The sequence below is a fragment of the Eucyclogobius newberryi genome, unplaced genomic scaffold, assembly GCF_026437365.1.
Source record: "Eucyclogobius newberryi isolate DKJ021-1_F unplaced genomic scaffold, fEucNew1.0.hap1 SCAF_19, whole genome shotgun sequence".
Lineage (NCBI taxonomy): Eukaryota > Metazoa > Chordata > Actinopteri > Gobiiformes > Gobiidae > Eucyclogobius > Eucyclogobius newberryi.
The window spans coordinates 17,004,389-17,148,567 of NW_027315823.1; the positions used below are offsets into that span (position 1 = coordinate 17,004,389).

The window sequence follows — 144,179 nt, forward strand, 5'->3', positions numbered from 1 at the left end:
TGGAAAACACATTGAGATGCTGCATTTAGAAAATACGATCTAATTGCTGTCATTACGTCTCTGGAAAGCACAAGTGGGAGGTGAAAAAGAACAAGCACTTATCTGGGTATGGACACACCATGAATTCCACTTTAGTCTTCCAATGTTCAAGATCTGTAACTGAAAACCCTCATTAACATCTGATAAGTGGAATTATTTAGCAGTAATGCACTTTTAGACATGATAGCATTCTGTATCTTCCATTTGTTTCTCCATGTTGCTGCCGTCATATTGTTCTGATACTAATTACACCAATTGTTTTGAGCAGATTGGTACCTGGGTCTTGCCGCTGGCCTCTGTTTTGTAAAGCATAATAAAATGTATATAAATGTTAATAATTAGGCCCGAGCGCCACAAGCTGGCGAGAGGCCTATTAATCTCGTAAGGCCGTGCGAAGCACGGCTGCGAAAGTGCGCACTACGTGCGCACGAAATCGAGCGCGAAGCGCTCGCCCACTTCCAAACACTCACTAACGCACTCCTTCACTCATGCACGCCCCGTGCATACTAATTAGTAGTAGGAAAATGGAACATTACCGTTGTAAACGGGCGAAGCCCGTGCAAAAGTGCGCACTAAACGAGCACTTTACATTGAGATGACGACGAAGCGGTCGTCATCCCCATATAAAGCACTCATTTGCGCTAAGTAGCTCACGAATACGTTCCCCATCTCTTGCATGTTCCGTGCATATAAGCATGTAATGCAAAAATTGAACATTATTACTGTATAGAGGGCCAAAAACACAAAGTGGGCGGAGCCCACTCAAAATTAACGAAAGTACCCGTCAGTGACCAGGGACCCACACCATGAGGTAGGAAAGCGCGAGCGCTTTCCGAAAATGTATAGTTTATGATATTTGAAAAATGGGAAACATTGTTTTCGCATCGGAATATTATTAGGCCCGAGCCCCAGCAGGGCGGAGGGCCTATTGCTCCCGCAACGCTGCCGAAGGCAGCGTTGCCCCTGGCAAGTACAGTGAACTAGCCCATGCCGAAGGCATGGATCATGCATACTTACTCCTGCTATGACAGCCCATTCACTAATTGTTGACAACAGCAGCGCGAAGCGCTGCATTCCTCCAAAAACCCTCCTGGCATCGTCCCGTATGCGAGAATCCATGCCGCAGGCATGGGCCATGCTTGTATCTGCTCAAATCAATGGAAGTCTATGGGGAGTGGGCGGGGCATCCCGACGGAATAGGGAGTGACGAGCGCGTAAGCGCTCGTAATGATAATTCCACCCCATGGCGGCATCGGGAAGGCTTAGAGCTTTCAAACGATGTATCATTTGTTGTTATAGTAAAAACGGCTATATTGTTTTTGCTAAAAATATTATTATTATTTTTCTTGTTCTTCTTCAGCGCTTTGATCTCTAATTTGACCCCCTGAACATGCTCAAAAACTCACCAAACTTTGCCCAAAATTCAGAATCGGTGAAAAATTTTATTTTTTCTGGGCCATTTTTTTTTTCGTTAAAAAATGGCGCGACAGCGCCACCGACAAAAGTCAAAATACATTGCGCCTATGGGAGACGCCCCGAGGTCAACTTTGGCATAAAGCTACGAAATTCGGGACACGCATTCCTCTCGTGAGGATAAACAAAAAAAAACATTGTGGCCACGCCCCCAAACTTACCCTATGGCCGCCATCTTCCTTTGAAAATGAAAACAAGCTGAGTTAGCCATTTTGTTTACGTCAAACTTTGACGAACTCCTCCTAGGGCGTTTTGCCCACCGACTTCAAAATCGGCGTACGTCCTCTGGACAAGTGGGGCATCTAAAGTTATTCAATTTTTTGAGATACCTTTTACGGTCTGTGTGCGGCGCAGCCGCAAAGTTGGACAACTTATTTTGGAATATTGCAGGTCTAAAAATTGCTCCCATTTGATCAAAACCAGTCCGATTAGGACCAAATTTGAATCAGTTGTTAAACTTTCTAGTTTGGACCAGTTTAGGCTGACAAAATTGAAATGGCAGTGATAGCGCCCCCTACAGAGTGACCTTTATATTAACATTGAAGGTCAAAAATTAGTTTTACCAAAATTGTCTAAACTTTACCCAAAATTCTATTTTGCCGTCCCGATCACAAAAGCCAATCACAAAAATGCCTAAATTTTTACGCCGTAGTCGTAGCGATGACAGAAACCTCCCATGTTATCCCTATGGGAAAACCACAAAATCTCTCAAATTACCACATTTTTATGTTTTACACTTTAACGAAGTCCTCCTAGTGCGTTTTGCCCACCAACCTCAAAATCGGTGTACGTCCTCTAGACAAGTGGTGTATCTAAAGTTATCCAAATTTTAAGGATAACTTTTACGGTCTTTGTGCGACGGAGCCGCAAACGTTTCCCAGAATTCTGACTATTTGGCCTTCAGAGTGGCCTATAAACAATAGAGTTTTTCCAAATGACATGATATTTTGAACAAAATTCTAATTTGCCATCCTGATCATAAAAGTATGAGAGCCAAAGTCATATTTTGTACGGCGTAACCGTAGCGTTGACAGAAACATCCCATGTTATCCTTATGGGAAAATCGTAGAATCGCTCAAATCACCACATTTTTACGCTTCACACTTTAATGAACTCCTCCTAGGGCGATTGTCCGATCAAGTTCATATTTGGAGAATATCATCTACACAAGCGGGGCATCAAAACTTACCCATATTTTGATTCTAAGTGCTACGGTCTCTGTGTGGCGGACCCGCAAATATATGTCAGAAATGGGAAAACAGCGAAATCTCTAAAATCACCACATTTTTACGCTTCACACTTTAACGAACTCCTCCTAGGGCGATTGCCCGATCAAGCTCATATTTGGGGAAAATCATCTACACAAACGGGGCATCAAAAGTTATCCATATTTTGATTTTAAGTGGTACGGTCTCTGTGCCGTGGAGCTGCAAATATACTGTCACAAATGGGAAAAACGCCAAATCCTTGAAATGTTCACATTTACGCTTCACACTTTAACAAACTCCTCCGTGGGCAATAGCTCGATCAAGCTTTACTTTGGGAAAAATCATCTACACAAGCGGGGCATCAAAAGGTATCCATATTTTTATTCCAAGTGCTACGGTCTCTGTGCGGCGGCGCAGCAAATTTGACTGACACTTGTGTTCATTTGCACTGGATTGGCCATGTCCAATGTGTCGCCGTCTGTCAAGTTCTTTTTTTATTCAAGACACAATAAGGGCGCCATCTTTATCAAGTCAAAAGCGCAGAGTCGGAAGGCCGGCGGCCCGCGAGGGCCGTTGGATGCCGCTTGCGGCTTTAATTATTATTATTTTTCTTGTTCTTCATCGCTTTGAACTCTAATTTGACCCCCTGAACATGCTCAAAAACTCACCAAACTTTGCCCAAAATTCAGAATCGGCGAAAAATTTAGTTTTTTCTGGGCCATTTTTTTTTCCTAAAAAAATGGCGCGACAGCGCCACCAACAAAAGTCAAAATACATTGCGCCTATGGGAGACGCCCCGAGGTCAACTTTGTCGTAAAGCTATGAAATTCGGAACACGCATTCCTCTTGTGAGGACAAAAAACAAATATTATTGTGGCCACGCCCCCAGACTTACCCTATGGCCGCCATCTTCCTTTGAAAATGAAAACACGCTGTGTTAGCCATTTTGTTCACGTCAAACTTTGACGAACTCCTCCTAGGGCGTTTTGCCCACCAACTTCAAAATCGGCGTACGTCCTCTGGACAAGTGGGGCATCTAAAGTTATCCAATTTTTTGAGATACCTTTTACGGTCTGTGTGCGGCGCAGCCGCAAAGTTGGACAACTTATTTTGGGATATTGCAGATCTAAAAATTGTTCCCATTTGATCAAAACAAGTCCGATTAGGACCAAATTTGAATCAGTTGTTCAACTTTCTAGTTTGGACCAGTTTATGATGACAAAATTGAAATGGGCGCGATAGCGCCCCCTACAGAGTGACCTTTAAATTAACATTGAAGGTCAAAAATTAGTTTTACTAAAATTTTCTAAACTTTACCCAAAATTCTATTTTGGCGTCCCGATCAAAAAAGCCAATCAGACAAATGCCTTAATTTTTACGGCGTAGTCGTAGCGATGACATAAACCTCCCATGTTATCCCTATGGGAAAACCGCTAAATCTCTCGAATATCCACATTTTTCTGTTTCACACTTTAACGAACTCCTCCTAGTGCGTTTTGCCCACCGACCTCAAAATCGGTGTACGTCCTCTAGACAAGTGGGGCATCTAAAGTTATCCAAATTTTAAGGATAGATTTTACGGTCTCTGTGCGACGGAGCCGCAAACGTTTCCCAGAATTCTGACTATTTGGCCTTCAGAGTGGCCTATAAACAATAGAGTTTTTCCAAATGACATGATATTTTGAACAAAATTCTAATTTGCCATCCAAATCATAAAAGTATGAGAGCCAAAGTCATATTTTGTACGGCGTAACCGTAGCGATGACAGAAACATCCCATGTTATCCTTATGGGAAAATCGTAGAATCGCTCAAATCACCACATTTTTACGCTTCACACTTTAACGAACTCCTCCTAGGGCGATTGTCCGATCAAGTTCATATTTGGAGAAAATCATCTACACAAACGGGGCATCAAAAGTCAGTCATATTTTGATTTCAAGTGGTACGGTCTCTGTGCCGTGGAGCTGCAAATATACTGTCACAAATGGGAAAACGCCAAATCTTTGAAATGTTCAAATTCATGCTTCACACTTTAACAAACTCCTCCGTGGGCAATAGCTCGATCAAGCTTTACTTTGGGAAATATCATCTACACAAGCGGGGCATCAAAAGTTATCCATATTTATATTCTAAGGGCTACGGTCTCTGTGCGGCGGCGCAGCAAATTTGACTGACACTTGTGTTCATTTGCACTGGATTGGCCATGTCCAATGTGTCCCCGTCTGTCAAGTTCTTTTTTAATTCAACACACAATAAGGGCGCCATCTTTATCAAGTCGAAAGCGCAGAGTCGGAAGGCCGGCGGCCCGCGAGGGCCGTTGGATGCCGCTTGCGGCTTTAATTCTTTCTTCTTTCTTCTTCTCGGGACCAACCCCCCTATTTTTCACCCAGTGAACATTGACGAAAAGTCACAAAAATGTTCACACCTCTAAAAATCGTGCCTCTCTACATTCTGGCTATTTCCCTTTTCTAAAACAAAAAAAATTGGCGCGTCAGCGCCCCCAAATGTACCAAAAATGCATTGAGAGATGGGAAATGACCCAAAAAAAATCTGATCGTAGAATCATGAAATTTGGCGCCGAGGTAGATGGTGACAAGAGAAGTAAAAAATATTATTACGGCAACGCCGTCCGCCCAACCAAATGTCGGCCATATTGCTTCAAAAATGGCTAAACATGACTTCGGAGTTTTTCCAAACGTCGTACTTTTACGAACTCCTCCCAGGGCGTTGGCCCTAAAAAGCTGAAATTTGGTGAAAATGCTACTGAGGAGTGGGACATCAAAAGTTATCCAAATTACATTGATACCTCTCACGGTCTCTGTGCGGCGAAGCCGCAAACTGTAGCTAGAATTTCAGAAATCTCCCATATTTAAAATTTCTGCCGTTTGCGCAGATAAAGTCCGAATTGCGTCAAATTAGAATCAGTTGTTAAACTCTTTGCCCTAAACCTACTTGAAGTGAAATAAATTCATTTGGCGCCACAGCGCCCCCTACAGATTTTATATGGAGGTTAAATGTTTAGTTTTGCGAAATTATATGAAATTTGACACACAACTCAATTTTGGCATCCCCATCAAAAAAGTCAATGAGACCCATGTCATAATTGTTATGGCGTTGCCGTAACGATGACCGAAACCTTTCATGTTATTCCAATGGGGAAATCGCCAGAACATGTTTACACTTTAGACTTTCACAAACTCCTCCCAGGGCGTTAGACATATTAACCTGAAATTTGGTGAGACTCATCTTCAGGACCATCAAAAGTTATCCACATTTTCATTCAAAGAGTCACGGTGTCTGTGCGGCATAGCCGCACATTTTGCTAAGAATTCAAAATAAAATAGCTTTTTGATGGTAAAACAAAGGGGAGAAGATGTGACAGCGTCACAGATTCAGCAGTAGGCGTAATAAAAGGACAATTGGGGCGCGTTAGCGCCCCCTCCTCTTGCGGCGTGGCGGCGGTGTGGCGGCGGCGTGGCGAGGGCCGATCATTGCCGCTTGCGGCTATATTTATATGTTATTTTTCCTAAATGGTTTGACTATAACACAAAAGACTCAAGACAACACTACACTATAAATAGGCTATTTAGTCTGTATAATTGTGTTAGTCCACAGCCTTGATCTAAGGTGAACTTCCATGTTTCTGACAGTTTTATCCCGTCACACAATAACACCCATTTAGTCCTTCTTAAGCGATGTGTGAGCCTCTGTTTGTGACACGCTTTTAATCAATGGCTATAAATATGCTTCACTAAAGTGGGGATGGGCCTTGGGAGGCTGCAGTAAAACCTATAAGATTAGCTCAATTATAATTTCACTTAAGATAGCTGTTTATAATAGCTGTATTATACAAATTGGCAGAAATTTGCTAAATTAAATTGAAAATAATAAAAGCTATACCTTTGTGAATAAAATAGTTCAACAGTATGATTGTGCAGACCCGGAGGCTGGTGTTCCTTCTTCTTTGGCTTGTGGTTAATGATTCTTATGCGATTTTTCCTTAGCGCCCTCTGTCTAATTGAATTTTGTAGAAATAATTCAATACAAGGTGAATTTTATTAACGTATACAGTTATTTTACATTAGATAAATTACACATTACAACCTATTTCTTAACATCAATAATGAAATATCAATCATTAAGAATTACTGTATTTGTGGTAGTGACTGAAACATATGAATTATGACAATACTGCTGTCTTTACGTTCCTAATAAAAAACTAGCACAATGGAGATTTTGGGGGAAGAATAATTCATTTAAATCTTCCTTTTTTCCTCATGAGCCATTGAATAATCATATTTATACATAATTTGTGTATCACCATAAAAATGTAGTTAAGTTTCAGGTTGGAAAGTAAACATTGTAGTTGGTTGCAAAGTTGCAATGACATTATTGATAATGGTTACAAATAATGTAACCAACAAAGTGTCCCGCTATACAGGAACAAATATAAATATAAATAAAGTTTTTTTTGGGAAACACCTTAAGGTTAGATACAACTGTGGATGAATTTCTTTAAGTTTGTAAAAAAAACACTGACAAAATCTATGAAATTTCCCCATGTGTGGACAACAAAGGAATATCTTATCTTATCTTAATAAACAAACACTATTACCACAAAAAAGCAGCAGAAAGAAGGACATCTGAGCGCGGTCATCTCAGTGTGGTCCTTGAGAGCGCAGCCTCCGAGTCTACTGCTACTGCTACATTTCTCGTCATGTTTACACTGCATTTCCCACAAAGCCTTGCGGTATTACGCAGGCCATATAAATAGTAACGAAAGGGGCGTTCCTCAGTGACATGTGGAGGAGGTAAGAAGCGGGTTTTGCCGAAGGCACATTCAGCTGTCAGAGATAAAGCTCGGATCGCCTGCACCTGGAGTTCCAGTGCCATGGACTTAACCTGCGGATAGAGCTGTAAATGATCCCCCGCTGACCCACTTGGACGCCTTTGCTTCCTCTTCTCTTTGCCGCCCTCTTTGCTTCGTGCCAGGTAAAATGAGCCTAGTTTTCCAGTTCATGCAATGTTCTTTTTTGTTTCAGCATCCCTTTTAAGGAAGTGGCCCACGCTCATGTTTCTGCTGTTTTTACAGTAAACCGTACAGTGAATGTAGAGCCACCTCCTGCACCAGATCTGTGTGTGTGTCTGTGTGGATCTGTTTGTGTGTGTGTGTGTGTCTGTGTGTCTGTTTTGATCTGTGTGTGTGTCTGTGTGGATCTGTTTGTGTGTCCATCTGTGTGTCTGTTTGGATCTGTTTGTGTGTCTGTCTGTGTGGATCCGTTTTTGTGTCTGTCTGTTTGGATCTTTTTGTGTGTATGTTTGGATCTTTTTGTGTGTATGTTTGGATCTGTTTGTGTGTATGTTTTGGATCTGTTTGTGTGTCTGTCTGTTTTGATCTGTTTTTGTGTGTTTGGATCTGTTTGTGTGTCTGTCTGTGTAAATCTGTTTGTGTGTCTGTCTGTCTGTTTGGATCTGTTTGGATCCGTTTGTGTGTATGTCTGTCTGTCTGTTTGGATCTGTTTGGATCCGTTTGTGTGTATGTCTGTCTGTCTGTCTGTTTGGATCTGTTTGGATCTGTTTGTGTGTATGTCTGTCTGTCTGTCTGTCTGTCTGTTTGGATCTGTTTGGATCCGTTTGTGTGTATGTTTGGATCTGTTTGTGTGTATGTTTGGATCTGTTTGTGTGTATGTTTGGATCTGTTTGTGTGTATGTTTGGATCTGTTTGTGTGTATGTTTGGATCCGTTTGTGTGTATGTTTTGTATCTGTTTGGATGTCTGTTTGGATCCTTTTTCTATATTTGTTTGGATCTCTTTGTGTGTCTGTTTGGATCTCTTTGTGTGTCTGTTTGGATCTCTTTGTGTGTCTGTTTGGATCTCTTTGTGTGTCTGTTTGGATCTCTTTGTGTGTTTGTTTGGATCTCTTTGTGTGTCTGTTTGTATGTCTGTTAGGATCTATTTGTGTGTTTGTTTGGATGTGTTTGTTTGGATGTGTTTGTTTGGATGTGTTTGTGTGTCTGTTTGTATGTCTGTTTGTATGTCTGTTTGGGTCTTTTTGTGTGTTTGTTTGGTTCTGTCTGTTTGGATCTGTTTGTGTGTATGTTTGGATCCGTTTGTGTGTATGTTTGTATCTGTTTGGATGTCTGTTTGGATCCTTTTTCTATATTTGTTTGGATCTCTTTGTGTGTCTGTTTGGATCTCTTTGTGTGTCTGTTTGGATCTCTTTGTGTGTTTGTTTGGATCTCTTTGTGTGTTTGTTTGGATCTCTTTGTGTGTCTGTTTGGATCTCTTTGTGTGTCTGTTTGGATCTCTTTGTGTGTCTGTTTGGATCTCTTTGTGTGTCTGTTTGGATCTCTTTGTGTGTTTGTTTGGATCTCTTTGTGTGTCTGTTTGGATCTCTTTGTGTGTCTGTTTGGATCTCTTTGTGTGTTTGTTTGGATCTCTGTGTGTCTGTTTGGATCTCTTTGTGTGTCTGTTTGTATGTCTGTTTGGATCTATTTGTGTGTTTGTTTGGATGTGTTTGTTTGGATGTGTTTGTATGTCTGTTTGGGTCTTTTTGTGTGTTTGTTTGGTTCTGTCTGTGTGTCTGTTTGGATCCTTTTTCTATATTTGTTTGGATCTTTTTGTGGATATGTTTGGATCTCTTTGTGTGTCTGTTTGGATCTGTCTGGATCTCTGTTTGGACCCGTTTATGTGTCTGTTTGAATGTGTCTGTTTGGATCTGTTTGGATCTCTGTTTGGACCCGTTTATGTGTCTGTTTGAATGTGTCTGTTTGGATCTGTTTGGATCTCTGTTTGGACCCGTTTATGTGTCTGTTTGAATGTGTCTGTTTGGATCTGTTTGGATCTCTGTTTGGACCCGTTTATGTGTCTGTTTGAATGTGTCTGTTTGTATCTGTTTGGATCTCTGTTTGGACCTGTTTGTGTGTCTGTCTGTGTGTCAGAATATTTGGTACATCTATAAATAATCAGATGGTGAATTCAACTAGTGTGGGAATTAATGTTTCCACTATTTATTATAAGTGTCTACTACAAATGCAACACAATGAACAGCTTTATAACATGTGAAACTTTTATGTAGGTCACAATGTTTAATTTCTGTTAAATTTCTTGATGGATTTATTTTATCGTTTTATCTGATTTAATTTATTCTAATCATCGTTTAGCCAATTTGTTCTTCATTTGCGCCACACAAAACACCAAATGGAGCACAAAAGTAACCATTTATTTTTACCTTTTTTCATCTCACATTACAAATATAATATGATTTCTTACAGAAAACGAGACTGCCGTTGATGTTCTAATCACTGTAGGGTTCAACTATTAATAGACACACCAGTATTCTAATATGACGTTTATTCTTTTTCCGTCCAAAAGGCACCATGTCGGACAAGATGTCAAGTTTCCTCCACATTGGGGACGTGTGCTCCCTTTATGCAGAAGGCTCCACCGCTGGATTCATCAGCACTTTAGGGTACGTTGTATTTTGTTGTAACTTTTCTTTTGAGCAGTACAAAATATTCAAATATTTACAAGAAATGGTTATATTGATTTGATCTGTGGCCTGTATATTATCCTCTTTTTGAGTCTTGGGTGCTCAGAAAATGTTTTTCCGGGCCCCAATCTTTGCACACTCTGGGCACATGTTGGGCCATTTTTGAGAAATCGAAATATTTACATTAAAATCTGCTGCTTGCTACAATGAATTTACAGTATGAAGAGGCTTTATTATTAGACCAATTTGTGGTTTCCAATAAAAAAAAATATTTAAAACAATTATATAGTTATGTTATAGTTTATTACTAAATACACGTGAAAATATTAGTCTTAACATGTTTTTTAAATGTATTATTTAAATTCCCTACAGGGAATATATATATATATATATATATATATATATATATATATATATATATATATATATATATATATATATATATATATATATATATATATATATATATATATATATATTTTTTTTTTTTTTTTTTTTTTAATTAGTTACCAATTGAAGGTTCTGCATTTTAATTTGCTTTACATTTGTTTCTGACCTGCCTTAGATTACCCCTCCTCATCCTGTTGCACTGAGAACCGTTTAGCACCACCACTTGACATCTTTCCTCCTCTCTAATTACAGCCTGAGCACCGAAGTACCTCATTGTGTTTAAACTGGGCACATCAGAGGCAGTGCCCAGTCTGCCATGTTTATTGGAAATGTACTTTGTTTCTTTTTTTCACCTCGGCTGTTTTTTACTACGAGGGACACGCGTCTCCTTTTCCTCCTTTATGAGCCGGATTCTCCTTCCTCTTGCTATGTCACTGCTCTGTTTACCACTTGCGAGTCCCTTTTTTCGCCGAGTCCTTGCTCTTTCACAGTTGGGTGTTGTGCGCCGCCACCTTCCATGGCAACTAAATGTATGCACATCTTTCAAGACTGTGACGGCGCTTCTTTGTCAAATCTCTCATCTCGTGTGGTAATGGCTGCTGATAAGTCCACCCTTCACTTCTGCCGCTGCGTCCTCCACATTACCCAGGAGAGGACACGGTTATAAATAGCTTTATTCAATATAGACATCATCATCTGTCCAGCAAAGCAAGGAGAAAGACCTTTTTAATTTGTCATTTGAGAGCACTCGACCTCAAACACATCCCTCAAAATTGCGCTCGTTTTTGAGGTTGTGCGCAAACGTATACCTCTGCCAAAGAAAAAAAAGAAAAAAAGTATGGACGCATTAAATGTTTAAGATGCCGGAAGTGTAGTGTATAAATACCACAAAATGGGAGATGTTTTTGATAATGTGATGATGATATAACTGCAGTTTTTACACTGGTTCTGCATTTATTCCCATTTAATAGTTCTAGTTTATTGTTATTATTTACTTTCTGAGGGCCTACAGGAAACAAAACCTCTGAAAGCATCATGACGCAATCCATTCTGCAGTTTGAGCTTCCTAGAGCCTCTTAGAGATAATGATAATGGGACCGCAATATTTTGCACAGAGTGTTCAATTGTAAAAGGACGATATTTTTATATATATTTTATTTTTTTCAGAGGCTAAATCAGTTATTTTGTCCGCTATAATACTTTATAATACACATTCAGAGATATGAAAAATGTATTGTATATGTACAATGTTTATCATTCATCTTAGTATATCAAACCAGTCAAAACTCATTTTGACATATAAATAAAAAGGTCAGCTCTATGTTTAGCTTTGAGTTAGTATTGGCCTTAAAAGAGCTGCTCTGTTACCATAATCTGTTGATAGGTTATCATTTATTATTTTTGCATTTTCTATCAACACATGTGCCCCTATTTTAGAAAAAAATAAAAAATAAAAATGATGTCCTGAAGTTACCTTAAGAGCTCTGAAAAGTGCTCTGGATTTGAACTATTATTAGTTTTATGTCAGTAATAATTATTCCCCCATATTGTTTGGTGTTACTCTATGCTCCAACTGTATTCCCAAAGGTTTTTTCAACAAGTTATTAGTCTAATGTGTTCCCAACTTTGGATTTGATTATTAGACTTTTCATTATCACAGCATGTTCGCATTCAGAAGCTTTATGTCCTGTTTCTGACAAATGCATCCAAAAAAACCCACTCGCAAGTTAAATGTTTTAAGCTCTCATTTGGAGCTTTGGTTTAATACTATTGTCTGGGTTGAATGACAAACCATTAATAAATGTTTCCAGGCTTGTGGATGACCGCTGCGTGGTACAACCCGACACTGGTGACCTTAACAACCCCCCCAAGAAATTCCGAGGTAAAGTTCTGCTTGTTTTGTTAAAGTATTACCGTCTTTGTCAATGTGCTCAACGATTGTCAATGATGACCCCCAGAAGGCAGAAATAATTTGTTTTCCACACTCAAATATGATAATTAGGTGTGATCTCGCTTCAGGCAGTGCTTTTAGATCAATAGAATCAACCAACACAACAGTCTCTATTCATTTTTACCGTTCTGTGTCAAATGATTGTTAAACACTCCTAATCTACCAAACTCCTTGTTTGTTTATATGTCGCTGAGGCCTTGTGCATTATCACTTCAGTTTTCTTCTATAGATGGTGGAGAATGATTCTCTTCTCTCTGATACATGGGTGAGGAAACAAAACAAAAAAAATAACTTTGGTCAATTTGAAATTGATCCTTTTCTGAGATTCTCAGTTCTCCAGAGAGAACTCTTGTCTGGCCCGTCCCATGAGTTAAACGTCCCAACACTGTGTTGTAAACTGGATTGAATATTAGCACACTAAAGTAGTCATATAAATACTTTGCTTTGTGCTGTAGTTTAGAAATGATCCACACACACGATTGCGATGATCACTTTGGCCCTTTTTAACCGACATGATCCATTAGCTTGTCCTGTGGCAGGAAAGCATGTGGTTTTGGACAGTACACATTGTAGAAAAAAAATTGATTGATGATGTATTTTTGCTTGGGGTGCGGTGCACGGTGTCAAAGGCGGTTAGCGCTCCTGCCTCCCAAGAAGGAGATCATGGGTTCGATTCTCGGACCAGACTAAACATCACATGATCTCTCTGGGTGGAGTCTGCATGTCCTCCCAGTGTTACCGTGGGTTCCTCCCACCATCCAAAGACATGCATGTGTGTGGCAAAATTGGTGACCCTAGTGAATGAATGTGAAACTGAATGATTGTCTGCAATGTCTATGTCTCAGTGTTGACCCTGCGACGAGTTGGCCACTCTCCAGGGTGTACCTCGCCAAAGGCCCAAAGTCACTGGTATAGGCTACAGTCACCCGTGACCCCGAAAGGGAACAAGCGGTAGAAAATGGATGGATGGATGTATTTTTGTGTGAAATAGCACAGTTTTGCCTTATTACTCTGCCTTATGTTAGTAAGAGGCTGTCTCTCTCTTTAAAATCAGTCTCCGAGTTCTCCATTTAGACACATTAACCTGCAGCAGGAAGGTGGTTAAAATGAATGGTTTGTTAAAGACCCTCACACATTTTGTCCTGTGTCTAATCTCTTAGCCTAATTAGCAGCAGGGCAGGTGTTGCGCCCGTCATTAATTATTGTGCTATTTATAATGACATTGCTGTTGGTTTTGACAGTGCTAAAAAAAATCTAAAAGATTTCAAACTATACCCAACGATCACATGTCTATGTTTTATGGACGGCCTTTAAGCCCTTACGCTTTTGGCTAAAGCGTAATTGGCTCGAATCTTAAAGACCCTCTGTAGTTTTGTATTCTGATGTCTGATTTACTCTGATTAAAAGTAGAAATGGGCTCTGCACAGGATCAGCTTCTAATTTCTTAGTTAAATATGAGTAAAGCTGGTGTTGGAGAGATGGTCTGAGCCACTAGTTTGAGCTTATGTTGGGTTTTAACAATTAATTACTTTTTTTTAAAAGCTGAAGATAAATTTACAAAATATGTTTTAGGGACTTGTAATAAAGCAAACATGTCCAGGCCTAATCCATATAAAAGTCCTATTATTTATTTTACATTATTGAGGGTAATTTGTTACTTGTGGGTTTGGCGTACAAACTGACCCTGATGCTTCCCAGAATGATTGATTTGACTGGAAATAAGTGGGCTACAGGGTTATTTTTAAGTACGACATATCAAGCAGCTTGAGAGTTCCCTTTTATCAGATGGTGGAAAAAATGTAATAAAAATAGTTAAAGTCCAACATCTTATACGTGGAAAGCCTTAAGTGTTTCAATAAGAAAACTTTGTTTTGTATCATTGAATATGAAATTTGAAAGAGGCAGGCCCACCAGTGGGAATCTTTTATTTATTCCTTTTAGTCCACTTTCTGATAAAGGGAAACTATCAAGCTGCTGGGCATGTAAAACATAAAAATAATGCATTCATGGATGAATCAGGAGCAGACACTCAAATAAAAAAAGAACCCTAAAATTCACAGAAATCACAAAAGGCCTTTTATATGGATCCTAACTGGACTTTATTAGAACTCCCTAAATCTAATTTTCTGTGAAATTAGCTTCAGTTTTTAAAGATTATTGTCAATGTACAACAAATGCCCAAATAGTTTGGATCAGACATCCCTCCAGACAGATGCTTTAATCCTCCTTAATCTAGGCTTGATTCACAAAAGAGTCCGGTCATTTATTTGTCCTCCAAATGGTTCAGAAACAGCTTCAGTTTGAATTGGGGTTCATTTTAGTCCGGTGTTATAGGAAAAATCGGCCCTCACTATTAAGGCGTTTTTAAGGCATTTGTCAAGGTCTTTTTGAAGAGCATAAAAATAAATAAACTTCATTCCAGCTTTGAACTCAAAGTTATAGTAAAAAAGTAACACACCTGTTTATTTATTATTAGACCTTTTGTTTAGTGTAGTTTAGTTTACATGTATTAGTTTACATGTATTATTTAAAGTAATCGCACTTCACAGTCAACAATTTAAATTACTGTAGCTCTAGATCAGAAGTCTTTTCAGTACTTATTATCTCGATACTTTTTATCTCAATACTTATTATCTCGATACTTATTATCTAAAAACTTTTTGCAAGAGTCCTGATAACTATTTTCAGGCAATATCCTGTGCGCTGTGTCTATTATGTGATAAAACATGTCTTTAATGTATTAGTTTGAGCTTTGTACTGTGTATTCAGTTTTAGTTTTTTTATCACCTCTTTTTACATAATTTTCTTTTTTATTATTATAAAGAATATACAGTGCTCTATATTCAATTATATTCAAAACATCAATGATATGGATATTTTGATCTGCCCGCCACTAAACTGAGCCATTCTAAACCAGAGAAATGATACACTTTGCTTCCTAGTTCCTCTTGAATTCAGCTCCATTAACGTTTAATGACTTCTTGTCCTCCGCTTAATCGACTGTGTGGCTCATATAGTCGTCCTGTCTTGTTCCATCATTCTTTCATCTACTCGTTTATTACGGTACATGTCCATCGATGTTGTGTTCATCCATCACTAACAACTCAAGGTGAACCTCGTGTCTGCTGTTCTTTACTCTGTCTTGTGACTTTTACTCACCATCTCTTCATCTGAAAGAGTTTGAATGAAATGTTAAACCCGTTGAAGGTGTGTTATTGGAACATTTGTATTGTAGTACAATACAATACAAATGTTCCAAAGCCTCCAACAGGCTTGTTAGAGGCTTGTATTATATGCTTGATGCATCTCAAATGTACATGGGTAGACTTTTCTACAATGGTGAGTTTTATAGATGATGTCCCCCCTTTAAGGTCCTCTGTAGCTGTTTGACCTTTATTGCAAAAGCCGCCTGTGTTAAATCCTTGCGTCCCAGTAGACGTGCAGAGTAATTATAGCTCACTTAAGCTATTTAAAAAGCTGCCTTCAGGATCGAACCCTCTGCAAAGTATTGGTATAAATTGTTATTCTCTCACTCTCTCTGTGGTCATATTGTAAATGTTTCATAAAGGCTGCTGGTGGTCACATTGATGCGAAATTCTGATTGCATGGCTCAGACAGACACAGTGCGTGGTGATCTAAATCTCTTCTGAGCAGGTTAGGACATGGCCTCCATAACCACTTTACCGGGGCAGATTTTGGACAAACTTGAAACTGTAATTTCAAGACACTAAACTGGTGTTGGATTATTTTTGGGTGTCGAACACATATTCTCAGGCTACATGTGAAGCGAGGAAAGAACTTTCTACAAAAACATGACCTTGTCAGTACTATTTATTTTTGGTCCTGTTAATGTTGCCATATGAATTGAATTCCAACTCCCCTGAACAACATATTCTGAATATCAGTGGAACTTGGTTAAAAAAAAGTAAAACAATATCATATTATCAGTGCAACTTGTTTTTATAGTTTGAATAATTTATTACGATGTCTAGATAAGACTCTAGCAGGATCACCCCAATTATCAGAAAGGACATCAGAGCTACTTACTTTTACTTAACTTACTGAAATCATTCGGTCAGGTTGTTAGTCCACTAAAGCATGCTATATTATTATTTGTATACGTCTTATTAATTGCTCCATTGTACATCCACGTATCTTCCTGTTCCTCCTCCACAGTCTTATCTGCTCTAGTTCTTCTCCTTTTGGCCCCATTTTCCCTCCCTATCTTTTCCCTCCTCTCTGTGCCTCCTTTTGCTCACAGAAGCACACACGTTGCCCGCATTTCCTTTTATACCTTACACAGGGTTATTTTTACTTTCATCGCACCAAATAACGGGATCGGCCACTGAAAAGGGATAAGCATAAGAGTTATTGGGCTATGCTACTGATCAAAACACAAAGTAGTTTAATAGAAGTTGTTTATCCCGTTTTTGAATGCCTCTGTATTCTGGGAAAGGCGCCCCCAAAAGAAGTGCTAAAATATAGGAAAGAATCTTAAATACACCAACTTAATTTATTGTTTCGAGTAAATTGCCTCCTTTTATGGGTGCAATTGACTTCCACTGCATTGACTCGAGCCAAGTTCCTCAATGTGACCTGACTGACCGAGTTTTGAAATGGCCTACAAGTGAAAATGAAATCCATGTCCTCATTTAAAACACTTGGCGTGTCAGGGTGAAGAAAAGCTTTCGGTTCAAAGGATACTCATTTCTAACATACATTTTGAGTTTAAAGGCAGACTTGTAAGATGAGTACATGATTTATGCTTCAACTCAAATAGTTTTAGTCGTACAGTTGTGATGTATGTCCTCCTTATGCTTTCTTTTTTGTCCACTTTCCCCAGATTGCCTTTTCAAGCTGTGTCCCATGAACAGATACTCTGCACAGAAACAGTTCTGGAAAGCTGCAAAACCTGGAGGCAACAGCACCACAGATACAGTCCTCCTCAACAAACTCCATGTAATAACACATTTAGGTTTCTCTGACAATCATTATCAAATCTATGCTGACCGAAGCGTACAGTGCACAAGGTGGAATCAAGTCCCCATCATATAACAATAATATGGTGTTATTTTTATCTATCTATTCTGCCTGACAAGCCTTTAAAAGTACTTCCCTTTAGTTTGCTGGGTGAACCTTCCAACTATGCCACTGTTGGCTCCATTTTTAGTGAACCACAAGTTCTAAACATTAAGTTTAACTTCTCAAGGTTTCAATGGATGTATAATGGATATATTACAAATAAAGTTATTTGGCTTGTAGCTGCATTGTTTGTTTTATTTTACAGCATGCAGCTGACCTGGAGAAGAAACAGAATGAGTCTGAAAACCGAAAGCTGCTGGGAACAGTCATCCAGTATGGAAATGTCATTCAGGTAAATTGGGTTTAATCATCTGGCTCGGCATAAACTGAAATAAAGTTATCCTTGAGCCTTTTGAATATTAGCTTCAGAGATGGACTCTGTCTCTTTTAATGGACTTCATAGCACTAAAATGTGCTTTGTTTATTTCAAACCAATGGTTGTTTTTTCAGGTTTTATACATATTTATTTTTTATTATATTGTTTTAGCACTTTGGTAATTATAGTGTATACAAAAAAGGTTAAATATTTGGCCTCAGGTCTGTTGTCAAATCTGGGTAACAGTATTATTTTTCTGTCAACAGTTACTCCATTTGAAAAGCAATAAATACCTGACAGTTAACAAACGCCTGCCTGCACTTTTGGAGAAGAACGCCATGAGAGTGACTCTGGATTCTGCAGGAAACGAGGGGTCCTGGTTCTACATCCAGCCCTTCTACAAGCTGCGGTCCCTGGGAGACAGCGTGGGTAGATCTTGGTGTTCCTTTCACCTTAATCATTCTCTGTTGGCAATGTCGTCAACAAGATGTAATTCCTTCAAACTGGAGAGTAGAGGGTAATTGTACCCATAAGAATGCAATTTTACCCCATATGCAATGATTTAAAAGATTAGATTACAAATTTACAGTACAATAAACAGTACAAACATATAATATAAAGTGTTCAAAACTATAATATTATAAATCCAATTACGTCCAACATACTCAACTAAAGGAAAGAGCAAATCACTAAAACATTAACTAAAATGATGGATCTTCCATAATGAGGTTTATTATAAAACCTGCCTCACTTTCTGAAATTTTCCCTGATTAATGAATTCACTGATGAGCACAAGTTTCAACAGAAGTGTTCAAAGTCCTGAGGAACACTAACATCAGAAGTCTGCTGCATCTGAACAATTTGAACATGTTCTGATGGACAGCCAACGGTGCCCTCTAGTGACTCTATTGTGACACTACAAACCACATTATAATCCAGGCCATAAAAACATTATTGCCTTATATTTAAATACTACAACAACTTTAAAAGAACAAGTCACTTTGTTATGAAATAACTGAACCAGTTGGTCTGTTTAGGTGGTTATTGGAGATAAGGTGGTGCTTAATCCTGTCAATGCAGGACAGCCTCTTCATGCCAGCAGCCATCAGCTGGTGGACAACCCTGGTTGCAATGAGGTATGACGCCACTATCTACTTGGTTCTGACAAAAGACTAATGTACATTTTATTATTTGTGGCTGTGTGTCTTTTCTTGTTATAGGTTAATTCCGTTAATTGTAACACTAGTTGGAAAGTTGTTCTTTTTATGAAGTGGAGTGACAATAAGGAAACCATACTGAAAGGGGTAGGTTGCATCACAGCTTTGTCTCTTTGCTAAAATGTCTTCTGTCTTTTAAAGTGGATGTTTGTGATGGCAGGGCGACGTAGTCCGGTTGTTTCACGCAGAGCAGGAGAAGTTCCTAACCTGTGACGACTACAAAAAGAAGCAGCATGTATTTCTAAGGACAACTGGCCGACAGTCTGCGACATCTGCCACCAGCAGCAAAGCACTGTGGGAAATCGAAGTGAGTGACAAACTAAACAAAGGTTTTGTTTTCTTTCTTGATATTTTCATATTAATTCTTAAGTATCCTTTTTCAGGTGGTCCATCATGATCCTTGCAGAGGAGGTGCTGGTTATTGGAACAGCCTGTTTAGGTTCAAGCACTTGGCAACGGGCTGCTACTTGGCTGCAGAAGTTGGTGAGGTATGGTCTAACTCTTGATCATTGTTCATTAATCTATGTTACATGGATACACAAACTTATTGTAAGTAAGGTTCACTTCTGTATTTCCTTCAGGTTAATCAGGACTTTGAGGAGGAGAGTGCTGAGCAGCGATCTGCTGTGAGTTAACATCCTCTTTCTAAATCCACCATAGAGATTTGATTTTCATTTCTTCCAAAGAGTTTGTTAAATCACATTGGGTTCATCGCACTTCATATTTGACATGTCTGTAGGTACAGAGATATCTCGGGATCCTTGTATCATCTTTTTTCTTTTTTAACTAGCTCTAATTGCTGCCTTTTTAAATAAATATATATATATATATATATATATATTTTGCATTGAAGTCCTAACTATATTCTAATTTTGAAACAATTGGTGGATAATGTTTTTTTCCGCAATATTTCTTCCACCTTCACTATATATTATTAATTAGGTATTAGGGTTACAAAGAAAATTAGTTTCAGGGGAAACTTTTGGATGTATTGTTTTTCAAAAACAGTGTCCAGATGACTACAACTGAATTGCCTACGATATATAATTAATCTAAATCTAAATATTGGTGTAATTATTTTCTTTACAAAGTTCATCATTTGTGGTTAGAACAATTTGAACATTTATCAATTAATGTAAATGTCATTCAGAACAGATCGGCATAAGTCATAAAGTACACACTTTGTATTAATCCAGTTATCATTTTGTATTGATCCAGTGGCTTTCTTTTTAGGTGGCAGACTTTACACCCTTTAACTTTCAGGTAAATTTATCCAATCCTAATTTTACATTTACAATAAATAAGTGTATTGTGTTTTGTTTTAGTTAATTATTGTACTTACTTTATTTGGGAAGTTTTACACTATACATTGAACACACTAGATCACTGCACAGTAATGTACAGAGCCCAATCATAGTTTGACCTAACGGCTACAGTGACATTTGTTTTTTAAACATAATGTTCTGTTAAGAATTATTTGAGGGCAGTGTTGTGCAACAGTTAACATCCAAGACTATGATTACAAAAAATATACAGTAAAAACATTAAATTCTACACTAACAGAAAAATATTTTGTAAATGAGACCCCCCTGAAGCTTAAACTAAGTGTGGCCCATGGTATTAGTCTTAACATTAGTAAAACAATTTTTGTACTTTACTGTTACTTATCTGCCTAATGATGATCTACAAACAAAACAAAATATATATAAATATATACATACAAACAGTAGCTGCACACATATCTTTGACATTACACTATCTTGTTCCTATGAAAGACTAATAAAATCATGATGTTGCATCTCTTAAAAGGAAGTAATTGTAAGATAAGATAAGATGAGATATGCCTTTATTTGTCCACACATGGGGAAATTTCGAAGCTGCAACACAAGTAGATACAGAAGAAAGGAACAGAAAACACTCTTAATAGAAAAAAAATCTTATAAACAAAACTCTTATGTACAGAATCTCTCATATTCTGAATAGGGAATAGAGGGAAGAAAATAAAAAAAAATAAAAATTGAAAAATCTAAATAAAAAGATAAAACACAGGACAAAATAATACTAATCATAGTGGTAAAGTAAACACTCTTATTTACAGCAGTTCTATGCACATGAATATGACATTATTGCGTCTGAGTATTGCACATGAGTGTGATATTATTGCGCAAAGTTTTGCAGTAATTGCACATGAATGTTACAGTATTGCACATGAATGTTACAGTATTGCACATGAATGTTACAGTATTGCACATGAATGTTACAGTATTGCACATGAATGTTACAGTATTGCACCTGAATGTTACAGTATTGCACATGGTTAAAGTCAGTACACGTCAATATATAGAGTATATACACAAGGGCTTGTCACACAATGGTAAGGTTGCATCATTTAGAATCCATCAGCTTTACTGGGTTTTGAGGTTCACTATATTTGTTTCCTTTTTAAATGTATGCTCGTTCCACTTAAGTGTGTTGTTACACTAGTGTACTTGATTGGAAAACTCTCACTCTAAATCATAATTACTACTCCGTTTATTCTATGTTTTACTGTATATGTGTGTGGGCTGTACATTTACCGGTCACTTGCTTTGATCTTTGTAGTTAGATGGAGACAATGAAGCTCTGAGGGGCCGTCTTCGAGCTCCACAGGAGAAAATCATGTACACTCTGGTGCCAGTTCCAGATGGCATGGATATTGCATCTATCTTTGAGCTTGACCCCACGACGTTGAGAGGGGGCGACTCTATGGTGCCAAGGTATTATGCACATCGTCATGAACTGGTTTCACTTTCAGCTGACATATCATGACTAGGCTTTCTGGGGAGATTTGGATCATTGACCATGGTTAAGGTTAAGGTTAGGGAATCTTGTCGTTATGGGTTATGTGTTTTGTTTTCAGTGGTGAAGAAGGAAAGTCCCTGTATAGTTTGGAGGGTTTCCATTATGAAAAGACTGAAAGAAGGCACTGTGAGTAGGCATACAGGGGAATAACTGTATTTCAAAATGCTATATGCTGTCATTTAGATTAGGCCATAAACCACAGAGATGTCATTCATTTACCAAATTAAAACGTATGATGTACTGGATTTTTGGCCTTTGAGCTGTCACACAATAACACAATTTTTTTTAAAGCTTTTTAACGGCTTTGCCCAGTGTATTGTTCCTCATCATTGCTCATGAGATAAGAGGAGTACTTTTATGTTCAGCCAGTTGCTTGTCTGGAAGGTTTGATACTTGTAAAAAAAAAAAATAATAATAATAATCCTGACCAATTGTTGGCTGGACGAAGAGCTGTGCAAATGTGAATTATTAGGTTTTAGTTATGTAAGACCTTAAAAGAATCTGACCTTTGTGAAGAGCCTGTCTTGTAAGTCAGAAAACACTCGTGTTGATCAGTTTGAAGATTTTGGCTTGAAGTTTTGTTGTACACTTTACAATGCATTTATTTATATATATATATATATATATATATATATATATATATATATATATATATATATATATATATATATATATATATATATATATATATATATATATATATATATATATATATATATATATATATATATATATATATATATATATATATATATATATATATATATATATATATATATATATATATATATATATATATATATATATATATACACAAAATTTTACATGGCTGAAGATGTATCACTATAATGGATAGTTGGTGGACAAGATAATATTTAAATTATTTTATTTGGTTCTATGACGATGTAAAGAGTAGAATAAGAATAATGTTGAATATTTGCTGAAACATGGCACATCACAGAGCACATACCGGTAATATTTCAAGGATGTGTATTCCTTATTTTTTAGGAGTTCCTACGTGAGGCTAAGGCATCTCTGCACCAACACATGGGTTCACAGTACAAACAATCCTATCGATAAAGAGGAAGAGAAACCTGTTATGTTGCGGGTGAGTAACTGATGCAGGTTCATAGTTTCAAACAACTAAAAGATAAAACAAGACATTTGTTTTTATAGATAGGAACATCTGGAGTTAAAGAAGACAAGGAAGCCTTTGCCATTGTGCCAGTGCCCCCTGCAGAAGTACGAGATCTAGATTTTGCCAACGATGCAAGTAAAGTTCTGGCATCAATTGCTGGAAAACTTGAAAAGGGTACCATCACACAAAACGAAAGAAGGTGTGTATGAAAAAGAAAAGTTTCTGTTCCTGGTGTGATGTAAGTTACAGTGTATATTTTATAGATTTGTGACCAAACTCTTGGAGGATTTAGTTTTCTTCGTTGTGGACATTCCCAATAGTGGGCAGGATGTTTTGGAGATTATGGTTAACAGGCCCGACAGGGAGCGGCAAAAACTTATGAGAGAGCAAAATATTTTGAAGCAGGTTTGTGTCTGATTAAGTATCCATATTATGCAGTATGTATGTTTAAAAATAATATAAACTATTGTTGGTTTTGGCAGATTTTCAAATTACTGCAGGCCCCTTTCACAGACAGTGGTGATGGACCAATGCTACGACTAGAGGAGCTCGGAGACCAGCGGCATGCACCATTCAGACATATCTGCAGACTGTGTTACAGAGTCTTACGACATTCTCAGCAGGATTATCGAAAAAATCAGGTGGGGCAGGAACACAAACTCCTTGGCTTTTAATAACAATGACCGTTTTGCAATCTCAAATAATCTCCTTTTTTTTTTTGCAGGAGTATATAGCTAAACAATTCCGCTTCATGCAAAAACAAATTGGATATGACGTGCTCGCAGAAGACACAATAACTGCTTTATTGCATAACAACCGAAAACTACTTGAGAAACATATCACTGCTGCTGAGATAGACACATTTGTGACTCTTGTGAGAAAGAATCAAGAACCAAGGTGAAATTTTGGGGGAGAATAGACTGTAAACAAGACACCATCAAAGAATGTTTGGACGTTCTGTCTTAATTGCCGCTAAAAACGTTTTAATATGTTTTCATTTGTATCCAGGTTTCTTGACTACTTGTCAGATCTCTGCGTTTCTATGAGCAAATCCATTCCTGTTACACAAGAGCTCATCTGCAACGCAGTACTGGACCAAAGCAATGCTGACATCCTCATTGAAACCAAGTTTGTTAGAGTTTATGAAATCTTTTGACATCATAACTTTATTAGATTAAAACTAATCTTTGTGATTGTTTCTTAGGCTGGTGCTGTCAAGATTTGAGATTGAGATCTCAACAAATGGGGAGAATCCAGTGGAGGCAGAGGATGAGGAGGAAGTGTGGCTCTTCTGGAAAGATAACTGTAAAGAGATCAGGAGTAAGAGCGTCCGTGAGCTGGCTCAGGATGCAAGGGAGGGCCAGAAGGAGGACCTGGAAGTGGTCAGCTACTATAGGTGAATACGACACTTTAGAGAAATATCTGGACCCATATAGCAATGATTTACAAACCTTTTCTTTTCCAGGTGCCAACTGAATCTGTTTGCCAGGATGTGTCTGGACCGCCAGTACCTTGCCATCAATAAGATATCAGGTCAGCTGGATGTGGACTTGATCCTTCGCTGCATGTCTGACGAGGACCTGCCGTTCGACCTGCGTGCCTCTTTCTGCCGCCTGATGCTTCACATGCATGTGGACAGAGACCCGCAGGAGCAAGTCACCCCTGTTAAATATGCTCGACTTTGGTCTGAGATTCCTTCTCAAATTTCAATTGATGAGTAGGTTGATTGTCAGAATTGTTTTACATTTTATTTTACAGTGCTTCTTAGTTAATACATTGACCAAATTATTTATTTAAATATCCAGTTATGACAACGATGGGACCTCTAGAGATGAGATCAAGGAACGCTTCTGCCTCACCATGGATTTTGTGGAGAATTACCTTCGAGAGGTGGTGTCACAAAACATCCCTTTCTCTGACAAGGAGAAAAACAAGCTTACCTTTGAGGTACAGACACTTTGGATTAAGTTATCTAGTTCTAAAGCATAAATTGGCTTCTTCCTCCTGCAGGTAGTGAACCTGGCAAGAAATCTCATCTACTTTGGTTTCTACAACTTCAGTGACTTGCTACGATTGACCAAAATATTACTGAATATTTTGGACTGTGTACATGTCAACACGGTATATCCCATCAATAAGATAGAGAAGGGGGAAGAAAGCAAAGGTACACACATTTTAAAATATCTTTACATTATCTATTCGTGTATTAGCCTCAGGGCAAGTTGAAGGAAAAAGTGCACTTTGTGTTTTCAGGTAGTAATGTGATGAAGTCCATTCATGGAGTGGGCGAGCTGATGACACAGGTGGTGCTGCGTGGAGGTGGTTTACTGCCCACGACCCCCACACACCAACCTGAAGGAGACGTGCCTAAAACACAAATTGAGCCTGAAAGAGAGGACATCATGGTCATGGACACAAAGCTTAAGGTTATTGAAATCCTACAGGTAATCCTCATGTTTTCTTCTTTTTTTTTTCAAAATGGATCTTTTAGTTTATCCCAAGTTGTTCTTTACTCCCTTAGTTCATTCTCAATGTTCGGTTGGACTATCGGATTTCCTGCTTGCTTTGCATCTTCAAGAGGGAGTTTGATGAGAACAACAAACAAGATGAAAACACTGTCAGCCAAAATGGTGCCAATAACGTCCCGCCACAAATTCCTGGTTAGGCACAAAATATATTATATATTTGAATTATATGGTCTTTGCAATAGCATTGCCCATCTAAAGCAAAAAAATAATTTCTACTGTAGGAAATTTGGACTTCGAGAATATTGAAGAGCAAGCTGAAGGAATCTTTGGAGGAAGGTAATTTAAAAAAGAAAACCCCTAGATGCAATTTGCAATGTATAGCCTATACTGTATTTTCCGGAGTATAATGCAAAAAATGCATAATAGAGAAGAAAAAAACATATAAGTTGCACTGGAGTATGAAATGCAGTTGCAAGTGTGAAAATAACAAATAATATCACATATAAAGTATAAATATAAGTATAAGTGGCACCCGGGCCAAAACTATGAATAAATCAATTAATACAGATTTTTATTTCAATTAATCAATTTTTTGAGCTTTTTACAAAATTTTTAAGAGATTTCATATTTGTTTCTTGTGTCATTTGAATGTAATTCCTGCTCTGTGTAAGGCATGAAACCTCTTGTTTATAGTTAGTGTGTTGTTCAGATAACGATTATTCGTCAATACGTTTGTTGCCAAGGATTTCAATAATTCAATAATATAATATTATTGAATTATTATAATTATAATAATAATTCAAGTTATGAATAATCAATGAACTTAGCTAACCCTAACCCAGCCCAGTTGCAATGTTCAATTGTTTTCTGTGTTTTATAGTGAGGAGAATACCCCCTTGGACCTTGATGACCACGGGGGCCGTACTTTCCTCCGAGTCCTGCTACATCTGACCATGCACGACTACCCTCCCCTTGTGTCTGGAGCACTTCACCTGCTCTTTAGACATTTCAGTCAGAGACAAGAAGTCCTCATGGCCTTCAAACAAGTATAAGCTCCTGATTGTTCCAGCTTTATACCCACTTTATACCCCCCAAGGAAAGCTCATGCATATGTACTTCTTTTAGGTGCAGCTGCTTGTGACCAGTCAAGATGTGGACAACTATAAACAGATCAAGTCAGATCTGGATCAGCTTCGATCTATTGTTGAGAAATCTGAATTATGGGTTTACAAAAGGCAAGGAGAGGATGGAATGGACGGAGATGGGCCTGAATCTGATGGCAAAAAGAAGGTCAATTCAGCCTCAGTGTGACCTGTTATAACACCATCTGTTTTGCTTGATTTTCTTTCCTTTTGTTATTAGGGTGATTCAAGTTCAGATGGAAAGAATTCTGAAAGTACCAGCAATTATAACTATAGAGTTGTAAAAGAGGTTAGAAAATCTTTGATTTGGTTTGTGCTTTCCTCGTGACTTCATTCTGAATGTGTATAATTCCTAGATCCTGTTGAGGCTCAGTAAGCTGTGTATTCAAGAGGGAATCTCAGGGAAGAAGAGCAGGAAGCAACAGCAAAGACTGCTAAGGAACATGGGAGCTCACAGTGTGGTTCTGGAGCTGCTGCAAATCCCCTATGAAAAGGTGACAAATTACCCTACATTTTAGATTGCATGCTAGCATAGTCTGTGGGCAATTAGTTATCTTCCCCCAGACGTTTTGAATATAAAACAGTAGTAATTTCCATAATTTTGGTGAGTTTTGGCTGCACAATGCCATAATCATAATCATAATAATAATAATAATACAGACTACTGTAGCCAGCACTGTATTTTGGGGCAGGCACAAAAGTTACATAATGCACCTTTAATCATACATTATTGCAGTCTACTTTTCCAAGATTCAAATGGGGCCATTGTTTATTATAAGAACACTTGTGTCGCAGTGTGTTTAACTTGTTCTCTTTGAGCGGCACTGGAAACTGGACTGTGTGGTTTTATGTTTTTATATAATTTTTCAACAGGAATGCGGATAGAAATGAGTTGTGGTTGTCCGCTATCACTTAGTTCATCAGCTGTTTGTGCGTGAAATTCAGTGAATAAGAGGCAGATTAACCTGGATAAATGCTTATGGGATGTAGTACTTATTTTATAGATTCCAAACTGTCCAAAGCATCAGAGCGCTTCAGCCCGTGTGCAGTGCGGCTGTTTGTCTCTGCAGAGGAGAGACAGAGGAACCGAAAGCATCTAAACGGTCACATTTATAAGTGTGTGAAAGACTAAATGTTCCCAAATCACGAGTCAGAGTCAAGTCCGAGTCCCGAGGGTCACGGTTCTGAGTCAAGTCGAAAGTCTCTAAGTAAGTTTCTAAGACTCCCCTAAAGGCAACTCAAGTCCAACTCAAGTCCAACTCAACTCTAGTCCGAGACCTAGTCCTTATCGCTGGCAGACCGCTGCTAAAGGGATCATCACGTGCATTCTTAAAATCTTCTTTGAACACCTAATATTTGAATTGTTTTTGAGAAACAAATAACAAAGTAAATGCATTTCAATAATTCGAACATTCAAATCGCCCACTGATTGTGTATTTTACGTAATGAAATGGATATTACCCAAGTAGTCTGATGAAGTTCTTCTCTACCAGGGTGAAGATATCCGAATGCAAGAGATTATGAAACAGGCTCACGAGTTCCTTCAAAACTTCTGTTCAGGGAACCAACCAAACCAGACACTTCTCCACAAACATATTAACTTATTTCTTAACCCGGGGGTGAGTATCATCAGACATTTCTCCATTACATATTACTTGTCAATACGTATCTCAAGTTAAAATGTTCACATTAATAAGAAGCACATTTTAACATATACCTTTTTGAGTGATATTGTTGTTTCCGTTTCAGATTCTAGAGGCCGTCACCATGCAGCACATCTTCATGAATAATTTTCAGTTGTGCAGTGAAATCAACGAACGTGTTGTTCAGCACTTTGTCCACTGCATTGAGTCTCACGGTCGACACGTTCAGTACCTCAAGTTCCTGCAGACGATTGTGAAAGCTGAAAACAAATTCATCAAGAAATGTCAGGACATTGTTATGGCTGAGGTTAGAAAATAAATCACTATATACACTATATAGTTATGTCTCTGTAAGCTGTTGTCAAAATATGTGATTGTTGCTGTTTCTCCTTTTTTAGCTCGTAAACTCAGGTGAAGATGTTCTGGTGTTCTACAATGACCGAGCCTCCTTTCAGACTCTAGTGCAAATGATGCGATCAGAACGGGATCGTATGGATGAAAACAGTCAACTTATGTACCATATTCACCTGGTGGAGCTGCTGGCTGTCTGCACCGAGGGCAAAAATGTTTACACAGAGATCAAATGCAACTCACTGCTGCCTTTGGATGATATTGTGCGAGTTGTTACACATGAAGACTGTATCCCTGAGGTGTGTCCAGCATGGCTTGTTTTCAGGACCGCAATTATTAATCGGATCAATCATAATTAAGCGGCTTTTCAAATAATCATATTTTGATCCCCGTTATTGTTATCTGAACTGTACAGACTCCAAAAGACATGCCAAAAGAGCTTTTACAGTGGCATTTTTAAATAAAATTGTCTAGGAAGGAAGAAAGGAAGAAAAAAATGTCCTTTTTTTTTTTAAATTTTATATAATCTATGTAGAAGCTTTCTGTCACCATGTTTCCACTTTTATGTGGTTAAACATGTATTATAGCTTACTATAGCTGTTATATGTTTTACTATTTCTTCATGTTTTTCCTCTATAGGTGAAGATTGCGTATATAAACTTTCTGAATCACTGTTACGTGGATACAGAGGTTGAAATGAAAGAAATCTACACATCCAACCACATGTGGAAGCTGTTTGAGAACTTTCTAGTGGACATTTGTAGGGTAAGACCTGTGATAAAGTAGAATACTGTTTTGTGCTTCATGTCACGTTATTATGCCATGCTTCGCCTATAATTCTGTCACCTCTACATTCAGTGGATCTGGAGTGTGTTACCTGTTGCTCACATGCAGGAAGTGTGATCTGTTGGCGATGTGTCATGTTCATCTCTTTATTGGCTTCTTTTCTTTTCCTAGGTGTGCAACAACACCAGCGACAGGAAACATGCGGACACTATTCTGGAGCGTTACGTAACTGAAACAGTCATGAGCATCGTCACATGTTTCTTCAGCTCTCCTTTCTCTGACCAAAGCACAAGTCTTCAGGTAAACATAAGATATACAATACTCAATTACTGCCTGTAACTCTAATCCTGTTCATGGCATTGATTTATAAACCTGAAATCCACAGAGTTTGTCTGACCAGACTCGGAGGGTCAGGTCATCAAGAATATTATTAGTGCAAATTTAATTAATAAAAACCCACAAGCCATTAGAAAAGGGGCATAGGAACAAAAAAACACTTAAACCAATTATTGTGTGTAATAAACATACACATTTTAATAATGTAGTGAATTTGTGTAGAACGCCGTTTTGGACAAATCTTGTGTGCCAAAAGGGGCGCAAAAAGAAGACGAAAAAAAAAAAGATTGAGATCGAATGGTTTACAAGATATACAATATGGACAAATACTCTTCATAAAACCTGCTCTTTGAACTCTTTTCTGTTGCTCAGTTGGCTTGCTATATGTATGTAAGTATAACTTTGTCAAACCCAAGAATCTTATGTAGTTTTCCTGAGTGTCTAGCTCTAAAGCCTTAAAGGTCCCCAGTTTTGGTAGCTTTGTCAACACATAAAGGTTCTTGTTCCCAGAACTCTTGTTGCACAAGGTTTTACATGGATATGGTGCACATGATGCACTGACGCAACCATACTTTTTGGTTTTGCTTTTCCTTCCAGTAACTCGCAGTGATTCTAATGATTAAAACAAGTAAATAAATAGATACAATCCCATACTCTTCTTTATACTTAGTTAACCAACTATACTTACTTAACTATACTAGTTAATTAGAAATGGTCATGTTTGGTTTGGTCTGTTTGATTTCTGTGCCCCCCATTCTTAGAACGTTGTATAATTCTGGTTCATGAGCTCGTTACAACCCTCTTTTTCTTGTAACAGACGGCCTTTCTTGGAAAGATATCTGAGGTATTTATTGTGCTATTGGCTGTGAACAGCTGATACCTTTTTGTGGTTGTAGTAATCACTTTACCTAAACGTTCTGACTCTGAGCACTGATTCTATTGTGTTGTGGTGGGACTTAACCTTTTGGGAACCCTTTGCACCCCAAGCACAATAGTAAATGCATCTTTTATCATAATGTTTAGCATAAACAAAGATTACCCTCATTTTGAGCACAGTAAACTGTAGGTGTTTGGTAGTCTTTTTTTATTTCTGTTCGTTAATTATGATGTTCTTTTATTATTTGGTTGTAATTTCCTTATTTTTCAGACTCGCCAGCCAGTGTTCGTTCAACTTCTTCAGGGAGTTTTCAGGGTTTATCACTGCATCTGGTTGAACCCTCTTCAAAAAGCCTCAGTTGAGGCCTGTATTAAAGTGCTCTCAGATGTGGGTAAGATACCATTTTACTATTTTACCAAATACCATTCTATTTAATATTCTAATCATGTTTAAATTACGAGACACCAAGTAAAATAATGTCTGCGGTCTTTGCCCAGCTAAGAGTAGAGCCATTGCCATCCCAGTGGACCTAGACAGCCAGGTCAACAATCTTTTTGTCAAGTCCAATAATGTTGTGCAGAAGAGCATCCTAAACTGGAGACTATCAGCTAAAAACACTTCACGGCGAGACTCTGGCCCGACTACCTCCAAGGATTATAGAAATATCATTGAAAGACTGCAGGTTTGTTCGGACTTTGTATGCTCTTGTGTGTAATGTGCTTGTTTTCCTCTCCAGAACATGTTATCATATTCCCAAATGTATTTATTTGCATACCAACTAGAAACGATGAACTTGGATTGCTGCCCGACAGTTACTGTTTCCTTCTTGTCACACATGAGTCAACTTTCAGTAGAAGTCTTTTATGACTTTGTTCATTTCCTCTAACACACATTTAGTGAAAGTGTTACTTCACTGCACGTCATGAGGAACGTCTTGGAAATGTTTTTTTTTTTTTTTAACTTTTAAATTTCTTAATCCCTAATGTTACATCTGCAAGCCACAAAGTAAAACGCCCAAATTTAGTTTCATCAGACTCAAGTGCAAAGGAAACATTTTATTGTAACTTTTGTCTTTATTTATATATATATATATATATATATATATATATATATATATATATATTATATTTCAGTGGTGTTACAGTAATAATCCTACATACAATTGCACTGTTTTTTAGGATATTGTCTCGGCATTAGAGGATCGTCTGAGACCACTGGTCCAAGCTGAACTCTCAGTACTTGTTGATGTCCTGCATCGTCCGGAGCTGCTCTTTCCTGAAAACACAGACGCTCGCAGAAAATGTGAAAGTGGGGGCTTTATTTCAAAGTAGGTTCATATTTCAGACCATTAAGCTATTATTATATTTTAATAATTATGCCAAAGCTTTTACTGATTGGACCTACACAAAAGTACTAACCAAATGATTACATAGCTTTCATATATTCCCAGTTATTATTGCTAATGCATTTCATTAAAAACCCTGGCTGTATTAACTACTGCCGCTTTATAATAAATTACAAATATGGTCTCAAATTTAATATGTGGTGGTTGTCGTTTTCTTTTACCCAGACTTATCAAACATACAAAACAGCTTTTGGAGGAAAATGAAGAGAGGCTATGTATTAAAGTCTTGCAGACATTAAGAGAAATGATGTCCAAAGACCGTGGCTATGGGGAGAAGGTATGTAACCCATCCATCTTGATAAAACAACAGTAATTGAGTAGGACTAGGTCATTTTAAACTATATCTTAATGATAGCAAAAAATACTTCAGTATCTTTCTTTCAATACAAAATGGTGATTCCTGAAACGGTGCTTTAGAACAGAAAGGATACCATACCAAGAGTTAACCATACTTTATTCTTTATACACTTTACACTTTTTTATTGAATATCAAAAAGGGTAGCTGTCAACATTTGGCCCTAGACAGAAAAAAAACTTTAAAAAAATCTCGTAAAGGAAGTGCAACTTTTATGGTTACTATTTAACCAGATATTACACAACTGGTTTCCCTCGGCTTTCTAGGAAAATAATTGTCACAACTTATGTAATTTTTATCCTATTGCATGTTCCAACATTTTCATTTACCATCCATCCCCTTCTACTAAAGAACTAGCTTTTTTGCTTTTGACTCAAAAGCAATGAAAATGTGAACACTAACTCAATAACACATTGAAACGTTTTGTCATATGTCACAAATAACCCAAATAACTAGCTTTACTAACACGTTGCCTCTTTTGCAGCTGATTGGTTTTGATGATGAAATGGATGTGGCGGAGGTTGTCTTTTATACATTTACTAACTGTTTACATGTGCTTGTGTTAGCCTTTAGCATTATATTGTCATTAGTCACATGTGTCTGCCACATAGTCCCATCAGTGCATTATGTGTGTCTGTTGAAACATCTGTTGAAACATCATTGATATCGGAAAAAACGATAATATTTCCCCTTTGATGTAGATCTTATTCACCTCACCTAAATAAATAGTTATGAATATTGGTTCAGGCTTTGTAACTACTTAATTGAGTGGTTAGGGTTTGGAGTTAGGGTTATGGTGTTAATTAAGTACCCTAGTTACTGAACTATTTGTTCATACTTTATTTATTAAAATACAAGTGTAGTTATTATATTATTACATTTATGTATATTATTAAGTTAAAACTAATAGATTGGTCATGAAACTGTAAAACGACTTATATGGGAATGTGCAGCCATACAATGTCCACCTCCGACGGGAGTATTTTATTGAGTAAATCAATGTGTGAATATCAAGGGTTCAAGTGAGGGCATTTCTTTCTTTATAGTAGCTTCTTATCCTCAAAGGGAGTCCAAGGGTAAGATTAGAGAGTAGACCTCATGTCATAATTACTTGGAAACATGTAACATTTGCTCACAGACATCACATTTTCAGGCAGAAATGTGGCAACAGAAGAATGTGGGACTGTTTAATCAGAAGCATGATAACAATAATCCAAAGCATTTTCTTTGGAATGGGTGTTTCCCAAATTGATAGGAAGCAACCAATTCCCAGTTTCCATGTTATTGGTTGTGTTGGTTGATACTTCCCCACATGTCTTCATGCTACTTGGCAGCAGTGGAAATCCCCAGCTTGCACAAAAACAGGGCTGTTCTTCCTGGATACAAGTGCTTTGTCCTCGTGGCTCCTCCCATATAGTGGATCTGAAAAAGAAAGTGCACACGCTCCCCACTGGAAGCTCATGGCACATGCCGTTTGACCCTATCATTCACCCATGCCAGGCAAAACTGGCCGTAGATAGTTTTGAATAGAGTAGATGTTGTAAGCTATCACACGTGTTCTGTAACTTGTTTAAACTCAATGGCCCTACTGAAGATTCTCCGGATGAGTTCAGCTGTCCTGTTTTTTTGAACACACTTTCTGAAACCATCTGTGTGGGTATCCAGGGAGAGCGCTTACAGAAGCAGTGAAGCAGTTTCTCTTACTCCTAGAAATAAAAGGATGATCCAATAGACGCCAGACAAAGTCATGACCAGCCTGTCCCTTTTGTTGTTGCTCTTATCCCCAGTTACTGCCCGAGTGTGGCAGAGGGCTCTCTTTGTTTAGGAGGCAGCGCGCGTGATTATGGGGGCATTGTGGGATCGTATCTTATTCTAGTGATGTAATGGGTGTGTTGAGGATACGTCTGAGTTCAGCTTATATAAAGAACTATTTTTTAAATTTAGCCTGATGGTCTGTGCAGACACATTTGTAAGCCCAGAATCCCATGCATGCATGGATTATATCTGTTGTGTACTTTTGGACACATTTGCAACAATAATTGTATATTTTATTTTAAAATGTACACTAAATAATACAGATTTACTTGAGCAAGTTCACCTGGAATAATAATAATTTGATTATTGGCCCCTGAATGTTGACTTCAAAACATATTGAGGTGGTAGGCAATGTCACATATTAAAATTATGAGAAGATCCTTTTTTTATTTTTTATTTCAAGCACAATTTAAAGTTAATTCATAGCAACTGACTTGGACTGATGGGAAACAACATCTGTTGACCTCAAGGTTGACAAGTAGAAAGATGGACGGAAAGACAAAAGTTTTATCTATAAAAAACAATCAAGTTTTCTGCTAAAGTGAGCAATTCGCATCAAAATAAATGACATAGGTGCTTATTTGTCCCAGTTTTTCCCAGCAAAGAAATAATGGATTTGAAAAACTGATTTCTCCTCTGGTATCTTTTATTTTAAACTTGCAACAAATGCCGGTAACAAAAGAAGGTTTCGAGTTCACCAACACCTTCTGATCATTGCCTCTTGTCTTGTTTAATCTCCTACAGACCTGCTGCTGTTTTCTTTTTGATCAATGGGGGTCGCTATAGACATTTCTGAACTGTACAAAAGTCTACCCGACATGCATATCTGCTAAAGGCTGGACAATTCTTGACCCCTGGCAGCAGTTACATAGTAGCAGTAGTCAACAAGTAGCAACAATTATATTATATTATTTCCTGAAATGGGCTACCTTCAATGATACTTTGCAAAAAAAAAAAATGCAGAAAAACAGCTGCACAATTAAAAAAGGAAATCGTGCAATGACGCATTTTGTAATAGAATGGTTGTGAGAGCTGCATACAAAGTAAATCATTATCCTTAAACACATAATTTATGAATTATGAAGCAGTTTGTCTCTCAGTTGTAATTGATTTAGCATAAAGGAAATTAATTGGGAACTCTGCATGTGCATTATTTATATGAATAATAAGGTTAAGGTACACTTTATTGTCCCCGTAGTGAAATTTGTCCAATGTACAATTTATTTACACACAACTTCCTTATACTGTCGGCACAGTAATTGTCCCTGTTTGTAAGCTCTGAAGATTGTGTCTGAAATCCCTTGAAGATATAATATTGACTGTAGTTCCCTGGACACTCCTCTGTAAAAACTGGGTCACACGTACAACTCCCATCATTAAACTGGAACATAACATCAAAGCACCTGCATCTAAAGTGTTGCTTTGTAGAAACCTTGTCTTTCTTAAGAAAACGTTGGGCTGATGTAAAAGGATGTTTATCATAGGGAAATTCCAGTAAGTTACACTATTAATCAGCAAAACAACAATCCTTGTCCATATAAGGAAGTGACAGTTATTGATTGGTCTCTTGATTTCAAGGAAATATTTTGAGCCATTTCAGTTTTTTACATTTTGAGATAATCATAAATTGTTTAGATATTTGAAAATTCTAATAATTTAGAAAAAAAAAATGATAATCGCAAATACTTGGTTGTATACATTTTTTATATTTGAATATTTTTTTAGAGTTTATAACAAAACATATTTAAACACAAATAACACTTAAGATGTAAGTTGTAATGGGTTGCTTTTTTATATATTTCAATCAGGTTTTAATGTTGTTTTCTCCCTTCATCTAAAAAACATTATGATATTTGTAATCCTGAATACAGATAAAAAAGTCCGTGCGTCTCAAAGCACTTAGTTTCAGTTACAAATGAAAAAATAAATAAATAATGATATATAATTATTTTTTTAATACTTGAATTAAGTGCTTTGAGCCACACAGACTGTTGTTTTGTTTGTTCTGGAAGCCCTGAGAACATATTGGGCTGCAGTGTACAGACCAATCGAATAGTGGTGGAAGCACATCCTGATTCTTTGGTCTTGTAACATAGACATGTTGTGCTTTTTGCTGCAGTAGTTGACTGTTGCTTATCACTCATGCTTTCATTTTCCACTCTGCACAGCAGCATGTTTGTATCTTTGTGAGTGCAGTAGCTCCTTGTTAAGTCCCTTACTGCATCTCTAAATGCGGCTACCATTTGTATTAGTCTTTGGTTTCCCTTCAGCAATCTCTCGCTCGCACCTTAACTAACTTCATCCTTCTGTTTTAACCAGCTGGCTCCTCCTCCAGAGCCCGAAACCCCGGCTGAGGTGTGGTAAACTTCATTATAGCTGGCTGTGTACTAACATATTTCTAAATAATGTGCCCATTATAACACTGTGTATATGTGTTCAGTGTGCGAGTCCTCATTTTAGCCAAACATTTCCCATGATTCTCTACCGCTACAAACTGTTGTATTTTTCCTAATCGTATCTAACCCTCAATTGAGCCTTCCACACAATTCTACGTCTTCCTTTTTTCATGTCAAGTTCGTGTGGTTGGGGAAGGAAGGTATTGGTGCTGTGATTTTGACAGCTTATATGACAGCTTATTTTAGCTGGTGGCCTAGATTGGTTCTCTCCATATTTTCTAATACAAAAGATCAGTCTGGTCACCACCTCCTCTGCCGCATACCAGACCAAACTCAGAAGAGCCATACAAACAAGCTTTTATTACAGTGACACATTCTTCTGTAGTATTTTTTTTATTTTATTTTTTTAGATATTTTCTTTGTAAGCGGCATTATCATTTTTGGTGGTGATACGGACAGAATCACAATCTTTATTCATGGCCACACATGCTTTCTCTGATTGGCTAATCCACCTGTCAATCATGTCTATCTGAAATGGGACCAGGGCCCAGAGTATATTTAGTTTGAGAGTGTGTAGAGTATAGGCCAAGCTCATGGTAGATTCAGACAAATAAGGGCTGTACAACGTGGAGGAAATTAAAGACAATATTATTAAAAAAGAGCTAAATGTTGTCTATTGTTACTATATTATTTAGACATATTAGAAGCATCTGCAAGAAGGTCCATAAGTTGTACTAAATAATGGAGGCGTTGCTTCATATAGAGTGTGTGGCTGTGCGTACAAACTAACTGGCACACTAAAGCTGCTGGCTGAAATTGAGCTCTGCTGTGTTATTTTACATTGCAGAGTCTAAACATCAGCTTCAGCTGATGTTTAGACTCTGCAATGTCTATGCAATGAGTTTTCCTGCCATTCAAAATACGTTGTCAATGATGCAGTAAAACTGTCATCACATTTGTGAAACTGAAAATTAGAAATAACCTAAAGCCAAATAAGCCAAAGCCTAAATGTAGTTTTCAAAGGAATTGCCATAATGTATTATGTACATTATGGCCTAATGTTACGTCTTCTTCCCTTACTGTTCTTAATGAATTATAAACCTTCTTGCATGAAGCCTTGAATGACATACCCACCTTTTTCCCCCGATAGTTCCCTTTCTCCTCTAATCATATGTTATGTTATATATGTATGTTCTTCATGCATGCTTAATAACTAATGTGCACTGTATTAACTGGCTGTTTTAATTTAATCTCTCCAAACTACCTTTTGGATCTTTCAATTTCTTTTTCACTGCTTGCTGCTTACTCACCTCACCTTTTAAGGAGCTTGATCCAAACCTGCCACAGAAGCAACTGGAGGATCAAAAGAGGGTAGGTGCGGGGTTTAGACTGTCCAAGCTCTGGTTCAGACTCATAGTTTGGTCATCAAGGATATTGACATGGTTAGTCAGATGCTACACGCATTGGGTTAATAATCAGACAAGATATAGCATTAATAATCAATGTAGTGAATTAAAAAAAAAAAAGCTGCACTCAAAAGTAATGATTCAAATGTTATAGTGTATGTGTATTGACAGGAAAAAGCCAATAGAATTAGTTTGTGTCATAACTTCAGATGGAGAATGGGCCCTATACAATGATGGGTAATTCATTGGTTTTGATCCACACATGTGATCTGCTCCACAACATTGGCAATATTAATGATATGGCCTTCCACAGACTACAATGTGGGTTGAAAGGGGGCTGAAGATATTTTACGTCAAAAATGTCACCTTGTTTAACTGTGTTGATCGAGAAGACGGTGAAGTTTGTGCCAGTTTTTGTTTCATTTGGATCAGACCATTAATTACAGAGATATGAATTATAAACCAGGTCAACAGCTCTGCATTCTAACAGTTGGAGTACAAATACCAGAATTCTGACTTCTTCTTCCTCCAGCTCGGTATTAAACTATTAGTGTTGCAATGTCACTTGAACCCAACCTATTTATTGTATTGTAAGATCTCAGCTGTACAAAAATGATAGGTCTGCACAATGGGCAAATGTGATTCCAAAGCCAGGATATATGTTTGAAATGCTTTATTATAATCCTAAAATCAATAGGTACTGAGTAAAGATGGGGATTATTGAACTCAAGATCAAATACAGCATTGGTCTAGTTACATACTTCATTCAAAGCATTACATTACTTTCTGATCCATCTCAAGGGTGTGTCAACTGAGAAGTAATTAAAGAAGGAGAATGTATTTACAGTAAATCGAACATTTCATACATAAAAGTAATCCAATGGACTAAATAACAAAATAAACCTGCAAGATTTGAACTGTACTCATACATGAAATGAATTGCGGGGCATTTTTTGGTGGGCCACAGGAAGAACAAAAAGGAGCATAGAGGAAGAATCCTGCTTCACACACGGTCCAGGCTCTGAGAGTCACAGACATCATTTTCATGTTTTAATCTACTTCTGTGTTTTACTTTCCAATCCAATGCCTACAGTCAAATGGTACACAAGAGCACCAGTTCAGTTTACCTATCATCTGGTACTTTTTTCATGTAGAACACCATATCGTAGGCTTTGCAACACCGGCGCCAACTAGAGTCATGTTTAAACCACTGCCACTAAAATTCACATCCTGTGCTTACGTCCATTTTACCTTTTAACAGGGAGAAGCTCTGCGCCAAATCTTAGTTAATCGTTACTACGGCAATGTCAAACCTGGACAACGGCGAGAGAGTGTCACTTTTACCAATGGACCCCTGACTTCTGGTACCCCGGGAAAATCACCTGCAGGTTTGTATGGTTGAATGGTTGTATACATCAAACCACATGCTCTGAATGTGCAATGGAGCAATATAACAGTGTTAGCATGAAATTGACAGTGGACACTTATTCAGACTTGGGTCCAACACAACACAGTCTTGTTAAAATATTAAAATATTACCTGCTTATACAACATAGTTTTATAGTAAAGGAAAACTACCAAGATAACCGTGAATGTTTTTACCAACGTTGCAACCACTTTTCTTTCAAATAAACTAAATAGTAAGCATAATTGCATATTTGTCAAATACTTTTATGTGACTCAATTTTCTTTATTGTAGGGCTGTTAAATTAATTAACTGGCTGATTGTGTCTTAGTCGACTAATTGTTATATTGGGATTATAATATATATTATTATGTATTATATTTATATATTATTATATATAAATATTATATATAAATATTATTTATATTTTATTATATTATAATATATATTATTATATATTATATTTATATATTATTATATATAAATATTATTTATATATTATTATATATTATATTTATATATTATTATATATTATATTTATTATAATATATAATAATTATTATATTTATATATTATATTTATTATAATATAAAATAATTATATTATATTTATTATAATATATAATAATATATATTATTATAACAATTATTAATTGTTATATTGGGATTATAATATTTATTGAACTATTGGCTATTGGCATGAGGCCATATTATCTGCCCCGGGAGTTCTCACATGTGATTTTGATCGCAGTCTATGTGGCCCCGTCTGCCAATGCTGAAAATGCTTGTGAAGCACTGCTCTCCTGCACTTGTAGGCTGCAAACACAGCATCCACAGGCTCTCTTCCTCATCTCTGGTGACTTTAACCACGCTTCTCCCTCTTCTGTTCTACCAACATACACCCAGTATGTTACCTGCCCCACCAGAGAGAATAGAACATTGGACTTCTTTTTTGCCAACACCAAGGAGGCTTATTCTTCTTCCCCCCTCCCTCCCCTGGGCAGCTCGGACCACAACCTTGTACATCTGAGGCCTGTGTATGAACCCATCGTGCGCAGGCAGCCTGTGGTGTCCCGTGAGGTGAGGATGTGGTCTGCTGAGAGCGAGGAGGCTCTGAGGGACTGCTTCAGCACCACTGTCTGGACTGAGCTTTATGACCCACATGGGGAGGACATCAACACCATCACAGAGTGCATCACGGACTACATCAACTTCTGTTTTGAGAACATTGTTCCCTCCCGGACGGTGCGGTGTTTTCCAAACAACAAGCCATGGATTAACCGTGAACTGAAGGCTCTGCTGAAGGAGAAGAAGAGAGCCTTCAGGTCAGGGAACAAGGAGGAGCTGAGGACTGTGCAGAAGGAGCTGAGGAGGAAGATCAGGCAGGCTGAGGCCGGCTACAAGAGGAGGATGGAGGAGCAGCTGCTGCAGAAGAACATGCAGGGAGTGTGGAGGAGCCTGAAAACCATCTCGGGCTTCAAAATCCCCCCTGCCCAGACAGAGGGGGATCTACAGTGGGTGAATGATTTAAATGTTCACTTCTTGAGGTTTGATCGGTCACCCGCCCCTCCCCCTGCACAGCTGCATGCTCCCTCTTCCACAGCTGGACAATGCCCTGCATCTGTTCCTCTTCGCTTATCTGCCCCGGATCACCAGCTCCCCACTTCGCCTGGACTCACCCATCCCCCCAGCACACGGTCCCTCTGCCAACCACTGACTGTCACAGCAGCACAGGTGAGGAGTGAGCTGAAGAGGATTAAAGTGAGGAAGGCAGCAGGACCTGATGGCATCAGCCCCAGGCTCCTTAAGTCCTGCGCAGATGAACTGTGTGGAGTTATGGAGCATGTCTTCAACATGAGCCTGAAGCTGAGGGTGGTACCACAGGTCTGGAAGACCTCCTGTCTGGTACCTGTGCCTAAGACACCGCGCCCCAAAGACCTCAACAGCTTCAGGCCAGTGGCTCTCACGTCCCACCTGATGAAGACACTGGAGCGGCTAGTCCTGGACCACCTCCACTCCACCGTGAGCTCAGCCATGGACCCGCTGCAGTTTGCATATCGGCCTGGCATCGGAGTGGAGGACGCCGTCATCTCCCTGCTGCACCGCTCTCTCTCTCACCTGGAAAAGCCTGGCAGCTCTGTGAGGATTCTGTTCTTCGATCTTTCCAGCGCCTTCAACACCATCCAGCCGCTGCTCCTGAGGGACAAGCTGGAGACGGCTGGTGTGGAGTATGACCTGGCAGACTGGATCCTGGACTACCTCACAGACCGACCCCAGTTTGTGAGAGCCCGGAACTGTGTGTCTGACACTCGGACCTGCAGTGTGGGGGCGCCCCAGGGCACTGTCCTCGCGCCCTTTCTCTTCACCCTTTACACTGCAGACTTCAGACATGACACGGACAGCTGTGTCCTGCAGAAGTTCTCTGACGACTCTGCCATCATCGGACTCATCACGGACGACGATGATGCGGAGTACAGAGGACTGGCGCAGGACTTTGTGGACTGGTGTCAGCGGAACCACCTCCTCATCAACGCGGGGAAGACCAAGGAGATGGTGGTGGATTTCCGCAGACGCCACCCCACTGCCCCCTCACCAGTGAACATCCAGGGACGGGACATTGAGAGAGTGGACTCATACAAGTACCTGGGTGTTCATCTGAACCACAAACTGGACTGGACTCATAACACAGACGCACTGTACAGGAAGAGCCAGAGTCGGCTCTACCTCCTGAGGAGACTCAGGTCTTTTGGAGTGACAGGGCCACTCCTGAAGACCTTCTATGACTCTGTGGTGGCATCAGCCCTCCTGTACGGTGTGGCCTGCTGGAGCAGCAGCATCACAGAGAGGGAGAGGAGGAAGCTGGACAGAGTCATCAAGTCCAGCTCCGTCTTGGGCTGTGCTCTGGACTCGGTGCAGGAGGTGGGGGACAGGAGGGTCCTGGCTAGATTCACATCTATGCTGGACCATGAGTGTCACCCCCTGCAGGACACTCTCTCCGCTCTGGAGAGCAGCTTCAGTGAGAGACTGATCCACCCTCGATGTGTGAAGGAAAGGTTCCGTAGGTCTTTCCTTCCTGCTGCTGTCAGACTTTATAACAAAAACTGTTGGTACTGAACACTCGCAATACTGACCTAACCATGTGCAATTCTGTCATATGTGCAATTGCTGTTGGAATTCATGTGCAATTCATGTGCAATTACTATGAAATTCATGTGCAATCTATGTGCTGTCGTGACACATATTCATGTGCAATTACTGTCGTGATCACATGCAATGGTATTTATGTATTTATTTATTTATTTGTCTATGGGAGTTTTTATTTATTTATAGGAGATCTTCTACTGAAAGTGTTTTTCAGACTTCCTATAAGTGATCTGTTCTGTTCTTCTGTATCTACCTCTGTATCTACCTGCGTTGCACCAATGAAATTTCCCCATGTGGGACAATAAAGGAATGTCTTATCTTATCTTATCTTATATATTTAGAGACAACAGCAGAAAGGAGAAGACACAAAGTGATTTAGCTTTTAGCTTGTTAGTTTGTGGAGTGACCGATCCATTTATTCAGCTGTTTTGTACCGTTTTTGGAGACTTTATCATGTGCAAAGTTGTTGTGGACAGCAAGATCAAAGAACTTTTGTGTATTTTGTGTCAGATATATGATCAGATAATAGAAGCTCTTCTAGCACTACACCACACTCTTTGTCGACCAAGGTTGACTACAGCCCTACTATTGGACATAATACATTATTAGTATGGGTTGTAACAACATACTTAATGTCTCCATCCTACTGCAGTTTTTAATCTTTGCATTTCTTCATTGCCGTCTCGGCTTGTCTCTCACAGTTGTGACTTATTGTTCGTGGCTCATGCTTTAGACAGTGAAAGGAGAATCTGATCATATTCACAGTCATGTCCGCGTGCTGAGCTAAGCCCTTGGCCCTTGCCTGTTCTAGTGAGCACAGAGACCGTCTCCTCGGCACAACCAAGGACGTGTTGTTGCCTGGCGACAGTGTCTGGAATGGGATGTGTTGTTGATTCAGTGGCTCATTCAGTCAGAGACATCTCTGATGGGTGCTTTTAATCTGACCACTCATTCATGGTGTGGTGAGCCAGTTGCACAACAAAATGCTCAGATAGATTGTAAGAGATAAGTATGTTATTTATACAAAAAAGATAAATGGTATTAAATATACATTTAAAAAAGTAGAAGGAATGATTAAGGGTATCATACACCAACTTTCTGTCATCATCCAAAGATACTGCACAAATAAAACTGGGGGCTGTCCTATGCCTCTGGTCTGCAAATGTGATGTGTGTTTCAGTTGCTGTGGTTCGATATATGTTTTGTTTTTCTCAGTTGTATGTTCTGGAATCGGTGGCCGAGGAGAGTTGAGTTTGGCTGAGGTCCAGTGTCACCTGGACAGAGAGGGAGCCTCTGACCTGGTCATAGACCTCATCATGAATGCCACCAGTGATCGGATCTTCCAGGAGAGTATTCTGCTGGCCATAGCGCTGCTGGAGGGCGGGAACACGGTCATCCAGGTGAGTTGGGTTACTGAGTTCAACACTTCAAAACTCAACACGTTCTGTCTGACCTCTGGCACAAACTACCCTGTGATTAAATGTAACCTGAGCATTCTCTTCCACTGCGCCTCAGCTCTACCTCAAAAAAGATGTTATCTAACAGTTGTGAACTGGTGTCAAGAGTTGAAATGGTTGCCCTTAAGCTGAAAGTCTATCTGCACAAATGAGAAGAGTAGAGGCTGACAAAGGGAAAAATACTGCTTCATCATGTGCCTCGCTCCCATGTACGCCGTTGACAGTTTGGACAGCGTTTCTTAGTTTAACCATATTTAGGCCTCATACATACTTGCACATGGCATTGAATTTTATAGTACATTTATTTGTAATGGATGACTAAGCTGTTGCGAATGGTCTTTTTACTCAAACAGCTCGTTTGAGTTAGGCCGCCACATGTTGATATAATATCTTTTAGTGTGAGGGGGGTTTGAACTGCCATTTGCCTCTGCAGTGTGCATTTGCATTTCTTCAGTAAGCAGAGCAAACATGCTTCTGTTTACTCTGGTGTTTGTGGTTTGTGTTGTTGCAGATCAGTTGTGTAATTGCACAGAACAATTGCCCGACAAAAGCTGACTCTTAGAGCGCACACACTTATGACGTATTTTAATGCCCACGTGAATGATGCTTAAGGCCAAACATTCCATCATGCACAGTTTCAGAAAGGAGAGCAATAAAAAGCAAGCTCCTATGGTGTGAATTATGTTCATTGACAATGGCAATAAACCTTTTCTGATTCTGATTCAGATTTTTTTTATTTGGCCGGATCTATGCTTCAACTTTTTATCTTCATTTTGGCATCTGTTTTGCCACAATGTGAACACAAGTCCACTTTGTTCAGGGATCCTGTAGGGTTCAGAGTGAATTTACAACATATCACCAGATGCATCACATTTCCCTATCTTACATAACCCAGCCTCCTTTGTGCACAGAAGACTTCTTGTCTCAATCAAAAACAGGACAAAAACAAACTCAGAGATTTCTTCAAGTGGCGTGTTTGTTTGCTTTTGGAGGTAATACAGGGTTGTAGCCCAGCAGAAAATATTCTGAGAAACGGTCTGCAGGAGGCGGAAGAATTCGACTATATTTCATTGTCGTTTCTGGAACTGTTTGACAAGCCCTAGGGATGGGTTACGTGTCATGGCCCACACTGCCATTATCACTGTACTTAGTAAAAATAGGCCCTGTTTTCTGTTTGCATATCTGTGTTGTATACTTCAACTCCATAGTCTAAGATAAACACAGTGAATATCTCAGTTAATGTAACACACATTTGATCTATGGTCTAGAAAGTAGTATAGTGATCCGAATTGATCCAAATAGGAAAAAAAAGAGTATATGATCTAAGCCAAATTACGCTTTCCTTTTTGATCTTTCACTATGTTTACAATGCAGGATTAGAACACTAATTTAAAAAGTATGTTTTAGTTGCATATACTATGCTAATGTCAATCTTAAGTCTTAGTCAACGACCTAAATAGCTCAGTGACTTAAATAACTTAAAATGCATATGTTCAGTAAAATTATGGTATATAATCTGATTATAGTAGAAAAAGCTTCAGTTGTAGTCATCTGGACTCAGTTTGAAAAAATAGACGTTTCGACTCTCATCCAAGAGTCATTGTCAATAACAGAATTTAGGTCGAGAACTCCGATATTAATACTGTTCTGTGGTAAGACCCGCCCATTGGGAGGAGCCTTCCTGAAGTAGAAAGAGTTGTTTGTTTCAACAGAAACTCCCCCCTTGTATCTACCGAGCTAGCCTATTCAGAATCTTAATGGGCTATTAGAATCCTCTTTGTCTTTGTGAGACCCTGGCTCAACCACCCTGAGTACCTGATTAGCATCTGAATGTCCTCTACCTTTCCAGGGGTTCAGTAACCCATTATAAATAACAGGAAGATTAAACCTTAGCCCTCCATTTCTGTTTAAAGAAGATCTTTCTTTTTTAACAAAAATAGCTTCCTTGACTCCTCTTTCAAACCATCTTTTCTCCCTGCTTAAAACCTTCACCTCACCGTCTTCAAACGAGTGATTAGAGGCTTCAAGATGGAGATGCATGGCACTCTGAGGTCCTGAACTAGTATTTCTTCTGTGCTGATAAAGCCTCTTGTGTAGAGGCTGTTTCGTCTCACCTATGTAACGTTCTTTACAACTTTCTTCACTGCATTGGATCGAATAAACTACATTGCTCTGTTTTTGAGTCGGCAACTTGTCCTTTGGGTGAACCAGTTTTTGTCTTAAAGTGTTTCCTGGTTTAAAATAAACAGGGACTTCGTGTTGTCTAAAAATTCTCTGCAGTTTTTCCGAGAGGCCAGACACATAAGGGATAGAAACACCCTTCCTTCTCTGTTCAGTTTCCCTTTTGTCCTGCTTCTTGGTTCTCTTCACTCTGTTGAGAGCCCAAGCGGGGTAACCACAGGCTGAGAGGGCATTACGGACATGTTTTTCCTCTTTCTTCTTGCCCTCTGAGCTGGTGGGCACACCTTGAGCTCTGTGTTGTAAGGTTCTGATCACACCCAGCTTGTGCTGTAGTGGGTGGTTGGAACCAAAGAGCAGATACTGGTCCGTGTGTGTAGGTTTCCTATATACTTCTATTTGGAGTTTCCCGTCCTCTCCTCTGATCGTGGAACAATCAAGAAAGGCCAAGCGATTCTCCTTAGCGTCTTCTCTTGTAAACCTAATATGTGGGTCCACAGCATTGATGTGATCAGAGAAGGTTTCCAGCTCTTGTTTCTTGATTGTTACAAAAGTATCATCGACATAGCGGAGCCACAGTTTTGGGGCTATGCCTGAGAATGAGGACAGTGCCTTCTTCTCAAAGTGCTCCATGTACAGGTTGGCCACTATGGGAGAGACGGGCGAGCCCATGGCACAGCCATGAATCTGTCTGTAAAATTGTCCCCGGAATTGAAAGTAAGTGGTGTTCAGACAGATGTCCAACAGTTTACATATGTGTTCAGGTGTACATATGTGACACCTGAACACATATGTATGTATGTATGCTAAGGAGAATCGCTTGGCCTTTCTTGATTGTTCCACGATCAGAGGAGAGGACGGGAAACTCCAAATAGAAGTATATAGGAAACCTACACACACGGACCAGTATCTGCTCTTTGGTTCCAACCACCCACTACAGCACAAGCTGGGTGTGATCAGAACCTTACAACACAGAGCTCAAGGTGTGCCCACCAGCTCAGAGGGCAAGAAGAAAGAGGAAAAACATGTCCGTAATGCCCTCTCAGCCTGTGGTTACCCCGCTTGGGCTCTCAACAGAGTGAAGAGAACCAAGAAGCAGGACAAAAGGGAAACTGAACAGAGAAGGAAGGGTGTTTCTATCCCTTATGTGTCTGGCCTCTCGGAAAAACTGCAGAGAATTTTTAGACAACACGAAGTCCCTGTTTATTTTAAACCAGGAAACACTTTAAGACAAAAACTGGTTCACCCAAAGGACAAGTTGCCGACTCAAAAACAGAGCAATGTAGTTTATTCGATCCAATGCAGTGAAGAAAGCTGTAAAGAACGTTACATAGGTGAGACGAAACAGCCTCTACACAAGAGGCTTTATCAGCACAGAAGAAATACTAGTTCAGGACCACAGAGCGCCGTGCATCTCCATCTTGAAGCCTCTAATCACTCGTTTGAAGACGGTGATGTGAAGGTTTTAAGCAGGGAGAAAAGATGGTTTGAAAGAGGAGTCAAGGAAGCTATTTTTGTTAAAAAAAGAAAGACCTTCTTTAAACAGAAATGGAGGGCTAAGGTTTAATCTTCCTGTTATTTATAATGGGTGACTGAACCCCTGGAAAGGTAGAGGACCAGGACATTTAGATGCTAATCAGGTACTCAGGGTGGTTGAGCCAGGGTCTCACAAAGACAAAGAGGATTCTAATAGCCCATTAAGATTCTGAATAGGCTAGCTCGGTAGATACAAGGGGGAGTTTCTGTTGAAACAAACAACTCTTTCTACTTCAGGAAGGCTCCTCCCAATGGGCGGGTCTTACCACAGAACAGTATTAATATCGGAGTTCTCGACCTAAATTCTGTTATTGACAATGACTCTTGGATGAGAGTCGAAACGTCTATTTTTTCAAACTGAGTCCAGATGACTACAACTGAAGCTTTTTCTACTATGGAACACGCCTGGACGAATGAGGGATTACACCGACATAATCTGATTATATTTAAGAAAATGTTTGCCTTTTTTTTGCTCCTGTTTGCAATTCTGTTACTTTCTGGTTGGACATGAGCAGCAGCTATGCCCTAGGTAGAGGCAATTCCACAACTGTTCCCTAGCAACCATAATGTAAACAAGGCTAAAAATCGAATTACACAATAGTTATGATTTGACACATAATAATACCTGATAACACACTTATTTTGTTCAATAGATGTTTAAACTATCAGAAATTGCGTTTTAAATTGTCTCGCATTCTGATGGTATATAGAGCTTTTTGTTGACATAGGTAGACGTAACCTTTTTTTTACTTTTATTGTCAATTTGTCTTCACAAACTGCATCTTGACTGATGTAAAACTATAATAATTACCAAGTCTTAACAAAGTCAGGATTAGAGAAACATGAGACAGTGTCATATAGGCACACAGACCGGTACATGGTTCATCGGGACAAGATAGCATGTTTTGACATTACTTCCCTGAACTTTGTTATTCAGAGCTTTTACACAATAAACTGTCTCCTGACTCATGCGACTCATGCAAGCAGACACGTAGCTCACATTTAGTAGTAAATAAGTCTCTCTTGGCTTGTAACCTCAGCCCTTCATCCTCATCTGAGCACAGGCTCACAGGTTATACTTGGTGACAAGAGAGCCCTTTTCCAAAAGTGCTTTATAGAGAGACTATTTAAGCGACTTATATAAGAGAAGACGTGCCAAAGAGCTGCTCACCGAGCCCCCCCATCTTTCTACTCAACACCACCCATATGACCTCAGATCACGGAGCTGTCACAAGAGCAAACAGGTGCCTCTGCTGTTACTCAATAGGCGGGTTGTGGCACGCTGCTCCCGCCGAGCGTGAGTAACACTCCCCCACTTTGGCTCCCCTGACAAATTCACAGTACACTTCTCCTGGAAAGCTTTTATAAGACTGCACATAGGGCTATACAGTATCTATGTTGAGTCTCTTTTACCTTTTAACCCTTTTGAAATAGGGTGCAGCAGTTGGAAAATTGTCTATTGTCTATGTCTAGTTGTCTATGTTAAAATAAAAAATAAAATATATATATATATATATCTCTCATTCAATACGAAAAGCAACAGAACAAAAACAAACAAAATTGAAAAATGAGGGATGTAAAGCATTTCATAATGCAGCTATGGTACCACCATGGAGATACTCATCATTGTGGTGTCTTGAGTACCCTCCCTAGACCTCCATTAATTTATTGTTTATAGCCATTGTTCACTGACAATGACAATAAACCTTTTCTGATTCTGATTAAGGAACAATGTGGCTTTTTTTTGTACAACAGGGCATGAAAGGCAAGAAAGGAAATGGTTCGAGTGCTAGTGGTATAAACAAAACGTTTATAATTCCACTGGGTTTATTCCAAATACTGTGTTGGCTAATGTCTAATATGCAGCAAATCTGTGGCCTAATATGTCAAATCTACTGCAGAGTAAAGAATAAGGAGCCCCCTCAGTGCATTCCCAGGGGGCTTAAAGGACCGGTAGTCTTTTTTTCTACAATGATTCAGCAGATAACAAGTCTGCAATTTGATATACATATTTCAAGGTTGCTCTGATCAGATAAAGAGGGTTAAAAGTGGTATGGACGATTTTTTTCAGCAATTTTTTTTATCATATTTCCTCGTGGCGTGGATAAATCATTTGTCCTGCCACGTATCAATCAGAAAACGCACCTACCGCTCACCTGCAGCAGCGTCAGGCTCGTCCCCACGTTTCCGCGTGCGTAAGCGCATGGATCTATCATAATATAGTTCCCTCAGTGTACAGGGCAAAATGAAGACGGAAAAAGACAGTTCAAGCTGACGCAGAAGTGGACAGAAATCTACGGGAGACGAGCGATGCGATGCGATCTGTTGCGCTAATAAACAAACGCACGTGTGTGTTGTATCAGTCCGCACGGGGGAGTGCGCATGCGCACTTCCGCCTGCGTTCTCAAATCACCGAAAAATCGTCCATACCGCCTTTAAGTCACTTTCTTTAAAAAAGTGTACATGCTATATGTTAAGTAAACGTTATGCACATGCAGTACATGCTGCTTCATTATAAATATTCATTGCTTCTCAGTTTTCTCTTGATTGCCTTAAGTACATTTTCAATCATTTTTGCAGAAATTGAGTTTAATCTGGGTGAGTCATAAGATATGTTTTAAACGCTTCTGTCCCACAGTTGTTGTTTTTGTCTCTGGAGGTTGGCGTCTTTGCATAAGCCTTCTGCAGACTCTTATCAGATCTGTATAACTGAATGACCCTCTCTTGTCCAACAACATAAGAAAAACAACTATTGCATAATGTTTGGAGGGAGGAAAAACAGCCTAAACCTAATTTTGAAAGTATCATCCCACCCAAGAAATGCAGTCAAGTCAAGACCTCACTCTCTCCTAATTCTCACAGTTGCACTGAACCTGGAAAGAGTATTGTGTAAGAGACTTTCAAAGTGCACAGAAACTCTGTATGTGATAACTCCTGCAACCCCTGTTCCCATTTTTGGACTCCACCTCTCACGCCACACACTTGGTCCATGCCGTTCTGGCAGTAAAAAGTAGGGCAGGGTTTTCCTTTCTCCCTCTTGCTGGCCCTGTGTGCTCTGATGTAACAGCGTTAGCACTCAAGCACACTGTGCCCTCACTGTAACCACTCAGCTGATTAGAGCCAGTGCTTATGTAAGGAGGGATTGTCTACAGGAAAATGGGACAGAACATGGTAGAACTGCTGGGAAACAACAGCTTCTCAACTAGACTTTTATTTGTTGCAAGATCTGTTCTGCCTTTACACATACATTAATGCAAAAGTTGGAATTTGATTTACAATGCTTTTAGCATTTGCTCACATGTTAGCGTTGCAGTTTAGAGGAAAAAAAAGCTCAGTAAAACTTCAAATTTATTGCATCCTTTATTCCTTCATTTATACTCGTATAAAATGTGGGTAACACAATCACCTTTTTATCCAGACCATGTTTGCACTTGTTGCATTATGCACAGTCGTTTGATGCCCATGGTAGTTGTCAAGCGGCCAAAAGTGTGTTGTGAGGGCACGGAGCAGATCAGGGTTCAGGTGAAGCCAGAGCTCTTGGCACTGCTTGATGGAGCTTTTGCATCATCTTTGAATAGATCCCTGGCAAAGTGCCCCGCTTATAATAACACGCCATAAAACAATGTATCCTGTTATATGATGCCTTGCAAGTGAAAGTTAATACAAACAGCATTTTTGCACTGTATAATTATGTGTTTACTTTTAATCAATCAATATTATTATCAATATTATTTCCATGCCATATTAAAAAGTGCACGTAATTAAATGATCCTATTCCAATTTCTCCAGAGGTCACTCTTCCAACGTCTAACGGGCGATAATAAATCTGAGAAGTTCTTCAAAGTTTTCTATGAACGCATGAAGCTCGCTCAGCAAGAGATTAAAGCCACTGTGACAGTCAACACCAGTGACTTGGGCAACAAGAAGAAAGATGAGGAGCCACCGGACAAGGACACGCCAGCCCGGAAGAAAGGCATGTTTCTATTGTTATGTCTGATAATTATGTAGTTATGATTTTTATACAGTGTCATTCGCAGTGACCGTTGAAGAGCTATGAAGTTATACATATGGTAATTGATATATTTCTTTGTGACCAGTGAAAGATGTGCCAGTGGTGGCTGTAGTGACTGAGGAGATGAAGGAGCAGCTCGTGGAGGCTTCAGTCGTCACCAAAAAGGCTTTTAACACGTACCGACGCGAGGTGGAGGCTGAGGAGCATCAGGCAGGAGCAGAAGGCACCCCTCTGGCTACAGCTGACAAAGGCCAAGACGAGAACGAGATGAGCGTCATTATCACCATCATGCAGCCGATCTTGCGCTTAATGCAGCTGCTCTGCGAGAACCACAACAGAGACCTGCAGGTAAGTCTTCACTTGACATCACTCTGGTCCCTTTTGCGCTTGTCTGTCAATGTTACAATTGGTTTTGCTGTATTTATGTTATCACCATTTTAGCGCATTTCTGATTACCTGAATATTGTCATCAGGATAATGCAACTACATTTGACATACATTTTTGTCAATATTGTCCTCCCCTAAATGCCCCTAGCTCTATAACATGCTACTTTAAAGTGAATTAGTCTGGTTTCACTATGAGGACCAAGTGTAATATAGATCAGTCAACCAAGACGAGAGACTTCCTTTTTGCACTGATTGTGTTGTCTGACTTGTTGCACCGGGGTTATGCCCTTGCTTCCTGTATGAGCTACTGCATCTACTATGTAGTATTTTAACAGAAGGAGAGGTATTTATCTTTTGAAAAGTAAAGGTAACATTGGACTAAAGAACTAATATGCCAGAATACATAACTAGGACTATTTATGTGTTTACTGTTTTCACTTGTTTCCGCTCGGTCTTGTTTCGGTTCTGTTTTTTCCCAAAACTAAAAGAAAATAAGAATCATTGAGTAAGATAATCTCTTACCAGTAAAAAGTGGTATAATATTAAACGACACAGAGCATCGAGCATGTTCAATGTTTCAGACAACATGATCTTATGTATTTGCCCAGTTTGTTTTATTCAAAATTGTAGAAGTAATACAGTTTAAATATTTTTTTGTATTTTGTATGATTGCGAGAAAGGAGTTTTAGTGCAGTTACACTTACTTTTATTCTAATGGTATGTTTTTCTTTAATTTTACAGAATTTTTTGCGCAACCAAAATAACAAAAACAACTACAACTTAGTTTGTGAGACTCTGCAGTTCCTGGACTGTATTTGTGGCAGCACTACTGGAGGTCTGGGCCTTCTGGGGCTCTACATCAATGAGAAGAACGTAGGACTCATCAACCAGACCGTCGAGAGCCTGACTGAATACTGCCAGGGCCCTTGCCATGAAAACCAGGTAATGCAACACAGAAAGATACGTGTGGGAAGTGTTTTTTTTTTTTATGATCTTATTCTGTTGCCATTCTTCCATCAGTCAGTCCCCAGGGCATCAAATGCAGTCATTTTGAATCATAGTACCAGCTGCTAACGTGATGACAAGATCGAACATAAACATGTCACCAGTCGCCACAACTTTTACCAGTGTTATGTTTTCAATCTTGGATACGCTCGTTTCTTTGTCCTGCGTGGGTGATTTCCTCATCTGTGTCCTGTTGGTTGCCGTCCTTTGCTTAACCTTCTTTGTCTCCACTGGGCAGTAGGTTTGTGTTGGTGCTTTGGAATAACATTATCTTTGCTCACGTGACTGCTCTCCAGCGGCTCATGTTTTGGTCATTTACTGAACTGGGTGAAATCGGCGTGACTTAAGAGCAAACTAGTTAAACATAGGACCCATTTGAACTGATTTCATTTCCTCCTAATCCAAATAGGCTGGAGGTGACAGACGAAAGGTCTTTATTACAACACAATGGTTATTTTGTATTCTTCCTTTTTCCTGTTTATCTGCCTCGTGACAGGTTTTATTTAGAATGTGTTGGTTAATTCTTTAAACACCACCACCATTTGTTGTAAAGATATACGTGTCAGTTATTAATGTATTGGTCAATATGTGCGGGTCCAAATAAAAGTCAGAACCTAATTTTTCTTTCAGAACTGTATTGCTACCCATGAGTGCAATGGCATTGACATTATCATTGCGCTCATTCTCAACGATATTAATCCTCTTGGCAAGAAGAGAATTGACCTGGTGCTTGAACTAAAGGTGAGTAAAAGTTGAATTTGTTGGTGTAAACAGTTGTTTGGTTGGTGTGGGTTGTTAGCACTAACCTTGCCACTGTTTTGTAGAACAATGCTTCAAAGCTTCTTCTTGCCATAATGGAAAGCCGCCATGATAGTGAGAACGCTGAAAGAATACTTTACAACATGAGGCCCAAAGAGCTGGTGTGTATGAAACAACTCAAGGCTTTATTATTTACGAACAAAAACAAAATGTCAGATTTTTGGAAAATTGTTTAGTGACAGTGATGTCTGAAAAAACTATTTTAAGATATAAAATAACAACAGTAGATTATTGAAAGGTGCAGAAAATTCAGTTTTAGGGGTTTTGTGTATTGTAAAAGCAACACCATGGTATGCTGTCTGCATCTAATTGTACGGTTTATCAACACAATATTTGCAAGAAATGACACTTAAAACTGTTCTAAATCTTTGAATGTGCCCAAGAATCCATGCATGTGAATACTTATCTGATACTTGCTGTGTGTAAAAGTGTTTGTTAGAGCTTGTAAATGTCTACTTCCTCCTTTCGTGGCTTGATACTCCAGCTTTAAGCTATAAAGATATTCACTGATAACAGCTGACAATTTAGTTTACAATAACAATTTCATAATGCCCAGCCCTCTAAATTATGACTCTACCCCGAGGTGAAAAAGATGCAACTTTTTATTGTTGTATTTTTCAGGTGGAGGTGATAAAAAAGGCGTACATGCAGGGCGAGATCGAGGTGGAGGAGCCGCCTGAAGGTGAGGACGCTGAAGAGGAGCACAATGCATCTCCACGCAATGTTGGCCATAACATCTATATATTGGCACATCAAGTAAGTATGAGATATGAACGTATTGACACACTCATATCTGCTATTCTGCCACATGCACAGCACACCGCCACACAATGGTCCACACCTTAAGAACACCTGACGGATCATTTTAAGTTTAATTACAATGTGCTCAATTGTAACAGTGATTACTTTTACCGTAGACCACTAACAAACAGCATGTGATCAGATAATGACTAGGTTATGTGTCATTGTCAAACTGTTTTTGCTGGCGTGATTCCAGTTGGCTCGTCACAACAAAGAGCTACAGGCCATGTTGAAGCCAGGAGGGACCTATGGAGAGGGAGACGAGGCTCTGGAGTTCTACGCTAAACATACTGCTCAAATTGAGGTCTGTGGTTTGGTTCAAACACTCACACATCTTATACATAAGCTCATTTCACCCTTGAGAGACAGAAAGGAGCGTTTAGCAAGCTGTATTACATGGGTTATTTGGCGCTCAAACCCGGGCAGATGGCTTCCCTGGGGCCTGGAGACTGGTGTTGGTAGGATATGATGAAGAGGGTAGAGGGGACGATGAGGACGATGTAAGAGACGCAGAGGAGGAGATGGGGAGGTGGTGGGTTGCATCACGGATTGATAGCGGCCGAGCCAACTGCATGAGGGTTTAAAATGGGCCGGACTGGGTTCTGATTGGGTGCAGCGGAGGTGCGCCGTGCAGCGGGGAGGAGTAACTCTGGTGCGTCGATTGAGCCCTGGTGTAGCAGTGGACGTAGATGGGGTGGAGTTAGGTCTTCCATGCTGAATTACGCTAGCTTCATATCTGTGTGTGAACCTGTTTGTCTGTTCTATGTATCTCTGGCCTAGAGTAAAGTCCTTGTTTACTGTAGTATAAGGACAGCCACCTCTACTGTCAATGAATAATTTCTGTGGATAGAGATCATGCTCATTCACTCTAACCTCTAGCCAAGGGGTGGGCAATTTTTCTCCGAGGGCCATATTCGAATCCAGTCAAGTAACGGAGGGCCGGCCCGTGAAAAAAAAAAAAAAAGTACATTTCATAAGCATTACAATAAGACGGCACAGTAAAGGGCTAGTTAAATGTGCTCACAGACTGGTTATTCTTTTTTTCTACATTCACGTTGCGGTCAGATTGCTAGTGTAGGAGATTCTCTTATTTCTAGAGAGAAGCTATCTCATGTGTCTTTGTCTTTGAAGGTTGTACTCTCTTGTAAAACATGTATGTTAATAGTTTGTTTTGACTGTGATTGGACCAGATTGTCCGTCTTGACCGTACCATGGAGCAGATCGTCTTCCCTGTGCCCAATATCTGCGAGTTCCTCACACATGAGTCCAAACTGCGCATCTATTACACCACAGAGCGCGACGAGCAGGGCAGTAAGATCAATGATTTTTTCCTCCGTTCTGAGGACCTCTTCAATGAAATGATCTGGCAGAAGAAGCTGCGAGGTACTCAAGAGGCAACTGGTAGCACAAACAACGTTCCCTGTGCGTGTTTCTCTTTCCTACTTTTATGTCTTAGTTCCTTTTACTCGCCTTTTTCGTGCATCCCTTGAAAACCTCCCAAAAATTCAGAGATCCTGTTGTAAATATTACTGTAGAAACAACACACTATACATTTACCCACTTCAGCACCTATAAATGACACAAAGTATCTAGTTATTAAAGTTATAGATGTGGCGAGTAAATCAAAATAATAAAACCAGGAGTGGAAATTGTGAGGCTCTGGAGGGATGCGGAAAAAAGCATGTAAACAGGAGATGGCATGCAGTTCACATGTGTATACATTGTTGCATACAGACGTTCTAACAACATGTAAAACAGGGAATCTGGAGTTTGTGGTTGCTGTGTTTCAAGAAGGGGCTCATCATATGTATATAGTATTTATTCTACTTGGTGTTTTATTTAGTTATAGTCCTTATTGACTCTTTAAAACAGGTTTTATGATAAAGCCAAGAATAAGACCAGAAGATGTATTAATTTATTATTAGGCCCGAGCGCCACAAGCTGGCGAGAGGCCTATTAATCTCGTAAGGCCGTGCGAAGCACGGCTGCGAAAGTGCGCACGTAGTGTGCACGAAATCGAGCGCGAAGCGCTCGCCCACTTCCAAACACTCACTAACGCACTCCTTCACTCACGCACGCCCCGTGCATACTAATTAGTAGTAGGAAAATGGAACATTACCGTTGTAAACGGGCGAAGCCCGTGCAAAAGTGCGCACTAAACGAGCACTTTACATTGAGATGACGACCGCGAAGCCTAAAAAGCTGAAATTTGGTGAAAATGCTACTGAGGAGTGGGACATCAAAAGTTATCCAAATTACATTGATACCTGTCACGGTCTCTGTGCGGCGAAGCCGCAAACTGTAGCTAGAATTTCAGAAATCTCCCATATTTAAAATTTCTGCCGTTTGCGCAGATAAAGTCCGAATTGCGTCAAATTAGAATCAGTTGTTAAACTCTTTGCCCTAAACCTACTTGAAGTGAAATAAATTCATTTGGCGCCACAGCGCCCCCTACAGATTTTCTATGGAGGTTAAATGTTTAGTTTTGCGAAATTATATGAAATTTAACACACAACTCAATTTTAGCATCCCCATCAAAAAAGTCAATGAGACCCATGTCATAATTGTTATGGCGTTGCCGTAACGATGACCGAAACCTCCCATGTTATTCCAATGGGGAAATCGCCAGAACATGTTTACACTTTAGACTTTCACAAACTCCTCCCAGGGCGTCAGCCCTATTAACCTGAAATTTGGTGAGACTCATCTTCAGGACCATCAAAAGTTATCCACATTTTCATTCAAAGAGTCACGGTGTCTGTGCGGCAAAGCCGCACATTTTGCCAAGAATTCAAAATAAAATTGCTTTTTGATGGTAAAACAAAGGGGAGAAGATGTGACAGCGTCACAGATTCAGCAGTAGGCGTAATAAAAGGACAATTGGGGCGCGTTAGCGCCCCCTCCTCTTGCGGCGGTGTGGCGGCGGCGTGGCGAGGGCCGATCATTGCCGCTTGCGGCTATATTTATTATTATTATTATTATTATTTTTTTTTTTATTCAAAATCTAAATACATCTCCATCCGCCATTTGACCTATTTTAGCTTTAACTGGCTAGATTATTATTATTTTAATCCAAGCCACTTAAAAAAAAATATTTGTTTAGTTTTGACCACTAAAGTAATCGATAGTTGCAGGGTCAAGGTTCCCTTATCTCATCTGGATGTTTTGTCTCTTTCTAGATTATATTAAGGAAACATATAATTTAGAACAAACCTCCAGTATTGACAGTTTGTGCTTTACTTAATTAGCCAACATTAACAATGTAACAATTAATACCATTATTTTCATAATCATCAACCTAAATTACATTAATTGGACTTATACTAGTCTGTTCTGATATTAATGCTGTTATTCAGAGAAAATTTCTAATTACATTATCATTCACTTTGAATTAAAACAAGACTTTGCTTCTGTATCCAGCTCAGCCCATCTTGTACTGGTGCTCCCGGAACATGTCCTTCTGGAGCAGCATCTCCTTCAACCTGGCTGTTCTCATGAACGTCCTCGTGGCGTTTTTCTATCCTCTGGAAGGTGTCCGTGGAGGTCAGTCCATTACCAATTCAGGCCAGTAGTATCCATGGAAACGGTGGCTCATTAACATTATGTAGTATTGGTACAAGGAAGATGAAAAAGTTCTAATTGAGTACGTAGCTTTAATAATCATTATTGTATATTCTCCACGTCTGATTTCTATTTCATTCATAAGATGAGTAAATGCACAGACAGTTTGACTGTGCAACAATTGCAGCTGTAGATTCACTGCTTAGACGGGCTCATTGGCCTCAGTTTGGATGTTTTGTCTATAAATATGAAATACTTATTATTATACATTATTATTATTATTATTATTATTATTATTATTATTATTATTATTATAATATGTTATTATTAGTATACATTATTATTATTATTATTATTATCATATGTTATTATTAGTATACATTATTATTATTATTATTATTATTATTTTTATTATACTTTATTATTATTAATATTAAGAGTAAAAGACATGACTGAGGCTTTCTGTCCATGGTAAAAACACATTCAAATAAAAAAAAAATTGCTATATTTTAGTGGGTTCTAAAGTTTCAGAAACTGATTTTACATCAATTGTACTTTTGGTTATTAGTTTCTTTCTGATATCATTGTGAAGACAATTACCTCTTAATTAAACACTGCCTTTATAGTCGATCATGGGCCATTGAGTTCACTGTGCTGTGGTTTGGGTGTAGCCTGACAGCGCCTGTGTCTCAAGTGGAGGTGTGAAGAGGCTGAAATACAAGCTGTAGATCTGGATCTCACACTGCGATACTGTCACAAAAGATTCTTCTGTTTATAAACTGGCCCTGACCCTGTTTACTGATATATGACCTGCTTTGTTGATTTGAAACTACAACCTCTTTCTCACAGTTATTTTTCTCCTCACGTTAGCTAACCAGGGAACATGACACTATGGAGCTAACTAGCAGAGATACAAAGGTATTGAAGTCCTCTGGATTACACGTGACAGTGTCTCCTCTCACTACACTACACAAGATGGAAGAGGTGTAGTGTAGTGTTTACGATATTTATGATGCAGAAGGAAACATATCCAAACTATTCATAATAATTCTTCTTTGGACACACGAGGTAACTAAGAACTATTTTATCAGAAGTATGCCGCAAAGATGACATTTAGACTCCCTAACTCCCTAAACATGATAAAATGGCATTAATATATAATACTGTCTGTCATCTCTTTAAAGCTGTTGCAGTCAAGGTTCAATAATTGTAGTGCCTGCTAGAAGACATGCATTGTGATCCTCCAGACTTTCTGCTGTCTCATTTGGGGACAAAAAACAGACTCCTAATCTATTATTTTGATCATATCTAGTGCTGAAAGTTCACGAATCAAGTCTTATAAAACATATTATATTGCATATTACTCAATGTGAGCCAAAGGAAGTCATGTTTGGTTCAACTTGTCTTCTTTTTTACTCCATAATCCTACTCGCCCTGCTCCGGATTAAAATGTGCTTAAATGTTTGTTAATATTATGCAAGCTTAAGCCTAAACCGTTAATGAACCTCTATTGACCTTTTTTAGAAATGGCTGGTTAAGCGCAGAAAGAGATGTCTGCAAAATAATAGAACAGGTTGTTGTTTACGAAGTACTATCATTAATGACCAATATCCCTTAATTTTGATGCGCAAGTTGTGGCAAAAAGACATGATTTTGCAATGTAGCTGTCTGGAGTCAGGTCCCATTCAAATGCATTCAGTCATTAATTGTATGTTGAGCACTCTGGTTTGAGTGGTTTACAGTGAGGAATAATAGATTGATCTGATTAGAGCTGCAACGTAAGCAAGGTGAGGGAGATGAATGGGCTTAGGTGTGGTGTGCGCGGTCTACGGCCAATGAATTGAGCTGCAGCAAAGTATTTTTAGACAACTAGAGTTATGCAACGTCTAACTGTCATGTGATGTTTACGATACACACGTCTCAGAGGCAGATGCATCAGAACAGATTAAGATCTAGAATTATTGCATAATTTCCTCGCCCCGAATGACTTGAAATGCAATAATTCTATATTATCAAATATTCTGCCAATAGAAGATATAATATAAAAAACTGTAATAATTATGTTTTTGATGCAGTGTAGCAGTTTATGCCATTAAAAGTATGAGTAATATATTTTAGTTAACAAAATTAAAACTAAACAAAACGTTATCAGAAAGTACCGTGCATCTTTTTGTCAAATAAAATTACTGATATTGTCAAAAATGTATTTAATGGGACGAGTGGAGACTAAATCCAAACTGCACTCTTTGATCCCAGAACCCCAAAACAAAACCATATAAACTCCACATCCAAGTACAAAGTCTGTGTACATCTCATGAAGCAATGTAATCAAATCTGGTTGACTAAAACTGTTATGGATTTAGTCAACTAAATGAGCACATTTTAGTCAACTAAAACTAAAACTATTTGTGACTAAAACTAAAAACTATTTTAGACAAAAGACTCTTACACTTCAGTGTTTATTTTGAGATAAGTTTCTATAGTACTGTCTGTTACTGACTTTAAAATAGTACTTTCACTTCTGGGTCCTGGTGCACAAAAGTGAAAGTCTCTCACATCTTTAAAAAACAACAAGTAAAACAAGCAATGCACTAATAGATACAATAATCTGTAAAAGGCTGTGAATACTTTGTTGAACCACAGATGTTACGAATACAATAATCTAATGTTGTAAAGACTCATTTCTTATATTTCTTGTTCGATAGGGACCCTGGAACCCCATCTCTCTGCTCTGTTGTGGGTGGCCATGTTCGTCTCCCTGGGCATCGTTATTGTCCTGCCTCAGCCTCATGGTATCCGGGCGCTTATAGCATCCACTATCCTGCGCCTCATATTCTCTGTGGGTTTGGAGCCAACACTGCTGCTGCTTGGGGGTTTTAACGTAAGTGAATAACGTGACTGGCCCAGTTTGCCTAATTACCAAACAATATATTATTAAAGTTTGCACAAGAAACTGGAATGACAGTAAAACATGTATTCACCGCTCTATTCAAAAGACCAAAACAATGATTTGCGTAAATTAATGTTATCTGATATTAAACTAAAGTCTTAATCCACTGATTTAACTTTGCAATACTTTAAAATGATCTTTGAGGTAACTCGTAAACTTATGGTAGTTGTCTCCTTGGCTAAATTACTAATCCCATTGACCCAACTGTTATGTTACGCTTTGTTAAATGCTGTAGGTGGTGTGGTATATTTCTGAACATTTGTTGTGTTTTAGCTATGTAATAAAGTGATCTTCCTGATGAGCTTTGTGGGGAATCGCGGCACGTTCACCAGGGGCTACAAAGCTATGATCTTGGACGTGGAGTTTCTCTACCACCTGCTTTACCTGATCATCTGCTCTTTTGGGGTCTTTGTCCACGTCTTCTTCTACAGCCTGCTGGTACGCCTGTGACTCTGCATTACGCTCCACAATTTGTGCTAAATAACACGTTTGGTATTATTGTCTATGTTGATTTTTATGCCACCTCGAACATGCACTGTCTTCCCTTGCACAGCTCTTTGATTTGGTTTACCGGGAAGAGACTTTGCTGAATGTGATCAAGAGTGTGACCCGCAACGGCCGCTCCATTGTCCTGACCGCAGTGCTGGCCCTCATCCTTGTGTACCTCTTCTCCATTGTGGGATACATTTTCTTTAAAGACGATTTTATTCTGGCTGTGGATCGGATACCCAACAAAACACTAGGTATGGACAATCGCTCGCTTGAACAGAATATGTAGCATTAGGGCTGCAAGATTCATCGAAACGTGAATGGATGCAATCACAAAGGCTTCGATTATTTAAGTGCTGTAATTTCCTCCACAAACAACAAAGTACCCTGTCCTATTCAACATGAAAACTGCTAACTCTGTAGTTCAGATCTGTATTAAAAATGTACTGTTTGTCCGTCCATTACACTGTCTTTTTGTCTATTCTCCTGGACACGTTTAAAATGTGAAACTTGAACAAAATCATTATCAAAACATAAATTGTACTTTACTTACTTGACAGAAAAGTTGCAATCAGATATTTTAGGAAATCATGCGGCCCTTTTTGCCATTATAAGCAAGAAAACAGTATGTGAACATCTTCAAGATTCTCAATAGCTTTTTCACTCCTGTATACAGAGTTTGGGGCGAGCATGGTTGGCGAGTTCTTCTCAGGAAGTGCGTGTCGAAAAGAAAGTGGTGAAAACTGCTCATCTGAGGCTACAGCAGATGGTAAGCCAATAGTGTTTCTTTCAACATGCAAAACGGGCCATCCTTTTTAAACGTTGTAGTTTACTATAGTTCCCATTGTGCATTAGCAAGTTATTCGTAGTATGTGACTGTGCAGTTCTAGTATGTTGTAAATTGGTGCAGTGCCTTGAGTTGAAACTGGGTCAAAGAGATCCAATCTGCGTGTGTTCATCTATTAAGGTTCCTAAGTGTTTTTGCGTGACCGGCTGTGAATGTGTGCTGCGTGATGTTATGTGTGACCACGCTAAGTTTCCTATATCCTCTGACTCAGTTCATTTGCCAGAGCTTTAAATCTAGCAGACTGGTGGTCATAGGATTAGGTCAGATTTGGCTAATGTTATTTTTTTTTGTAGTGAAACTCTAAAACCTGATGTGAAGGCTTGTGGGGTCGACAGGTCGGCTCTAAGAGGCTCAGGGGTCTGCTCATTGACGGTGCATTTTGCTGCAGTAACTTCAGAAAACTTGCTGACCCAAAGCGGTGCTAATAAGTCAACCGTTTCAAATCCTCCACAGTATGCGACTGAATGTACCATCACGCTGGGTAATTGGGGCAGTATGCTGACTTCAAAAATCTATTTCTATGATATTTAATCACTAGCAAATTGAATCATGCTGTGTGCGTTGGATATTGGTGTGTTTTTTTTTTTGTTTTTTTTTATTATTCCTTTCTTCTATTTTTATGTCGCTATCTTTAGTGTATTTTCATGATTGCTGTTATCAAAAGCATGTCATGTGGATAATGCCCATGAAGACAAAGCACTGTGTTCAGCTCCAGGCAGGAAGTGGCATATAATTCTGTTGAATTGTCTTAATAGCTGTTGTTGCCGTCCAGCCGTCAGCCGTGGTCATCGAAGACAAGGAGAGATCTTGTGACTCTCTTCTCATGTGCATCGTCACGGTCCTGAGTCACGGCCTGAGGAGCGGAGGAGGTGTGGGAGATGTGCTGCGAAAGCCCTCAAAAGAGGTATAAATACACACAAAAACATCCAAATGAGCAAACCTGTTTTTTTTTACATATCCATGCATGCATTAACAACTATTATCAGTAGTACTGCGCACTACAGAAACTGCATCATGTAAGAAACTCTTTACTTGACTATTCCTAGCAGTATTGTGGCCTCTGGCATTCAAGGTCTCTTTATTATTACATTTTAATATTTACTTTTTATTCTCTTAAAACAAAGGCATCGATGAATACCGACGTCATTTGCTCCATCTGACTCCCTTATTCTTATAAGAGAACCCATGCTAACTGTAACCACAGAGAAGTTTGGTCATGTTTCGATTTTGAACCAGTTCAAGATCTTTGATACTTGCAATATATATTTTACAAGAATAAAGTGTCATGTTCTCTGTCTTTGCCTCGACAGGAACCCCTGTTTGCTGCCAGAGTCATCTACGATCTGCTCTTCTTCTTTATGGTCATCATCATTGTCCTCAACCTCATCTTTGGTGTCATCATTGATACGTTTGCTGACTTAAGAAGTGAGAAGCAGAAAAAGGAGGAAATCCTCAAGACCACATGTTTTATTTGTGGTGAGTGAATTAAAATATCACATTTCATATATACACTCAATTTGAAAGATGACCTTTGACACAATTTTCATTAGTGTTGTATTTGACACAGACTTTACTCTAAGAAGAAATTGTGAGTGTTTCTTAAATTGATACCACACCTTAAGTCTACTATAAACAGCCGGTGTAGTTTAAATGCATATGTTCTGGACGAGTCTACAGAGATTTGATTTCACAGGTCTGGTTACAAAATGGGGGGGTGCTTTTCTGAGTAGCATAAACACCGCAACTCCTCCTCTTCCCAGAATGGTTAGTCATGGCAGGTGCTGCTGTGGAGGAGCGGTTTCCTCTGTTACAAATGGGTTTTGACCAGTACTAGACACTCACTCCGGTCGCTGTCTCTGTCTGTAAGATTGTAACTAAGTAAGATTTGTAATGATAATTGGCTCAACCTCTTGAGTGTGAATTATCAAAATGTCCAAAAGAAACAATACACACACTGCATGTTTGCAATGAAAAAAAATAAAAAATAGAACACGATCATTTTGAAAATAGTTTAGGAATGTTTGTATGACTTAATGTTTATGTTTCATCCTCAGGTTTGGAAAGGGACAAGTTTGACAATAAGACGGTGACGTTTGAAGAGCACATTAAAGTTGAGCACAACATGTGGCACTACCTGTTCTTCATTGTGTTGGTGAAAGTAAAAGACTCTACTGAATACACTGGACCTGAGAGCTATGTGGCAGAAATGATCCGGGTAAGAGCTTTATACTGCATCTCTATCTTATTCAGTCAAATGTAGATCTTACTGCAAATGTAGGATTCAATACAAAAGTAAAGTCCCGGGCCAGATTAAGTGACATTTAGCTATCACATTAGTCTGCTCTGTGAATGCAGACAGAGCCAGGGCTTAAAATATGTTAATCCCCAAAGCAGTCAGCCTCTAATCATCACACTCGGGTCTTAACCTGCATCATACACAGCTCATTGGCATTTCTTTGACTGAATTAGAAGTAGAATTTAAACAAAACTGTACCAGAATCTTAAAAAAAAAAAAATCTTTTTTTTTTTAACTTCAAATTATTATGTCTCTAACAGATAAAATGGCTTTCAATATGAATTGCTTTATCTTAAACAATTCAGACTTTTAATCGTTGCTATGTAACACAATCATATGCTTTTACGGACACAGGATTAGCTGTGGACCTCTTGATTAAAAACAACCCCAGCATCGTGAATGATTAGGAACCACTGAATCTTGATTAAAATTCAATTTATTGCACAGCCCTTTGAGGGAAGTACATTTTCAAATTCCTGTCCCTCTTTGTGTTAGTCTTAAATAATAGTCAAAGTCACTCTCATTTCTCCCATCACTCCTCGCTCACTCTGGTGAGAATATGTTAGTATAGTAGAATAGTATTTTTATTAAAAAGTCTAAATTGTGATATTATTAGGTGGACATTATTCATTAATAAGTTCGCATTATTTTTAACTAACTGGATCAGAAACAAAGAGCCTGTGTTTGTCTCTGAAAGTTGACACATTTTCTTATTTGATGCCACAGGGGGCTCATAGGGGGCTTTTATTACCGTCTTTAATCTGAATCTTGTGAAGAATCACCTGATTTGGGATCAAAGCCCATTCTTTTACCCATTCCTCAAAGTGAGTTCAGTAGTATGTTTGAAGGGGGAGGAACACAAGGTGCTAAAGACCTCAGTGACCCGTCAGCTGACCCAGTCAACCCCAACATTAGCCCAGCCTTTCACAGGAGCTTGACACTGCCCTCAATGCACTCTATGTCCTGTCTACAAAGGCGTCTGTGTCTCTAGTTTCATTTCTGTTTATGTGCAAAGTTTAATCAGTTTTAACAAATCCAAATTAAATTATATAGCGGACGAGTTGGGTATAAAAAAGTTATATACGCTCACTCATCATTACACAATCCAGCATGAAATATGATTTTCTAAAAACGACAACAATACCTGTCACCCCAATGTTAAAACAAAATACTATATACTTCAAATAAATGATCATATTCAGAGCTAACAGTGCTTGCTCCTGTGGTGTGTAAAGTCCCTCTTCTACAATGTTGTTTATCTGATGCTGCAATAATGTGGAGGGAGAATAAAATAAAAGGAGTAGAGAGAGTCATACTCTGACAATGACTGGGATTGACGTCAAAGCTGGCTTTGGGTAAAATGTCACTTCAAAGGTGCAATTGTCTTCGCAGTTTTTTCTTTTTAAAAAAGCGATCTTAAGCAGAAGCAACAGATAAAATAATGTAATAGTCCCCTTTCTATAATGATGCTTCCATGACCAGTTAACACCTCCCTAATGAAATGTGTGAATATTCTGGGCATTATTTGCATATCGGCAGTGAGTGGGCCGTCAGGTGGTTTGTGGCATGACTGTGACGTTTTCTGTTGCTGTTTTAGCCACAGCATCCTGTTTCTCTGTCATCGCCCGTGCGGTTATAATAATGAAAACTGAACTTCCGTCATTTCCATTGAATGTTGTGTTGCTGAGTCTTAAGGTTCTGGCAGCATTTCTCTGTTTACTGGAAACACTCGCATTTGTCAACATTGGAGATGGAAAAAAGGCAGCGCGGCCGGTGAGCGTGCCGTCGAGCGCACTTAAATGAGCTTTTTGGCTCCAGGGACGATTCTGTTACAAACAGCCAGGCAGTCACACATTAGGCTTTTCATGAAACTTTTGATGACCTAAGATAAATGGTTCATATTCACTTTAACTATTTTTTTACTTACTTAACTCCAATGCCAGCAATGACATCGTTGTTTTATCATTGTTAATTATTTCATGTTGCACCGAATGACATAAGCAAGTTCCTATGTTTGTGAATTCTGTTCATTAGCAATGGCAATAAACTTTTTTCTGATTCTGATTCTGACAATTATATACATTATTAGGATGATTTTTGTCCTGGTCAAGAGTATTCTATAAATACTAGTCAAAAAGCGTCGACACAGACCTAACCGGGAAGTCCAGAATTCTCTTCCAGAACACTTCCAGAAGTGGAACTGAAAAGATTAAAATTGTATTAATTTTATAATAGTACTTTAAACAGTGTTTTATATCACTGTCTCTAATCATATTTGCGAGCAGAGAATACATACAGGAAACAAATCTGGATCAGGGTCAAAAGAGAGCTATGGGTTTAATATTTTGAATAAATCATTTACTTTTACCTTCCTGTTTTTCTGCTGTATTTGGCATATTTATGGAAGAAGGTAAATAGACAGCATTCAGGAAGTGGAACATGTTCACAACATCTTTTGGTCCTCTCAGAATGACTCCTATGTGCGCATCATCTTAGTGCTGTGTGATTCCCCTGGACGTCTGTCTGACCCAGGTGTGGTTTGTGGTTTGGACACCACCTCAACCATCTCCAAAGCAACCGCTGCAAGCTGAGGGACTTTTTATACAGATTGTTAGTATCTGATCTCAGTGGCTACACAACAGCTTCTGCTTCATTCATGCTACATGAAGGCTAGTACTTCTGCAATCTAAAAACCATGGCACTTGTATGGAATATCTGTGCGAGTGTGAGTGTGTGCTGTGTAGTATAAATACAAGGGAACGCCATCACATGACTTCAAACAGCGCACACAATGGCATGTAGTGGCCGAGTGCCAGACAAGATAGCAGTGTGAAGGAATGGCGTCCTTGTGTCGTTCTTTTTCACTACACAAATAAGCCACAAACCTGATCAACTACACAATGTGGTACGACCAAACAAGTTCAAATGTTTCCATCTTTCAGAATATATACTGACAAACATCAACCTGATTTATAATCACAAATATTTGAATTAAATTGACCATGAACTCTGCTTTGTGGAAATAAATATATTACACGCTGCTTAGAATGAGAATCAGAAAAGGTTTATTGTCAATGAACAAAATTCACAAACATAGGAACTTGTCTTGGTGATTCTGTGCAAAATAAAACAATGAACAATGATAAAAACAAGATTTATAGAATCAAAAGGGCATGTGTTGAAGAAAAACAATTTAAATGTACTAGAAGATCAAAATGAAAATAGGCTTACTATGTACACAACATTTACAGATGTAGATGCATCAGAGGTGAAAATGTGTGAACACATCTTAGAGAAAGCAACTCTAAACTAAAAATATAGTTTAAATATAGTGCATTTGTTCTTGTCTTATAAGGATATGGTTTTATTTAATACTGTTCATACCTCAATAGCTTGTGTGTGTATGTAATAAGATTATGAATAGATTTATCTTACTTCTGCATATAGTTTTAGTGAAAGTGCATATAATTATAGTTAAATTGTTGCTGTGTGTTGGGGACATTTTTAAACATTATACTCGTGATTTATAATATGGAAAGTCCCTGATGATTTGATTTTATTAGCCTATAGGAAAATATTAGATTTGCAGGACCGCTACATACAGCTTTGTGTTTTCATGTGAGATTAACTACATTACAAATTAAGGAATTATCTGTACACAGAATGAAAAAAGGTACTTTTAGCTGTATCACACTTTTTTTTGTTTTTGACAGGATCACAACCTTGACTGGTTTCCTCGAATGCGGGCCATGTCTCTGGTGAGCAGTGATGCAGATGGAGAGCAGAATGAGATCCGAAGCCTGCAGGAGAAGCTGGAGTCCACCATGAAGCTCGTGTCCAACCTGTCGGGTCAGCTGACCGAGCTCAAAGAACAGGTCAGAACTCAGAGGAGCCCAGTCCGTTTGACGACCTTTAGATCCATACCTTACAATACAACCTGTTTTGTCTTCAATTCTTTAACCAGTCTTTTACCCATGATACTTTTAATCATTATTATTATTATTTTGGAGGATACGGATATAAAACTAAATTAATAAATAATTTGCTTTACCTACTTTAAATTAAGCAGTTGGAAACATTGATTTTAGGGTGCACGGTGTCAAAGGCGGTTAGCGCTCTTGCCTCCCAAGAAGGAGATCATGGGTTCAATTCCCGGACCAGATCAACATCACATGATCTCTCTGGGTGGAGTCTGCATGTTCTCCTCGTGTTACCGTGGGTTCTCTCCGGGTTCTCCGGCTCCTCCCACCGCCCAAAGACATGCATGTGTTAGGTAAAATTGGTGACTCTAAATTGGCCCTAGTGAATGAATGTGAGCGTGAACTGTCTGTAATGTCTATGTCTCTGTGTTGGCCCTGCGACGAGTTGGCCACTGTCCAGGGTGTACCCCGCCTAAGGCCCGAAGTCACTGGGATAGGCTCCAGTCACCCGTGACCCCAAAAGGGAACAAGCGGTAGAAAATGGATGGATGGATGAAACATTGATTTTAATTGTAACTTTTTTTCTTTTATCTATTTATTTTTTCTTAAACATACAGCAACAAAAACTTGCATAAAGCAAACTAAGAAAGATATTCATACAGATCCACATACAGACTTACACATACACACGTACGTACACACACATATGCACACACTCATTCTCTCTTATGCATACATAATAATAATAATAATAATAATAATAACAAAATTCACTCCAAACTAATTTGAACTTTCTGTCTTATTTCTTAAACAGAATGTGAAAATCTGTGTAATCTCTGAAAAAAATGAAAGCATCACCTTTAGCTTTGACTTCCCATTACATAACTTTTTAGCCAGAGAAATGCTCCTTTTTTTTATAAGTCTTATTATTTTTGCAAGTTTTGTTTTTAAAAATGTAATACTAGCCCTGAAAAACGTTCCCTGAACAGGCTGATATGTGCACAAATATCCCACTGTATGGCATAAGATTTATCTATTTCCATGGAGAATGTTCCAAGTATGGTTTCAACTTTCTATTTCTGTGAAATCGTGCAGGTTGCGTGCCACCTCCTGAAAGTTATGTAATCTTTCTTTAAATACAATTCGCTGATTCCTAACCAAAATCCCTACCTTGAATCCAAATTTACACAATCACTTATTTTTAGGGTTCCTGGTAAACCATTGTATAAATGTCTTTACGCTTGACATGAGAACTCTTTGTGAGGAAGTGAATGTCACCAAGACATTTTGACCCAGACAGATTGTTGCTTAAAGTTGCACATGAGCACAAACTCTGAAACCATAAACACTTGTATAAAGTATACATTTAACAGCCTTTAACAATTTTATTTTGTGCCCACGCTCAACAACTGAGTTTCACCTGTATTACTTTGCTCAATATTTCTCTTCAAATACTCATTACAAGACCTAATTTTCTTTTCACTTTAAATCATTTTTGTTTCAGTCTTGTGGCACGAACTGGAACATACAATTTTAACAAACTTAAATTTCTAAACTTAAAACAAAAACAAGTGTGTAATGACTCATTGCTTGATCTCTTAAATCAAGTTTCAGTCTTAGTGCGACTTTACCATTGCTTTCGTCAGCAGAGAGTGATGATGGTAAATGATTGTGCAGCTCTCCAAATAATACATTTGCAGTAGAAGACGGGTCGGACGGATGAAGATTTGTTTTTTTTAAATGTTCCAGGCTCTACTAAAATGTGTCTGGCTTGTTTTGTAGATGACGGAGCAGAGGAAGCAGAAGCAGCGGATCGGTCTCCTCGGACATCCTCAACACATGAACGTCAACCCGCAGCAGCCCGCTTAGTCTACAGTGGCACAGGAGCGCGTGGCACACACAGCATAATGCACACTGTAACGGTAGGGTAACCTAGCTTATGTGTAGCTCTACCTAAGCACTCAAACTCTGCCCCGTGTTGTTCTGTGTTTGAATTGGTGCCAAATTAAGTACCGGTAGTACAGTTTTTCAAGGCCTTTGCTAATCTTACTTTGCAATCTGTTTTTCTTTTGTACTGGCAGTATTTTATCTTATTTTTGTGGTGCAATATCTGAACTTATGCAAACTCGTTGGCACAAAATTATTTTTGTTTCTTTCTTAATAGTATGTTTGCTTTACTTAAGGAAATGTAGAGGTATTTCATAAGCTGGACTTTGACTTTTTAATCTTTTGTGGATCCTTTTTGATTTAATACTCAATAGAGATTAGTATATTGGGCTAAAGCAATATATTTAGATTTTTATATGTCAAAAATAATAAGTGGCATATTTCTGTTTTATAAATCCGCTTTATGTAAAATGGCTTAATGTGTTTTATTTACTTTTTCATCTGTCTTGTCTCCCGTGCTTTTATGACTCAGGAGTTGTGAAGTTATACATTTAATCACATTTTTCCTATTTCCATATGTGCCTCTTTTTGTCCACATTTAGTTTCACTTTTTTGTAAATGTTAAAAGTGTATTATTTTGCAATCAATTTTTTAGAGGAAAATGTCTTTGCTTGTATAGCATTGTATAGAAGGCTGAAGAGAAAATACTTTCACAAAATGTTTGTTAGGGTAAATTTAAAATCAAGATGAGGCTATTTGTATATTGAAGTAGAACTATTTATTAAACTGTTGCATTTATCCTTTGTGTTTTTGTGTTCTTTATTGTTTGAATATTGTTACTCTACAAATGTGACACACTTAATAAAATATACAAATGTAATACATTTATCAGTTTTGATTTTAAAATGTACTGTAATTTATGGAACTATATGGCAACAATTGATATGGTTATAACACATTTAATATTTTTTCTTGACCTACTTCTGGTCTTACTGACCAAAAAAAATACCCTAGTTAATGTGCAACGATGTACAATATCAGAATCAGAAAAGGTTTATTGCCATTGTCATTGATATAATATATAGGCAAATATAGGAACTTGTTTTGACGTTAAGTTGCAACATGAAACAATGAATAATAAAATAATTATAATAGCAACGTCTATAGAATCAAATATGGCATGCATAATTTAAGTGTTTACTAATAAATAAGGTAAAAAATAAACTTGATCTCAATATGTACACAGATATTTACACAAAAATGTACAGATGGTCATAAATCGTGCAGAAAGTGAACAGTGTGTGAATAGTATTGGCTGAGTATTGATAAAGTTGCAATACTGTAGGTGTTATTGTACAATGCTCCTTGTTGGTTGTTCAAAATCATAGAATGTTTTGTCATTTTATCCGCTGCTTCATGTGACCTGCAACGATAAAGAAAAAAAAAAAAAAATCTTATCAAAAGCAAGAATTGTTTGGCCTCAACTGGATGTTTTTAATTCGAGCTATTTGTACAGGACCATCTTTAATGTTTTCTTCAGGAGGCTAATTTCATCCTAGGATGGGTCGTTATAGCTCAATTCCAACCTTTATTCGTAGTTGGATTCATATATAAAATATCAGACCCAGCAGTAGCCTATGAAGATGTATTCAGTGGTGTTTATTCTGATGCCCTGGTGCTGCTAAAGATGTTCTGGGTCGGGATCACTCGGCATGTGCGCCTGACGTCACCAGCAGGCATGTGCCATGAGGAGATCAACGTGACAAGCTGCAGGGAACAGGCTTTATAGTGCTCCCAGTGGAGCCCAAACACTCGCGCACGCAGCAGAGCATCCCCGCCCGCAGGTGCACGTGCCAATGAAACTAGTACATGAGAGCGCGTGACGTGTGCCAGCCAACACATTTAACTCGTAGACTTAGATCTCAGATGACATGGGCATGATATTTGTTGAATAGGTTTATTGTTTGTCAGTTTGTTTGTTTGTTTGTTTGTTTGTTTGTTTTGTATTTATGTTTTTGTTTTGTTTTTTCAAAATAAATTAAAAATGTCATAAAAAGAACCATGTGCTTTGGGACTGTTATATCCTAATATACTGAGAATAACTACAACAGGACTTACACGTTCCAAGTAATCGTGTCTAAATAAAGCAGACAGCACAATTGTAGTAATCAGGTTAACTTTGGCTATAATAATACAAACCGCATGTCCCGGGCCAACATGGTAAACATGTTTGCTCTTAATTGCCTGGTAAAATAAAGGTAAGTCCTAAATAAATAGACATCCTCCGCTGGGACAATGATGCGTATGTTCTGTGTAAACACAGTAGGTGTCCTGAAGCATGGTGAAACACGGGACTCGGCCCCAGCGGTAAAGTACTACACCAATGAGCGGCCAGTGCGCACGCGGGGGCGAGGGGGGGCCAGGGGGGGGGGGGGGGGGGGGGGGGGGGGGGCACGGGAGCGTGTTTGTGCGCGTCTGGCTGTGTGAGCCGGAGGGGAGGGAGAGCAGTTGAAAGCGCCGTCCAACACGTGAGGCTCATGTGACGGGGAGCGTGTGTCTCTCGCCCAGGGACGTGCCCGCAGTCACAGGGTTTATTTAACACGTAGTCAAACCCACCCCGCGCTCTCACATGAACCGGGCGTGGATCCTCCTCTGACAGACGCACTCCGACTTCAGTGTGACAACAGCACAGCACAACCTCTCCGCGGATTACAGGACGTTTTCACTTCGTTTGCATCGGGTTTCTCGGAGTTTGAAGTGGTGGATGTTTGGGATTATTTAGAAAGTATTTTGCCAAGTTTTTCCTTCTGTATTTTGCGACATGGAGAGGATAACTAGTGCACAGCCTCCTCCTTGTCTGCCAAAACACCCCGCGATGGATATATCTGACATGCAAGGGTAAGCAATAGAAACATATATTTATTTAAAAAAAAATAAATAAGCAAAGTTAATTCATGATAATAACAAAAACTTTTATCTCCACTTTATTAGGATGGATTTTCCTATGTATGTGTACAAGTCCAGAAGAGGAATGAAGCGCGGGGATGAGAACAAGGTAATTACAACTGTCTTATAAACGAGAATATGTTTTGTTTATGTACGTATTTACTTTGCTTTCAATGTAAATAACAATGTATTTTTATCTTCAGGAGACATACAAGCTGCCACACAGGCTGATAGAAAAGAAACGGCGTGACAGAATCAATGAGTGCATTGCCCAACTGAAGGATCTGCTGCCAGAACACCTAAAGCTGACTGTGAGTATAGACCTGTACATTTCTACAGCCACATGAGGTCATATGCAAATGCACTATAGTCATTTAAACGCTTTCCTTTATACTCAGTTAAAATAAGCATAATTTAGATACACATATTCTTTAAGTAACAATTTTGATAATTTAGTCAAACTGAAACTAGAATTTGACTTGTCCAAGTGCGTATGTGGATCGCGTGACTTTACACGTGTTCTAGACCTGTCCCCGGTTCAGCTGCAGAATGTATTACATAAGAAAGATCAACATGCTTATCTGAGGTGTTCCTGTTTTAGACGTTGGGCCATTTGGAGAAGGCTGTGGTGCTGGAGCTCACTCTGAAGCACGTGAAGACTCTGAATGTCCGTCTGGAACAGCAGCAGCAGAAGATCATGGCGCTGCAAAAAGACTTGCAAATAAGTATGTCACTGGTTTCTATACAATTCCTTATGGAAAAAATATTATTGCACTTTGCCGCTGCAATTTTTACATTTTTAAATGTATTTATGAAAATACGTTTTTTTTTTTTAAATACTAAATTCTCCTAGGCACTTTTTATTTTAATAAATGTTCTTATAAATACACCAACTTAAAAAAAAAAAATGTAATCATTTATTTTATTTAATTGCTCGCTCTTGAATGTAGCGTTCCCTTGAAACACCAAGATGTTTTTAGAAGTAATATTGTGTAATTCCCGTAGACTAAATGTACTTAATAAATGAACTATGTGAATGTCATTAGTGCCATAGAGGGAGTAGTGCCTTTAGGTAGTTTTTGTTGGTAACACTACAACACTAAACTTGCAGCAATAACAACTGTATTATTTATATATTAAATGTCTCATTTTGTCCTACAAAGGTGACCATGGAAGCGACGGCTCAGTTGACAGCGAGGAGATGTTCCGCTCTGGTTTCCACCTCTGCGCCAAAGAGGTTCTTCACTACTTGGCCAACCAAGAAAGCCGAGACCTGAGCGCGTCCCATGTCATAAGCCACATCCACAAAGTCGCAGCCGAGGTTCTCCATCACCAGGACAGAGTTCACCCTGAAGAAACCCCAGCTCTTCAGATAATAGAGAAGAAAGCTGCCGCTGTGTCCCCCCAACCTCAGGCTAAAAACTGCGTTCCTGTTATCCAAAGAACTCACCCTCATGGAATGGGGGAGCAAAGCGGCAGTGACACAGACACAGACAGCGGATACGGTGGAGATCAGGACAAACGGGACCAATCCAATGAACGCATCAAGCAGGAGGCCAATGAACCTCCCGCCAAGAAATCCAAACTTTCCGAAGAAACCACTGCCGGGGATAGCTATGTCCACTTCTCCCCCAACCAGCAGCCATTTTGCTTGCCCTTCTACCTCCTCCCACCCACAGCTGCCTCCGCCTACCTGCCCATGCTGGACAAGTGTTGGTATCCTGGGGGCATGCCGGTTATGTACCCATGTGTGAGCAGCTTACCTCAGGAAACACTGCCCTCCTCATCTCTTGTCATGTCCTCCAGATCAGGTTCACCACTGCTCCATCATACCTCCTTGGACTCTACTCAGCATAAAGCTTTAAAGCAAGTCCACCCTATCAATGTGGAAACCAAAGACTAAAATATCAAAAGTGTGAATGTTTATGATTTATGCACTGGTGTCCTCTTAGAAACATTGACTATGCCAATATGGCTTTTTAAACTATTATGGAGGCTCTGAAAAATGACCGGTTATTGCATTAACTGTGAAAGAGGATTTTGGTGAGTTTTTAGCTTCACCGTTGAATGTCTCAATTGGAATTGATCTCAATTGTAAGGCACAGATAAGCCCTCGAATGCATTTGCACACAGTGGTTTGTTATGAATGTAAAAAATTAAAGATGCCCCCTGTAGATGCTGCTTAAGCTACCTAATGTATACAGTATATCTATGAGCTCTACTTATTTGAGTATTTATTGCTCTAGTAACTGCAACTTTTTGTAGACTAGAATGTTACAGAATCTGGTTCAGTGAAGACCAGTTTGTAGCCTCTCTCACTCCTACATTACCCTGGAACTTTGTGACACATTTGACTGGAGTCAGGGCGTTGTCACTGTTAAGAGGTGTGTCACTCATATCTGCAGAGGAGTGAGCTGACCACACATGCTTTTATAAATAGTCACTCGTGACCAGTTGCGTGTCTATGGACTTTCTGTCAACTTGTCTTTATTTTTGATACAGTGTTTTAGTAGCCGAAGGTCGTTTGCTGTTTGCCATCTGTATGTGTGTACATAACAATGTGATTTTGCCCATTTTCTGTTCAGTTCGGGACCTCCCTTTAGCTCATGCTGTTGCCTTTACTCGCATACACAACAGTGGCAGATGTTCTGTTCTGTTTGTTCTATTGTGTATGTGGCAAAAAGAGTGAATGTAATATTTCAAACAAAGATAATAGTTTTGTAAAGAGGTACTTTGAATTTTTATTTTGAAAAGTAAAATTAAATGTTGTATATATTTTGTATATAATGTATCATTTAAATACATTAAGATATTAATAAAGCTTTTTCCTCCTGATGAATCTAGATTGCATTACCTGATAGCTGAAACACGTTGAAGGCTGCTAACGCGACAGCTCCCCACACATACTTACATAACACTTACATAACACAGAAAGCATCAGATTCCCTGTGAATCAATAACATGTCTAAGATTACAAGCTGTAAACATTTCATATTGGGCTGGATTTGAGTGTTATCGAGAAAATATGACCTCACTCCTGTCCTGACCCAACAGTAGTAGCCAACTGCACACCACACATGCTCATTAACAGTAAGCGATAAAATCAGTCTCTTTTATTGTAATTATTATTATTCTCTCTTGTAATTATCACCGTACTCCTATGGCAGGCACAATCCACTAAGAGCTCCAATATTAGGCTGGTTGTAAGGGTCTTTGAGCTATAGGCTACTTACATATTTCAGTTTGCATCATAATTTCACAAGTTAAACCTTCTCAGCTATTCCAGTATAAGCCAACATCACAGCAATAGTGATTTAGTACAAAAATGATCCAGCCCTGCTCATCATGTAGACCCAATTATGTCCCGAGTGGACAGAAATGGCACAACTACGCCATCTAGTGGTGGAATAGCGTTATGTTAATGATGTGCATTACAACGTTACAACGCGGCAAAGTTACAGCAATCACTGATGGATCTGCAACAAGCAACTTCATAAAGTCTACAAACTGTATCTTCCACATGATAATATCCTTCCAAGTAAAGTAAATAAATGTCAATTTCAGTGTGATTTGTAGTAAACTGAAATCACTCAAATATATCAGGCCTGGAGCAGTGTATGCAAATAGTCCAAGTTATATTTAACAAAGCAAGTTCCTCTTTTGTATTATTTCCATATCCATCTGATGGGCGGTTTGCTTGGTCAGACTATTTTAGTTCAATAACCTTTTCGGTAATCCACATTCTGCGTGCTTAGGCCAAACCTACATCCTGTTTTTATTGTGAAAGTAGGAAGTAGACTGCAGCAGGATCGTATCTCAGAGGAAGTGTCAGGAGCGGAGTTGGACCCTCTGCAGAGATTCGCACTCCTCGCGTGGCCATGCTGCTCCGCGGGCGGTGCTGGCTGCTGCTCTGCGGGCTCTCTGCCCTCTGCGCCCGGGTGAGCCTGGCTGAGCTCGCCCCACCCACCGTCAACATCAGCCTGGACGAGGACCCCGGGGTGCGCTGGAAGCCCCTGAGCCTGTACTTTGACCCCGCGTACCTCAGGAACGCGTCTGCACAAGTGATTGAGTAAGTGCTGATCGGATGAGCCTGCAAACAGTGTTTCTATTCCAATGTTGTGCTGGGGAACTAGTTACGACGGAGTTATAATCAGAATCAGATCCAGAACCAGAACCAGAACCAGAACCAGAAGCAGAAGCAGAAGCAGAAGCAGAAACAGAAGCAGAAGCAGAACCAGAATCAGACTATAAGACTATAAGACTTACGTATAACTTTAGACAACTTTTTCATGCGCTGGCTATGGCTTGTTTTCCTTGCAATGTGTAGCTTTGGTCTAGGGCAGGCATGTCCAAACTAGGGCCCGGGGGCCAAATGCGGCCCTCAAACCAATTTTTGTTGGCTCTCCAGCTCCCTGCTATGTTGGCCCAAACAACAAAAAGTAGTACTTTTTACTGTGAAATTGGGAAAATTCAGGCATATTGATGTTATACCAACCTAATATTAATGTTCTAGGTCTAATTAAAGGTGTGGAGGCTCATTGCAACTACGTCAAATGCAAAATTTCAAATGATTCACTTTGTCATTCAACAAATTCGACATTGTCAAGTTGTTTGTGGCCCTCTGGCCCGTTTAAGTTTCAAAATGCGGCCCTTGGTGAAAAAAGTTTGGACACCCCTGGTCTAGGGTTTATTGGTTACTGGTTAATAAATGCCACTTCATGAGATGATTACTGTTTCAGCTCTACAGTTCCCAAATGGGTGCACCAGGCTGTCAAACCTGTTGTTCTGGCACTGGAGAAGTATATTCCTCAGCCGTATGCGGGGGAGATCCGGGGCCTCGCTGAACACGTTGGAGGAAGCCTTGCAGATGTGATCATTCTCAACTTTGCCTATGAAGTAACTGCGTAGGTGGCTCCTCTGTTACACCGCCCCTCTCTGTGGAGATTGCTTGGCCTTGATTGTTCCACAGTATGGCATTAATCTTATCCATCTCCAGACACAGAGATAAACAGGTGGCATGTTACAGGTGAGATCTATGGAGATGAGCTTGCTTGCTGTTTTTGAGGAATCAAACAAAATTGAATACAAGAGGAAAGTTTAATTCTATACTGTGGAATATTCCAGGCAAAGCAATAGCATATCCATGAAGACCAGCAGAAAAGTTACACAATGCACCTTTAAAGTCTGTTAATCTATATGTTTTCTTTAGATTTTGCACAAGTATCATAACTCAGGACCAAAATGGAAATGTGTACCATGGCAGGAATCTTGACTATCCACATCCTGTCCTCAGAAACCTCACCATCAATGTCAATTTTGTCAAGAATGGAAAGGTTGTATGATGTGCATCCCATTGTAAAAAGCCCAAACCTGAATTCAACAGTTTCTTTAACTTAAACTTTATTTAGGTTGCATATACAGGCACATCATTTGCAGGCTATGTAGGCCTATGGACTGGTCAAAGCCCAAATAAATTCACTGTGTCAGGTGACCAGCGAGGTAAGAAACAACACAATTCCTTATGTTACCAGAGAGGGAAGCTCTACATGCCAACTGTGATATATTTCTGGTTTAGGTAGTGAGCATTGGTGGAACTGGTGGAAGAACTGGGTGTCGGCATTCATGTTTGGGAGGTCTCCTGTCGGCTGGTTGGTGAGGGAGGTGAGTAACAGAATATATAAAGCTTTCAACACAACACCTGCAATATTGACTGAACATATATCAAGGAACCATGCACCCATAACATACTGTACACATCCATGATCGGTGTACACAGAGACACAATTACTGCGCTGATCTACACGGCCCTTCCCCCCAAAAAGTCGATACCGGAAAAAAGGGGCACACACTTTAATTTCTCATAGAACCGCCTTTACCTTTGAGTCCAGCACCCATCGGCTGTGGCTTAGTTGCAATATTAAAGTTTAATTTCCATCCAGTGTTGCATTATTTTTCCTTCCCTATTTTAGCCTTCTCCAGCTCATCCCAAACACTCTCACTGGGGTTCAGATCTGTAGTACCCTAGATTAGTATCGCTGACAACATTTCTATGACCACGGGATTTGTCTTTCCACATGGGTGTTTCAGAAATGAGAAGCCACTGCATCAGTTTGAATAAATAAATACTACAACTCGACACAAGTTTACACAAATACAGTGTTAATATGCCAGTCTATTTTACTCTTTCGTGTCTGAGATTGAAAGAATAGACTACTAGACAATAACTGATACTTTCATAGTGAGTCTAGCAATTATTAAAATCCAGTGCGTTATTAATCTTCAAAGTGTTAGGGTTAGGGTTAGGGTTAGCAAAGCAAAGTCAGCAATTATTGCCTGATAACGTTTAGAAATGTGTTCATCATCAGATATATGCTATTTATAAGCCAATTACCTGCTTCATATTATTAGCCACCACTACTGTAATAATAATATAATAGCTCTAGTTAAAGTTGGAGATGTTCAGTCCACAGAAAATTTTAATTTTTGCAGACTCTGGAAAATGCGGAAGACTTCCTGGACGCTGTGCTCCGCCTCTCTAAAGTGCCTATCATCACTGGGGTGTATTACATAGTAGGCGGGGTGCGAGCAGGTGAGGGTTTGGTCATTACCAGAGATCGCACTGGCCCTGCAGACTTATGGCCGCTAGAGCCCATCAATGGAGCGTAAGTATATTTTTTAGAATACTGCATAATGTAGTGGAAAATTTAAAAATTGTCACTGCTACATTTCCTTTTTATGGTATAGATGGTACAGAGTGGAAACAAATTATGACCATTGGAAGCCTCCTCCAAAAAGAGATTACAGAAGGTCAGTAATCAATATTATTCTCCTTCATTTTGAATGAGGTTATGTAAATCTAGAAATCTTTAAAGTCTACGGTATGGCAATCTCTAAATCAGAATAAGTTATTAATTTCCACAAAGAAGACTCACATCTTCTGCGTCAGTTACAGTTAAAAAAAGGGCAGACAATACCAATAAACCAGTGTTTCTCAACCAGGGATACCCTCGGGGTATGGGAACACTTGCCAGGGGTACTTGGACTGATTTATGATTTAAGAGAATGATGGTTTAGTAGCATGTAGTATTTTAATTATAGATGTTCTTGGTAGTACATTTTAACTCCCTAATGTTTTCGTTGGACCATTTTGCTATAATTAAAACCAAAAATATAAGTTACAGTTGGCAATATACTTTGGAATGATATCTCTCTGTCGATATCAGCCTGGTCACTCCGTAATCTCCATGTTCATATGGGCGATTGACAGGTGGATTAGCCAATCAGGGACACACATGGTTCATCCACGTCAAAACAAAACAAAAGTGTGTATTCTGGATCCCAGGCAAGCATCATACCAGTAAACAAATTTGTAACAGATTTATGCCTATTATCATTTCAAAAGACAATATGAAATCGAACAAACCACAGAAACAGAACTTCTTGATGACAAAACAAGCAACGGAACATGCATACAACTTACCACAAGCTGCAGCCTCACACGTGGTTGTTCAATTTTTTCAATATTCAATTTTTTTTATAAAGCAAAAAGCTTTCCAAAGCAAATAGAATAACCTGCTTTGAGTCATACAAAAAATATACAGCTTATGAATTGCAATTAATATATTTATTATAATATAATATATAATAACAAGGATTCTTTGATGCAATTCTCGTTAGCTTACCTTCATAATCTGATTCAAAAGGTGATCTTCCTAAATAAACATCAGCGTGCTATAATCTACAGTAAACCACCAGTTCTTGGTTTAAAAAATGCTGGTCAAGTTGCGTACTATTTCAACAAATTTAAAACTGTTTCTTGCGGTTGATTTTTCCACGGCGCTAAAAACTGTGGGTTGTTTGTCTTTCCTGATTGTTCTTTTTATTCAGCCAATCACAGCGGTAGAAACAGTCTCCTACCTGTCCAATCCCAGTGAAGCACTCTGAACCTACCCTTTCCCTAATCCACTTGTAGACTTGGGGTGTGTGTTTTGATTTTTTTTAGCGTGTTTTTGAATCTGTGCGTGCTTTAAAATGTGTGGATGTTTTTGAATTTGTGTGTGTTTTTTCATTTGTGCATGTTTTTTCACTTGGGTGTGTTTTTTTTTTTCATTTTTGCATCTGAATTTGCACTTGTTTAGGTATTTTTTGCCCTTTTTTATTTGTGCGTGTTTGAATTTGGGTACGTGTTTTGTCCTTCAGGGCCACCGTAGTTGGCACAGATCACATGCCCTAAACCTCTTTGTGGGCTGCGCTCATGGATCTGTTAAATTGGGCTGTGCTTCGACTATTGCTGTTTGTTAAGATACGAGCGCATTGTGTGGTATAAAGAGAACAAACACACTCCTGCCCTGCTGTGCGAGCTAGTATCTGCAAAGGCGTCAAAAATACATCATGTGGGGGAAAATGTGGTACTCTCTTTTTCAGGAAAGTGGCCAATAAAGCCTTAAATGTAACAGGACAAGACCATATCAACATGGATACACTTTATCAGGTAAATACAAGCAGACCTACACAACAACACACATATTTGAACACATAAGTGACACACTAATGATGTTCTCTCCAGGTTTTGTCTCTGTACCCCGTATGTAATGGGTAAGTTTTTTGTTTGTTTGAGTGGATCACTTGACAGTGGTTATGCTGCATGCTTTCAGTTCCCATTCCTTGACCTCAGCATGAATGTCAAGCAACTATTGTCTGAGCACAAATTTTAGAAAAACACATAACAGAAATAAATGGAGATTGTCACACATTGTGCTAGACGTTCTTGTTTGTAAATGTGTTGTTACAATAGTACATTATAGATGTGTTTCATGTGTTCTAGTATAACTGTTTATACAACCACTATGAGTGCAGCAGTGCCAGATAAATACAACACACTGGTCAGACCACAGGTAATGTTTGTGTTGCTCAAACATTCAAGCCTATCTCTTTTTTTCCCTTATAATTCTTGTTTTATTTTTACCCAGGGCTGTCTGCCGTGAGACGGACAATTAATAATTGACCACATCTGAGGCATTTGAACTGTTTTTCTGTTGTTGTTGTTGTTGTTGTCCATCCATCCATTTTCTACCGCTTGTTCCCTTTCGGGGTCGCGGTTGTTGTTGTTTTTTTTTTTTTTTTCTGAAGGCACTTTACAATAATCATTTTGTGAATGACTTGTGAATGATCATTGGATATTTATAAAGGTGGAAATACTTGGACTAGAATGAAAGCTTATAACACCAAACAATTGTTGCAGGTCACATAAGCGGCTTAAGGTGTGGCAATTAAAAAAATTAAAGGTTTGACCTCATCCAAGATAGGCCTACCCTTAAAAAAATGTCAAATAGGCCTTTCTGTGTAGGCCTATTTGAATTGTACTTTTAGCCTTTTTATGTGGGCCTATCTATCAGGTTAAATAAATTTAATTCTGAATATTTCAGTTTGTTATCAGGTTGTTGAATTTTATCAATACTGTAATGTCTCTCAGGTTAGTAATGAATACCAGTTTAGTGCTCACAAGTTGTCACTTTATCTCTTCACAAAATAACAATGCATTTATAACAGTGGTGTGAAATGAACATTTAACAAGATAATGTTTTAACATTAAGGTTGTTACAATACTTAATAATTATTATATACAAGATTGATCAAATAAACTGCACTTGCAGACTCCACACTGTTTGTCCTGTTCCTCCTTTCCTCCTGCGCGCCCCTGTGCTGAGGAGCACGCGCGCTGACGCGTGGTCACATGGCCTGACGAGGCACTGGACACTTCCTGTATGTGCTAAGCTGTAACTACGCTGTCATCCAAGATGCTGGCTCTCATAAACAGGCTTTTAGACTGGTTCCGCGCTCTCTTTTGGAAAGAAGAGATGGAGCTAACATTAGTGGGACTTCAGTCCTCTGGGAAGACGACGTTTGTCAACGTCATCGCAGTAAGTAGCTCTTTAGGGCCCCGGCGTCCACCCGGCAAAGACTATACGAAGTAAACTACTATTTGGACTGTGTCTAATATTGCTGTTATACAAATTGCTGTAGGTTATTACCGCTTATTCTTAATAATGTTTACACTTGTCTTTATCTAAGAGTGACGAAGTTGCACTGTGTTATGACTGGTGAATGCAGTCATGTGCCCAGCAAGATGACATCAAGGATATGGTGACAACAGCGACTGTCAGACTTGAAACACTTAGATACTAGATACACATTCCCATCTGAATCATATGAGCAAAAGCTTTGTGTGTATTTACACAGCAGCCTATGTTTAGTTTAGTCTACCACAGCAAAGCTGTCATGTGATTGTATGCACTGTTTTAATATTAAAACTATCATTTTACTATTGACCAAACTACATAAACTGTAATGCAGCAGAACGCATACAGTTTAGCTCAATGTTGTTGTTGACTGGCAACCAACTGCAAAGGTGCATTTACCACCATCTACTTTATTCTTTAGACTTTATTCTTTAGACTTTAGTTCAACCTTATATCACACTTATACCACAATATTACTTCAATGTGAGAACACTACTTATTATGCACAAAGGGCTTGATGAAATCTGTATCTGTGTGTCATGGCGAGAACGTACTTTAATCAGCTATCACACTGCTAATGAACATGATTTACACGGACATATATAACGAACACAAACTATGTTGAAATAAAGATTTTGTCTGTGTCTTCCAGTCAGGACAGTTCAGTGAAGACATGATTCCCACAGTTGGTTTTAACATGAGGAAGGTCACTAAAGGGAACGTGACAATAAAGGTAGGCCAACCTGTCAAAGAACTCAAAATAGAGAAACTCTTTGGTCTGTAATTTCTATTGTTACATGTTTCTGCTTCTTCATGTCGTTCAGAAGTGGAATTCAGGAGGGGAACCAGTCCTTTAAAATATCAAACTTACCTCATGCTGTCTTCTTACGCAGTTCTTTGTTTGCACTTTAGATATGGGACATAGGTGGACAGCCACGCTTCAGAAGCATGTGGGAGCGCTACTGTCGAGGAGTCAATGCTATAGTGTAAGTATAAGTCTCTCCCCAAGTTATTTCAATTCTAACTTTGATATTCTGTGTAATTCTTACATGTTGTATTAGTTACATGGTAGATGCTGCAGACCGTGAGAAGGTTGAAGCTTCCAGAAATGAATTGCACAATCTTTTAGACAAACCACAATTACAGGGAATTCCCGTAAGTACATCCTGGTGTCATCCAGGCTCTCTTCTATTATATTATCATCAAAAATCCCCTTGTCTTTCAGATCTTAGTACTTGGCAACAAACGTGACTTGCCAAACGCTCTTGATGAGAAGCAGCTGATTGAAAAAATGTAAGATTTTCTTTCAAACTAAGACTTGCAAGAGGAACTATTGGTATTCCAGCTTTAATTAGTGCATAGTACACAGTTATTTACAATTCAAATACTTGCTAATCTTGTGTGTTTATGTTATATTATATTGTTTTTATCTATTTTATAGGAATTTATCTGCCATTCAAGATCGAGAGATCTGCTGCTACTCCGTCTCATGCAAAGAGAAAGACAACATAGGTAAACTTTCGTCTTTATTACAAGCATTATCCAGTAGTATTCTTCTCCTAATCAGTTCAAGACAATTCAAATTTCAAATACACATGCTTACAATTAATAAAGTCAATAAATTCATACAAGTTCTTCAGTCAAGGACTATATAATTTCTTGTTCGTGCTTTAAAATAAAATGGAATAAATCATGTCTAATCAACTTCTGACATAATCGTTGTAAACAGCTGCAGTACATCCAGAACGCTGCTGCTCGGGTCCTGACTAGCACCAGGAAGTCCCATCACATTAGTCCTGTTCTCAGGGAATAGACTTTAAAGCAGCCTTGGTTTTGTACAAGTCTCTCCATGGCCTAGCACCAAAGTACATCTCGGACATGTCTATACAAAGAAAAATATGTAATTGAAAACCCTTTAATTATGTCTTTACAGACATCACTCTGCAGTGGCTTATCCAGCATTCAAAGTCTCGACGGAGCTGAAAAGTGAAACTGTCCTCCAGTCGTTGGTCCTTGACATCCAGCCCGCCTTTGTGAAGTAACCCATGTGTACACTCGGCACTGTCACCACATGCACCGCCTACAACTCTATGAAAGCTCCTCATCCCCAAAGCATCACAAGAGTGCGTCTGAAGCTTGATTGTCTATAACCCTCATGCCTTATCACACGCTACACACACTGTTCTGTGAGTATTATCAGTTTTATTTAGGGATGTACCAATCCAACACGGGTGGTGAATCAATGTATACCCAATGTTTGTTCATGTTTGGGTTCTGAATCTTGCTGTATGTGAGTCACAAGTGGTCGATTTACTTGATTCACACATGTAGACAAAACATCTGCAGCCTGTACACAGCTGTCCAGAACTGTTTACACATGTAGCCTGCCATTCATACATTTAATGAGACAGTCCTTTTGTACAAGTGGTAGTTTGACAGCTACTGTCTCATAAACCATGGTGTCAAATTAAAAAGAGTTAAAAAGCAAAACATTGTAAGCAGTGACAAGCAAATGATAATTGGCCATTCAAAGTATTCAAAAGTCGAGGTCAGTGCAATTATGTACACAGTTTGAACTATATTGCAGTGGCGTGTGGTCAGAGTAATCAAGGCAAGCACTGATCGACCAAAAAGGCCCAAAATTACAGTGTGTCACAATTATATTTAAATTGGTCCGAAATATATCCAAATTATGTTCATGTTTCTAAGTCAGAGTTTTGAAACTTGGCGCTGCAGTTGCCTCACTTCTGCTGCTGAGGAGAAGTGAAGCAACTGCAGCGCCAAGTTTCAAAACTCTGACTTAGAAACATGAGCAGGTCTCTAATAGATAGTTTTTAATGATTAGAGGTTAGAAATATTTAACATTTATCATTTAACAAAATTGAGCACTTATTTGTGTAGTGAATTGAGATTATTTACTCCATCCAGCAGTCTTCACAGTTATGGGTGTTTAGTTCAGTGTGAGACTGGGGTTTGAAACTCACCCTTGCACTTTTGTGTGCAAATGTGACCCACTAAATATAACTAAGTCTGCTTGCCCATCCATGAAAGTCACCGCACGCTACTGCTATATTGTACTTATTACTTAGTTTTGTTTCAAAACGTTGCGGGGGTATTTGTCTTGGACTGTAATGTATGACTGTAGATGGTAAGTGTCCAGAGGTGTCTTTCTTCAATGACTAAAATCTGGGTTTGTGCATCCTGCACACATTTCTGTCACAGACACAATTCATTTGCTTCTTTGCCAGCAAACATTAGGTGACATTTGGTGATTATATCTCTACCAAATCAGGATGGTGGGTAATTTGTGTTGTGGCTTTTTTTGCTGGTATTATAATTATAAATTATTTTGACTGTTTCAATGTTTACATATAACTGTAGGTTGTGTTTAAGATTTGAAAGGGGAGTTTTAAGTGCCTTTGGCCAAACAGGTGAACGGAACAGTTAGATTTAAGTGCCTTTGGCTAAACAGGTGAGCTGAACTGTTAACGACTCCTCAAAAATAAACTCTAGCGAGGAATTCCTTGATAACTTGAACATCACCACTAGATAATCCTTTATTAAGTGATCATAAAACATACAAATCTAAGTATAACTTAAAGAAAGGTAAACTAACCTTAGCAGCACATTTGATTGGTCTATGATACATTTTTAATGTTTTAATCTTCTCCTGTACTCCCAAAGAATGAAATGCATTACAGGCATTGGGTTGTGTTTCACAGAGGGTTAGCAGAATTGTTAAGTTTATTTCTGAACAAAGCAAGGGTGCGCCATTGGTTTGTTCTTTCTCTAATCCTGTGATTGGAGAACAGAAACCCACTGTTAGTCAGAAGACAGACTGATATTTCCAAAGGCTACTCCAGTCACACCCTCGGGCCTTGTCTGGCCGTCTGTCACAAGCACGTGCTTCAGTAGTGCAAGTGTCAAATGTAGATCAACATGTATGTTTTGTTTTTCCCCCATGGTTGATGCCATCTTAATGTCTATAAAATGCACTGCACTGCATAGTTAAAGTATAATAAGGAAAAGCAATCTCCAAATAAATATTTTTTAGACTTCCACAGCCCTCCCATGAGGAAGAGGTGTAATGAAATGTTGCACACTGCCCTCTTTGCACTTAAGTGTTTAAATAAAGCTATACACCTTTTATGATGGCCGACCCAAGCTAAATATTGGCCTTATTTAAGGCCGATAGACAATACACTAAAAAGCCCAAATATCTCTAGAGAAGGGCATCCACAGAAGTGCACTTCAGCAACTCAGATGACAGAGGATTGTTGAATGAACCGAACGTATCCATTTGACCCAAGTTTAGATCTGATAGTAAATGTCAACAGAAGTGATTTTTGAGACATACTAAAAGAAATGTACTTAAAATTGTTTCTTTTATAAAACTGGATAGTGTCAAAAATACTGTAATCTGGAGTTAATCTGCATATCATCAACACAGGTCTAACATTAGGTCCAGAAGAAAATAAGATAAAATAAGTAATGAGCGTTTTTATTTTTTTGCTTTGTATTTTTCCTATGGTACAATACGAACAAATTAAAAAAAAATGTACATTCTTATGTACTTTTTATTTTACGATATCTCTTCAACTCTAACAAACCAACTGAATACTGTATGTTCTTGCACAAACAAAATTCTCTTCTCACATACTAGGTTCCTTGCCCAGCTTTATAATTATCTTCAGTTTAAGTATAATGCTCGCTGGTCAAATAATGTTTTTATGACAATGTTGTAACCCACCTGCTACTATTATCGATTACTATCAATCATGTTAATGTCAATCCATCCATTGCTGGTCATTCTCTGTTCCCTGAGATGTATTCTGTGTCTGCTGGTGATTGTTGCAACCTTAAATATCCACTGTTGGGACCACGATAGCAGTGTGGGACTGTTAAACTGGCTAAGTCCGTGGGTAAATGAGGAAAGCTTTGTTACATCTGTATTAATAATATAACAACAAGTTACAATAATGCTTATCTATTTGTATGAGCATGTGCTGATCTGTCCACAACCAAGCTTTTGTAAATAAAATGTTAGCATTTTTTATTTCTGATAAATGTTCTTGATGTCTTGTTGGCCATTCTTTACCCGTGATTGGTAATAAAATGTTTATTTTTATCGATTGTAAGACTGTTCACGTTCATTGTTCTTGCAATATTTATTTCTGCCAGTAGATGGAGGCAAAGGCACGTCTGATTTATGTAACACACAATGGCTCTTAGAAGCAAACAAGTTCCAACTCCATCCTTGATAAGTGCAAAAGTGTTACTGTTCTTATGCATTTGAAAAAAAATGTATATTTATACATTTGTGAGTGGAATATATTTTCCTATACGTGTATGTGTGGTGCGGAGGTCATTTTGGGCTTAATCTGAAGCTAAATAATTGGGGAGTAGACCTTTATAGTTTGATAGTATTTGGGGGTCTAGCATATTTACTATCAATTATTCTCATCCTTTCACAATCCTGTCACAAAGTATGTGTGTTCGTGGTTTCCTCATCTTAACTATGACTGAAGCAGGTTCCTGTCACAATGATTTTAAATACATTTTGTGTTTTGTCAATAAGCAAAAAGCAAACAAAGGCCTAAATCAAGTGACCTCCACCTTCCGTATGTGTAGAATATTTGGACACAGCACAGATGCCAGCTGCTAACATTCTTGCTATTGGCTAAAACCTAAATGTTTCTCGGCTGTGCATAACAATATAAGGGAAGTTGAGGACAAGTGTTGCAGGTGGACAGTCTGAGCCCCTCTTTGCCAACACCTTTAATGAAGCTGGTTTGAGAACACAGCTGCTGGCTTTAAGAGTGAGCCAGGGCACAAGTTGGGATGTGTGGACAGATCCAGGTGGGATTTAATAGATTCCACAGGTCACTGGAGGTTCAGAACCCAGAGTCTGTGTGCAATTTACCTTCGCAATGACCCCATGGACTCTTCATTTAGTTACATTATGAACAGTTGATTGGTACAAATGAGTGTTCATTAGAAAGTACAAGAACCAACAACGCCATATTGCTCCAGACATGATTCACTCGCATTTCTCTCTCCAATTAATGACCTAAATTAAATGTAAATAGTCTCAACTTCGAGGGATGTGAAGGACATTTTTGTTTCCTGTCCCACCCTTTTGTTCAAACTGGTTTAGACTTTGCACTGAGGTTGACTGGACTTAAACTTTTATCAGGACTGGTAAGGTACAAAAGAGAAAAATTAAATCTATGGCAAAGAGTTTTGTTCATTCCGTTATCATGATCAAACCAGGTGGAACCGGGTTTATGGATGTGGAAAGCCAGCAAACACTTCATTCAGGCACTTGTTTAGGAACTTGACACTAATTGCAGTGTGGAATGTCACCATTAATAAAGAACAGCATGGCACATGTAGGCACACTTTAATGGGCAACAGCCTGTAAAAGACATTTATAAGGGGTCCACAGTGCACAGCCACTCAAACTATTGGCAGCTGTTTACCTTTCTTATGATCATTCAAGGATGTTGTGTGTAAGCCTATTTATAAACTTTAATGGAGACATATTATGCTCTTATGCTGGAACTTAACATTTAACTGCAACATAAGTATATCACCGTTTGAAATGTTGTCCATTATAAAATACTATGTTGATAGAATTTGGTCCATTGACTGATAAAACCCGCCTCTTCTTTTACTGTAACAAGCAGCGGATTGTCATTTATATGTAGATTTTTTGTGTGGCCATGTGGCATTTTATAACTCGTGCATGCATTTTATAACTCAGATGATAACTCATTTTTCAAATAATCACAACACAGTACAGGGTTGTGGGCAGGGATAGGAGATGAGGGAAAACAGGAATTTTCTGACCCTCAAACCTCAGTTCCAGAACAATACAGGATTACAAACAACTTTGAGTAAGCAAATACTGTTGTAACAAGGTTATAAGCTCATTAAAGCTGCTTTTGCATAATTTGTCTGTATGTCTTTAATATAATATTTTGGTACAGGTTGGAAGATTATGACATTTGTGGGAATTATAACTATAAAGGAATTATGGAGGATTTTTTGGCGCCAAATCTGAATCTCTTTCCTCGTGGCGTGGACAGCCGAGTAGTTCATTCACATGTCAATCATAGGATACACCTACTGCTCACCTGCAGCCTCGTCGGCTCGTCCCCAGGAGAGCAGCACGATTTCCTGGCTGCGCATGCGTGGTTGATAGGCTGGTGTGTGTCTAAGCACATTGATCTATCATAATATAGTTCCCTTGTGTACAGGACTAAATTAAGACGGAGAAAGACATTTGGAGCTGGCTCAGAAGAGATGGAAATCTACGGAGACGAGAGATGCGATGCGATCCGTCGCGCTAATAAACAAATGCACGAGGCAACGAAATTTGCCCTTTCCCCATTGTGGGACAAATGAGACTAGATTGGGCCTCCTTGTTTTTGTACTTTATTTTTGTTGAGCCTATAGTCCCAAGAAAAGTAGAGGTCATGGATGTATTTGGACATTACATTTTGGAAAATACCGGTACTTTTGTGATGATCAACTGGACAAACAAATATCTCAACTTAAAAAGAGCAGATAATGGTTAGAATTTATGAAAAGAAAAAAAAAAAAAAAATTTTCATCCGTTTAAAATGTTTTGTTTCTTACGCTTACCTCAACTTTTTTACAGATTGTAGAAAACCTGATTAGACACAAACTGAATTCTTTCCCCTGCGAGTGTGAGTTGTTGTTCTCTTTGATAAGTCTTCTACCCTCCACTCTTCCTGCTCCTCAGTGCATTAAAAATCACCACTTCAGCTCCTTGGGCACTGATCAAATAGGCCACCTAATGCATTTTCCACCATTTTATTCTAGTGTAGCCCATATTTACATATAGATTGAGTATTTATCAGTCTACGTTTTAAGGCAGATTGACTGTAGTCCACTTTATTAAAGCGTGTTGGATTGATGTATATTTAATGAAAGGTTGATGTAGGCAGTGTAATTCTCTGAAGACGGGAGTGGATTGGTATGTGCGCTGAATACTAATATTACTGTAGACCTCAAAATTGTTTGTTTAGTGTCTGCCTTTAATGCTCTATATCTTCCATATTTGTGTACTCTAAAGCTGAAGGGACTTCTAAGCCTTCACATAAGGCCTAAACATTCAGCATTTAAATATTACATTTATATTATAATTACTTACTACTTACTATTAGTAAATATTTATTTTAAGGCAAGGATAATAAAATATGTCGGAAATAATAAGACGTAATGTTCTGAGTACAGAAAACTAATCAGATTTAGGGTTGTTTTGGAGACTTTCAGAACTGGCCACTCATTCGCTTGTGTTGTTGCCGTTGATCTGGCACTGACCAATCAGATTCTCCCTTTACAGTTGATTGACAGGCTGGTCCCACCCACGACCCTCGAGGAGTATCGGTGCTGCTCTGGTGTAATGACTGCAGGGGCCTTTAGAGAGCGCACAAGCGCGTTTGCATTGAAAGTTAGTTGACGGCTAGCTCTATTATTCACCTCTGTTTGAGTTTAAGAGGAAGAAACAAAGAGAAGATGAATTCATTTGAAACTTTCATTTAGACAAATAATAAGATTTATACTCAGAGGAGCAGTTTGTGTTCGCAGTGTAAATATTGAGGAAACACAAGTGCATCTCAAATCAACCAAAGATTTATGACACTCGGAGTTCACGGAGCACAGGATGAATGAACTCTGGATTACACACAACACTGACATGACAACAAGTGAATAAACTTCTCATCTGATGAAGGCAACAGCGGTGAGTGTGACCTAATGCAGTGATGTGCCTTAAATACGCTTTGTAACATGGTAAACTAACCCTTATGAGGAATACATAACTACAAACTGATGTGTCTCCAAGATTATCTTTAGTTGTTAACATGCTGGTTTTGTCAGAACGGGTGCTTCTGTGGCCAAGGTTTGCCACTGCTATTGACCTTATTCCGCCCCGCCCACGTCATCGGCACTTCCGTTGTAATCGCACTTCCGGTCCAGCGGCAATTCCGTTGGTTTGATTGGAGAAAGAGGGAAAAGTCTCTGCAATTAAACATGCTATAAAGTAGATCAATTTGTGTAAAATATTCAACGTTCATGTGACCAATAAGTCAACAGTGCAATTATTCCCTGGGCGGTCCGAATATTGCTTTTTAGTCTGTGTTTAGTCTTATTTTCTCTGGAGGTTGGTATGGCAGCCCTATGTTAATTAAAGGCATAATGGACGATTTGCGCACGCGCACTCCCCTGTGCGGACCTACACAACAGCCTTGCGGTTAGACGTGCGTTTGTTTATTAGCGTGACGGATCGCATCGCATCTCTCGTCTCCTGTGGATTTTTGTCTCTTCTGAGTCAACTCGAACTGTCTTTCTCTGTCTTAATTTTGTCCCGTACACTGAGGGAACTATATTATGATAGATCCATGCGCTTCGACACGGGGAAACGTGCTGCTCTCCTGGGGAAGAACGAGGCTGCAGGTGAGCAGTAGGTGCGTTCTATGATTGAGACGTGGCAGGACTAATCGGCTGTCCGCGCCACGAGGAAATCGTCCATTACGCCTTTAATACAATCTCCCCTGACTACTTTCTTGTTCTCTGGAGAGTTGGAGCTCTTACTACTCTGCCATCACCTGACTCTCTCTTTAGATGTCACAGTCCATGATCTCGTTCATCAACTTGTCCGTCACGCCCATCCCTGCACGGCTTGGCCAATCATCTCTCAGCACGCCCATCCTCCCCTCGTCCTCCAGCCTATAAGCAGCTGGGGTCAAATTTAAAAGGACTGCTCGGTTTGCTTTCAGCACGTGCATCTTTCCTCTACCCCATCACCCCCTCATCTTCTCATCTTTAGACCTTCTCTTCCTTCATCACCACATTGTCAAGGCTCCAGGGGTATAGACTCCTATTCATTCCCTACTCTGCAAATTTAACACAGGCTCATTTATTCTTGCTGGGGCCAAAGTTGTATAAATGAATAATTCATAATTCACATTCTCTCTTTGAGTCTGTCCAGGTTGAAATGTCCCTCTCTCCACACCAATCGCTCATCAGTGGATGGATGATATTTGTAAACTTGGAAATGTCCAAATCTCTACGGTATAAATTGTTCAAATACATTTTTACACATGTATTGTGAAATGTTGAATAACCAGGCAAACTGGATAATTGCATTGCATTGAATAATAAGATGTCAAAGCGTGTCGACAGTTTAATGCAGTCTTTGACCGTCACATTATGAGCTGTGGGAAGCCCATTATCTGGCAGCTCCTTGCTTCACATCCACAATAACCATATTGGAATGGTGCTTTACAATAGAAGGTTTAGGAGAATGAAGCTACTGAAGTTTTCATATGTACTCCAACTTGTTGAAAAATAACTAAAGAGACTGCTTACTCTTTATACATTATCTACAATTTATAGAAAGGAACTAACTCAAAACAACTGAAGTGAACAATGCAATTTACTTAAATATCCAAATATTTGAGTAATCTTGCAGATCTGCTGAACATAAATCGGATCTTGATGACTCAGGTTAATCCTGATCAGACAAAAATATTGTGTGCTGTATTAACAACACAATTACCATAACAGCATAACTGCTTCTTTATACCTGTATGATGACATTATAAACATATTCCATTGAGTCATGAGTTTGTCAGATGACAGGGACAGATGTTCTCACAGACAGTGGAGACAGCTGGCTCTCTTTTGATATGAGCCCAGATAGCTGACCTTGGCACAAAACACATGGCGCCCGAGTCTGTGTCCCTCTCTCTCATCAGCTGCCAAGCCTCTGTAGACCTGCTGCATCTTCCCACACTCATTCTGAATCCCTCCAGTGTCCACACTGAGCAGCGCTGGAGAACCTGTTGAGGCATATTTACTGAGAGATCATTTGTGAAATCAGCTTTAGGTTGAAGTTGCAGTGGTTTTCTCATAGGGTGCATTCACACTTGCCATGGTTTGATCCTGTTTTGGGCCCAGCTTAGTCCTGTTTTTTTAAATGATCTAGTCCTGGTCTATCCCTGGTCCAGTCCTGATCAAGTTCCAGGTTTAATCCCAGTTTTGTTGTGTCAGATACGGGCATCGCTTTTCCCATGGGATTAATGCTTTATTGTAAAAATGTATTCGGTCAGAAACAGCAGTACTAATTATACTGCAATTTTCAATGCACAAGTACATACTGGTGGTTACAACAATCCGTAAAGAAATATAACATGTGCATTCTTAGACAACAGCAGCTCTACTTCCAGATCACTGAGAAACCATTTGGGGGCTAAATTCTCTTTCACACACTTAAGGTAAATATTGATCCTGCATATCTTTAGATACTAGAATCACTTTCCAGGATGCATTGCACAAGCATTTTAGACCAAGTTTGCTTTTGTTGATGTTGAAAAAATATACTGTATAAAAATTACATGATTGGATGCTAATCTCTAACCTCTGCTGGTGATTGGTTATCGCTGTGTCTTTGTTTGTCCGTTATTAGCTGTATTTTAAATTTTACTTTAATGCACAGAGTTGACCTACTTGTCTCTGCAAAATATTAATTGTGCAATATCCCTATCAAACTCAATTATACATCAATCAATCAATCAATCAATCAAGGAAATTATAAACTTGAACTTGAAATGGGTTAAAATTGGATGCCCAGTGTATAGTAGACCACAAATTGTACATGCCAGTGATGTTCATTGGGAAAGAGAAGCAGGCTCTTAGAAAGCGCTGATTAATTTGACCATATACTTGCAGTAGGCCTAGACCTGCAGAACCTGGAGGGTGAAACAGAGTGACAGGTCTTACTAATGCACATACTTACTTCACCATGACATTCCATTTCCTGTCCATAACATGTAAGGTTTTCCACTCTATTCTTTGTGCTAGTTTAATGGAATGCCCTTTTCATTTCAGCAACACGCCTGCAACCGTTTCCAGGTTTTGCTTTAGCATGTTGTAGTTGAAACTTTTCCAAAGCAAACTTTCCACCAACATCCCCTTGCCATGTTTTGTACGGCCCCGATCACCTAGCCTCTCTCATGTACTTGTCTATGGTGTAATTAAGCAAGTGTTTGGACGACTAAAAGTGCTTGGATACACAGGAAAGGAGATGAGGCGTAGCAATCAGAACTGAAGAAAGAGTTGCATTCTTTGCTGCAGTTAGCATGTCCATCACACTCCCAAGTTAAAAGCTTTCTGATTAAAGGTTGTCTGTGGAACAACAGCGGCGTGTGCATGTCACCAACTGGTCCAAGATGAAGCAAAGCAGGAATGTGATTGTTTTAGGAGAATGCTTCTCCTTTGCTGCTGGCAGTAGTTGTCTCTTAAATAAGGGCAAGTTGCTATTTGTGGCTCGCGTTAAATTAGTGTCCCAGGCAACAGTGAAACATTGGAGTAAGCAACGACTCTGTGTCCTATCATGCACACCAGGGGAAAGCATATACAAAAGTCGACAGTAGACAGAAGCGTTTGAAATAAATATGATGTCTCTGGGTCACACTGGGTCATCATCTCGTTGTCCTCCGGCAAGGGTAAATGAAGACTGTTGCAGAACGTAATTGAACTTACGTCATAAGGCGCTGGTACAGCTGGCAGCCCGGTGTAAACGCTCTCTCTTCTTTCTCACACTTATTGTGCTTTATCTCCTATATTTTGTAAATATAGTTAGTATATTTTTTCTATTTTTCTGTACGATAGGGACACGCGCTGGAATAGTTTTTTAATTCAACTGTTTTTGACTTCTTTCGGCTGGATTTGAGCGTTTTTCGTTGCGTTCGTTGTGTTGTTGTGACGTGAGCTAGCTCCGAGCGAGCCCACCAGCCCCCCCCCCCCCCCCGCGCCCTCCGGCCGCGCTAAAGTACGGCGTGTCGTCGGTACACGTTTATATACACGTTTATATGAAAGAGGAACTTCACGAACGATCGGGACACTCACTGGAATCGCTTTAAATTAACTTGTTTTGACTTTATTCGGCTGGATTGAGTGTTTTCGTCGTGTCGTTGCGATGTGTCTTGGCTCTGAGTCCCCCGGCTCCGGCCCCGCCCCCCGGCTCCGGCCCCGCCCCCGCCCCCCCCCCCCGGCTCCGGCCCCGCCCCCCGGCTCCGGCCCCGCCCCCCGGCCGGCGCCGTACCGCGTTTCCACAAAGGAGGAACTCATGAAACTGCGGAGAACAGTCGTCTTACCCGGAGATCGTCACGTTATCCCGTCGCAATACTGACCTAACCTAATACTGATGTGCAATTCTGTCATATGTGCAATTGCTGTTGGAATTCATGTGCAATTCATGTGCTGTCGTGACACATATTCATGTGCAATTACTGTCGGGATCACATGCAATGGTATTTATTTATTTATTTATTTATTTGTCTATGGGAATTTTTATTTATTTATAGGAGATCTTCTACAGAAAGTGTTTTTCAGACTTCCTATAAGTGATCTGTTCTTCTGTATCTACCTCTGTATCTACCTGCGTTGCACCAATGAAATTTCCCCATGTGGGACAATAAAGGAATATCTTATCTTATCTTATCTTAACTTTTACATCCAAAATAATACACATTGAGACTTGTTTGTACAGCAAAGCTCTGCAGAACAGTTTGGACATAAAAACATTTGGATCTTAATTTTAGCAGCAGGAAAAAAATGAAATGAATGGATTACAAAACTGTATCAATTAGCAAGGACTGGACTCAAAATTATAGCAGAAAAATTGAAAAAATGTCATTCTGACTTTAGCAGACTTTGGACCAATTGGGACGATTATGCTGGACAACCTGTTTTAGGACTGTGTAAAATGTTTGTATGCTTCCTCTCTGTCTTTTTTCTGTCCTGTGTTCATTTTGTTGTACCAAAAAACATAAATAATAGAATAAAAAAGAAAGCAAGAGACTTGTCTAGAGTTTTTAAACAACACTCACTATTACAGTAAAAATACACACAGGTGGGTGTTTATTATCATGTTATCGTAAACACTAATTTGTTTTTAAGTAGAGACTAATGAGACCTGTTTTGGTAATTACGGCATTACTACTTCCAGAACACATGTGTAGTACCTCAGCTGGAGAAAGCATTGCAAAAAACAAACAAAAACAAAACAAATACCAAAAACGTGTGTGTGTGTATATGTATATACTGTATATATTGGTCATGGTCACCTCTGAATTGAGTTGATTAAACTCAGATGACCAGAGCTTCTACTCGAGGTGACTGCAGTTCCTCTGAGACGCACAGCCGTCAGTCAAAGACACAGGGACTTGGAACAGCCTCCCAGCCAGAGACAGTCTGACACTAAACATACTCAAGACAAACTTTAGTGGAACCAGGTCTGTAATGGCAAGGCAAGTTTATTTGTAGACCACAATTCATACACAAGGCAATTGACATGACGGAAATCACAAAACAGTTTAAGACCTAAAAGAGAAGAGTGCAAATAAAATCCTTTCAGTCTCAGCACAACCAAACAAAACAGTTTTTTGGCTTGGATTTGAACATTGTCAGGAAGATGTAATCACTGATTTTGAAGTGTTGTTTAACTCTAATGTAATTTGTATTGAGTGTGTGTACAGTGTTGTTCTGACTAGGAACTGCAGGGGGAAGCAGCGATGGGCTAATGCTCGCATATTTACATTATATGTTTATTAATATAAACTGTCCTTTTAAATAAATTAGTTTAACAGGAGAGAATGTTTGAGTATGACACAATTAAACTTTATAATTATTATATATGATTGTTTTAATTAATCCATGCTACTTCTATGAAAAAGTGAAAAATGTGAGCTGGTCATGTTTCTTGGCACACAAGAAAGTCTCAAGCACTGTGGCATTCGGTGTTCTGGTAAGTTTTATTTGCTCCATAAGGCTTCTAAAATACAACCAGGATCCAGACTTTGCTGCTTTGGGAAAAATGAAAAAGGGCAGGCTAAGGTCCTTAGATATCTATCATTTTGTAGTTTTGTTGTAGATGTTGTTCTCTCTTTTATTATGGTCCTCTGTCCTTACACCAGCTTGACAAGTAGAATGTATTGTATGACATTCGGAGTTTTTTCACGGCTATTGCTCTGTCATTAGCTCTGTCTCTGGTGTCGACCTTTTCATTCTGCAGCCGCGGTGGTCCCTCAGTGTGGAGACATGTTGTCAGCTTACGCACATGGCACCTCTGCTCTCAACATCACTGTTCTAATCTCTATGCATGAGAGAGGTCCCACCGCCACCTCGCAGCCTCTGGAGAGCATTCCTGCAGCGATTGGTCATTGAGTGGCTCCATTGAGGTGGGAGAGCGTGGGTCTGGCATGTTGTCGCAGCCTGATGGATGACCTGTCTGACTTTATCTTAGCAGGACGGACACTGTGGTGGCTGCAGCGATCAGATTGTTACTGCTGACTCCTTTATCAGGGCCGGGTATAGAGCTGTCATCCTCAGAGAGCAGGGATCCCAGGCCACTATCGTCCTCTCTGTCAGGACGTGGGAATTAGCCAAGTATGTGCTCACGCCAAAGCCGAGCATGGCTTTGGCGTGAGCACATACTTGGCTAATTCCCACCTCTATTTGTTTTTCCATGTTTACTTTTATTCATTTTTTACTTATTGTTGTCGTTTCCATTTTAAATTCAGAGCTAAACTTTAAAAGAACTACTCCATTTTGTTTTCTGAACCTAGGAAAACTAATTTGACTGGAGTGGCCACAAATAATGTGACAAAGTGGTTCTAAAGTACTGTGACAAATCCGGGGGTAGGTGAAAACAGACCTTTTCTGAGGAGTACACAAACATGCCTGACTCAATCAAAATACAACTCTGAGTAAGCTGATGGGGGATAAAAAGCTCATCAAAGTGGATTTGACACAATATGTCTCCTTTAAGTTCACTTTCAGATAGTGCCATCCTTTGCCAAGGTGAGCTGTCAGCACTGGCTCTCACAGCAGCCTGTTGTGGCCTGACGCTGCCCGAGGGAGCTGTAAACGTGTTAGCACTCTATGCACACTGGGACCACTGGTATTACTGACGGAACAAGACACACCACCTGTTCCGTCCTGTCCCGGGCCACTGCCCTCTCACAGACACAGTGGGAACTCCAGAAACACAATTTTTTAAACTCAATAGAGAAAAATGCATTAGGCTACTTGTGAACACGGGGCCTCTATATAAAAGAGATTGACTTTATCAACCCTTTAGTCAGTTAAAACGTTCAGATCAATAGATGTCAGCAGGATGTCACACTATTTGACATTTTAATAACTCAAAACTCAAGATGATGATCCAGGCACTTGGGAATTAAGAATAACTGCTCTCCGTCCTTTGCAGATAAACACCTGGGGCCCTCTTTCATCTGTAGCTCCAAAATTGAGGCTTTTGACCAGCAATAACATCCAGGTTAATGTTGTTTGCAATACATAGATTTTTTTATTTTACGCCTTTGATTGTGCTCTTGTTCAAACATAAATTGTGCTTAATTAGTCTCTTAATTTGGTCATCATTATTATTATGGTGGATCAGTCAATTAGTCAATGATAATAAATCTTTATATCGCTAAAGTTGTATTTAAGTTATTTAAATGACAAGAAGCAGGTGAGAAGTCCCTGGAATGGCCTGTTTGATTCAGGGTTAACATGGCATCCTCATTGCATATTTACATACATAAATAATGATAATTTAACACAATACAAGTTGGCAAATAGGCTAAATGTGCTTTAAAAGTATGACACCTTTCATAGGGTGATTTTAGGGTTTGCCTTGTGGGTGCGATCCCATGTTCAGACATTTGTGTTACTGCAGCTGTTGGTGGAGGCCTTCTCTTTTAGTCCATTATGTCAGCGGAGTCGGGTTATGAAAATATCATCAGTCATTATGCATTTGTGTGAGGACACAGGGCGATGCGTCACTGCTAAATCTGAACCAGTGACGTCAATAACAGGACTTACCAGGAGTTGTGTGAAGAATACAGACTTGCTCAATGTCCAATTTGTAGCATAGATCCAGGGAAAAACTTATTTTCTGATGACAGCCAGGTCAAAAACATATTGTGGAATCCACAAACAAATAGCTAGTGTTAAACTTCTCCGGTTTGTTTATCTCCTGACAGGAAGTGAAATATTTATTAAATATCTCTTTTTATTATTTACCGCAGTTAAATTATACATTTATATTATTTAAATAATAAATGTAAAATGTGGGTTCGATTTCCGGGCCAGACCAACATCACATGATGTGTTACCGTGGGTTCTCTCCGGGTTCTCCTCCCACCGTCATGGCAACTCTAAATTGGTCCTAGTGAATGACTTTGAGAGTGAAGTGAGAGTGAATGGTTATCTGTGTGTTTATGTCTATGTCTGTTGGCCCTGCGACGAGTTGGCCACTGTCCAGGGTGTACCCAAAGTCACTGGGATAGGCTCCTGTAAGCCGCGATCCCAACGGGAAAAAGCGGTAGAAAATGAATGAATGAATGAATGAATGTAAAATGTAACATAAAACAAAAACAAAACATGTTATGGGCTAATAACATACAATTCTGGCTCAGCAGTAATACACGTTTGATATTAAAACATTTAAAACATTTCTAAATTAATTCTACTTACAATAGTTCAGAATATAAAATAACATATAAAAATGTGTATCAATAATTTAAAAAGCTTTAGATTTGATTTTGATGTGACTCTATTTCTAATCAGAAGAGCCAAAACCGAAAAATAAATAAAGAATTAACTTGTTTCAAATTTCTCGGGCTATAATGTGTGGATTAATCAATCGATCAATCGATCAATCTATCGATCAATTGATTAAATTACTTTATGTCCTCTAAGGACATTGACGTTAACAGGAGGACTGGGCAGAATCGGGAAGGAGGATAACTATGCTACAAATTGGACAATAAGCAAGTCTGGAATCTCCACAATTCGTGGTAAGGACTCAGACATGTCATTTTTGGTGTGAGGACCGTCTGTTTTGATTAAATTCAAAACATGCATTCTTTCAAACTTGCCATAATTCACTCATCGTTATGGCTTTTCAAGGAATGTTCCACAGTATGGCTTTTGTCTCCATAAAAGTAATGCTTTAGAAGGCAGTTTTGTTTTGCAATGAAAATGACAGGTTTTACTTTCTTTTTATGTGTTTTCTATAACAACAAACTATTGGACACACATTGTTGTCATAGTTAACGTGCATTACTGGACATGGCCAACTGCACAGTTTTGAGTTGAATTAGTATTAGTCTGTTGGCTAGAAGCAGCATTACAAAGGCAAGAGAGAGAACACAGACATAAGTTTGATCTTCATCCAAACCTGTCCCACTATCCAATAATGGCTTATGGCCATTTTGAATCCTTAACAATCCCAGAATAACAGACACTGGAAGCAACCCTCAGCATTGGGGCTTATTATTAATCATTTAGCAGTATTTCTTCGCACATATATTATAAATAACATGATAAACACTGTATATAATTACTCCGAAAGCCTAAAATGAAAGAAAAACAGAGAGTTTAGAGTTCATTAAAAAGTGAATCATGTGTTGAACATCTTTCGTGACTATTGCCATCCATCATATGTTAGCTTGTGGTGATATAATGTAACGGCTTGAAACCATTAAAATGTTTCTAATCTCACCTTCCCACCATGAAATATGACCATCATGGTGTAGTCACAAAGTGGAGGTAGTGGGAGATGTGGCCTGGGGCCGTGCACCTCCCTCCTCTCTGCTGTGGAGTAACAGTATGTGACTGTACACAAGTTTCCCCTAGTGGCTCCATGTGGGTGCCATTAAACCATCATTAATGTGTGAACTTAGCCGCCCTCAACAGCACCTGCAGTCCCTAGAAGCTAGAGTTACACAAGTTGATATGTGATTATTGGAATATTAAAGCCAACCAAATTGAGGAGAATCCATTATCGTTATTATGTTTCAAGACAAAATAAGACAAAATATTCCTTTATTGTTCAAATTTGTAACGTCTAACAGAAAAAAAATGTTTCCACCGTTGCATGTTTTATACCATGGACCTTCAACAATTATATATTTATGCATATTAATATAACAATAGACCATTCCTACCAAAGGCAAGGGAAAGAAAAACTCATACAGAAAATATTGAGATGTCTCAACAATAGTGTAATATAAGAGCAAATAACTTTTGCTGATTACCCTTGTAATGCTGATTTGTTCTTCATTACAAAAACACTGGACTTGATTGCCAAGTTGTTGATATTATAATGTTATAAAGAGATTTTTTTCTCAAGATGATTCTCACATGGGGTGGGTTACCAGTTTAATGCTCTTATAAATACAAAGATCTTCCCTCAGCCAGTTGTGTTGGTATTGTGCATAGTGTTCACAGTAGTGCTATATTGTGAAGAAGAACTAAACATGTAGCCTTAATTTGTATAAGGGCAGGCGTGCACCATGTAACAGAGATCTAGTTTGAAAAGACGTATTAGATATATTACTACTTTTGTCTTGTCTAAAATCTAGCACTGTTGCTGTTTGAATAGGTAAAGGTCCTCAAAATATCTACAAAAAGGAAGGTAAAAGACATGTATAGGAGCACTGTCACTCAGTGTGGCAATGTGCTGCAACTTAAAAAAAATAATACGTCTAGAATGTTTGAGTACGTCATAAAGTTTTCGTCAATGAGATCCAGTCACTTGCGCATCGTTGTGTTTGCTTATGATGAAGATACGCTGAAGTGCAGATAGTATCTCCCTCTATGATCTCATACGCAGTGATTAGACCTTATGTTTTGTCCAAAGCCCCCTGAAGACACTAGCTGTACATGTTTTGGTCGCTCTGTATCTTGATTACAGGGAGAGGCGTGCTTCTTTCATGTGCAGTGTGATAATGCTGGAGTGCTGATGTCTGCTGACAGGATCTGAGATCACGTCTTCCTGCGTCTGTGACAGTTGTTCACAGTGTCTTTGTTTACCTCTGATGCTATTTGTCTGTCTGATGCTATTATTCTGCTACTTTAGTGACACGGCAGGGTTTTGGGCACAGAATGAGAACCTACATATGGCAGCGCAGCTATACGCACTCAATTAGGAGAGCAATGATTAATCGACAAATCGTGACAAAATAATCCCCCTAAGTTTAATTGGTGTCTCAACAATTTCAAATCTAATTCACACTCACAGACCGGTCTACTCAACACATGGACTCAACACATTCACAAGTAGTGGGGGATCTAGGATAAGGGAGGGTACGGCTCTAGCTTCCAAACATAAAAGAGTACACATTGGGACCAGAGCAGTGGCGGCCAGCAGCACTGGGTACAAGCTTACAAATATAAAACATTGAAAGTCAGCTGCTCAGATAGTACCTCCTCTACACTTGCTCCAGATAAGTAGCCCTGAAGGCTCCAACACATTACAAACGGCTGCCACATTGAACCACAGAACCCTGAACTACAGAATCTATGGCCCTTCCTTGACTTCAGTTCAGCCGCAGTAATACCAGCTTTGTTTACTACTACCATCCCACTGCATCTAACGCTCTACCACAGGCCACAGATAGAAGGAGCGATGGTGTGACCGCTCAAACTCACTGAAATCCCCAGTTTACAGCCTCATTTACTTGGTCATCATCATAAGAGCGACCAATGGAGACACAACAATAATGATTCTGCAGCTGCTGAAGTTCTTTAACCAAACTCTTGCAAATCCAGTGGGGAGAAAACATAAACATCTTTCCCATCCACAAATGCATAAAGCGCTTCCTGCAGTTCCTGTTTCAAAATAAATAAGAAATAGTTGTATTTCAGGTAAAACAGAGTCCCCTGGTGTCGCCATCTTTGTTTTGGTTGTTTCGCGTCCAACTTGCTGTTGTTGTTCCTGACAAACCACATCAACCCGTCTCAACCCACCCTACTGCAAGGTGATGGGCCCATTAAACCGCTGACAAGCTCAACAAGATGAATTCTCAAGAGTTTGTGAATTCAAAAATATCGGGAGAATTAATCTTGCTGGCAATGTTAAGTCATCAGGCCCAAGACAGCACTGTTTCGATGGAGCACCACAAAGACAGAAGGCGAAGTAATGAAAGTGGACTTTGGTCTAATAATGTCCTGTTTGTTTGTTTCCTCTTAAATCGATCAACTCTGCAGACCTCGTTGCAAGAGGACTTGACAAAAAAGAGCATAAGAGTGTGGACAAGATGGCAGGATTACTGCTTATTGAAAATTATATAACATATTAGAACAAATTCAATAAAATAGATGCATAAACCTGCCGGTAATTATGTCTCTTGTTTGTGCACTTGTTACACAGGGAACTTGCCTTAAAGCACTTGTACTTTGGAAATCTAATTATGACTGTCGAGTGCTGCATCCATCGTAAACATTTTCTTATTCATGATACAAAACAAAAAACTGCAGCCCTTATTTGAAAGCTATGTCAGCAACAACTGATGCTCACTAATAACTAATGCACATATAAAATAAATTATAAACTGAAACTTGATTAAATATATTTGTGATTAATTGTAGTCTTCTCTAAATCACAAAAGTCTTAAGGTGCTGTCTGCAGGTTTTTGATAGGTGGCTGCTGAGAATGAACAATGAATAAGTCAAAAAGAGTTTGGCTTCCCATTGGCCAGGGTTTAGTTTAGGTGGACAGGGTGGATGTTCGAGCGGAGGGATGCTTAGGTGGATTGTGGGGTGAGAAAGTGTCCTGCATAAAGGACATTTCAGTGTAAAGGAACAATTTTAGGAGAGCACAACCAGCAGGAAAGGCTGTGCCCCCCGCTGTATGCTGGGTAATAGGCTGAGCTGGAGTGACAGGAGCAGGTCATGCCTTCTGCCCCTCTTGTGCTCCAGCTCGTTAGGAGACATGGCTTGATGCACACATCAGGCCTCACTATAACCAGAAGAACGCTGACATTAAAAATGAATGCCATATAAACAACCATACCACATTAATAATGAATGAGATATACCTGGGATACTGCCTTTACTGTTGGCATACAGTATATGCTAAGATAAGCTCGTTTCCAATTCCATCAGTTGGAAAGGAGAGTCAGTCCATGCTTGGTTGATCTGTGACATTAATCTGCACTGAAGGTCTCCAGCTGATAGCGTGGACTGCTCAGAGATTTGCAGGCCATTTTTATGATGATTTAAACACAGAGGAGTTGCTTACTTTGGGAAGCTGTCTTTGAATCATAGAACTATCTCTGAAGTTTAATAGTTTGTGTTCACGTTGCAAAATGTCTCATAATTTCGGATGGAGGGCAGGAGCCAATATTCACAGTTTTTTGCAAGAATGTCAAACTTATCATTCATAAATGTTTTTGTTAGACTACAGACTTGTCATATTAATTAACATTCTAGAAACCCTGTAGTTACAAACTAAAGCCAAGTCAGAATTATATGGTGGCATTAGCTATTTAACTGTTAAATTGTTGACTTTATCAATGTCTGTTCAATTGAGTGTTGTAAAACTCAACCAACCCCACATAAAAAGGGAAGTTTCCAAACAGCCCGGCCTAAACTTTGTTGCAGGTACTCTTTAGAGCAGGGGTGGGCAAACTACGGCCCAGGGCCTTTCAATCCGGCCCGCCAAGCTTGTTCAAGTAATATTTAAAAAAAAAAAAAAAAAAACTTTTTGTCCTCAGGCATCTGTCTGCACGTGTATCCTTAATACCAGGGGTGCATGGCCAACCAGTCAGAGACGAAGAGCCACATTTTTGACTGTGTTACCGCAAAGAGCCACATCATACACATGGGCACACATGAACATCACCCCATCCCTTCCTCTTACACACACACCTCTGCTCAGCCAAATTATTATTATTATTAACAATATCATGTCACACACAACCATGATAATGACAGAAATTGACTCCTACAGTACTAAGACCACAAGCCAGTCATTTTCAACAACAAACATTGTGTCTCACACACAAACTCTCAGTTCAACAAAGTCCAAAACCATAAATAATTTACATACCATGTTGAAGTTCAATATTGCTTGTTTTCTTTTAGATGAGGGCCGTATTCCCGTATTTTGGACGGGGTATTTTGAAATGTGGACAGGCATTTTCGAGTGCAAGGACGGGGTCATTTTTATTAATAAATCTCAGAAAAAAAGGAATATTATCATTAAATCGAGCCGGGAAGCGTTTGATTAAAGTCCGCCTCGGCCATGGCCTTGGCCATGACAGTTTACAAGTGAAAATTTGCATCCTGCGCGCTGATTGGCCGACAAAGTTTGTGTGCTTGGCTCTGATTGGCTGCCAAGCCGTGGTCCGGAGAATGCCAAAGCTCCATTTCGGTGCACATACTCAGCAGGAAAGCGTTGTGCGTGTTGGCCCAGCGGTTAGCGACATGGCTTTGCGTGTAGAGGTTTGTGAGATCGGAATCCCACATGAACTTTTAATCTTGCATTTTTTTCCTCGTCTCCCAACTCATTTATTTCAATATCAAATTAGTTCAGGGGTTTTGGCAGCATTCCTCTCTAGTCCACTTTTACTATGTAGTTAGGAGACGAGGGGGAAAAAATGCAAGACTAAGAGTTCATGTCATGCATCGATCTCACAGACCTCTACACTTAAAGCCATGTCACTAACCGCTGGGCCAACACACAGGCTGGTTTCAATGCAGTGCCGGTGAGCACCAGAACCCTGCGGGCGCCTCCGCAAACGCAGAGCGCCGTCTGGTACAACACAAACACAAATGTTGATATGAATGTAAAAGAGCCGCATGAAACCAGGCAAAGAGCCGCATGCGGCTCGCGAGCTGCGGGTTCGCCACCCCTGCTTAATACCTATGACGTGAAATAGATTAAATAATAGATTCAATAGCTTATGTTTGACAGAAAAGTGATATTTTATTTGATATTTAATTTTTTTGATTTTTTTTTTCACACCAATGATGGCGGGCCGGCCCTTCGCTACTTGCCTGGATTCGAATATGGCCCTCGGAGGAAAATAATTGCCCACCCCTGCTTTAGAGACACTTTTAGAATCCAACACGTTGAGCACTCTTGGCCAGAGTGAGACATGACCTCTGCATGATGTTATGGCTTTGCCTGGAATTGATGAATTCATGATTCTGATCTTCAACCTGTTTTGTTCTATCCATTACAAACGCCGTTCTTTCAACTCATGTTTCACCCAAAAACTTACCATTGCAAGGCCTGAGGCTGTTTCTTATTATCACTACTATAGTGACTTTATGAAATTGCACACTGACTAAAACTGGTCTAAGGCCATGTTGCATAAGAGCAGTGAAAATGTTGACAGAGTCCCAAACTAAAACATGATTTGTGTTTCTGCCTGCAGCTGACAGTCTGTTATGTAGAGAAAAACTACCAAAAACAGTTGTAAACTACTTTCTCTTGTCACTAGTTGTCAGTGTCAAGTGTTCTTGCAAAAGGTCGCCCAAAGAGAAGGCTTTGATCAAGGAGGGAAGCTCTGCATTTACATGGTGAAAACCTCTAAATGTAACTCTAAATGTGTAAACAAAAATCTTGCATTGAATCAGGCAGAATGTATTTCTGGGTATGGGATTTATTTGAAGGTTTTTTTCACTAATTGTGTACATAAGCAAATTTTTTTTGTGTGTCGTGGAATTAAATAGACTTTGTGTAGAGCTAACTTACTGTCAATTTACTACCATGAATTCACATGTTTTGAAGTAAATCTATGGCTTTTGAATTAAACCATGGGTGTCAAGGAACCCGATGATAATAAAGTTAACGTGCTCAGATGCATTCTTAGTAATATTTAATACATTTCTGTAGGAGTTAATGTTAATGAACATGAAATCACTGTGATTATCTTTGGGCTAATTTCAACCTGTTGTTCTGTTAACTAACACACACTTCACACATTCCTACTCCAATGTCCTGGACAGTTCAAACTCCAGACACCTGAAACAAAACACCTGAAACAAAATGTCTCAAGGATGCTTTGGCTATAAGCACTGGTCAGAGCAGAGATCAAACCACGTTCAGATAACTGGGTGCACCACTGTCTCCCTCATGCATTGCAAATGTCATTGACCACTGCATAGACTACTCTTGGAGAATTTACTGAGGTCACACTGGCTACAAAACTATAACACAATGTCACTGTCAACATACAGTACATACAGAGTACAGTACACAGATCCCCTTTTGGCTTTGTTTTGCTTTGTGTATCCATTGCGGCTGAGCATCAAGTCAGAGGTAAATGTGCTCCTTCCCTTCAGTTACACACATAAACTTCCCAAAACTACATTGTTGACACAGATTAAGCATGTCCAGTTGATGTATACTCTGCTTAACTTCGCAGAGTGTTTCTTCCCCTAGCAGCAAAACAAAAAACTGACCTAATTCATGCAGAAATCATTCATATCACCATTTATTTCTAGTAATTAAAATGACTGACAAGCAGCTAACATTCGGTGTTGCTCAAAGTGTCCCCCTGAGCAATGTGGTCCCAGCCCGGGCCGTGCTGCGCTCCTGAACACATGTGGCCTCCAGATGTGGAGCGGGGCTGGATGAGGTGCGGCGCGTGGACAACTCCCAGTAAATACTCTGGAATTACTGCACTGACACTGCCACAGCTTTAAGGGTGGACCCAAGCAGCACTTGAGGCCAACACACTGACAGCATGATATAATGGATTAGCTCAAAATAATATAAAGTATACAGCATAAACACTACAGAATACTTGAAAAAGCCAAAGAGCATTTTGGGGCAAATTACTGCCCTACCCAGAGTCTGAAAACTTTAGTTCTTGCATGTTGTGTAGATCGAGTTTCAATACAGCACAGGCCAGACCTCTAGACCTCACTTGTATGTGTGTGTGACAGTTTCTTCCTATTTAATTGTCAGCCTGGATAAGAGACACTTCAGGAAACGTCAGCTATGTCAGCATCGGAACTTTACTGCTCACACTCTGAATTGGAACAACAGGGAACAAGCTGCTTCACCTGGGGGCTGCTGCTGGCTATAAAAAAATATTTCTGATGGAAAGTGACAAGAACTTACAAAAACAGCTACTAGATACCAGAATCGTAGCCACCTAAATGTCATAATATGCTTTATGTTATATGAAAAACTGCCTCTCTTTTGGACTCGACACCAGTGTTTCTCAAGTATTTCTTTTATTTAGAGATTTTTCCTACCTGGTCCATTGTTTAGTTTTATATTAGACCTGGTATAATTCAAGTCTAGGTCTGATATAGTTCAGGTTTAGATCTGGTGGTACTTGAAAAGTCACGTTTTATTTTAGGTGCCTTTAAAGTTTGACCACTTCTCTACACTGAACAGTGCATTGCCAAACATATTTTTTACAAGCATAGAGCTTACCAAGAACAGAACATGCTGCCTCACTAAAACTTCTGATATTCTCTCATAAAGCTAAAGTAACACATGAGTTTTGTCAGTATTCTTGTTTCTGTCAATTTGAAAAGGCAAAAATCTATAATGTTAAATTGACTGTTCCCCGAAACCCTTCTATTCCACCAAACTGAACTGGATTTATTACTACATAATTAAGTATTATTGGGACCACTGACAAAGAATATGGAAGAACCAAATCATACAGCGTTTATCTAGTAAAGACTATGCCCAACAAGTGTTGGCTTCTCAGTCGGCATCAAATGGCGATCCAACCAGGTAACCTCTGTTTGGCTGTGGTTTTCCTTGCTATTGCATCCATTTTCATATCTCTGCTCGCCACCCAAATCCCCATAGATACGTTTTTCATCTATCTTCCTGATTGAAAAAGAGAAACCAAAACAAAACACTAGATTCAGAATTTCTTCAAAGGGCCAAGAAAAATCTATAACACATGGGGTGGGGCCTTTCATCAATATCACATGAGGATCTCACTGTGCTCTCGCACGGAGCCGTCCAGGGGGTTTGTTGTCTTTTTCTACTGCTTTGACTGAACGAGGCTGGGTTTTTGGGTTCTGGTGCTGTGGGAAAGTGGTGGCAGAAGATATGCTGACAATCATGTCATTCAGCTTCTGAGGTTGCTTCAGATGCTTTTTTATGGCCCTTGGCCAAATTGCAAAGGCTATGGAAACGTTAAGTTGTGCTGAGGTTGCTTGTATTGACCAATGGCTATTTTCTGCTCTAGTGAGTTTTGGAGGAAGGTATAATAAGAATGTTTTGCACCTACCTAATCTGTTTTCAACCAGGTGCGTATATGAACATAGTGCATGCAGGAGCATTGGAGGAATTCAGGTCATTTCATTGTACCTATTGCCATGTATTCAGAGCTTCAGTTCAACAACGTTGCCATCAAATTTAACATAACTTGAGCGGTGCTGTCCGGTTGTGGAGACTCAACATCATGAGATTGATTCCTGGTTTCAACAATTTGCTCAATGTCATCCCTGCTCTTCTTAAAAAAACAGCTACAAATAAAATGTTTCAAACAAGACTGCTGAGTCTAACTGCAGAGGGTACAGTGCAGAATGATATAAGATGCACAATTCCACAAAACGTTATATTATTAATTAATTGTAACTTGATGTATTCTTTATATTCTTTGGATCATTTCAAAGCTGCCAGAGGTCAAGTATTATCAGTGAGATGAGTTGCAGCTCGTGAATAGCTCTACACCTGTGTGTCTGTCAGTGTGCTGACCTCTGCACATCTTTGGGGAGAGCACAAAGACACACTCTGTGACCTGCAACTGAACAAACAACAGCGTTCATCTGCAGCGCTGTGTGCCACGTTTGTCCTCTGACTCTCTCCATTCACAAAAGTGACAGCGATCTGAAGGTCATTGAAGAGCTAAATGGGCCATTGCTGACAATGATGCCAATCCAGATAAACCAGGAGTCCTGCATGAGCTGCTTCCACTGGCAGTTGTACTCAAACAAACATGCATCCAATGGGCACAATGGGGTACTAAAGGAACCATCTTGTTTAAGATTATTTTCCAATACTCTCTGAATTTAGCTTTGTATATCAGTATTTTCAGAAGCTTAAAGGGAAAAGGAGCCAGTGACCAGTGTACTGAGTTCTTATCAGAAAATCTACTCAATACTCAAATCTAATATTTCCTTTACTGCTTTGGGCATGGCTACATTTAGCAAACGTGGTGGTAGACAGACCTCGTTATGTGCAGAATTCACACATGGCTGTTGACCTCAGCCTGGGTCCTGTCAGATGTTTGGAGCCCTGAGTGCAGAAGGGGCTCAAATTCACTGGCAAGAGTATACCTGCTCCCCACTGACCTGGCTGCCTCTGTGCTGTCACCTGGTTTGACCCCACAGGTTCTGGCAATGCCCCTGCTGCGTGGTTCAAATACTTAACAGTGTCTCATTTTAAATTCACACCAGGGCACTTTCTGACAGATACAATGCCAGACGTCTGCTGTCTATCAAAGTGAGTGTTTCCTCTTTTAGTTTGACACATGACAAAGTAACACCTGTGTGAAGGGAAGCCAACCCGCCATGCAGTCAAATATTAAGAAGTGTCAACTAACAGAAGGCAAATTAAGTCATTAAAATGATCTTGTGATTGGTAGCATTTAGAACATCGACATAGGCATACTACTAGGGCTGAGTATTGCCTAGTACCTCACGATATGTGTATCCTTCCACGATACGATACGAATCCCGATACACAGAACCTGATACGATACATGTTCTGATTCATCCCTTAAAACCGCTTAAAACTGGTGTTAAAAGTTTACCAAAATTAGGTTTTGATTAAGTAGAATAACAAAATGCTTTAGAATTTCATGTCCACACTCTATATCAGAATACAACTGTCCTATGATTAAGCCACATTTTCAGCTCCTCAGATTCAGCCTTGATTCAGCAGTCTGTAGGTTCAGAAGTGTAAAACTCTTTTTTCCGAATTACTTTGTGTTGTCTAAGCGTATTACAATACATATCTTTGTATTGATGCACGTATTGCCAAGAAGTCCCTCACGATATATCACGATATCGATATAATGAGCACCTTCCTATGCACTACCATGCTGCCCAAAGGTTAGGGCTTTTTATACAGGATAATGGTCAAGTTCAGGGACTTATGGTGATTAGAGCCTGATTTTAAGATTATGGAAAAGGTTAGGGCCAGGGGATTGGGGTTATGGATGTGTTTTAAATGTGACACAACATTCCAAACTGACTAAGAAATAGGAACATAGAATGTTGGAAAGATACATTCCCCTGCAAAGCCCCTTTATACCCTGTCTCCTGGGCTTCTGGTGAAAGGTTTTGTGTCTCTGGGCCTTGTGTCTTTGTCCTATGATGAGCAGCTCTGTGATCCTCCTGCAGACAGCTTCTCCAATGGTGGTTTCTTCATCTGTATTATCTGTATTAAAGTGTGTATTCCTGCATGTATGGGGTGCATATGACTGTGTCTCTGGGTGGGTTGTTTGGTTGTGCGGCTCATGCAGTTGTGGGATGATTGGGTGGAATGTGGTTCTAAGGCATTGTTTTTAATGCATTGTAAAGAACTGTGTTATGTTTTGGTGCTTTAAAAAAATAAAGTTTTATTGATTGATAAACTCTGGTGAGACCATTTATGGCTGGCTGTCTCATTTGGGCCCATCTCTGGTGAAATGGCTATTAATCCGTATCCCCATTTAAAAGAATGGTGCTCCTGTAATATCAATGCCATCCAGTTGCGCTCCATTGTACTGCCGTTGCTCTGCTCACCCAGTGTGCAGCTCCTACAAGCTCACCTTTACGCACAAGGGTTACTTGCTGTGTATGGATTATATTGCGACATTTCCCCCCACAGACTACAACTAGGGGTGGTTAATCGCATGACAACACAATGAGTAGCATTTGTATCTTGCCATAAGGCCGTACAAGTGCGCAAATGTGGATCAGATCCTCCAGTTTTGCTTACTTGGTAATTTGACATAACTTGTCATTTCATCCCAATTTTGTTTCATATTTTAAACATGAAGATTATAATGAAATTATTTGACACTATCAAGTAATAGTGTGATCCTTTTTGTATCACTTAATTTCATGATAATTTCTTATCACCTAATACCATGAAAATACATTATTTCATGATAGAGTTATGTTAAAACGTGATACTGCAGATTTTTTAAAGAACACTTTGTGGTACTTTCTGTCTGCCTCTCTATGTAGATATGGCTATTGAACCTTTGACATTGCAATGACATATAATCTGGCAATGTTACACTGTCCTTAATTTAAGTTCTGCATGTTTATTTGATTCTATTGTTCCTTACCTAAAGAGCAACATATCATATGTTTTATTTTACCTTTTACAGATGCCCCTCAGTGAATAAAAGATCTCTGTGTCACTCATATGACTAAAGGGTTTTCTGTATCAATGCCAACAGTTCATGGCTGTTGGGATAGGCTCTTGTCCCCCACAGCCTCTAACAGGAATAAAAAAGGTGAATGTATGTTTGGAGGGTTGTAATACCTTTAAAATCTATGGTGATGATGAGCTACCTGCATGACTAACATAGTAATTGTGCTTGAATAAATAAAGTTTAAATGTCCTAAAGTGGGGTGAAGGATTGAGAGGATACCCACTCAGCAATAATGTATGTCCTTGAGTAAACACACAGTCATTAGCCACTTCCTCCTTTACCAGCTCTGCTCTCCACCGGCACTTGACCCTCATAAAAGTGATGGACCACGTGCCAACTCAAGCTTACTCACAAAACGGTTAACTTTCCCCCTAACGGTGCACTAAGTCCTGCTGCCTCATCGTGCACTGACAGGGACAATAACTTCTGTGGGCCGAAGCCGTCTTTCCGTGCCTCCTCCAATCAGTATTAGTAAGATCTCCTGCTGTCTCTAGTCTATAAGTGGCATGATATAATTTAAGTTTAATGCTGTTTAAACATGTGCCTTTAGTTAATGCTCTGCAAGCCAAGTTTCATGAGGTCAGCTGTAATACTACACCGCACGTTTGTGACTTTATCATGTGTGGAAAAGTATGGCTTCCCTTGTTCTTATAATGTGTGCAAACAATTTCCACCCTCCTTTACCAAAGACATATTTGACTGGCTCTTGTACCCTTGGCGCTCTTGGTGGACCCAGGACCAGTCTGTGCCAGAACCCTTGTTTTGTGTGGGCCACTTCAAACAGACCGCACTAGTCAGCTCCATAGTGGACCCATGAAAAGCAAAGTGTCCACGGAGCGATGTGTGTAGTCCCTAATTCTTCCCGTATAATTAATATTCATATTCATTATGCATATTCATATTTTTTTACAAATATTGAAATATTATTCAAGCCAAGCTATCAGTGGATCCTTAGTCCTGAAAATCCCTACATATTCTGAACATTTGTTAACCACACAATGACAGAACTGACAAGCTTATTCAAGTTATTTTATGTCTCTGTTAGATACAATATAAAAATAATATAAAAAGTAGACGTGGCCAATGGTCTTGGATGTATTGTATGACTGGGAGAGGGGAAAAAAACTTAAGAAGCCTTATTATGGTTCATAAACAGACCACATGCAGTCTCTGCTTTCCACCAGGTGTTGTGGAAAGTTATTTCACTATTGACCCAAATAATCTGACCTTCTCAACATATTTTTAAAAGCCATTCCTCCAGAACAACCAGGGTGAGGACAGACTTTCCAACTATCCCAGTTCTTGACTTTCTCTCTATCTCTACTGCAATGATTAAACTAAGTGTGTGGGCTTAGGAACACTTTCTGTTTGTTTATATATACCTAAAATGTCACAATTTCAGCTTTTTATAGGCCTTTCCCATCTACTATGCATTCTCCCTTAATCTCCAACTCTATACATTGCTTTAATGTTGCTGTTATTCAACACTTAATTTGGCGATGGCATTGACAGTGCAGGCCTCTCCTGTTTCTGTGCTGTGTGCCTGTAGACCTCACAGACCAATGGGCTCATTACAGCTCACATGGGGCACCAGTGTCATACCATGTCTCATAAAAAACATGGCTGCCAAAACTGTGGGGGGCTCAACGTCTCGCTTACATAGACATTAGTCAAGCGCGGGGTGGTGAGGGCGTGAAGGTGCCCTGTCTGTCACGCTGCAGGGGAGGGCACAACCTGAATTTTTATAGGCGCAAGGCACTGACAGCCCTATACACCTCAGCGTGGGAAAGGTGCAATGGGTTATGTACAGACTTTTATGGGATATTGTTCCAAAACAGTGGAGGTGGGGGGGCTACAGGTCCAAGTTTATGACCTGGTCAACTTATGGGTTTGTATTCTCACTTAGGGTTAGCAAACTTCACGGTTATGGGAATAATGACATTGAAATGTTCATTATTTTAAGAATTGTACAATCGTTACACCCCTATTATTATTATTATTATTTTAGTAATTTGTGGCAATCACTTTATCTATTATTTAGCAAGATGGATAACCCAGCAGATTAATTTCAAAATAATTATATAAAATGGCAATCATTTTCAACAATAAATAAATGCATACATTTGCAATACTCTGCACCTCTATTGCTTAGTCTACATGACAGTTAAGTATGTAGCCGAGGATTTTGTTTTACATTCATATACTGGGCAAGTAGCTATTCGGAGACAAAAATGGGTCTGATCTAGATTATTCAATCACCAATCAATCTTTTTCTATCCGAGCTCTTACAAAGGTCTTTTTTTGTATTTGCTCTATCCCTTTGAGTTAACTTCAATAGTAGAACATTTCGACAGTTAGAAGACAGGATCTATAATTTATGTAAGCGAGCTTGCGAATAAATCATAACTCACAGTTAATCACTCTAGAATCCACACTCACCCTTCTTAGTTTCACTGATTCTTTAGGTTGTAAATTAAGTGCAGGAAATGGTACCTTTAATGTTTTTGTGGTCCCATAAGCATTAGGGAGTTGCTCATCCATCAGTCCGAATGTAAACTGTGTTTGGATTGTGACTGTGTGAGCACTCCGTACCACAAAGCCAAAGAGTCACACATCAAAAAGTATTACGGTACTTTGCACTATGCGCTATATTAAATGATTTATACTTTGGTGAATGAGTCACAAAATGTGAAGTGAGTAACGAAATAGAAGGGTCTCCTCCTGTAGTCTAAGTTAAAAGCAAAGCAAGTTGGTATTAATTACAGAACTTTTAACTGTTTAAGTTCTAAAAATATACCAAAGGTGTGCAATTGCACCACACTTTTGGGTGTCTGCTGTTAAAGTGAGAATCTTGGTCACAGAGTGTGCAATTTACATTAACATCTATTAGCGTGTAATCCATTAATTCAATTTTTTTAACAGGTTCAAGGATTCTTAAATTTCCTTTGAACTGTTGGAGAAAACCATTTGGCCAGGGAGATTAAAATTATATTATACTGTCCAAATGGATCTCATTGGAAATAATTGGACCAAGAGACTTGCCTGACCAGCCAGCCCCTCCCACATTCTGTTCAAATGCGGAAGGTTTTGTAAAGTAGTCTGGTCAGGCAACCAAGAGACACCACTGGTTCCCTTAACTAACAGTGTCCCTGCCCAGTTCCAAGTGCCAAGTGCCCAGTTCCCAGTGCCCAGGGCCCTTGCCCAGTGCCATCGTGGATATGGGACCAGTCGTTTGTGGCCTTTACCTTAGAGTGGATGGAACTTGAGAAGCCAATGCCTCAAATGAGTTCACATTGTGCTTCTCGTGTGTTCCTCTTGCCTTATTCCAGCAAACCGCAGCAGATGTTAGCGAATGCACATTTGTAAATATTTATTCTGTGGAGGTTGTGTTAGACTGAGGGGGTGAGTGGTCCATGGCGATACTGACAGAGCGGCACAAATTAATTCAGAAATGACTCTGGTAATGGAAAATTGCTGACCGCAATGAAAAGAAAACAGAAATTAACTCTCGGGCCACATTCACACAGATACAAAACTGATAGTTTCTAAAAGGTTTTCTGTAAACATGGAAGCATTTCCTTAAATGTGTGCATCTTGAGGCCTGAAAACATTGTAATATGTATGCCAGGTTCCTTGGTGGTGCTGTTGAAACGTAATACAAAGACAACGGGCATGCGCTGAAACCCGCACAAAAGAAACATGGCAGCTTCAAGTGAAACAGATAATTTTAATTGCACCGCAGTGAAACGTTAGAGGATAAGTCTGCAGTCTGTATGAAACGTTGTTGCTGTCGGAGTTTGGCGCGCGTGTTTCTTCTTTTTTCTTCAATTAACGCCATGTTTGTTTTAATACAGACGGCCATGCATTTATGTCTGATTGGTAAAACCATCTGTCCGTCACTACCATTTGAACACAGGGCGATAAGGACGGTGGCAAGCTCTTTAGCCTTGGATATAATGTACTGTGAATAGGGATGTCTAAATGGGGATATATTTTTTTTAAATGTTTTTTTCTTTTTAAACCAAAATCTACATACAACGTAAATAATATTACCTATATAAATTACAAACCAACAGTTATTCCTGCTACTACTTTTGTCTTGAACAAACTCACCTGAAATATCTCTTGCAACCTCACATGAACAACTGCACTGTCAGTTTTTACTAAGCCATTACTTCTAAAAGCCCCTCGTTTCTTGTTGCAAAACCTTGGTGTTCAGGTAAAACACAAAGTCAATAGTGAAGATTCTTTGTACAAATACAGGCCTTATCTAAACTTACATTGTGTGCATTGGTAACCACAAGCCTCAAGTGCATGTTGATTCTAAGAAGGGCTTCTACATGTCCCTGGAATGTTGGGAGCATTGCTGAAGTGCCTCCATGGTGTCAGGCATGATCTTGCATGTTGTGTCCATGAAAGCTGGCAGAATTTCTGAGCTTGCCAACATGGTTTTCCAGGAGGGAATAAAGGCATTAATTAAACATTATTTGAAATGATTAGACAAGCATAGGAGATTAGGGCCTGCAGTGATCTTTCCGTGTAGCAACAACAGGCAGGCTATGTCGGCACAGTGCTTCTCATTAGCACCATTCCCACAGCTGGATGTAGGCTAACGTTCATGCTTTAATTAGCTCCTCTGGTACAGCCTGCCCCCCCTTCTCGGAGCATAGCGGCCGGCTGCTCTACCAGGGCCCTGCCTCGGCCCTGCCTCTGCTCTGCCTCGGCTCGGCACGCCATGGGGTGAGCCATATTGATTGTGCAGCTTTCATGATAAATTCCCTTTGTGCTATGGAGTTGGGCTGGCAGGTTTGTTGAAAAATGATAGGGGGAAAAGTAAGAAGTATCCAGTAGGCTACAGAAGTGTGTCTTTGGGTATTTTTTCTTTTCTTGTTACAACAAATTATATCTAAATTAAATTAGAACACACCTTTTTGACCTCTTTTAACGTTTTCTAAAGTACATTTTTAACATAACAAGCATGGTTACTTTAACTGTTTGCAGAGTTCATTTGCCAAAAACAAACTTCACTTACACTTTATTCTTTGTCTAGCAGTGATTTAAAAAGTCAAATCTATTATAAGACAATAAAAACATTATTTCATCACTTCTTGATCACCTCAACCCTACTATTCACTCACTGAGGTCTTTGGATCAGAAACAGCTTTTGGTTCCTCGCACTTGTTTTCGGACCAGAGGAGATAGATCCTTCCAGGCTGTTGCGCCCAGACTCTGGAATGATCTTCCGGTCTCCCTACGGTCACTGGACTCTGTTGTTGCTTTAAAGGGTTTTAACTCAAAACCTTTTTATTTAGTCGAGCCTTTTAACTGCGTTTGCTTTAGGGACTGATTTGACTGTATATTGTTGTATATGTATTGCTCACTGTAAGCTTTTTGTGTTTTTATTGCTTTATTCTGTGTTTTTGTGAAGCACTTTGTGACTTCTGTCTGTGAAATGTGCTATACAAATAAAATGTACTTACGTACTTACTTACTACTATTATTAGTGTAGCAGATGGAATCAAAAAGACAAATGTCCATCCATCCATCCATCTTCTGCCGCTTTATCCGGGGCCGGGTCGCGGGGGCAGCAGTCTGAGCAGGGACTCCCAGACTTCCTTCTCCCCAGACACTTCCTCTAACTCCTCCGGGGGGATCCCGAAGCGTTCCCAGGCCAGCCGAGAGACATAGTCTCTCCAGCGTGTCTTGGGTCTTCCCCGGGGCCTCTTCCCGGTGGGACATGCCTGAAACACCTCCCGAGGGAGGCGCCCAGGAGGCATCCGGAACAGATGCCCGAGCCACCTCAGCTGGCTCCTCTCGACGTGGAGGAGCAGCGGCTCTACTCCGAGCTCCCCCCGTGTGGCCGAGCTCCTCACCCTATCTCTAAGGGAGCGCCCAGCCACACGGCGGAGGAAACTCATTTCGACCGCTTGTATCCGCGATCTTGTTCTTTCGGTCATTACCCAAAGCTCATGACCATAGGTGAGGGTAGGAACGTAGACCGACCGGTAAATCGAGAGCTTTGCCTTTCGGCTCAGCTCCCTCTTCACCACAACGGTCCGATGCAGCGACTGCATCACTGCAGCCGCTGCACCAATCCGCCTGTCGATCTCACGCTCCATCCTTCCCTCACTCGTGAACAAGACCCCGAGATATTTGAACTCCTCCACTTGGGGCAAGGACACCCCACCCACCTGAAGAGGGCAAGCCACCTTTTTCCGGTCGAGAACCATGGCCTCGGATTTGGAGGTGCTGATTCTCTTCCCAGCCGCTTCACACTCGGCTGCAAACCGTCCCAGTGCATGTTGCAGGTCCGGGTTTGATGGAGCCATCAGGACAACATCGTCTGCAAACAGCAGAGATGAGATCCTGTGGTCCCCAAACCGGACACCCTCCGACCCCTGACTGCGCCTAGAAATTCTGTCCATAAAAATGATGAACAGAACCGGTGACAAAGGCAGCCCTGGCGGAGTCCAACATGCACTGGGAACAGGTCTGACTTACTGCGGGCAATGTGAACACAGCTCCTGCTCCGGTCATACAGGGACCGGACAGCCCTGAGCAAAGGGCCCCGGACCCCGTACTCCCGGAGCACCCCCCAAAGGACACCCCGAGGGACACGGTCGAAAGCCTTCTCCAGATCCTCAAAGCACATGTGGACTGGTTGGGCAAACTCCCATGAGCCCTCGAGCATGTTAAGGTGTCGGTTCAAGGAGAGGGAAAAAAAGACAAATGTTCAAAATTTGAAAACATAGGTATCTTTTTCTCTTCATTTGTTTCCTTGACTTGGTTTTATTTTGACTTGTTTCAATCCATTGCTTTTAGTTCAACTATTTGTCAACTGATATGAACAGGTCTCAAATCCTGTTTAAAATAATAATAATAAATATAGCCGCAAGCGCCAATGATCGGCCCTCGCCACGCCGCCGCCACACCGCCGCCACGCCGCAAGAGGAGGGGGCGCTAACGCGCCCCAATTGTCCTTTTAGTACGCCTACTGCTGAATCTGTGACGCTGTCACATCTTCTCCCCTTTGTTTTACCATCAAAAAGCAATTTTATTTTGAATTCTTGGCAAAATGTGCGGCTTTGCCGCACAGACACGTGACTCTTTGAATAAAAATGTGGATAACTTTTGATGGTCCACACCTGAAGATGAGTCTCACCAAATTTCACGTTGATAGGGCTGACGCCCTGGGAGGAGTTGGTGAAAGTATAAAGTGTAAACATGTTCTGGTGATTTCCCCATTGGAATAACATGGAAGGTTTCGGTCATCGCTACAGCAAAGCCGTAACAATTATGACATGGGTCTCATTTACTTTTTTGATGGGTATGCCAAAATTGAGTTTTGTCTCAAATTTCAGATAATTTCGCAAAACTAAACATTTAACCTCCATATAAAATCTGTAGGGGGCGCTGTGGCGCCAAATGAATTTATTTCACTTCAAGTAGGTTTAGGGCAAAGAGTTTAACAACTGATTGTAATTTGACGCAATTCGGACTTTATCTGCGCAAACGGCAGAAATGTTAAATTTGGGAGATTTCTGAAATTCTAGCTAAAGTTTGCGGCTTCGCCGCACAGAGACCGTGACAGGTATCAATGTAATTTGAATAACTTTTGATGTCCCACTCCATTTTCACCAAATTTCAGCTTTTTAGGGCCAACGCCCTGGGAGGAGTTCCTAAAAGTACGACGTTTGGAAAAACTCCAGAGTCATGCTTAGCCATTTTTGAACCAATATGGCCGACATTTGGTTGGGTGGACGGCGTTGCCGTAATAATATTTTTTACTTCTCTTGTCACTATCTACCTCTGCGCCAAATTTCATGATTCTACGATCAGATTTTGTTTGGGTCATTTCCTATCTCAATGCATTTTTGGTACATTTGGGGGCGCTGACGCGCCAATTTTTTTTATTTTAGAAAAAGGAAATAGCCAGAATGTAGAGAGGCACGATTTTTAGAGGTGTGCAAATTTTTGTGACTTTTTGTCAATGTTCACTGGGTGAAAAATAGGGGGGTTGGTCACGAGAAGAAAGAAAGAAGAAAGAAGAAAGAAGAAAGAAGAAAGAAGAAAGAAGAAAGAAGAAAGAAGAAAGAAGAAAGAAGAAAGAAGAAAGAAGAAAGAAGAAAGAAGAAAGAAGAAAGAAGAAAGAATAATATTCCGATGCGAAAACAATGTTTCCCATTTTTCAAATATCATAAACTATACATTTTTGAAAAGCGCTCGCGCTTTCTTACCTCATGGTGTGGGTCCCTGGTCACTGACGGGTACTTTCGTTAATTTTGAGTGGGCTCCGCCCACTTTGTGTTTTTGGCCCTCTATACAGTAATAATGTTCAATTTTTGCATTACATGCTTATATGCACGGAACATGCAAGAGATGGGGAACGTATTCGTGAGCTACTTAGGGCAAATGAGTGCTTTATATGGGGATGACGACCGCTTCGTGCTCGTTTAGTGCGCACTTTTGCACGGGCTTCGCCCGTTTACAACGGTAATGTTCCATTTTCCTACTACTAATTAGCATGCACAGGGCGTGCGTGAGTGAAGGAGTGCGTTAGTGAGTGTTTGGAAGTGGGCGTGCGCACTTTCGCAGCCGTGCTTCGCACGGCCTTACGAGATTAATAGGCCTCTCGCCAGCTTGTGGCGCTCGGGCCTAATAATTATAGACTACTGTAAATCAACAATTATGGCTTAACACAATCCTTTGTCAGTGCAAACAGTCATGACACAGTTGACCTAAAGTTGCTGTAAACATGCTTGTTAATGACAGAAGGACATGCCCTGCTGGTTTGGAGCCACTTGTTGGCATGCTGGATTTGACCAGTGTCATCACAGTGTGGTAGGTCACAGGGGGAATGGGATAAAGGGGTTAAGAGGGTGCTGCAGGGACTACATTTGTGCTTTCACTCAGGGTGTAGGATGTCACCCCACAACATGCCAGGGTTGTAGAGCAACTTGATCTCTTTGGCGGCAGTGATCGCCTCAGCTTCAGAACGGGCCTTCATCTTGGTGGCGTCTCCCTGTGCTCCTGCCTGTCTATCACCACACGACTTCTCCTGCTCATGACGCGATACACCCGATACACCACCCTCTGCCCAGGTCAGCTCCTCCTGTGTAAAGTTGGATGTAATCAGCTCAAAACAGTCTATTTAAAGAAACTGCAATCTCCAGCCAGGGTGTTCATCTACTAAAGTATTTTTTAAATTCCACATATACATATAATTTGCTTGGTAAAAACTGATATTATTTGATGGATGCACAGTGGCAAAGTGGCACTTTTGCCTCACAGCAGGTAGATTCCAGACCCCATGAGTCTTCTTTATGTGCCATTGACCGATGACATAAAACATTGACCGATGACATAAAAAGTGAATCCACACCGAAATACGAAAAAACACCGAAATATTTATTTTTGGACACATTTTTTGGACTTTATATTTGAATATAATATATATTTGACATAAAATATTTGTCACATGTACAATCTTTGCAAATGTGAAATTTAGGGATAGAAGTATCTATTGTAGAATAATTCAAACATACTTATATTCACTGTAATGATTCTCTACTGCTGCCACAAAGACCATATTACAGTGTAGTATAAACGCTCTTTCTCTCCAGTCATGGATCTTAGAAGTGCGGTATCCCGATGACCTCTGTTTCTGTATTTAGTATCAAAAACCATTAACGTGTTCTCTCATGTGTTGCCAAGATGAAGGGCTAATGACATAACTGCTTTTAAAATAGTTATAAACCAGCTCAAGTTCACAAATAACAAGAGTGACAGCCAGCCTTCAGCAGTAGAGTTGGACAGGGTTGACCTTTCAGCAAATCATATTTATATTTATTAGCATATCCAACAATGATTATAAAGATAGAATTAGGGAGTTTAAATGTAGCTCGGTGATGTTTGGAGGGGGTTCCTGTCAGACCCACGCAGAGCCATGTCGGGTGGGCTGATTAACGATGGGAAAGGTCAGCTTCTCCACTCTCCATTTCCAGATGACAAGAAGAGGTGTAGAGTTCACTGTTTTCAATCAGCGGGGCGCTATCAGGACCGGGGTGTTGTCGCCACAGAGACTGTAGCAAAGAGTGAAGGAAGCCCTTTATGGGCGGTTTACATTATAGGTCTGCGGTTTTGGTTATTAAATTGTTAATATGGGATGTGAATGATGGTTTCTCAAGAATTTATGTTTAAAACCTGTGGTACAACTAGAGAGTGTTGTTCTCCTCCCAGGCATAACTGTTCTTTTCTCCAGGGAAAGGGTAAAGAATCATTTAAACCACTCCAAGATTCAGTTAGCAATTTAATAAGTAATAGTTTATAATCTCATTGAGGCCACTACTATAAAAGAATACATTAGAGAGAAAACCAATGGATATTTAGGGGAAAAAATAAACGCTCAATTGAGATACATTAAATCCTTCAAGTCAACGCCATGGATAGTAATGCTTTCATCATACAATGCAATACAATACACTCCCCATTTCCTGTACCATCATCTATGTCTTCCTTTTTGCAGAGGAACCACACTTCATCAGTAGTCTGCAATAAACCACACATTTTCAATCATGAACTGCATGAGGCCATCTTTCCACCTGATAAGATGGTAATCTCCCTTTCAATGAGGATCTTTAATGAAGACCAGCAGAGGCCGGTGAAAAATCAAGTACAAGTATCGGCCTGATGAGAAGCAGATGCACAAAAAGGAAACAAAGTGATAGAAAAGATGATATACTATGTGTCACAACCTGAGGATATCTATCTAACAGAAAGTAATCGCTGGCGGATCGCACGAATCCTTTGACTAACAACTCTTAGAGTAATAAAAGAGGAGCATTATCAAGAGATGAGCCTGTAAAACATCAGAATCAAAGCCACCACTGTGGCATGCACTGTTGTGTGGACACACGCAGATGATTAGTTTGACTCTGATTTGTGTCTGAATAAATTGATTCTAATGAAAAGTCCAGTAGAGTTGTGCGTCATGCAGTGAATGCACCAGAAACAAGAAAGTACTGTTTAAATGCAAGCTAAAAGTACACTGTACACACCGTCAGCTCTTATGTGGCTCCAAACTAAAAAGTTGACTCAACTTAAAAAAAGTGAGGCAACTGGCTGAGAAGTCTTTTTGAGTTCACTCAACTTTTAATATACTGTACTTGTGTAGGCAAATGTAAGTTAATTAAATTAATGTCATTAAAAAACAACTTTTAGTGCAATTGTATTTAGTAACTGCTACTGCGTGAAGTCATAAAGGCTTTGCTCTCAGTTGCCTTACTTATTTAAGTTGAGTACATTTTTGAATTGTCATCTTGAAGCACAAATGAAGCCTGCGTAAATTCAGCCTGGAAGACCTAACTCAACCCATCTACGTCAAGGCCACCATGGAAGGACCCCTCTCCCCAGCGCCATCATCGCACTCAAGCGGGCGCCCGCCTGTCCGTCTGTGAGAGTCAGATCCCTCACTTCACCATGGACTCTCCCAGGTTTCTGCGCTTATCCCAAAGAGGTTATGCAGTTTTTCCTGGCCAAAGAAGGAGGGTGAAAGGTCAGGGGGCGTCTGTACCACGGCCCTCGCACCTGCTCCTCATCCCCAATCAACGCTCTCAAGGGACTCCTCTCCGCTCCCAATCAGCGCCCAGGCGGTCGCATTTAAGGCCTCAGGCAGATGGCTCGGCCGCTCAAACCGTACTGCGACCCACCACCTCCCCAGCTCCTCCTCTACATTCCCCTCATCCTCTACCTTATCTCCACATCTACCACCACCAGTCTCCAGGCTCCGGGGGAGACATCTAATACAAATAGATCATGGAGTGCCCATGATTGCAACGTCTTCCGCCGGGGTCTGAGCGCCAAAAAACTCTTGAATAAAGCTTGCTCAACAGTCCATTCTCGTGGTCTCTTTGTCTCTCCAGGGTGAAATGAAGTTATCGACAAGTACAACAGAATCTGTAATTTCATATTTAAAAGACTCAAAATGGAACAAGAGAACTGTTATAATCTAAAAAATGGTCATGTTTACATAGCAGGGCACTCAAAGCGCTTTACATCAAGGAAACACATGGAAAGACGGACAGACAGACAGACAGATCTTGCCCAGGGACACAACTGCAGTATTCACCTGAGGTAGCTGCGACAGCACCACCAACCTGTGGGTCAAAGGATCTGACCCACGCTCTACCAGGATGTTAATGTCGAGCGGGATTCATACTGCCGACCTTTGGATCAGAAGATGAGCACTCTGCCACTGAGCTATTGCCATTCCAGTAAAACGCTAAAACGCTTTAAAAACAAAGTTGTTTTGACATTATTTGCAGCAATATAAAAGTTTGTTTGAATATATCATATTCAAACAAACTTATATTATCAATGCACATTTTCTCTATAATGCAATAAGCTGTCATTTACACATTATTAAGACTAATTGTATATCATTTTAATGTTTCCAAAAGCACATGTGTTGAGGGTGTAAATTGAGTTAAAAAAGGAGAGTAAAGACAGTTGGGATGCCACATGCTTTTGTCCCTCACAAATCATCTGAGAGTCATTCTCAATCTGCGAATCGAGACCGGGAACTCAGACATTTATCCTGAGTGGGCCCTGCCCACTGGGCAGGACTTCCTGATAAAAGGTGTTTTTTTGTTTCACCAGAAACTAACCCTAACCCTTTCTTTTCTATCAAACTAGCCTCTTTGTTTCCTATCAGCCCTTTAATGGGCTGTCAGCCTCCTATTGTATCCTGGCTTACTCTCTCTCCTCCCTGAGTAACTGATTAGCGCCCGAACGCCCTAAGTAATTTTCATTGAGAAAACCACTGTAACCTCTTTCTCATAAATCTGCATTATAATAATTATGACTGATTCGTAATATTGGTCTAATAAGGGTTACAGGGCCTGTACTGATAAAGCAAATGCTCAACTCATTCCTTGTGTGTAAAACAAATGAAAATGATAAATTGTACTAAACATGTGAAGAAAAAATGTCAGTGCCAGTTACATAGTATCTGAACTACAAAAATATGTATAATATAATTACATTATAATGCATCACAATCAAAGATATCTGTAAGTGAAAGGTCATTTTATTATTAGTTACAGTTATATTGTAATACATACCATACTTGTATTGCAATATCACTGTCAGCTACAATAAGATGAATCAAATCAAGGATGTGGAAAAATAACACTTACACTTACTTCATCAGTCCATCAGTTTTCTCCAGGGCCGAGTCTAAGAAGAGACTTCACTCTCCTTGCGACTCGCTTCTCGTCTGTGACCATTATTTGAAGACCACTGAAGTTGTTTCTAGAATGTGGCAAATAACCTACACAACGACACACAGAAATATTATTTGGCCATAAGAAATAAAGCTAATTTGCACATTATCCTCCATACAAGAGACTTTTAATTAGCCTAACTCTTCTTTAACACAATTCACTTACATTAACAGTAAAATGAGCCATAATAAAATAAAATCCAGGTTTTAAACGAAATAAACAGGCACTTATCTTTTACTCAACTTTTTCTTAGCTCTACCAAGTACCAAGACAGTCTTTGACAAGTTTTAAAATTAGGTTTAATTGTTTTGTGGTAACAAACACCACAAGAATAGTTATAGAAATATACCAATTAATAATGCTAATGTTGACATGGAGCAGAAAATACACCAAGTGCTACATGTCCAGTCAACATGGCTGCCGTGTTTGCACATGCTCAGTAACAACATTTAAGTTTGAGTTTTCAAATAGGGATTTGAAATGATAGGTTCTCTAAACATATTTCATCAACTGAAGAAAACCCAGGAATATAGTTGATTTGAGTTGCTTTTATGCATTGACTCAACTTTTGACAAGATAAAATGTCAAATGAGCTAACAAACTGCAGGATGGATCATTATGACTAGATCGTTAACATTTTTTTCATTATGTCATCGTTCATATTTTAGAGCATTATAGTCAATATTTTGGTATTGTACAAAGATTTTGCCCAAGACAATAATTGTGTGCTCTCGGGATGACATGTGTCCTCCTCACTCCAGGCTCACCTTACCTAAATGTATAAAATCAATAAAACTGACGAAACATTTTCTCTCCCGGGTGCTCCATCGGCACTGGTCCTTTTGTGCCTGCTGCCTTGTCTTTTTCTTCCCTGTCTTGTTCCTCTTTTGTTCCTGTCTCGTTCCAGTGTTTTAAGCGGGTAGCTTAAGGTAATTAAAGGTGCACATTAAACCCACTGTGAATGTGACTTGTATTAAAGGAACTTAGGGGTCATCTGAACTCCAACTCAAGTAAATTAAACCAGAACATGTGAAACATTTGTGAAAACTGAATGTAAAGTAGCCTAAATAACAAACAACAAGTACAAGACCGTTTGCATCATAAATATAAATTGACACAATGGAGCATGTGTTAAACAAAACTGTGTGTGTTTTTTTTGTCTGGTTATTTTATTTTCTGGTTTCAACCCTGGTGGCGTTGTTGGTTTTTATTTATTTTGAGTTAAAGTTAATTCAAATAACTCCATAGACGCCGCTAGCTATGCCACACATGGGAAAGCCACAACAAATGGTGTGCATCTGCCTTTCTGAAATCATGCACATCTAAGTGAAATACCCCTATTCCCATCACAGCACAACAAAGCTTTTCCCAGCAGTCACTTGCTTTCCGTGCCGAGGAGATGCCCTGGCTTCTTATTATCAGTCATTGTTTTACATTTGTCTGCCTTTTGTTTGGAAGAGCAGAGATTAGGGCCAACCGCAGACGACACAGGTAATCCTCAAAGATACCCTGTAATTAAGCTGATCATACGATAAGATCCGCTCATGAAATGTGCTTGTTTTATTAGCACTTATCACTGGGGATATGGGCCAGGGCCTGTGGGACATGCAGGTAATTAACAGAACATGATAGGTGTAAACATCAGCCACACACACGGAACTCTCATCTTCTGTTTGTGTTTTTCCCTCATCAAAAGATTGTATTTTGCTTCATCCAGGATTTTCATTTCATGAATCCTGTTTCCTCTGAGCCTTTCTCTGACGACTCAATTCGAATCCCGACATTTACTGCATGTCCTCCTTTCTCTCTCTTCCCCATTTCACACGCTCTTCTACTGTCTAATAAAGCCTATGGGCCAAAAAAAAATCTTCCCAATATTGTTACATAAAAAATCGGACACCCGGAAGTCTTTTGCGCATTTTTTATCAAACCATCACTGGACACGTTCTATGAACGTCTCCACTCAACATGTGTTCACTTAGAATACATGGATATAAAAGGATGGCCAATTGCTAAATAGCTTTTTATTTTTTAATTCATGCCGACTCATGAATCTGCCTAGGAGAGGAACTAGAATGCAAATCTATTTGCTATAAATGGTTAACAGTGACCTTCAATGGATTAATTATCCAAAAAACTAATTTAATTTTGTTCAGTGATCAACAAAAAAATATGAAAGTGGTGAAAAGCAGAAATTTTAAATGTAAAAGAAACTACATTTTTAGGAGTCATAATTGATGAAAAGCTGAGTTGGAGATCTCACATAAATTACACAAAAGGAAAAATATCCAAGTAAGGTTTTCACTAATAAGCACAGCATTATTAATATTGTATAGCTCAATAATTATCCCATATTCCACCTACTGTGTAGAAATATTGGTGTCTACTTGTTCAACATAGAATCAACCAATATTTTGTTTTACAGGATAGAGCCTTGAAAATTGTCACCAGCAGATGATCCAGATGTGAAGACACAGAGTCATCAAGGACAGAGGGGACAGTAGGAACAACTCAGATGTGTTCTTTGTGTGTTAAACTTCAAAATGCTGTGTGTTTTATTCCAATCCAACTCATATTCACTGAGAACTTAGTTGCATTAGTCCTGCACCGCAGCGGACCGCAGGTGCGCCCCAAGACCCCCGGTTCAAAGGACGCATCACGGCCGCATTTATTTAGTTGTAAATATTTCATGTTACAATGCGAGCACCTGCGGTTTATTGACAGGTGCGGCCCGTTGTTAGGTTTGAGCACCTTTTCCCCTATTTTTGTATTCATATTTTTCCTATTCTGTTTCTTAGATTACACGGGGTTCTTCTTTTGCAAGTTTTCTATCTTTCTCTATTACTTCTGCTTCATAAAAGCAAAAAATAAAATCTTCTAACCCTTGCAATTTGTCTCCGGTGTCCTTTATAAATATGTTTGCTCCTTTTTTGGGTCATAATAACACCCGTATATGTACAAGTTCTATTTTCTTCGTAAATGTTGTAAAATTACTGTTTTCTTGGTTTCTTCCGATAAGTACAACTTTGATTGAACAACTATTTCAAATAATTTTGGATGAAGACTGAACCTTTGACCTCGTCTTGCTTAGACTGAGAGGAAGCCCACATTAGCATCTCCACTCTAAAATATTTAAGTGTAGGTAATTAGGCCCAAAATTCTTGGAAATATGTCGGTGTAATCCCTCATTCGTCCAGGCGTGTTCCATAGTAGAAAAAGCTTCAGTTGTAGTCATCTGGACTCAGTTTGAAAAAATAGACGTTTCGACTCTCATCCAAGAGTCATTGTCAATAACAGAATTTAGGTCGAGAACTCCGATATTAATACTGTTCTGTGGTAAGACCCGCCCATTGGGAGGAGCCTTCCTGAAGTAGAAAGAGTTGTTTGTTTCAACAGAAACTCCCCCCTTGTATCTACCGAGCTAGCCTATTCAGAATCTTAATGGGCTATTAGAAACCTCTTTGTCTTTGTGAGACCCTGGCTCAACCACCCTGAGTACCTGATTAGCATCTAAATGTCCTGGTCCTCTACCTTTCCAGGGGTTCAGTAACCCATTATAAATAACAGGAAGATTAAACCTTAGCCCTCCATTTCTGTTTAAAGAAGGTCTTTCTTTTTTAACAAAAATAGCTTCCTTGACTCCTCTTTCAAACCATCTTTTCTCCCTGCTTAAAACCTTCACCTCACCGTCTTCAAACGAGTGATTAGAGGCTTCAAGATGGAGATGCATGGCACTCTGTGGTCCTGAACTTGTATTTCTTCTGTGCTGATAAAGCCTCTTGTGTAGAGGCTGTTTCGTCTCACCTATGTAACGTTCTTTACAACTTTCTTCACTGCATTGGATCGAATAAACTACATTGCTCTGTTTTTGAGTCGGCAACTTGTCCTTTGGGTGAACCAGTTTTTGTCTTAAAGTGTTTCCTGGTTTAAAATAAACAGGGACTTCGTGTTGTCTAAAAATTCTCTGCAGTTTTTCCGAGAGGCCAGACACATAAGGGATAGAAACACCCTTCCTTCTCTGTTCAGTTTCCCTTTTGTCCTGCTTCTTGGTTCTCTTCACTCTGTTGAGAGCCCAAGCGGGGTAACCACAGGCTGAGAGGGCATTACGGACATGTTTTTCCTCTTTCTTCTTGCCCTCTGAGCTGGTGGGCACACCTTGAGCTCTGTGTTGTAAGGTTCTGATCACACCCAGCTTGTGCTGCAGTGGGTGGTTGGAACCAAAGAGCAGATACTGGTCCGTGTGTGTAGGTTTCCTATATACTTCTATTTGGAGTTTCCCGTCCTCTCCTCTGATCGTGGAACAATCAAGAAAGGCCAAGCGATTCTCCTTAGCGTCTTCTCTTGTAAACCTAATATGTGGGTCCACAGCATTGATGTGATCAGAGAAGGTTTCCAGCTCTTGTTTCTTGATTGTTACAAAAGTATCATCGACATAGCGGAGCCACAGTTTTGGGGCTATGCCTGAGAATGAGGCCAGTGCCTTCTTCTCAAAGTGCTCCATGTACAGGTTGGCCACTATGGGAGAGACGGGCGAGCCCATGGCACAGCCATGAATCTGTCTGTAAAATTGTCCCCGGAATTGAAAGTAAGTGGTGTTCAGACAGATGTCCAACAGTTTACATATGTGTTCAGGTGTACATATGTGACACCTGAACACATATGTATGTATGTATGCTAAGGAGAATCGCTTGGCCTTTCTTGATTGTTCCACGATCAGAGGAGAGGACGGGAAACTCCAAATAGAAGTATATAGGAAACCTACACACACGGACCAGTATCTGCTCTTTGGTTCCAACCACCCACTACAGCACAAGCTGGGTGTGATCAGAACCTTACAACACAGAGCTCAAGGTGTGCCCACCAGCTCAGAGGGCAAGAAGAAAGAGGAAAAACATGTCCGTAATGCCCTCTCAGCCTGTGGTTACCCCGCTTGGGCTCTCAACAGAGTGAAGAGAACCAAGAAGCAGGACAAAAGGGAAACTGAACAGAGAAGGAAGGGTGTTTCTATCCCTTATGTGTCTGGCCTCTCGGAAAAACTGCAGAGAATTTTTAGACAACACGAAGTCCCTGTTTATTTTAAACCAGGAAACACTTTAAGACAAAAACTGGTTCACCCAAAGGACAAGTTGCCGACTCAAAAACAGAGCAATGTAGTTTATTCGATCCAATGCAGTGAAGAAAGCTGTAAAGAACGTTACATAGGTGAGACGAAACAGCCTCTACACAAGAGGCTCTATCAGCACAGAAGAAATACAAGTTCAGGACCTCAGAGTGCCGTGCATCTCCATCTTGAAGCCTCTAATCACTCGTTTGAAGACGGTGATGTGAAGGTTTTAAGCAGGGAGAAAAGATGGTTTGAAAGAGGAGTCAAGGAAGCTATTTTTGTTAAAAAAAGAAAGACCTTCTTTAAACAGAAATGGAGGGCTAAGGTTTAATCTTCCTGTTATTTATAATGGGTTACTGAACCCCTGGAAAGGTAAAGGACATTCAGATGCTAATCAGGTACTCAGGGTGGTTGAGCCAGGGTCTCACAAAGACAAAAAGGATTCTAATAGCCCATTAAGATTCTGAATAGGCTAGCTCGGTAGATACAAGGAGGGAGTTTCTGTTGAAACAAACAACTCTTTCTACTTCAGGAAGGCTCCTCCCAATAGGCGGGTCTTACCACAGAACAGTATTAATATCGGAGTTCTCGACCTAAATTCTGTTATTGACAATGACTCTTGGATGAGAGTCGAAACGTCTATTTTTTCAAACTGAGTCCAGATGACTACAACTGAAGCTTTTTCTACTATAGGTAATTAGACCTCGCATGCAGTTCATAGTAAACACAATGGCATGCAGTGGATGTACTTGAGTACTTTAGCTCGTGAGCCATGACGCTCTGATAAGAACAAGATTGTTCCTCTGATTATGTCTTGCACTGCTAGTTTAGACTTCAACAACATCAACCAAAGTATATAAGGTGATGGAAAGAGTTAAAGTCTAATTGTGCGGTGGAGTGGGTGAGTAAGAATATCCATGATGAAGACCAGTTTATCCAGTGTCCTCCTGTCCCTCACTGTGAAGCTCTGCCTCCCAGCTGACCACATGTCCAGCAGATCAGTTTGTCGATATGTACAATGTCCCTTTTACTGCTCCTCCATCAGACCACAGAAAAGTACAGGTGCTGGTGACCACAGACTGGTTGAAGATCCCCAGTAACCTGAAGTGATATATCATCAGGGTTGAATATATTTCTGACAAGAAAGATAATTATTTTTTTTTAAAAACAACAACAATTTGTTCAACTTGTGGAAAACCAATCAACTAGTGATGGGATTTCCATGCAGTACTAGTGAAAAACTCCTTTGTTCTTCTGTGTTTAGGTGAAACATTGACAGGTCAGCATCATGAACTTCAGGGCTGAGGTGTTTTCAGTGATGGAACAGCTGAAGCAGCAAAAGAACTCTTTCATTGTGATGAGCAACCTCCAGTTTACAACATTTACTCCAGCCATGAATTTTGACTTGTCGCTATTACTTTTTAAGAAAAATCTTCTCTTAATATCTTATTTACATGTTACAATTTAACAAAAAGTATGTGTTGTTGGACTGAATGTACAAAAATGTAATGTGTTGCTGTTTGTCCCAACTTCTACCTGGCCTGACCTGACACCTTTACGTTCTTATTATCTCATCAGCATCTCTTGGCTTGAGTTCTCATCATATCCTCTTCATTCATGTGTCTCCGTGAATGCTAAGTGCTCTTTTACCGCCCTCATGTTGACATTCATGGTCCTTAGTCTAATCACTGGGCCTTGTTACACCAGGACTAGAGTTTCTGTACATCTGTTTTAGATTCCTCTCAAGAAAACTGCAAAACAAATGTACCACTATCAGTAAGGATTTAGAGCGCCAGTGTAATTGAGAAGCAAGGATTTAGGATCCAGTTTCTCCTATAAAAGCGTTTCCTTCAACCAAGAGTAATGACCTGCCCCTGCATATGAAAGGAAATTATACCACTGTCTGTTTCAAAGTACTTTGTTCTATCAAATAAGGACAACAAATGACATGACCAGAACATGTTGAATGAAAAAGTTGCAAACAAAAAATTTGTGAAAATGAGTCTTCTCTATTCACAATCAGATACAGGAATATTATTTGACTTTTGGATAGTATTATTGTAATTCCTGCTACAATAAAGTTTGATAGCAGAAATGAGTCAAATCAAATCAAATCAATTTATTTTTGTAAGGCCCAAAATCACAACAACAGTTGCCTCTGAGGGCCACAGGGAGAAATGAATCAACAATGTCTGTGGTGGCGATGGAGTCAGACAATGTCTGTGGTGGCGATGAAGTCAGACAATGTCTGTGGTGGCGAGGGACGATGTCCCAGGGTCCTCTATCCTTAGACTCTCCTTCTCGGCCAGGAAAAACTACAAAAAAAACCTCTTTGGGAAAAAAGCGTAGAAACCTGGAGGAGTTCCAGTGAAGGAGGGACTTAGGTTTTGGCTTTGTATTTATAACGTTAATGCATTCCAGCAAATACAGGGTTGATACAATTCAGAGTAAGCCAAATAAGGTACTATTTCAATAGTTTCGAGTTGAAGGGCGTTGAATTTTTTTCATGTATTAAAAATCTAATTTGTTTTGTCCCAGTACTGTTATATTGTAAAAGCATCTTATTTGGATGAAAATTAGTCCATTGTGTGTTCTTTGCATTATCCATGGGTTTCAGTCATGTGATTGTTTGTTGTCGCCGCCATTTTTAAGACATCACCACATACTGTTGCCATACTTGGCTGTTAGATATTCATTAAAAACAGCACATAATTAGATATTTACATCTTCCTCGTCCACAAACCCACAAAGCATTCAAGAGCATGGACTTTGTGTGCGGGTCAGTGACTGTCTGATACTAAAATATAACACCCGGACAGTTGGAAATCAGGCTTGTTAAAACTGTCAGCAGCGTTTATTAGCTGCAGCCACACAATGATAAACTAGCATTATCCAGCTGCTAACTATCTGAAACAAATAGCTCACTGCTCAGTCTGGAGTGATTTCTGTAAGTCAACTGCTCCCTCCTGATGACAGTAATCCATTTCTGGACAAACAGGTCTTTGAGGATGTTACAAAAGAGGAATCTTTTCTTTTGAGACTTTTTGTTGGCCCTGCCCACAGAGCAGCTTGTGGCTTTGGCCCTCAAGAGGGCAGTAGCGAGTGTGTGATGTCACTTCGGACCCATGAATCAATCATTATATTATCTGCATAGCAAAAAGTGCACTGTTGGCATGCTAGTTGCTCACTCTGGTCTCAGAGTTGAGGAAAGCGCTTATAAATATATATATATATATATATATATATATATATATATATATATATATATAGTTTTTAATGTACAGCACCTTTTTATACGTAACAATGTTTCCTGTAACATTTTTTATTGCTTTGTATGAATAATGAAACTAGTTGAAAAATCCATGCAAAGAGAAGTGTCAGAGGCATGTGTTTTTAGTGACACCCAACAGGTACATCCTGGCCCCATGCTCTGCACGGCCCCTCCCTGATTATGCACCCTGCTCCCTGGTGTCTGATCACTGAAGTCACTGGTTTGCTTTCTCCCGTGAGTCTTCCTAAAGGTCAGAGTGCCGTGTAATAATCAGTGTGTGAGAGAGCGAGGAGAAAACATGCTCTTTGTGTTGTGGACCCTGCTGTGCATCAGCCGAAGTGGTACTGAAACGCTGTCACGCCGAGGAAACAAGAGCCCCGGCAGAATACTGCAATACTAACTCAACTGACTCAAGCGGGCTGACCTTTACTGTGACACAAAACAAGTATTTACCCTCGGCCCGGAAGGATGAATGTGAGGTGAATCCCAGCCATAAGACTTCAAGACGAGATGTCTCCCTTTGTCCACAGTTATTGTTATCCGCCGACAAGTTGGACAATAAAAAAGAAGGAAATACCAGAAATGGCAATTGGACTCATCACGTAGACAAAGTTAACTGACTGCATGCCATGTATAATGTTGCTTATAAATTGAAAATAAAAATGCTCAATAATTTCATAAAGAAATCTGTCAGGGTACAGAAATAATGTACTTATGTTTCCGTATTCCTTCATGGATGTGTGTGTTTGATTTGAATGATTACAGTGGAAAGTGATTACACCCAGACCTCGTGTTGGAGGTAATCGTTGCCATGCCACATAAACATCTGTATGTGGTGATGCTTTCAAGTTCAAGGTAAGGTCACTGAAGATTACACAAAAGGACATTTTATTTCACTGCACAGCACAACTGTTATCTTACATGTCCTCCCACCATCCTGTCAGTCTTACTCTACTAATCTTTATCTGCATTTATCTCTGAAACTAGGCTCACTTTAAAATTAAATTGGGTTTTTTCAGTGTTTAATATCTCCTCAGATAGTTGTCTGTAAGGCTCATGTCAATATTTGAGGTCATGATTTGTTATATAGACTTAGGTTAATAAAGCAGGGAAAGAATAATGGAAAGTTGCATATGAGGTGTCTACTGGATATGATATTTATGTATTAGTCCATTATAATTTTGTATTTATTTCAATTTATGGTGTTTAAACCCAATTTGTATGTTTTTATTTTTTACAATGGAATGTAATAATATCATTGGGTAGTCCTTGATGTCATTGTGATGCCTCCTCTGATCTTTTGTGTGGGAATTTCTCGCACAGTTGCATGTTGGAGCGAGTTCCCTCTGCTTTGGAGCTAACCTTTTAAACCTACAAAAAATGACAAGGTTCTGTATTGACCACAAGTCCAGTGAGACAGCGGAATGTGCCATGCTGGAGCGGCCACCTCTCTTACACTAACAGCTGTGTCTGCGCTGAAGGATGCTCTCCTTTGAAGTGTGCAGGTTAAAGTAATTACAGTGTGGTTAGCATACAGAGGTCACAGGTCATGGAGGAGTGCCTCATATTTGAACCTGCTCTAGCCGACCCAGCTCCAGGCGGACGTTCACTACACACACCAAAACATGCGTGGACAAAAATGCGTTAACCAAAGCGATCGTGAATGTTGCACTGATAAATTCCTTGTGTCCTATTTGAGAGCTGTGATGAAGCCCATAGCTGTCCCCCTTGCAGTATGACAGCACAGCTGCCTTTGATAAAGGGCAGTAACATGTGTGTGAGCAGAGTGTGTGGGAAAAGCATGCTCTGGAGTGAGAAGAACGCAACACTGTGATGGAAACAGACAGCAGTTGTGACACAAGTGGCCAAAACATAAATTAAAGCAGATCTTGACTTCATGTTATTGCTTTTGCTGTTTTATCTCATTGCTTTCAATTTAGCTCTACATTAAGCTTCACTTTTCCAAATGTGTGTGCAAGGTTTATTTGCTTTTGTCATTTGGCTGCTCTGCTTTGACAAAATATATTGCTTGTTACGCAAGAGTCCCGGGGCACGAGGTCAGTAATGTTCTCTGATTTTACACCCAGAGTTGGCATGAAGGTATTCAAAATGGATTATAAAAAACTATATGTTGAGTGTTAATAGTGTTTCTATCCCTGTATCTCCACTGGCTTTCAAACATTACGCTAAACATTATGATAACATTAAATGGTACTTCCGTGAATATTACCCAACAAATCACCTAAAACAACCTAGTGTCATTTTGAGAGCTGGGTTGAAATAATCGATTTTCCGATTTTTAATCAATTCGCATATTAATGACCGATTATCGATTCGTACGTCCAAAGATCGATTTTCTTTTTTTTATTCTATTCTATTATTCTATTTTAAAACGTAAAAATCGGAATCGAATCTATTCTTGAAATTTGAATCGAAACCCAGCTCTAGTCATTTTAGTTTCGTACATGACCTCACAACAATACATTTCCCATGTGCATATCTTTTCCATTAGCTCGTCCATCACCACCATCACCAGGTGAGCCCGGTGGTTGACAGCCACATGTTGCAGCTAAGGTGGAGTATATCAAATGTATTTGTATGCAACAAGCCCAGGACAGATAAAAGCAGTTCTGGGCTTGAGATGAAAGCCCTCGTCACTCAGCATCTACCAGCGAGCTGCCCACCTGCTCCCAATACCGCCACACAACCAGATCGCTAATGAGATACCTGCACGGATTAGCACAAAGGATGCTGGGATATGTTATTAAGAGTTCATGGTTGGTTGGCCGACTCCTGAAGCGCTCCAGTACTGACGAGGGACATGTCCTAAATGCAGGACAATGATATGATTATTTCAAAATGGCTACTGCTGCCAAAATACCAACTGGGCCATGCTGATGGAGCAGTAATCAAATGCCAGGATCTTTGGTATTCTTATCAGAACCACAAGAGGCAGGGCAGTTGTTAGTCATTATCGTGTACTCCGCAGCTGCACGGGGTAACCTGGTAAAAGCTGAAGAACAGAGTCTCTAAACACTCAGCTAATTAACTGCTAATTGGTCACTGACTTTAACTGCTACAGACTTGACATTCCAGACCACATGCCAGTGCAAATATTATGGAAGTAATAAATATACCAAACATACCAACCGCCTGCAGTTTATATGGGATTTTAAAGTTTATTATAAAAGTGAGTTTATGAGCTCAATTGACATATCTTGGTCTAGCTTTTCCAACTCCCATATATATATATATATATATATATATATATATATATATATATATATATATATGTGTGTGTGTGTGAAAAAGGAGGAAAAAGGAGTGTGGCTTTATTTGTCCACACTCCTTTTTAGGGCTCATGATGTACAGTATATTACAGATAAGCTATCTGATGTACAGATATTGACTATAGTAGGCCTAATAATAAAACAAGAAAATAATAAAACACTTTCACTTAATGGAACTATGAGAGAAAAGACCCACAATATTGAAAGAGTTAAAAATCTTGATACTGTAGAAAAGAAAATAAGAGATATTATGCAAACACATGTCCTTGTTCTGACCAGCCCACTGCATCAGGACCACATTAAAGCTGGTTGCCATGGCGCTGGGTGGCATCATTAGCATGGCTCTGATGTAGCACATTAAAACAGGCAGCCAGACCTCTTTGAGCGCAGCTTACTCTACACACTTCCTCCTCGGTCTAGACTAGTACTGGCATACACTCCCTATCTTTGACTATGGAGCGGTTACCATGGATACAGCATACTCCAAAACAGTAGCTCTCCACCAATAGTTGTGTGAAGGCCATGCTGCCTTAGAAATACAATGCCTTACACAAATGACAATGTGAGGGGTTGAAGTCAAGGGCTCGCTGCATAAAATTGAAAAACTATGTTTTATTTCTTTATATTTTCCTCCTGACAATACTTCCTTACAACTACATTACATTTATTAATTCAATTAAATGTGTTTGTGTAATGCTCACAACAGCAGTTGCCTTGATGCCTCTGTCACCTGAGAAAACCTCCTCTTTATGAAGTATTCTGTTTACTTGCTCTCTCTCCTTAGAGCCACACTGGTATGTAGAAGAATTTCACTTTTCATTTCCCCTCCTAAAACCCTGTGGATCAAGTAGTGACATCTCAGCTGGATAAGACAGTTTGTGTCAGTTCAATAATGTCTATAGGATATAGATAAAATGGTGCATTTCCTCTCCAAATGGACCTTTCTATCCAATAAAATAACAAAGCATGGATTGACCTTGGCGTTTGCCTGGTCATATGCACGTGCAACAAAAATAAAATATGGATATTATATATATTCTTTATGATGCCTTGCTCCACAGCAACATTTTCTTTATTTTCACACATAAAGCCTCAGCAAGTTTATTTCATTATTGCATGAAAAACCCACCCAATTTGTAATAAGCTTGTGCTTAAGTGGCAGCACTCATCACTTCAAATACTTATGCAGAAATGCACAAAAAGCTAAAGTTAAACAAACAGCCTTGTAATCCATCTAGTCTCAGAGAGGCTGAGCAATTGATCTTTGTTAGCTGCATTTCCACCTCACAGGAACATTTCAGGAACATTCAATAGCACTGCTGTTGTCCAGCTGCTTGTCATGTAAATCCCCACTGCAGGACGGCTGTCATATGCAGGAGCACAGGTACAGTAAAGACAAAATGTGTGTGTTTTTGTGTGTGTGTGAGGCAGGAGGAGGTCCCAATGTGGTGCATGACAAAGACTAGAAAGAAACAACCCCAGGGGAGACGTGGGCTGGCAGGATGTTTGAGGATGTTTGAGGTTGTTTGAGGTGTGTAGGATACAACAGACAAGAAGACCAGGTCAGAGGTCAACTGCCACAAGAGGCATGACAACTTCCATACAGAGTATTGAAGGATTTCTATTCACACGTTTCCAAACAATGTCAATACTGCAATACTTAAACAGTGCCAAACACCTTCTTCATGCAGCATTTAGAGTTCAGGTAATGATTCTATGATTCTAATGTTGTTGTGGATGTCTCCTCAGTCAGCACGTGTCACTTTCCACCTCAGACCTCCATCAGAGAGGGTCGTGTTGGTGCGTGAGTGGGCATGTGGGGGGCTCATGCTGGGATGGGGGGATTATCTGATCACCTGTTCCACGCTGCATTCTCACAGTCACATCTGGGAAAGCTGCAGGTTCTGTGTTTACCCTTTACACTGAACTATTTTTGATGTTTAGCCTTAACAATGACATGAACAGTGATTTCTTAAAAGAACGTCAAACAAAGCGGACGTGTTCTAATCTTACTTACCAATTTACCAACACACCAAAATGATCTGGTGTTTTAGTGGATTCAGTGGATTTAATCGTTGATATCAATCTGAAAGGTGGGTAATGAAAACCAGTGATATTTGTGGAAAAGATTATTTATATATTCATTGGTTTGGTTAAGTTCTTATTTGTTGTTATACATGCAAGTACAACATAGATCAGATGACTTGTAGTATAGTTTATTAAGAATGATTCAGCATCAGTGACTAATTAATTCAGGGGTTAGGGTTAAGGGTTAGGGTTCAGGGCTTAAGTAGTTCAGCCTTAAGTAGTCAAGCCTGAATCATTATTAATAAACTACTTTTTCATTATGATGTAAGCCTTTGTTCACGCTTTATTGAGGCGTATTTATTATTATGAAATGGTAACAGAGCTGTCATTGACACCTTTTTTATTTTTAATAAGAATAACAGTAGGTTAGTTATTATGAATCCTGCTTTTTCACATGTTAAGAAGATTTTCAATGCCCCACTGAGGGTCCCTGTGGATATACCATGCATTAACATACATTCCTTCAGGTAATCTCATAAGAAAACTTTAAATGTTAGGGTAAGGGGACTGTTGTGCTGTGACAAAAGATCCTTTCATGGCTTTCATATTCAAATAGTCTATTTACCCTCAGGGCATCTACTGTCATTTCCTACTCTGATAGTTTTACTATTGCAAATACAGAACTGGAATTACATATGGTGATAAAAAACATCTCACTAATGTAACAGCTCTTTGCTTATGCCTTATGCTTGTTCTTGTTTGTTTTATGTGATTAAAACACCCTGAAGGAATTTGCACTGCACTGAATTGTCTTTGAATTAGGGGTGGGTGAAATTGAGAAAAATTAATACGTCGATATTTTTTTGGAGGATCCCAAATTCCAAATAACAATAGTCAGACAGCATTATATCAATCCAACAGAAATGTGTTAAAACATGTTAATAACCAATCAGTTGAGGTTTCATTATACGACAAATGTGAAATTAAGTCAGATTAATCACAAATCAGGCCGAAATAATACCTTCTACCTTTGTTTGAAAGTTTACATCACTTGTAAAACTGTTGTTATAAGCAGCTCTTTTTGTAGCATTTATTTATTTATTTTCAAACGACATATTCTTGATACTAGTATTTTACAAAACAACATTCACCATTTTATCTCAATTTTGGTATATTACTCACCTCTACTTCAAATTGATTTCACATTGTAGAAGGGTCAAATTTTGAAAAAAAGAAAAGATGGAGAATTTCTTTTGTCACTTTGTTCTCACAATCATTTCTGCAAAGGATCCTTACCTGACAACTGAAGCTTGCCACTTTCTCAGATTAATGTAATTGAGACAAGGGTCAAAATCAGTTCAACTTTTAAAAATTGTTAGATAATTAAATCCCTTGGGCAATGTGGAACACAACATTCTTGATTCCATGTTACAGCGGCACACTGTTGAGTCACTCCCATTACATCAATCAATTCAACTATTATATTAACACCCACACAAAACCACTTATTAGGGATCCACCATGTTTCTATCTGTTCGCATAAGTTTCCTATAACAATTAATGAACCCAAGAACCATTCCCTCTGAGCTATTTGAACGATCTTGACAATATTTTTCTGTTCCCAAAGAAATTAATTCGATCCAGGCACTGCGCTTGGAGGAGTTGGCGCTGTGCAGTCTGCGTTACATGAAGGTGGAGTGGCCCAGACTTGCAGAGCCCTCAGCCCCTGCAGCAACTCTGGCACACCACAAGCAGAAGCACCTCACAGGAGAGCTCGGAACGACACACGCACACACTGTTACACGCTCCCTGTCACCCTCTCATGCAGACATGCGTGCTATTGTATGCTGGGACATTGTTGTTGAAATGAGGGACATCAAAGACCACAGGAAAGAGCTACAGTTGTATTTGATCAGGAGATAAATTCAAGATGATTTTTTTTTTTCTAGCAGTGCGTGTTTTTAATCTACTGTGCTTTATGTATTGTCAGCAGAAGTTGTTCTATTTTTTGTTTAATTTAGGACAATAACAATGGTATTTATCTGGGATTAGTCCTGGTTTATAGGCCATAGGCTTGCTCTCAGAAAGGGCCTAGAAAATGACTTCTGTCCCTGGGAAATACTTTTTGTTATGGTTTCTATCAAGTAAAATAGTTAAACTTCTTCCACCAAAAGTTCCTCAAGCGGGAACTTTGCAGTTAGTGGGTAAATCGTGGGTAAATGTACGAACATTATGCACATATTAGCCTCTCATAGCATCTTTCACTCAAATTATCTCAGAAAGTAAAAGGGTCACACTCTTCATTTTTGGCACATAGACAGACAATACAATGAATATTTGACATGTGAGAAATTAGAACTGGTTCACTCTTACTTTACATACATACAATGATGTTACGCTAACTTGAAAATGGTTTATTCTTTCAGCATGGTTTTGTCCAGATTTATAAAGTTCAGAAAATGGTACTTGTGTTGGTGCATGGGTTCAAAACTTTCACACTCACGGTATCAGGATGAACGTAAACACTGGCGACATCTTTTAAGAAATATTATATTACAATTGGAACGTTCCGAAAACCACATTTAGAACATTTCCGTCATTATTGGGCGGTACTGCTAATGTGCAGGGTTAGCACACCCTTATATTGGAACCGTAACCATGGTGCAATATGCCTGGACTTTGTGGAGGATTGGAACACAACGATTAGTATTATTCCTCTTGTTGGTATTATGGAAAAGTCTTTGACGGGTTATTTTACTACACACCGAAAGTGCATCAAAATCAGGCAAAACACCTCATGTGTACTTTTGTTTTCCCTCATAATCCAGAAGAAGACACAGCTCTGCAGGACCACTGACAGAACATGGATGATTTTAGTCAAAGTGCCTCCATTTATTCTTTTTTTTAAATGTATTTTTGATCGGGAGATATCTCCTGTTGAAGAGCAGGAAATGAACCATGTTGATTGACCCGCTGGAGATATCCTCAGGAAAGTGAAGCAGTGCCAGGTCATTGGGGCAAAATATAATATGGTTTATCATGGTACACTGACATTTCATTTTTAAGGTCAGTGTAAAAAAAAATTCACAGAAAATTCTATTATTTATGCAAGTGGACACGGAAGCAATAATGTAAATTATTTCATAGAGACTGAAAACACCACTGTCCA

General features: G+C 39.5%; 4 protein-coding genes across 4 annotated transcripts; all 4 read left to right on the plus strand.

Moving 5' to 3' along the window:
• The first annotated feature begins 7,506 nt into the window (after nt 1–7,506).
• On the plus strand, nt 7,507–71,619 carry itpr1b (inositol 1,4,5-trisphosphate receptor, type 1b). The gene is made up of 62 exons (XM_072451923.1): nt 7,507–7,713; nt 10,096–10,192; nt 12,415–12,485; nt 17,398–17,513; nt 17,842–17,928; nt 18,219–18,377; nt 18,990–19,088; nt 19,173–19,256; nt 19,330–19,476; nt 19,553–19,657; nt 19,751–19,795; nt 20,403–20,432; nt 21,771–21,925; nt 23,019–23,118; nt 23,187–23,347; nt 23,412–23,553; nt 23,631–23,789; nt 23,873–24,045; nt 24,157–24,276; nt 24,353–24,544; nt 24,614–24,865; nt 24,954–25,095; nt 25,159–25,312; nt 25,402–25,592; nt 25,670–25,808; nt 25,898–25,952; nt 26,497–26,662; nt 26,742–26,906; nt 26,979–27,047; nt 27,115–27,252; nt 28,252–28,377; nt 28,508–28,708; nt 28,800–29,051; nt 29,392–29,517; nt 29,710–29,838; nt 31,022–31,142; nt 31,249–31,433; nt 31,930–32,078; nt 32,322–32,433; nt 32,996–33,031; nt 36,646–36,681; nt 38,046–38,093; nt 39,390–39,516; nt 43,892–44,076; nt 51,637–51,820; nt 51,945–52,207; nt 52,988–53,188; nt 53,882–53,992; nt 54,076–54,171; nt 54,692–54,826; nt 55,068–55,175; nt 56,062–56,293; nt 58,292–58,414; nt 61,138–61,313; nt 61,656–61,820; nt 61,936–62,125; nt 62,548–62,640; nt 63,474–63,622; nt 64,029–64,194; nt 64,773–64,933; nt 68,728–68,889; nt 70,717–71,619. The coding sequence occupies exons 2-62, from the start codon at nt 10,101–10,103 to the stop codon at nt 70,801–70,803; spliced, it is 8,343 nt and encodes a 2,780-aa protein (XP_072308024.1). The 5' UTR covers nt 7,507–7,713; nt 10,096–10,100; the 3' UTR covers nt 70,804–71,619.
• Nucleotides 71,620–73,449: 1,830 nt separating this feature from the next.
• Nucleotides 73,450–76,602, plus strand: bhlhe40 (basic helix-loop-helix family, member e40). Its single transcript, XM_072451924.1, has 5 exons — nt 73,450–73,719; nt 73,813–73,876; nt 73,971–74,078; nt 74,369–74,492; nt 74,931–76,602. Exons 1-5 carry the CDS (start codon nt 73,643–73,645, stop codon nt 75,668–75,670), a joined length of 1,113 nt encoding a protein of 370 aa, XP_072308025.1. The 5' UTR covers nt 73,450–73,642; the 3' UTR covers nt 75,671–76,602.
• A 986-nt stretch (nt 76,603–77,588) lies between these two features.
• On the plus strand, nt 77,589–82,831 carry LOC140365471 (N-acylethanolamine-hydrolyzing acid amidase-like). The gene is made up of 11 exons (XM_072451925.1): nt 77,589–77,836; nt 78,507–78,671; nt 78,977–79,100; nt 79,176–79,266; nt 79,343–79,428; nt 80,257–80,429; nt 80,512–80,574; nt 82,192–82,258; nt 82,334–82,362; nt 82,592–82,661; nt 82,737–82,831. Exons 1-11 carry the CDS (start codon nt 77,646–77,648, stop codon nt 82,749–82,751), a joined length of 1,074 nt encoding a protein of 357 aa, XP_072308026.1. The 5' UTR covers nt 77,589–77,645; the 3' UTR covers nt 82,752–82,831.
• A 679-nt stretch (nt 82,832–83,510) lies between these two features.
• On the plus strand, nt 83,511–88,914 carry arl8bb (ADP-ribosylation factor-like 8Bb). Its single transcript, XM_072451926.1, has 7 exons — nt 83,511–83,687; nt 84,439–84,519; nt 84,699–84,772; nt 84,848–84,941; nt 85,012–85,079; nt 85,228–85,298; nt 85,720–88,914. Exons 1-7 carry the CDS (start codon nt 83,565–83,567, stop codon nt 85,767–85,769), a joined length of 561 nt encoding a protein of 186 aa, XP_072308027.1. The 5' UTR covers nt 83,511–83,564; the 3' UTR covers nt 85,770–88,914.
• Nucleotides 88,915–144,179: the final 55,265 nt, after the last annotated feature.

Coding starts and splice junctions, on each gene's coding strand:
- arl8bb (XM_072451926.1), top strand. CDS start 83,565: ATGCTGGCTCTCATAAACAGGCTTTTAGACTGGTTCCGCGCTCTCTTT. Junction 83,688..84,438: donor CGTTTGTCAACGTCATCGCA/GTAAGTAGCTCT, acceptor TGTGTCTTCCAG/TCAGGACAGTTCAGTGAAGA. Junction 85,299..85,719: donor CAAAGAGAAAGACAACATAG/GTAAACTTTCGT, acceptor ATGTCTTTACAG/ACATCACTCTGCAGTGGCTT.
- LOC140365471 (XM_072451925.1), top strand. CDS start 77,646: ATGCTGCTCCGCGGGCGGTGCTGGCTGCTGCTCTGCGGGCTCTCTGCC. Junction 80,430..80,511: donor CTAGAGCCCATCAATGGAGC/GTAAGTATATTT, acceptor TTTATGGTATAG/ATGGTACAGAGTGGAAACAA. Junction 80,575..82,191: donor CCAAAAAGAGATTACAGAAG/GTCAGTAATCAA, acceptor TCTCTTTTTCAG/GAAAGTGGCCAATAAAGCCT.
- itpr1b (XM_072451923.1), top strand. CDS start 10,101: ATGTCGGACAAGATGTCAAGTTTCCTCCACATTGGGGACGTGTGCTCC. Junction 56,294..58,291: donor TAGCACAAACAACGTTCCCT/GTGCGTGTTTCT, acceptor TTCTGTATCCAG/CTCAGCCCATCTTGTACTGG. Junction 62,641..63,473: donor ATCTGAGGCTACAGCAGATG/GTAAGCCAATAG, acceptor TTGTCTTAATAG/CTGTTGTTGCCGTCCAGCCG.
- bhlhe40 (XM_072451924.1), top strand. CDS start 73,643: ATGGAGAGGATAACTAGTGCACAGCCTCCTCCTTGTCTGCCAAAACAC. Junction 73,720..73,812: donor GATATATCTGACATGCAAGG/GTAAGCAATAGA, acceptor CCACTTTATTAG/GATGGATTTTCCTATGTATG. Junction 74,493..74,930: donor GCAAAAAGACTTGCAAATAA/GTATGTCACTGG, acceptor TGTCCTACAAAG/GTGACCATGGAAGCGACGGC.